General features: G+C 36.5%; 13 protein-coding genes across 29 annotated transcripts; 6 read left to right on the top strand and 7 right to left on the bottom strand.

Annotated features, from left to right (window-relative positions):
- Window positions 1-1704: 1704 nt before the first annotated feature.
- Window positions 1705-6151, bottom strand: LOC109073814. 3 transcript variants are annotated; one of them, XM_042756485.1, is made up of 8 exons: window positions 6014-6151; window positions 4461-4527; window positions 3867-4278; window positions 3691-3777; window positions 3540-3581; window positions 3109-3233; window positions 2936-3025; window positions 1705-2782 (listed from the first exon to the last, which is right to left on the bottom strand). In XM_042756485.1, exons 3-8 carry the CDS (start codon window positions 4042-4044, stop codon window positions 2684-2686), a joined length of 621 nt encoding a protein of 206 aa, XP_042612419.1. In that variant the 5' UTR covers window positions 4045-4278; window positions 4461-4527; window positions 6014-6151; the 3' UTR covers window positions 1705-2683. The 3 variants fall into 3 exon arrangements, with proteins under 3 accessions (XP_042612419.1, XP_042612420.1, XP_042612421.1); XM_042756486.1 differs by having other exon boundaries at window positions 3691-3720; XM_042756487.1 differs by having other exon boundaries at window positions 3867-3998.
- Window positions 5613-24425, top strand: LOC109073813 (RING finger protein 214-like). Of its 6 annotated transcripts, XM_042756481.1 has the most exons (15): window positions 5632-6017; window positions 6089-6254; window positions 6342-6401; window positions 17600-17740; window positions 17947-18080; window positions 18579-18647; window positions 18734-18830; window positions 18942-19030; window positions 19135-19222; window positions 19301-19396; window positions 20138-20709; window positions 20863-20980; window positions 21086-21235; window positions 23765-23857; window positions 23950-24425. In XM_042756481.1, exons 1-15 carry the CDS (start codon window positions 5962-5964, stop codon window positions 24010-24012), a joined length of 1992 nt encoding a protein of 663 aa, XP_042612415.1. In that variant the 5' UTR covers window positions 5632-5961; the 3' UTR covers window positions 24013-24425. The 6 variants fall into 6 exon arrangements, with proteins under 6 accessions (XP_042612411.1, XP_042612412.1, XP_042612415.1 ...); XM_042756483.1 differs by lacking the exons at window positions 5632-6017; window positions 6089-6254; window positions 6342-6401 and adding an exon at window positions 14813-16753; XM_042756477.1 differs by lacking the exons at window positions 17600-17740; window positions 17947-18080; window positions 18579-18647; ... (7 more) ...; window positions 23765-23857; window positions 23950-24425 and adding exons at window positions 8112-8211; window positions 8442-8604; window positions 8730-8922; ... (3 more) ...; window positions 12528-12656; window positions 14590-16226 and having other exon boundaries at window positions 5613-5782; window positions 5940-6017.
- A 250-nt stretch (window positions 24426-24675) lies between these two features.
- On the bottom strand, window positions 24676-26774 carry LOC109073812 (apolipoprotein A-I). Its single transcript, XM_042756484.1, has 4 exons — window positions 26667-26774; window positions 26518-26569; window positions 26180-26324; window positions 24676-25466 (listed from the first exon to the last, which is right to left on the bottom strand). Exons 2-4 carry the CDS (start codon window positions 26558-26560, stop codon window positions 24866-24868), a joined length of 789 nt encoding a protein of 262 aa, XP_042612418.1. The 5' UTR covers window positions 26561-26569; window positions 26667-26774; the 3' UTR covers window positions 24676-24865.
- A 2094-nt stretch (window positions 26775-28868) lies between these two features.
- On the bottom strand, window positions 28869-39711 carry LOC109073811 (platelet-activating factor acetylhydrolase IB subunit alpha2-like). Of its 2 annotated transcripts, XM_042756476.1 has the most exons (7): window positions 39346-39711; window positions 31855-31939; window positions 31292-31372; window positions 31059-31148; window positions 30527-30643; window positions 30298-30420; window positions 28869-30160 (listed from the first exon to the last, which is right to left on the bottom strand). In XM_042756476.1, the coding sequence occupies exons 3-7, from the start codon at window positions 31367-31369 to the stop codon at window positions 29882-29884; spliced, it is 687 nt and encodes a 228-aa protein (XP_042612410.1). In that variant the 5' UTR covers window positions 31370-31372; window positions 31855-31939; window positions 39346-39711; the 3' UTR covers window positions 28869-29881. The 2 variants fall into 2 exon arrangements, with proteins under 2 accessions (XP_042612410.1, XP_018945423.1); XM_019089878.2 differs by lacking the exon at window positions 31855-31939 and having other exon boundaries at window positions 39346-39709.
- Window positions 39712-40913: 1202 nt separating this feature from the next.
- On the top strand, window positions 40914-45747 carry LOC109073810 (myelin protein zero-like protein 2). Of its 5 annotated transcripts, none has more exons than XM_019089877.2 (5): window positions 40914-41166; window positions 42508-42677; window positions 42946-43156; window positions 43278-43360; window positions 44820-44956. In XM_019089877.2, the coding sequence occupies exons 1-4, from the start codon at window positions 41112-41114 to the stop codon at window positions 43331-43333; spliced, it is 492 nt and encodes a 163-aa protein (XP_018945422.1). In that variant the 5' UTR covers window positions 40914-41111; the 3' UTR covers window positions 43334-43360; window positions 44820-44956. The 5 variants fall into 5 exon arrangements, with proteins under 5 accessions (XP_018945422.1, XP_018945420.1, XP_042612409.1 ...); XM_019089875.2 differs by having other exon boundaries at window positions 43275-43360; XM_042756475.1 differs by having other exon boundaries at window positions 43278-43375; window positions 44820-44954.
- Window positions 45748-48877: 3130 nt separating this feature from the next.
- LOC109085232 (sodium channel subunit beta-4-like) lies at window positions 48878-57646 on the top strand. Its single transcript, XM_019099853.2, has 6 exons — window positions 48878-50057; window positions 51360-51763; window positions 53919-54082; window positions 55339-55561; window positions 55713-55842; window positions 56070-57646. Exons 2-6 carry the CDS (start codon window positions 51682-51684, stop codon window positions 56152-56154), a joined length of 684 nt encoding a protein of 227 aa, XP_018955398.1. The 5' UTR covers window positions 48878-50057; window positions 51360-51681; the 3' UTR covers window positions 56155-57646.
- Window positions 57647-59361: 1715 nt separating this feature from the next.
- LOC109080222 (transmembrane protease serine 4-like) lies at window positions 59362-63496 on the bottom strand. Its single transcript, XM_042756473.1, has 11 exons — window positions 63138-63496; window positions 62822-62974; window positions 62271-62397; window positions 62010-62126; window positions 61874-61917; window positions 61307-61469; window positions 60879-61045; window positions 60366-60455; window positions 60053-60195; window positions 59772-59921; window positions 59362-59696 (listed from the first exon to the last, which is right to left on the bottom strand). The coding sequence occupies exons 1-11, from the start codon at window positions 63274-63276 to the stop codon at window positions 59685-59687; spliced, it is 1305 nt and encodes a 434-aa protein (XP_042612407.1). The 5' UTR covers window positions 63277-63496; the 3' UTR covers window positions 59362-59684.
- An 870-nt stretch (window positions 63497-64366) lies between these two features.
- LOC109080234 (transmembrane protease serine 13-like) lies at window positions 64367-70780 on the top strand. The gene is made up of 13 exons (XM_042756472.1): window positions 64367-64520; window positions 66321-66474; window positions 66628-66741; window positions 66963-67088; window positions 67170-67296; window positions 67596-67691; window positions 68263-68306; window positions 68410-68569; window positions 68758-68927; window positions 69088-69186; window positions 69282-69424; window positions 69578-69730; window positions 69883-70780. Exons 1-13 carry the CDS (start codon window positions 64506-64508, stop codon window positions 69895-69897), a joined length of 1416 nt encoding a protein of 471 aa, XP_042612406.1. The 5' UTR covers window positions 64367-64505; the 3' UTR covers window positions 69898-70780.
- Window positions 70781-70894: 114 nt separating this feature from the next.
- LOC109085289 (sodium/potassium-transporting ATPase subunit gamma-like) lies at window positions 70895-72768 on the top strand. 2 transcript variants are annotated; one of them, XM_019099907.2, is made up of 6 exons: window positions 70895-71311; window positions 71689-71724; window positions 71935-72063; window positions 72202-72238; window positions 72321-72368; window positions 72645-72768. In XM_019099907.2, the coding sequence occupies exons 1-5, from the start codon at window positions 71302-71304 to the stop codon at window positions 72343-72345; spliced, it is 237 nt and encodes a 78-aa protein (XP_018955452.1). In that variant the 5' UTR covers window positions 70895-71301; the 3' UTR covers window positions 72346-72368; window positions 72645-72768. The 2 variants fall into 2 exon arrangements, with proteins under 2 accessions (XP_018955452.1, XP_018955453.1); XM_019099908.2 differs by having other exon boundaries at window positions 70981-71311; window positions 71989-72063.
- A 221-nt stretch (window positions 72769-72989) lies between these two features.
- Window positions 72990-91005, top strand: LOC109085194 (rho GTPase-activating protein 35-like). Of its 4 annotated transcripts, none has more exons than XM_042756470.1 (7): window positions 72990-73217; window positions 78991-82963; window positions 83119-83260; window positions 83690-83767; window positions 86513-86644; window positions 86829-86934; window positions 87027-91005. In XM_042756470.1, exons 2-7 carry the CDS (start codon window positions 79238-79240, stop codon window positions 87385-87387), a joined length of 4545 nt encoding a protein of 1514 aa, XP_042612404.1. In that variant the 5' UTR covers window positions 72990-73217; window positions 78991-79237; the 3' UTR covers window positions 87388-91005. The 4 variants fall into 4 exon arrangements, with proteins under 4 accessions (XP_042612404.1, XP_042612401.1, XP_042612403.1 ...); XM_042756467.1 differs by having other exon boundaries at window positions 72990-73794; XM_042756469.1 differs by lacking the exon at window positions 72990-73217 and adding an exon at window positions 75904-76088.
- Window positions 91006-92148: 1143 nt separating this feature from the next.
- LOC109085261 (insulin-like) lies at window positions 92149-93548 on the bottom strand. Its single transcript, XM_019099888.2, has 3 exons — window positions 93399-93548; window positions 93101-93285; window positions 92149-92409 (listed from the first exon to the last, which is right to left on the bottom strand). Exons 1-3 carry the CDS (start codon window positions 93476-93478, stop codon window positions 92261-92263), a joined length of 414 nt encoding a protein of 137 aa, XP_018955433.1. The 5' UTR covers window positions 93479-93548; the 3' UTR covers window positions 92149-92260.
- Window positions 93549-96771: 3223 nt separating this feature from the next.
- Window positions 96772-103053, bottom strand: LOC109085342 (pannexin-1-like). The gene is made up of 7 exons (XM_019099911.2): window positions 102791-103053; window positions 101109-101245; window positions 100827-101026; window positions 98791-98996; window positions 98352-98662; window positions 98018-98168; window positions 96772-97189 (listed from the first exon to the last, which is right to left on the bottom strand). The coding sequence occupies exons 1-7, from the start codon at window positions 102969-102971 to the stop codon at window positions 97104-97106; spliced, it is 1272 nt and encodes a 423-aa protein (XP_018955456.2). The 5' UTR covers window positions 102972-103053; the 3' UTR covers window positions 96772-97103.
- Window positions 103054-104293: 1240 nt separating this feature from the next.
- On the bottom strand, window positions 104294-105965 carry LOC109085354 (ependymin). The gene is made up of 6 exons (XM_019099918.2): window positions 105807-105965; window positions 105653-105687; window positions 105097-105231; window positions 104789-104975; window positions 104577-104661; window positions 104294-104488 (listed from the first exon to the last, which is right to left on the bottom strand). Exons 1-6 carry the CDS (start codon window positions 105889-105891, stop codon window positions 104365-104367), a joined length of 651 nt encoding a protein of 216 aa, XP_018955463.1. The 5' UTR covers window positions 105892-105965; the 3' UTR covers window positions 104294-104364.
- Between the last annotated feature and the right edge of the window lie 4212 nt (window positions 105966-110177).

Raw genomic sequence — 110177 nt, 5'->3', positions numbered from 1 at the left:
CTCCATTGATCTGTAGTGGTGCCACCCATTTGTCATTTTTGACAACATTCTCTTGACTCTATGAATTAACTGATAACTGTCCACTTTTATCACTTTTCCACTGCATGGTACAGCTCGGCTTGGTTTGCATTTTCACGCCAGTTTAGTACCGCTTTAAAGTGGGTGGGATTATAGACATTTTGTTATAGTTGCGCCGCCTCTACTGCTCATCGGCTATCAACAAGAAGAACGTCTGTACTTCCTCAACAGACCACGAAACCCCTATTATTTTGTTGTTTAAAAAGGTGCGCTCGTTCAAAACTGTTGCATTCTTTCAAAAAATGTTGCGTTCTATCTTTGCTGTCTGTGCTGATTTAATCTAGCAATTCTAGTGTCACATGTTGCAACTTCAATGATGCAGGTAGTGACGATTCTCTCCAGCCAATCAGTGATCAGCAGGGTTTACACATCACATTTTGGTAATAGTACAGCTCGCTTGGAACCTCAGCCCAGGTGGTACTGAAAATAGTACCAGGTACCACATACTGTACACAGTGGAAAACCCCCCAAAAGCGAGCCATACTGTACTGTACCATGCAGTGGAAAAGCACCAATTCCAGCATGTTTTTACACGTTACCATGCTGACAAAGAATGTATCACTTAAGTCAGTCTCCTCTATCATCTTGACAGATCGCCCTTTCTGTTGCACTTTTCCTTTAGAAAAACATTGTTTTGCAAAATGATTTTTACCGTTGCACTTCACACAGTGTTTTCTGGAAGCTGGACATTTGCTTAGGCTGATGTTCAGTACCACAAAATGTTTGCAACTATAAATGCTATCCTTCTGTTTCACAGCTCTGGATGTGTGTCGCTTTTCATTGAAGGATACGGCACCAATTGCAGCATCTGCACTTGGACACATGATTTTTGGCATAATTTCACCAAACGTTTTCACATGAAGTTGAGCAAGTTCACTTGCTTGACAAATTTTAATTGCCTCTTGCAAAAGAAAGCTCTGTTTCTCTCAGTAAATGTTGTCTGAGTTTTGCATCATAAATGCCGAAAACCATCTGATCTCTTATCATTGACTCAATGATTAGCTAGTCAAAATTGCATGTCTTCGACTTTAGTATCAGGTCAGTCAGAAAGTTATCAAATGTTTCATGCGGTTGCTGCACACGAGAACGAAACATATCTTTCATAAGTTTCGTTCTTTTTGGGCGAATAATGAGCAGTAAATTTGGTCAGCACATCATCAAGTTTGTTTCTAATTTTGTTCTCATTAAAGATGAAAGCATTATTCACTTCAATGTGTACCAGCAATCGTCAGTAGCAAAGCAACCTTACGTGCTTCTGACTTTGTGTCCGTCCCAATAGCAGCCGTGTATACATGTAGCTCAAATTGCTGCTTGAAACTGCACCAGTTGCTGTCAACATTTCCCGTGAGCTTCAAGGTCTACGGTGGTATTACACTCTCAGAAAAAAAGGTACAAAGCTGTCACTGGGACAGTACCTTTTCAAAAGGTACACTTTTGTACCTTTTGGGTACTAATATGTACACTTAAGGTACTAATATGTTCCTTTAAGTTACCATTATGGACTGTTTAGGTACAAAGGTGTGCCTTTCAAAAAGGTACTTTTTTTCTGAGAGTGCAGAGTATCTTAGTTTGATTTCACTCCTGGTACCATGTTTTGTTCAGTCATTTTAATAAAATAACTCTCAGTGCAGTCTTAACATGTTTTTCTTTATTCATCTTAACATACTAACAAAGGTTAGTTTTTTCTTCTTCTTGATTGCCACGTATCTAACACATAACACTTCTAACACATAACAGTGCCATCTAGTGGCTTTGTAGAGTTACAAGCACAATCACTTGACATCATCACAACTATGTATGAAGATTTAAGACTGAGTACATAGATTTATCATCCATTCTCCAAACTGCTTGTTCTGTGTAGGGTTGTGGGGATTCTGAAGCCTATGAGTAGACTTAAAAACTTAGAATAACAAAAAATCTTATCTACACAGAGATTTATATTCGGTAATGCATCTGTGTATTCTTGATCATTGTTGTCATCTTCTGTAACAGCAGAGACAGAGGGGTTTCTCTCTCTCTCTCAAATTGTAAATTGGGACCATTTTTTGCCATTGTGTCTGAAGGAAAGAAAGTCCCAATTGTCTTGAATTAATGCTATAAGGTTTTGTCTAATATTCAGTCAAGAAAGATCACTCTTCTGCCAGCCAAGAGGCAGATGCAGGGGAAGAGTAAGAGAAGGGAAAGTTGGCAGTTTCGCCCTCAGTAGAAATCTGTAAATTCCCCCTCCCCCACTTGAGACCAAGTGATCATAAGAAATTTGCTGAATTTATTTAATAAACTTAGACATAGCCAAAGCGTGATTCAATTTGCCTAAAGCAAATACATCAGATGTTATTAAAACAAAAACGAATGGAAAGTGCTTGCTTTTTAAAAATGTAATTGAAAGCCTCAAAGGGAGACAACCTCTACAATACAGTTATTCTGTCTAGTAGTTACATAGAAGAGTTTTGCCTTGCACAAATTAATAAAGCATTATAAGAACTGAATGTATAAAACAATAATTTAAAAAAATAAAAGTACAACATGCATGCTGTCTGAAAGTTGAACTTTGGGCCAAGGAGCTGGCTTGTACATACATTCAGCTTCAAAAGAAGTCTGCAAAATATCAGCCTATGGGATTCACTCTCCTCTCACACACAAATCCTTCACCATGATCTATGTCAACGTCATCGGTCATGATGCCACACTCACGATCTTCATCATCCTGAGGCACAACCAGAACATTTCATCTTAGTTTAACAAATGTTCAAAAGCTTTTTCAGCGGTCTAATTTTGGTAATTGTTCAGAAAAATATTTCACAAATATGAAAACAAAAGTTGAAAATGAAAACTAAAAATGACATTTCAATTGCATTACCACTGATGGAACATCAATGTCTCCAGATCCATCTGATGAGGCTCTTGAGACCAAAAATTGCTTTCCATTGGTTCTGGACATCAACCAGACCTGCCCATTTACACACAATCAATTATGTTCACATAAAAAAATACATAAATTAAAAAAGGAAAGTGGATGAATAGCTGCTGCACCTTGTTATGCTCAGTTAAAATGGCCAGACTGGCGTTCCTCTCAGAACAGAAGCTCTGAGCAGTGCTGCAGTCACTGTGGTCACTCCAGAACAAATAAAACACATTGTCTCGGTGAAGCCACATTTCTGAAAGATAACAAACATGAGGATGTATTAAATAAAGAATAGTTTGATAGTTGACAGGAAAAAAAATAGAAATTGGTTTGTATTCGTTTTGTGAGTGTCATCTACAGGAGAGTTTTAGAGCAAAACCACAAGTGACCCAGTTTTCTGGTTTAGCTCAAAAGATGATGCACAACACTGCCAAAATGAAGAACAACATTTAAGACAGAAAGGTAAAACACATTGGAGATAATCTAATAATCAAGTCCGTGTGAATCAGTTTATATCCATTCTTTTTTTTACACCGTTAAGAAAAAAATTTAAATGAACCTTTTTGTCCTTTTATTGGTTGTGTTTCTGTGTTGTGAGTGTCTGTGGAGAAAACATATTCAGAAACGTGAAATTATTTTACTGAAATGTTTCTTTCTAGATTTGTATTTAGTGCCTTAATAAATTTAATATGCTGTGCCATGATACTTACAATTAAGGCCCACAATGACGAGGATGATGGCTGAGATAAGAATGTTCACAGCAAACAGTAAAAACACATACTTTATTTCACGGTGTTCTGTTAAACAGAGATTAATAAGATTTCACTGACTGTAAACTAATTGAAAAGTTTGTTCCAACAATTCCATCGATCCTCTGTTGTCTTACCTGAGACCAGTGTTGTACTGTTAATAGCTCCATGGTGTGCGGTAGGTGGGAAGTGAAGACTTTGATAAAGATCTTCTGTTTTAACAGCATCATTTTTCCGCATCTCCCTCTTCTCTGCGTCTCCCTCACTCTCTTCATATTCATTCGCGGACACAGAAAAATGCTGCTGCAGCTCCATCACACTTACAAGCAGTTTAGTAATTTTCACATGCACATAGTTGTAATAATCATATATCACACCCTCTGAGGCTGAAAAACTAGTTGTGAGGCTGAATGATGTTTGTGGTTTTGTTGACTAATGTTCGAAGCTATTATAGCTTTTCTCTGTGCTACTGGTTTTCTTGTCTCTTTTGCACTTCCTTTTCTGTCCATAGTCAGACCACGCTTCCCCACATCCCTTGATGATGGTGTGCTTGGATATACAAAAAAACAGTGCGGTTTGAGTCTATGACTAGGCAGAAACAGGAAGTAGTGGGAAAAATTAACTTGAAAAGTTAACTATAACTTGATGATCATGATAAAATGAATGTTACACAATCTGCGAAATGTCAAATAAAGCAGAAGCGAAAGCATAAAGCAATCTTTTTTACTTACATCATTGTGCGGAAGAGCTCCGGTTGGTGCAGGAGTTAAGAAATCTTCATTTACAGATGACAGAGCACTGTGGAAGAGAGGGAGGAATGTTCCGTTTGTAGTCAAAAGTATGCAGAGTGCAAATAATGAGGTGAGAAACAGGGATTTCAGTTATCACTACATTTAGCAGACACTTTTATCCAAAGCAACTTGCACTCAGGATATACATTCCCTGGGAATTGAACCCACAACCTTCTGCATTGTTAACACATTGCTCTACCACTGAGTCACAGGAACTCGGTGTCAAAACCACACGTTATTTGTTTCTCAAAAAAAGACAATGTGTCCTAGGGTAAGATTATATGGCAAACCTTTAGAACAAGTAACTGTGATAAGACATTGAGAGGTATGGTTAGAGAGAAGATGAGAAGATTAAAGTAAGGTTGGCGTAATGGATATCAGTAAAGAGACACCATGAATCTCATCCAATTTAAAAAGTATTAACTGAGAGTAGAGTAAACAAGTTAAGATATCTTTCCTTTGGGTTCCAACACATGTGGGGGTGGATGGAAATGAGAAAGTTAATCATTTAGCAAAGCAGAAATTATTAAATATGGAAATAAATATTCCACCAAGTAAAGGAGAAATTAAGGCCAAAATCAGAATAGTTATTCATGGAAAATGGCAAGAACTTTAGACAAGGAGGGAAGGGGAAGGTCAAAGGAAATTTGGTTAATTACAATCATTACCAGACTACATTTTGGGCACATAGTATTAAATTATGAATTTATTCTCTATATAGAATGAACAAACATAAATCTGGGAATATGTAGTATATGTAATCAGCAGAAACTGTTGAGCATGTACTAATATATAGTAGGGCGACTGCTTACGAAAGAGAAAGGGCACAGCTGTTGGAAGAGTTAAGAGAAATCGGGATAGGAAATCTTACACTTTAAACACTGCTGGATAATGGATTGAATCATCATAAAAGTATAATAGATACATTAATGAGATATTTAGGAATAGTAAGTCTGTTTAATGGGATTTAGAGGTTCACAGATTTCGTCAACGTTCCAAACTCCAGCCCTTTAGGGGTCAGGAATGCACCTGTCGTTTGTTTTGCCAGCGTCATAAAACGCCAAAAGAAGAAGAAGAAGCATGCGTGGGACGTCACGTGACGTCCCGGAAGTAAAACAGATTTAGATGATGATGATGTCATGAAAGTTGCGCCAGTTGTCGTTTTGTAAAAAAAATTCATTATTCATTTAGTTTATCTAGAATACATAGAGTATACTGTAAGTCATTTGGCTATCAAGACCATTGTCTTTTGAATGTTCAGTGTAAGTTTTGGTTTTATTTCTGTGCTCTTTTGTTAACTGTTTTTGGCGCTCATATTTCACTGAACAAATGATTTAAAAGCAGTGTATCGTCGCTATACATTAAGACGCGTTCATGAAAATACTTCCGCTTAGGTTTTAAATCTCAGTATTGTGTCAGATCCAGAGTCTTTTGCCTGTCAATGGAAAGTGAAAAACACACCGAGTGGAGTTCGGCTTTAGATGAAGACTTACTTCAGTGAGTACAGAACGGATTGAGGTAGAATTTTAAAGCGCTTCTACTTAAAATGATTCTCGTTCTTGTGACAGGGATCCCGGTTCTGCAGTGATTCCTCCGGACCCTTCCCCGTGGAGCCTGTCAGCCGGGCCCTGGTCCCCTGAGAGCGGCCTCCCAGCAGTATTAAATCAGTATGCTGAAGCGCTGAGTTACAGCACTTATATCCCCAGCTGTGAAACACAGAGCCAAACCGTACAGGTCTTTAGATCCCCCTAATGACACATTTAACAAAAGTGATCATTTAAATGTAGTTTTATGTAGTGGGATTGTTGTCTCCAACCATAGACGGAGGACTGGACAGAGGAAAGATCTACAAACACAAATGAGGACTGGGAATCAGACATGGTAAGATTTCAGCACCTTACTCCAGGTTTTGTGTGTTTGCAGGTGTGTGTGTGTGTGTAGGTGTGTGTGTGTGTGTGTGTGTGTGTGTGTGTGTGTGTGTGTGTTTGTGTGTTCTGGTAATCATCACAGTGTGGGGACCAAAAATCAGTTGCCCATAAGGGAAACCCATTTAAATGAGTAGAGGAACTATTCTGACGGTGCTGGTGAAGTTTTAACATTGGTCCATAACACATTTATCAGTGTGTGTTGGGGGTGCTCAGTTCTACCCCCAAATATTTCTGTCCACACACACACACACGTATTCCAAATATGTTTGGGTACAACTCCCTTCCTAGTCCTCGTGAGGATGGATTTCAGCAGCAAAATGAAAACTGTAAGTGTTAAATTGACACTACACACGGAGAACAAGGAAGAAGATTATTTGCAGGAGATGCCAACTAAGGATCTAAGAACTTGTGCAGAGGATAAAAAGTGAAACACAAGGTAAGCACATATGTATCAAACCAATTAGGTTAAGTTGATCTAAATAGGTAGATTGTTAGCACTAACTAACACTTCTATGTTTTTCCAACTAGCGATCAACTAATCAATACAATTAGGTATGTTTAGGACCTCATTTTAACTGAAATGTCTCATCAGATCTTTAGCCTGACTGACCCCTAATGGAGGAATTCCATTAATCTAGTAGTTGTTAGTCTAGTGTGTGTGTGTGTGTGTGTGTTTAGTTAGCATTCAGTCATTTATAAAAAAATTAATTTAAAAAGAATCATCGCACTTGATTCCGTAGTGTATATTGTGTTTATAGTGTATAGGATATGCAAGCCACAGATTTTGACCAAAGTGATTCACAGAGAAATTAAATACAATTAAAAAAAAAAAAAAAATTAATGGTTAGTAGCTTTGAAAAACAAAATGAGTACACTTATGACTAAAACCATGTTAAAATAGTAGTTAAAATAAACAGGGGTTTGTATGGTGAGATTGTCCAATAGAGTAGTTGGGTTAAAGTCCAAATCAGCAGTTAAATATGAAATAATGTCCTAAGGCTACCTGGGATTTTATGGAGACAGATTTTGATTTTGGCTAAGTTTAGAGGCTAAATGAAAATAGTGACTTGATGCCCTCAAGGCTAGCATTGTGCCAGATATTTAACTAAGCCTTAGTTCTGATTTCTTGTTACATCGATACATTATTATTACAGTATAATTAAAGGGGACATCGGATGCCCATTTTCCACAAATTGGTATGATTTTTTTAGGGTACTCATGAAATGTCAATGGTAGTGTAAACAACACCTGTTTTAAACAACTCTTTTTACAGCCTCTCGTTTCATGTGCATGTCTCTTTAAATGATAATGAGCCACTGCTCACCCCACCCCCTCTTCCGTGGGGCTAGCTATATAGAAACCAGCTGCAAATTGAAATAGCTTGCTGGATGACAAAGTTTTAGACTCAGACAGCCCATAACAAACTGACTGTGTGTTTTCTTTTCAGCTTTTCTGAGCTGGCAGACATGCCAGAAACCGAACTAAATGCAAAAAAAAAAAAAAAAAAAATCATCCAATGTCCCCTTTAATGTTACATTGTAATAAAACTATACAGTGTTGCATTACAGCAACATTGCTATCTGCATATTGAGTTTGCTACTTTGCTTCTGCATGTCTCCCCATTTTCACAGTGTCATTTATTTCACACTTTTTTATCTTTCAGTCACCACTAATCAGCTCCCTTAAGGATTGCATGCATCATGTTGTTTCAAAGACTGACAAAACATTCAAATTAGAAGTGAAGTATATCAATGCAGTGAAAGGTAAGATTGTGTCTGGTGTAATTTGAAATTAGTGTTATATGTGCAGTATAGGCTCCTGGTTGCAGCATATTTTAAATCCGCTACCAACTGTTGATATGTTTTTTTGTGTGTTAATTGGCATCCTTTATCTGCAAGATGTTTTTTTTATTTATTTATTTATTTTACTAATTGATAATGTTTGAACCAATAGGCTTTCCTGTTTTTTTTTATCTTTTTGCTGTATTTTGCAGGACGTGGTCTGTTTGCAAAGGGTTCCATTTGCAAAGGTGATTTTGTTGTTGAATATAGAGGAGATATAATAAGTGATGCAGAATTGCAGAGAAGAAGAAAACGTTACCACACATCCAGTGCTGCATTTATGTTTGAGTTCAAGTGGAGAGGGAAAACGTGGTGGTAAGAAGTCACCTTGCACCAAAGCTATATTTCTTATGTTGTATTATACTAAATGAGGCTCTGATTTGTGGTGGTATGTTGTAATACTTGTATTTATCCTTTTCTTTTGTTTTTATATTTTTAAGTATTGATGCCTCTAGAGAAGATGGATCCTTTGGGCGGATAGTTAATGATGACCACAAACATCCAAACTGTAAGATGAAGAAAATTGATGTGAATGGACAGCCACACCTTTGTTTGTTTGCCCTGAATGACATAAAAGAAGGAGAAGAAATTAGCTATGACTATAGAGGAGAAGATTACCCATGGAGAACACAAGTATGTTGCACAGCACACTGTGTTCAGAATAGCTTGTATCTTTGCAGCCTGTTAGTGGTAGTCAAGTATATAGTGCCATTTTTATATTTCACAAGGAATTTTTTCTTGGTTAATTGTTTCTTTATAATGGACACTCACTATGTCCCCATGACACACTTTTAGTCTTGTTTGAGTACAAACTTGTGTGTTTAATTGACAAAATTTTTATAAAACTATTACAACGTTGTATGTGAAAGCCTGTTTGATTCATGCAGGAACAAACGTTTTAAGATGAAGTTGATTTTTTTTTCTTTTTCTGAAGTCATGCAGCATCTACATAAGCTGTATCTCCTGTGTTTCCCCATTGTCTTTTACAGATGACCAGCACAGCTGCTAATACCAGAGCAGATGGCGACTCTGATCCTTCCCTCCGGTCAAAGACTCAGATGAATGATACTACTGGTCAAAACAATTCTCCTCAACAGGTATGTTCACATTTATCACTTAAGATTTAGAAGCCTACTGTCTCTCATTGTCGTGTATTTTTTTTTTTTTTAAGCGTATTTACGTTTCTTTTTTTTTTTTTTTTTTTTTTTTAACTCTAGTCAACTTAACTTTTACATTTCAAATACCATAATAATATAAAATGTTATACTTATGGTTGTAATTATATAATAATATGATATAATCATTATTATGTTTATAATTGTAAAATAATAATATATTCTTAGTTGATAAATAATTTGGACTACAAAAAAACTATGACCATCACCTTCAACAGTTTTGCTTCACCTTTATTTAAGCCCAAAATTATGTAATCCAATTTGAATTAATGTACCTGAACAATTAATTATCACAATAGTTACCAATTTATGTCTGTAAATTAACTGATCAATTAATTAATTGACATTCCTAATCATTATCTTTTAGATGAAAGACGAAGATCTTCAAGATTCGGATGAACTCTTTGATTCTACACCAGAGAGTTCAGACTATTACTTTACAGATACCACTTCCGAAAGTGACTGTGACGGTGATGCTTATCTTCTACCAAACCAGACAAAACTTCAGCTTCTCTATGATGAACTGGAGGTTGATGAATCTGGCTCACTGAGTTCCCTTGACTGTGACACAACACCTCCAGATAAAATGCATAGTCTTGCATCTGAAGCATCCGAAACAGAAGAACCATGTTCAAGTCAGAACGCAATAGATGGCGTAGTTGTTAGTGCATACCAAAAAAGAGGTGTTAACAGAGTCTACAACAAGAGGCTTTACTTATATTGCTGTAAGCCTTATGCTAAGATGGCAAGGCATCTAGAAAGTTCACATGCATATGAATCTGATGTGGCTAAAGCGCTAAGCTTTCAAAATAGTTCCAAGGAGAGAAAAAAACAGCTAGATTATATTCGCAACAGAGGAAACTATGCTCACAATGCTGCTGTTATGCAATCAGGAAAGGGGGAACTAGTGCCATTTAAACGACCAGCAAAAGAAGCGCAGCGAAAAGATTTCATGCATTGTGCATACTGTCAAGGACTTTTTACAAGAAAGGTCCTGTGGCGACATATGCGTACTTGTAGACTTCAACCTCAATCAGTACCCCTCAAACCAGGAAAAAACCGTGTTCAGTCCATGTGTATATACACGGGGCCTGTGCCTTCAAACATGACTAAACAACTATGGGAAGTAATTAGTGTCATGCATCCTGACCCAATCACAGATATTATAAAAAATGACAAAGTAATTATTGATATGGTGCGAGAGAAGATGCGAGAATTGGGAAGGTTGGTTCACAGTGCTAGGAGAGTCACCTCCTTAAAAACAATGGAAGATTGTGTAAATTCAAAGAAGTACATGGAGACTGTCAAAGCTGTCAAGTATACCTGTGGGTATGAATCTGACAAGTTCGTGATTCCATCACTTGCAAAGAAACTTGGGAGTTCCCTGGTTAAAGTAAATGACAAACAGCTTGTGAAGAATGCCAGTGAGTTTCAAGTCGTCCATCAGGAGAAGTGGAACGAGATGATCTTAGCTACAGCATGGAGGAATATCAGGGAAGCAAAGTGGAATGTGCCCACACTCATGCCCTTTACTGAAGATGTCCAAAAAATGCATACATATCTCAGTCAAGTACAAGATGAGTGGTACAAATCACTGTCTGAAAGTTCCTTTACTAAAGCCTGGGTGGAGCTGGCCAAGGTTTGTCTAGCCCAGATTATTCTCTTTAACCGGAAAAGGGGAGGAGAGGTGGCAAGTATGCCTTTGTCTGCGTTTTTATCAAGAGACACTTCTGATCTGCATGAGGATGTGGACTGGGCACTCTCCAAAGTAGAAAAAAAACTCTGCAGACACTTCTCAAGGATTATCATCAGGGGAAAGCATGGTCGACCAATTCCAGTTCTTCTGACTCCAAAAATGCTGTGTGCCTTAGAACTCCTTGTTAAGAAGAGAGAGCCTTGTGGGGTTCTAAAAGACAATGCGTATATGTTTGCGAGACCAGAAGCCATGACACATTTCCGAGGGTCAGACTGCCTCCGTGGCTTTGCAAAGGCATGTGGTGCAAAGTGTCCCAAGTCTCTGACATCTACCAGACTGCGAAAGCATGCTGCAATCCTTTCAACAGTGCTGAATATGACAGACACAGAGATGGACCAGCTGGCAAACTTTCTTGGACACAAATTAAAAATCCATCATGAGTTGTGTCGACTCCCTGAGAAGACAATGGCTCTCGAACAAGGAAGATTAGCTGAGTTCCATGGCAAGAACTTGGATGAAATTGTGATAGATCCTGATGGTGAGTTATTTTAGATTTTTTTGTATGTTTGTGTGCTTGTTCTGTGTTTAGCATATATTCCTGTTTGTTAGATCACATTGTTAAGCTGTACTTTGTTTGGCCTCCACAGAAAAAGTCCTGGAAAGTGATGAAGACAGGAGCATACAGGAGGGACACTGTGCATCTACTGTTTATGGTTTGTATTACTGTCAAAACTCTACAGTTTTCAGTTCTTTGTTCAGTCTTTGTTCATAGTTTTCAATCATGCAGAGACATGAGACGTGACTGCAAATAAATTACTCCAACGTCATGTGCAGGGACAGAAAAATTATCACGGCGTGTTGACTGTTCATAGAATGTGCATTTGGACTTACTGAATAGGACTTGAAAGCTTCAGTGATGTAAACAAATTATTCATGGTGTATATTTTTTAATTTATCATTACTTTTATCACTGTGTTCTGTTATTCCAGGACAGTCCTACTTTGTGTTGTGTTTTTCAGGTTAAACACTACCTGAGCAGGCTACACAGTTAAAAGTTAACTTCATGAGCACTTGATTCTTTGTGGCAGCATTTTGTTGTACTATAATAATCAGCAATATTAATCAATATAACGTAAAAGATTCCCCATTCATTAGCTGAATAATATGTGGTTCAGTTATACTTGCAATGATAAACAGAAATGTACACTTAATGGTTTATTGCATGTTTATGCACTAATTATAGTTTAAAACCATTAGTACTGCAAATAAGTTGTGTATTGTCTGACTTATTTTGTACATGTAAAGTACATCTTTCTGAAAATGTGAAATTATGATAATGTTTGATAATTAATGATAATGTTCCATAGAACCAAAAGCTGAGGAGACACTTCCTCCTCCTGAGAGGAATAAAATGCCACCACCCAAAAGACTAAAACCACCATCACCAGACGAAAAGATTCCTTCAGGAGCCAGTGCTGTGAGGACTTCTTTGAAAGGTGAACTCTCTACACACTTTTTATGTCAGTAATGATTATGTCTGCTGCTTTTTGGGGATGTACTGCCAGTGTACAAATTAAACTAGACATTACTAAAAGTTGCAGTAGCAGGAATAGCCCATTCCAGGAATATTACCAATTTCCAAGCAAAGCATCCAACTAGTTAAGCATGCATGCCTCAGACCAGGGCCTGATGTAGAAACATTGCATAGTCACAAAATGATGTTTATTTAACAAAGGAGCATGTTTAGATAATCTACCCACTTAGCATGAGAGGAGACCTATTATATATAGCCAGGTCACCTCTGTCCCTACGGCAGTTTTCCAGTATCCCTCCACCACCCCAACTCCTCACTCTTGAATATTTCTGTCCCAACCTGAGATATGGGGGAGTACTCTTAGGTTCGAGGCAGCACACCAAACTGAAATGGCCATTGAAATATGCATTCAGAAAAATAAATGTGGAGTAAATATGTGCTCCCTCTCCGATAACATTTGTAGGGACGATTCTTAATTTGTGGGCAATCTGGTCATAATCTTTCATTTTATCCCCTGCATGTCAAGTCCACGGTACCATACTATATAAATAAACGTGCCTTCCCTTGTCTGACAAGCACAAACTGTTTTAAAATTGAATGTGAAGACAGATAAAGCCTGTGATATTTCTACTAAATAATCAGGTTAGTTATGCTATAACAATGCTATCTATTATTTTGGCAAGTAAAAAGTTACATTGTAGTGGTTCTCAGTTGCAGTCCTTGTGTACCACTGCTCAGCAAATTTTTTTATGTATCACTTCAGACGTTTGTTCTATTCACAAGATATTCCGCCATGATTCTAGTTCGAACGGAGTGTACTGTATATGATCCATTGAAAGAGCATTAAAGTGTGCGAGACGTGAATTTAAATTGTATTTATTTACAGAGGTATATTATGTCACACTTCACACTTTCATCTGTGTGTGAAGACGTTGCGCAGTGCAAATCAGTGAATGAATGTTCTGAAGTGAAGTAAACTTTAACAGATTTCCCCTGCTCACTTCTAATGTGCTGGTTATCAGGTGAGACATGCAAAATATGCAAAGCAGTGGCACGTGAGGACTGGAATTGAGAACCAGCATTTTTATACAACTAAAAGATGCAAAGTAAGGGATTAAAAGTGAATAACAGGAAGAAAAACAGGAAGAAAATAAACATGAAAATAGAGACAGTGAGGATTTGGGAGAAGAAACAAGATTCCATATCCAGTGGAATACCTCATGAAGTAGTTACATTTGTGGAAATTCGAGTGACCAGTCTGCAAAACGGAACATAAAGCCTAATTTTTATACATGTGGTCCTAGATCACTAAATGCTGATTTTGTTCAAGAGTACAATGCTCAGAAACCCATCTGTAGTTGTTAAGGTTACTTGGTTGTTGCTAGAATCTACTAAATGGGACTAGTAGTTTTAGCTGTTTTAATAATTGAATCATCAACAATAACTAACCCCTGGAGCAGTTTATTGAGGGAATGGATGCATAGTAATAACTTACATTACTCATACTGTAGAAGCAGCTCAACTTCAAGTAGCTTTACTGTCGTTTGAAACAATTACCAAAGCTATGTCTTATATAATTCTTTGTTTGTACTATATAGTATGTAACTTGATAAATTAATGTTATTAATCAAAAATTATTTTAAATACTGTTGTTTCTTCCTGAAAGTTTAGTATGAAAATATTTTCATAAATGTGTAAAAGGTGTATGGCCTACTTATAACCAAGAAATTGATCTAATTATCTTTTCCTATTTCATAATGATCATTTCAGTCCAAGTGACAGTGTAACTCTGTTTATAGGTAGAGTGCAAAAAACTTTACTTGTATTATAGATTCTTGGATTGGGATTGCAGCACTTTATTTATCCTACAAATTTTTCTCTCTTACTGCTTTAAGATAAAACTACCCGGAGGAAAAATCCCTGGCAGCAGACTGAGGTGCAGGCGGTGGAAAGGCACTTGATGAGATTCATCACATCTTTTACTGTACCAGCAAAGAGTGACTGTGAGAAGTGTTTAAAGGCTGAACCAGAAGCTCTGAAGTACCGTGACTGGAAGAACGTGAAATTCTTCATATATAACCGCATTACAGCCTATAAAAAGAGTTTGAAGTGCAAATAATATGAAGATTACCAACTCTCTGGTATGGCAGTTTTTCTTTACATTAGCCTTTTTCTCTCTTTCATTCACTTTTGAGGTAGGTGAAGTTGTGCCAGAAATACCTACGCTGTTTCCAAAGAGGTCAAAACTCCAGCAAAACTTGTAGAACATTAAACAACTTTATTGATAGAGCAGTGCTTTTCATCAGAGACTTAAAACATACTGCAAAAAAATATTTCAAATTGTGTATGTGAGGCAAAACAAAAATAATTATTTATTTATTTAGCAATAATTTACATCCACACATATTGGCCAGTGGGACACCTATTTTGTCACGGCTGAAAAAGAAGCAATGGGAGTGTACAACAGAGGACATGGGTGACAAATATGGTGTCACCATATTAAACAAGATTGCTGTATGTTTTATGATGACGGATGAAGGTCATAAGCTGAAATGCACCAGTCTAACAATAGCAAAACTTGTCAAACAATTTTAGAGTCTTGACCTCTAGTTTTTGTTTACATTCTGTCTTTTTAATATAAAAATAATTTCCTTGCAGGGTTTATTTGAATTCAGTTGTTTGTAAAGTTGGACCCATTAAAAGTTACATTCAGAAAATTAAATGATTTGATGTATCAAGGTTCATTTAGTAGTTATTAGTAGATTTTTATTAGAGATGCACAATATAATTGGAACAATATCGGAATCAACCGATAAAGACTTAATGTATACATTGGCATTGGCCTGATATTATAAATTATGCAGATATGCCTTGCTGATGAGACGAATAACTCACATGTTCTCAGTGTGGTCATTCTTGAAGCGCTCTTTTGCCTGAATGGTGATTAGATTCACTGTTTTGGATCACTGCATTTAATCTGAGAATGGAAGTACAGGATGATGCGTCCGGTGAGCAACAGAGCCTCCCGTGGGTTTTAATGCCAGTCCGTTAAGGCGTTCTATGTTCTTAGGGGGCGCTGTTGGCCTACTTGTAATCAAATTTTAAGTAAAATGCACAAACAACATTAAGATACTTGTGTTTCTGATCATTAAGATTGTGTTTCTCATTAAAAAAAGTAGTGATTGATGTCATAAAATCACGAGTATGCTTTGATTCAAAGGTCAGAAGCTATAGCTTACATGAATAAAAAAATAAAATATCGGTGATTCAGATATCAGCAAAAATCCAATATTGTGCATCCCTATTTATTATCATGGTAAGACGTATCGGGGAAGCTAGTAGCTGATGGTTGGCTGTGAATATACACTTAAATCATTGCAATTAAAAAAAAAAAAAAAAAGTTTTAAGGTTTGGTTTTATATCCAGGCAGAAATTCACTACAAATTCAATCCTTCATATGTGAATAGAGAACTTTTTTCACTGCTTTATCTGTACACTTCAATAACACTGCTATTCCTATGAAACCTAGGAACATCAATCAATCAATCATTCCAAAAAATCTGCATGTTGTGACGATGACCACATACACAACAGCAGGTGTTCTATGCAGGAGTGAGTCTTTGCATCACTAGTACCATTTGCAGGACTCATTACATTTCAACAACTACATATGAACAACTAATCTTAGCTATATTTCAGAATTTGAACAGATGTTTTATACTACTACTGTATCTTTTAATTCTACTTCATTGTTGACATCATTTTAAGTGTAAATTGACAAATGCAATCTGTTTTACTTGGTATAAATGCTTTTGTCATTAGTAATATAAATGTTGCAAGGTCCCCACAAATCAAATGGGAAAGTGTGTGTATTATGCAAATGATATGCACATTAGGTCCCTATCAGGTATGATATCTCAATTTTTTTCTCAAGTCCCCATTTAGCATGGTCAAGTCATTACTTCATCAGTTCTGATGTCATGTATAGGCTAACAAAGCAATGGTTATTATCCTTTTTTTTCAGACCTCTAAAACCTTCAGAGAGAGTGGTTCCCATAGGTGATGATCATAAAGTTGGTTCCCATACAACAGGGAAACCTGTGTGTGTGTGTGTGTGTGTGTGTGTGTGTGTGTGTATGTTTGTTTGTTTGTTTGTGTCTGTGTCAAAGCTACACAAGTGAGCCGCACATTTGTGAAAATATCCTCACAAATATGGTCAAACATGATGAACAGTTACTTGTGAGGACATTTGAAGTTGTCTTTGAAATGCTCATAAATTGGGCAAAACGTGAAATATGTTACGGGTTTGTGTGACAGTGTAACCAGTATTTGTTTGTATGTGTATGACTTCAGCCTTGCGCTGCTGGACAGAACAACCTTGTTATTGTTCTTTCTCGAGATTTGTAGCAAAAATATTAAACTTGTTTTTTAAAGTAGTATTTTAAAAAAAAAAAAATGGTTGTTTTACTATTTGCATGTGTGGTGTTTATAATATGTAGCAGATGTTTTGGTAAATGTGAATTTGTGTACAGTGGGGTTAAAAATGTCTGTGACCACTTGTGAAAATGCTTCTATTTTGTATTTTTCTTATTGTATTTGAATACAGATCTTTTCATTACATAATATTAATACAGCAAACATTAATATATTTGCATGAATTGACTATTCCAAAGAGCATGCGGTTTCACTGGAAACAAGAACATCTATTTGTACAATGGAGTTTAAATAAACAATGCCACAAATTTGGTCATTTAATCAGTAATTTATTTAAGTAAATATTTCTTCTTTTTTTATGCCACAACTTTTTATGCCCTAAAACTGTATAATAATTTTAAGATTTTCTGAATAGTCTCAGACCTTCAGACCCTTATGTATATATTTCTTTCTCTCTTTCTGTTTCTTTAGCGTGCTTTAGAAGACTGCATTATTGAGCTGAGTGAGCAGTATGAGGCTCTTATGAAACAGCATGCAGCGGAGCAGGAGGAGCACAACCTCCGTGTCTGCAGTCTGGAAAAGACCAAAGATGACAGAAATCACCAGTACCAGGTTCAATATCACAGCTGTACATAAAATATGTCACTATATACAGTCTGTAGAGGTTCTGACACATGGTTATTTGAATAGCAGTGCTTTTATCCTTTGCACAAAGTATTACCATTCCCTAATAAGTTCAGTGTATTAGTCTGGTTTTACCTGGTATTATCTCATTTTCATTTTTGAAATGCAGTGTTTTTTTATTATTATTTGTATAGGGTTTTATTGAAAAAATTGAGTCTTTGCAAGTTAAATTGGAGCTAAATAGCAGCAAGAGTACACGGAAAAACTTCATGGTAAAACGGCAAGAGCTTACTGCAGAGAAAGAGCGAATGGAAGAGGAGAAAACAAGGTAAACTATTATTAAATATTTATCAAATCTAGCTGTCTGCTTGGGGCAGACTACATCACCATTCAATGGTTTTGAAAAGAAGTCTTTCATTCTCACCAAGATTGCATTCATTTGATCAAAATACTATAAAACAGTAATAGTATTATTACAGTGTAACTGTTTTCTATTTTAATATATTTTAAGAATTTTATTTATTTCTGTGATGGCAAAGCTGAATGTTAGCATTACGTCTCTAGTGGTGTGTCTCTCATGATCCTTCAGAAATCATTTTAATATGCAGATTTGGTGCTCATGAAACATTTCTTAATCATTGTTGAAAGCATTTGTGCTACTTAATATTATATTGTTGAAACTGATACATTTATTCCAGGATTATTTGATGAATATAAACTTCAAAAGAACAGCATTTTTTAAAAATAACTTTTTGTAACATTATAAATGTATTTTGGTCACTATTGATAGGTCACTGAATTTAAATAAGATTTGTGTATGTTTTAGACTGGCACAGGAGCTGGAGGACACAGAAAAGAAACTCAAGATGCTGATTGAAGAACAGAGTCAAGAGAAGTAAAAAATTCTAAACATAACAGAAGAAATACCTACAATGTCCTTGTATCTGTGTTTATCTGTTTTTGTGCTTGTGTATGTGACAGGCTGTCCTGGGAGCAGGAAATAGCTGACTTGAGGGTGGAAATGGAGACACTCTGCAGACAGGCAGAGCAAGCCAGTCAGACCGTTCTTCAAGATGAGGTAAATGCTGCACTTTCACAGCAAACATCTTCTAGAGATCTCACAGACAGTGTAATGAATCGTGTATATTACTGTCTGACTGTGTATTTGTGTATGTGCCTGTGTGAGCAGATAGCTGCATTAGAGATGCAGAAAGAGCTTATGCTTTCTCAAGTGGAGGACTGGATTGCAGATGCTGAAAAATATCTGAATTTTCTCAGGTACTGTGTGTGAATTAATGTCTGTAGAGAGGTATGCATGTGCAATAGGTTTGAATGAATAAAGGTGATATGATTCCTTTTGGATTTGTGCTCATTCTGGACAGATTAAATCCTTCCCAGAATCTCCCGCACCAGCGGCAGAAGTGGGAGCAGAATATAGCGATGGTCCGCAGCAGTCTGGTGGGACTAAAGGTGAGGGGAGGAGCTAATAAATGTGGATTACAGGTGAAGGGAGATAGCAGCTTTTTTCACTCTGTCTTTCTTTCCCAGAATAAGTTTAATGAAAACCGTCAACTCCTGCAGAGAGGTGAACAGTTGGATGGTTTGCCTTCAGTCCCGCTCCCGTTACTTCCACCAGTGCCTACAGTGAGTGTCAGTTTATTCATATATGGCCTAGGGTTGGAGGTACACTACTGTTCAAATCCTTTTTTGTTTTTGAAAGAAGTCTCTGATTTTCACCAAGCATTTATTTAATCAAAAATAGTTTAAAACAGTAATTTTGTAAAATATTATTACAGTTGTAAATAACTGTTTTCTAATTGAAAATAATTTTAATGTGATTTACACATTTGATGGCAAAGCTGAATTTTCAGAAATCCTTCAGAAATCTTTCTAATGACCGTTTAGAAAATGCAGAAGTTTACTGCATTGTAAAACAAATTATATATAGATATTTTTGTGGAAATTTTTTTCAGGAATCCTTGAAAAATGAACAGCTTTTGTGAACAGCATTTATCTGAAATGGAAACATTTGTAACATTATTTTAAATGTGTTTACTGTCACTTTTGTTCAAATTGATGTGTCCTTGCTGAACAGATGTATTAATTTTTCGGGGGGGAAAGAATTTACTTAACCTACACTTTTGAACAATACTGTATGACGGTGTATACAATGCTATTGTAAAATTGAGAATCTGGTAATGAGTTTTAAAGTGGTTGTTTTGCAATGGTTTGAAACATGGCCTATCTAGACATATTCACGTTTTGTGAATATGTGACTCTAGTGATATAATAAGGTCTTTCATTTTATAATTATTTTGCATTGTTCAAGTTTAGACGAATGTTAGTAATGTATATTTTATGTGTCATTTATTTTCGATCTTCCGGTTGGAGATGATAATGAGTCCACTTCAGAATCCGACATCCCCTCCTGTTTTCAATAGTGGTCCGTCGACTTCCACAACTTCTCCTCCCATAGTTCCTCCTCAACTCCACTCCTCGATCACACCACCCCAAAGAGCCACACCACCACTTTCTGCTCCATCTCCTCAAAACACACCATACCTCCCCATCACTATAGGTCCACAGTCCGCACACATCCCGAACATTTATGTTCCCTTGACAACTCACTCACCTGCCCCTCAAATACCCATGCAAACCATCTGCCTGCCTCAAACTTCATCCCATGGACCTGTCACGCCAGCCCCACAGACACATGCAGGTGTTCCAGGTGTCTCCCATGTACCTTCAGCTGCCTCTGCAGGCACCTTTGTTGTATTACCAAATAATCACGGAGCCAGTTTTCAACCCCAAGCTGCAGTGCACCTTCCCCAAACATTCATGCCATCCACGGCTACACGTAACTCCTCCCCCCAGCCCCTCCCCTCCAATCCTACGCCAGCAGGAAAACTGGACAAGCTGCTGGAGAGACTGGGCTCACATTTCCCACAATGCACAAGGTACTGAGCTCACAGAGTTATTTGATACGCTTGTTTCCTTTCTAGTACATTTTTAGGAGCCAGTATAATTTTAGTAGTTTTTTTTTTGTCTTCCTTAGACACCGTTTGTTGATTGCTTTTTGAAATTGATCTCTCTGTTTCTGTCTGCATTAGAGATCAGTTGACACGTGTTCTACAGCAAATTAAGAGTGAGCGCGGTACTATGGCTGGCATGTCGATTGATGATCTTACTCAGCAGGTTGCACAGAGACTTGCGCACAACCAAAAACCAGTGAGACCAAACACTTCTTATCTCACTCCTCAGCATTGTGTTTTTATTGTTGCTTTCGTTCTGTGCATTGGTCATATCATATTTTTAACTTTATCACTGTTGTAGCCACCAGGCCCTATAGCACCTCCATCTGGAGCAAGAGCCTTTCCTGTTTCGGTTGGTCCGATTCAGCGTCCTGTAGCCCAGCCGCCGCATCCCATGCTGCATCATTTCCGTCCCCCAGTTGCTCAGGTCTTCCACACAAGACCCCCACAGGTAGCATTCATCTTTAAACACCTTTTCTTAAATCACATTTAACAAAATCCTCTGAACTATAGGGGAGTGTGGGAGCTTTGCCACTTTTTTACTGAATTTGTCCTCTTGGTAAGGAGGAATGACACAGAGGTAAAACTAATATGCCTAACTCAGGATGTATAATATTAGCTGAAATAAGACAAAAAAAAAAAAAATGTGACCCTGGTCCACAAAACCTTAAGTTGCTGGGGTATATTTGTAGCAATAGCCAACAATACATTGTATGGGTCAAAATTATCGATTTTTCTTTTATGCCAAATATCATTAGGTTATTAATTAAAGTTCAAGTTCCATTAAACAGGGTTCCCACGGGTCCTTGAAATCCTTGAAAGTTTGTGAATCTGAAAAAAAAATTTCAAGGCCCTGAAAAGTTTTTGAAAATAAACATACATAGATACAGGATACATAAAGTCCTTGAATTTATTTTGTGTAAGAAGTTTTCTGGAAAAAAAATCCATATTATTCCCTCTGGTTCGCTAATATGTTATTTCGACAACACTTTGTGGCCTATACATACTAGCTTGCTGGATTTACATTAGTTATGCGCATTTACGCGTTACGTTAAGTGTTACTTTGTGTTGTAAGTTGCCATGACGTTCACGCACGCACAAAACTACTACGATGGTACCTCAACATTTCACAGACACACCGTGAAATTAATGTTCAATTGCTTTGCTTGTTAAGATAATGTAAACCCATGAGGCAAGAAAAACTTAAAAGCATATTCATATATCTTAAAACTTCTGGTTACATGAGCCTAAGTTCTTTTCAATAAAATCCATGCAAAATAGGTTTGCCGACTGTTCCGTATAATACAGAATTTTCCCGTATTTAAGGCATCAGAGAAGCATTCCGTATGAAGGCCATACGAAACGCAGTTTGTTCCGTATTTGTAGGCATATGCCGTATGACCATCTAGACCATACAAATAACAAATTAATCATTCTTTTTGGACAAATCATTGTTTGAATTGCGAACGTAGCCACTCAAGGAAGGCTTTAAGACCTTGCAGAATCCCCTTCACCATCCGCACTTTGATTTCGCCAAATCAGTTTGGGTGAATGCAAAGAACATGATTATTGATCATAAGCACAACATCCAGCTAGGCAATAAAACATGCAATCTACCTGAGGAAAGACGTCTTTAAGATAATGTTGTTAAATAGAGAAACAAAATTACACATTTTTAAAATTGTAACTTCTAGCATATTCCTAAACCTGGACCTCATTAATATTGAAGAACAAATTCAAGCACCAAAATGAGCCCACACACTCAAGTTCATTTTCATGAATTCATAGGCTACATGGTTGCAATAACATTTTAGTTAAAAAAAAAAAAACGCTTTATTCATTATTCAAGTTTTATAGATGTTCAGTTGTTATACTTTCAAATTTAATGCCATATTATATTTAATTTCACAGTATATTCACCTCCTAAATTACTACACCACTTGTGCAGTCACAATTCCTTAGTGGTAAAATTTATTCAGGCCTATCTATTTATTTAGAATAATTGTACATGGGTTAAGCAAAACAAATGTGATTTCTTTCTGAGAAACGTTTATACACATAATTGACTGTAGACACGGAAATGACACTCTATGTGCACTGTAAAAAAAAAAAAAAAAAAATCTGTAAAAGCTGTGGTTGCCAGAATTTTACTGTAAAAAATATGTTAGCAACATTTTAGGTTTTACGGTTTTAACTTAAATTTACAGTTAAATAATTCTAATAATAAATTATATAATGTTAATATATCAACCTATTGAAGTACTGAAATCTGTTTTTCACCTTTGTAATACATTGATAACCACCAAATGCAGGTGGTGATGAGAAAGTCACAAGAAATATAGAAGTGCACAGTGTCATTCACACAAACACTAAACACCATCATGGTAACACACATGATACTAAAATAATAATATAATCATTCATTTAACAACATTAGCTGTAACACACAATACCCTAATCTACAAAACTGATAAGAGAAAACTAATAAGCATAATTATAAAAAAAAAAAAAAAAACAATAAAATGTAAAATGTAACAGGGAATTCTGGGAATGTCAATTTACAGTTACTTACTGTAAATTATACAATATTTTTCCACATCCAAAAAATTGTATACTACCGTAAAATTATATGTAATTTCAGATTGTGTATAAATAATCTGAAAAGCTGAATAAATACGCTTTATTTATTCATCTGTTCAAAATTGACACTTAAAACTTGTTTTGTGGTCCAGGGTCACAAATAAGTAAACAAATTACCCCACATTAGAGTATATTAAATCTTTGGGGAATATTGAAACATAAATACAAAATTAGCATAAATATTATTGCTGTTTTATAATCGCATTTCAAAAAAATATTTTTTTTACAGGAAGACCAGTATTCAGATTATTTGAATGTATTTGAATACTTCTAAATATTTTGGCCATGCATTTTTTTTTTTTAAACCAAATAAACATACTTTTTTATCTGTCTCTCTTAGTCCTCTACCCGGAAATTTTGTTTGATGTGTCAGAATCCTGTGGATGCTGGAAGCCAGTACAACACCAACTGCTCCCATACCATTCACAAAGAAGTGAGTGTGTAACATTTATAAAAAAACATTTAAGGCACATTATTTGCCTTGTCTGTGCGTTCTAATAATGGTTATTTTCTCTTTTTCTTTAGTGTGTTAGCGTTTGGCTCAAGACCAGCAAGAATAACTCCTGTCCTTTCTGCCCATCCAAATGAGGTCTAACTTCAGGAGAGAACACACACTCATAGCGTCAATACATGCAAAAACATTAAATGGAATGATCATATAAATAGTTATCAGGACACTTGTGAATTAGGATTTTGGAATTATATGGTAACTCTGGTTAATGTAAAAAAATATATTGTTCCATTCCTGGTCAGAGTTAATTATTATTATAAGGACAATATGTTGTTATACTAATTGATATTACTTTACAGATCAGCGGAAATCGTCACAATATGAATTGTACTTTATTCAGTATTCAGTGTTATTCCAAATATTTTCAGACATGCCCTGAAGTATAATCCTCACTATGTTTGCTTTTATAAACGTCATGTAGCATACATACAAATTCCAAAAAAAAAAAAAAAAAAGGTTTCTTTTAAAACTTTTCCAAGTGATACACAACTGTACCTAACTGGAAAATGTTGCAATTATATTCATTATATCTGTATTTAATTAAATTAAGGATCAACGAAGGCCTTTATGTGGAGAGCTTTATACATTAAAGAGGAGAAATAAATTGTCTTTGTTTTGTAATCATTGATAGTCACTCTTTTTATAAGATTTAAAATAAATGAAAATGTTGTTAAATAAGAAAACTGTATTGTTACATACCATGTTGTTTCAGAATAGAAAAAAACATTGCCACAAAAAGGTTTATTTTTGCATTTTATTTGTTTGCATTTTTTATTTTATTTTTTTGCATTACATCAAAAATTATTTAACTTGAACATCATAAACATTCATAACACAACCCTTGCATCAACACTCCTATCACCAAACACAGGAATATCTGTTTTTATGCTGTTGTCTAAGGATCTGAGTGTGCAAAGTCCTTGTACATTTTTATGCCTGGATGGCCTTGGAGATGGTTTCATACACCTGTGCAAACCTGGCCCTCACATTCTCCATGTAGGGCTCCATGCGCTCTTGGAGGTCCTGGGTGTGTGGGGCGAGCTTCTCTCTGGCCTCCTCGACAGCCTTCACCAGCTGTTCCTTGTATTCCTCAGCATAGGGGGCGGCCATGGTTCTCAGCTCCTCCAGTCGCTCAGTCAGCTTAGTGCGTACAGCCTCAACCATCGGCACAAGCTTAGACTTGGTCTCCTCAACGTTGGTCTCGACTTTCTGCCTCATCTCATCCAACAGGGGCTGCAGCTTGGTACGCAGCTTCTCAGCATTTTCGCGATTCAGTTTGGCATACTCCTGGAAGACGGGCTCCAGCTTTTCACGGTACTCGGCAAAGTGCTTCTGCAGAACCTCGTACATCTCAGCGCGGTGAGGCTCCAGCTTGGAACGGAGGTCCTCGACGTCAGTCATGACACGTTCACGCAGCTGCTTGGTGTTCTCCAGGAACTGGCTGGAGATGGTCTCAGCGTAGGGAGTCAGACTCTGGGAAGTAGACTGGGCATATTCTTGGAGCTTAGTCAGGCTCTCTGAAAGTTGTACCCTGAAGAGAAAAGAACACAAATTTAGTAAACTCAAACACAAACCATTTCAGGTGACGGTCTGGAATCATAAATGGTTTCTCCCAAGGTTTTTTCTTTTTTCTCACTACTTTCACATGGAGTTTTGGTTTATTGGTTCCTTGCTGTTGCCTTTGGCTTTCTCAGTTGCTAAATTAATGTTAATACAGTAATATTAGTGATTTAACTTCACTGCCAATATGGGATGATAGCAAAACAGGAAATTATCTTAGCTGGATAATGACACTAAATTTACACCCTCGACGTTATTAAACTGAATTGAATCAACAATACTCTGCCTTGAGCTGAATAATGATAATATTGCCTTCTGTAGAGCTGCTTATAGCTGAATTAAACTTGTTTCATAATTTGCAGCAGTGACAGTTACTGAACTGAATTGAGCAGAATAACAATACCATTGTCTTCTGTAGATCTCCTTTAAAGCTGATGTTACATTTGTTTAATAGATGCATTTATAAAATGAAGACTGGTATTTTACTTTTTATTAATGGGTAATCTATATTGTATAAATATCTGAGACTTAACTTGAAATTATGAGACACTATAGTGTGACATGATACTCTATTTTGAGAATTTTTGAACTGCAAAGGGAAGAAGATTAAGACAAAAGTGCAAAGGAGAAAAAAGTGAGAGACATGAAAATTTAGAGGTCATTATGATAATATGTGGCTCTTACTTGTATTGCTGATATTCAGTTCCGTCCAAGCCTTCGAGGGCCTTCTGAGCCTGCTCCTGGACCTGGGTCAGGTACACCAAGGCTGCTGCCTTGTAGTGCTCCAGCTGGGAGGGAGCATCAGCCTGCAGGAAACGGGCCTGGGAACCTGAGAAGAAAACACAGGAAAAGCTTCAGAAACCAAAAGGCCTCAGGGAGCACTACCTTAAGACCTCTGAACTGTTAAGAACCATAGGTGGTCATATAGTCACCATGAAAAACACAAAGCATTAACAAAATCATTAGTTTTTAATTGGTTAAACAAAGTAAATTTAAATGACTATAGAAAAATCACTACTTACCCACAGCCAAGAGGATGGTCAGTGCAAGAGCCACGAATTTCATGGTTAAGCTCTGGAACAGAAAACATTTATTATAACACTGTTTGATCAAGATTTACTTTGATATTCCCTTGATCCACTCCTGCTCTCCTGCTGATTTGAGCTCTTACCTGAGTGATACTGCTCTGAATGTTCGAGGTCGGACAGCAGAGGAAAAGGTCTTATATAGGGCAGGAACAGTGCATGTGGAGCTGGACCCCTGTCCTCTTACACATCAGAGGTTCAAAGGTTAAGTGCAATCAGAAATTCCTTTTAGATATCTGCAGATACGTGAATGCACGTTCTCTGTCAGTCTCACAAAACACAGATTATTTGTAAATATTCAATATTATTTCTGTCAAAGAAAATATTTTAATGGGCATTTCTGAAGTATAATTTTTTTCAGATATTACTGTCTGCGAATCAAAGTGCAACAGCTTAGCAATTTTAGGAGATGTTTAACTGTATCTAAGCAATGATTTCTGGGACAAATAAACAAAAAATAAAATAATAAAAGCAGGAAACTAAATTCTTAAATGTAAATCTAAGTGCTGATATTCATCAAATAAAGAAAGATATAACATTTTTAATTGTTTTATGGTGCTGTGTAGGTTGCATTTATTGGTTTGTGATTAAGCAGTCTGTTATTGAATACAATGTGATTACATCTCACTGTCATAAACTGGCAGAGTAATGGCAAAGCTATGACAAGACTGTGAAGCTATCTCAAAACATTTAGCAACGTGTAGCAAACCTTGATCTCCACCTCCATCTGCTCCAAAACCCATTTTATTAACTGCTAACCAAACAAAGTCGTAACCAGTCAGGGGTCATTGATCAATTAGTTATCTTTGTCCCATGATTTACTCAACTGTTCACATTCTCAAGCAAAAGTAAACTTGATTGGCTAATGCTGAGTGGCATTTTGACTGAAAACTGAGGACATTTCAGTTTAGTGTTCGTAAAATAACCACAGTGCAGATACTGAAATGTGAACAAGATTGTCCACTAAAACAGACAATAAGTACTGGAGTTAAAAGTGTACATCTTTGTTTATGCACTCTCTTTAAAGACACACATTAACCTAAGGTAGTATTTTACTATACATGGTTATATTTTTCTTGTACTTGGCAATAGACTTTACAGTCCTCATCTCAAATGGCCAGTCAAACAGAGAGGGCCATTGGGTTCTAAGTACTATATGATAATATACTGAGGACGAGGTTATCTAACTGACCGGCTCTTTATCAGGAACAGAGCTCCATATGAGCTTGTGTCATCATCAGCACTAACTTATCACTGTCTCTCTATTCATGCAACCTGTATGAATCCCTGTCATATACGACCCCATAAAAATGACATATTGACACAGAACATGTCATTGCCCTGTAGTATAACTGATTTCCATTTACATTTATAGTATAAAATTTTGGGCAGTTTTAGTTTCTCTGATAGTTCATGGTGACACTCGATAGTAATGATGATAATATTTATCAATGTATTCAAATCAGAATAAGATTCAGTTTATTCCCTTGTGATATCAACCCAACTAACAGAAATAACCTTATTTTTGGATAGAGAGGACACATTCATAAAAATCTTGAAGGCCTGCTTACCTATGAATTATAGTGATGTTTGTTCAGAGGTTTCTATATTGGAGGCTTATTATTGCATTACTTTATTAATTAATTAAAAATCATCTACATGATTCTGCAATAGGTCAATAATAGGTCTCTGCAGGACAGTGATGGGCGTTACCAGATCAGGGCATTTTCAACCATGTTACCTGATTGGCTTACATCATAGTGACGGTAGGTTTAGGGGTGTACAGTAGTTAGGTAAGAGGGACCATTTTCATTGCATCATTTAGAAGCACCCATCATTTTGAAAACACCCATAACTTCAGAAACGCCCACTTTTGCTCTGCAGAGGCCTCAATCTCCAGTAGGTTATTTACACAAGTTGGTGTGTCATAACTCATCTCCCTCTACAGGCTGAATGAGTTTTACTATATTTGTATTTTCTGGAGCTACCATGAATTATACAGAATTATATTTGCCTCCAGCATGAGGCTGCTCCCATGTCTTTTCTTGTCATACAATGCACTATGATCTAATATTCCTGCATTTGAGAAATAAACTGATCAGTGAATATTCAAACAGACATTTCATTATAACTAATTGAATGTAGATATAGAAACTCCTTAGAGTTAGGACTGATTTAGAGCCTGATTACTGCTTAAATGCAGATTCACTGTATTAGTTTGAAAGCATCATGTAAGTACAGTACAAATGCTGTAAAAAGAAACTGAAATAAACATCCCACACAGCATGTGAAATACAGTGTACACACAAGGTTCGATCTCTGCTGATTTATTGGAATGCTTGGATCTGAAGCATGTGGCAGTTGTGCCGCAGTAACAGTGCACGCATTGTGGGCCATACAAATAGTTATGGTTGATCTCTTACACTCGAACACAAAAACAGTCACATACACCAGCACCAGTAAGCACTTTGCACAGAGTACATTAATACTAACAGATTCTATACACACACACACACACACACACCCAACTTTATATATCACTTTTTGCCCACTGGCTCTCCCATACACACACTTAACTCTCCACATAATACTTTACAGAGCACATGGACACATACACAAAAACTTGGATGCAAGTGTGATAAATATTAACACTGAAAATCTCATGGTTTTGCATTAGATGCTTAAGAAGAGGAGCTTTCTCAAACTCAAACTCACAAACACAAGGTATGACATGGTGTCCAGTCTTCCTCTAATATACCATAGGTGTGTTATTGGGAATATGAAATGGCAAAAGAGAAAAAGGAGGTTTCAGATGCCTCTGTGCCAAAGATCTTAAAATGGGAGCAAGACATACATATTTCGAAGGCATGGTTTCTCTTGTATGAAATGAATCATGTTGCCGTCATCATAACACCACTGTTTGACCGAGTGCATGTATGAAGGCACGGATTAGATGGCAGATTAAGTGCTACTATTAAAGGTTGTTCAGACTGTGACAATGGGATTTTGCAGAGATTCTGGTCCCACCGCAAAGCAACAGTCCTAAGAAAAACTATTTCTTGTCACAAATATTTCTTATCTCGTCTTCTTTCATATACTGTGGTCTATTATGCATCTTAGATACATATACACATAATCTACTGATCATATAAAATTGGCCACTGTCCTACATCACCTTTTATTTTGCCGTTCTTTTTGTACTTGTCTTTGTCTTGCTAAATAAAGTAGTTTAGGTACATTCTGAATAGCAAACAATTCTTAACCCTGCCTCTTCAGTGATTGACCAATGCAGTGCCCCTTCCTAGACCAGCGAGGCCCGCCTCTCCTGAGGCATTTCCTCCAACATTTGAAGCAGCAGCTCATGAAGAGTCGTTGATATGGTCCTGTATGCACTGGCGGTCAGATGTAGGAAGTCGAACATGTCTCGAGAGGAAATAGCCCCATCTGAGTGGACAAAACTACCTCCCACATCAATAAATTGAACGGGGCCGAGTTGAGGTAGAGATGCGCGAAGTAGATTATTCACTGCTGCATTTTTCTCTCTCAGGGGGTTAGGAAACTCTCCCCTTGGCAACAGGCCCTGAATGACAGGAATTATGACTAATCAGCTTCAAACAAATAACTGAATTACTCAGAGTTGATACTATGTATACACATTAATTAGAACACACAATTTCTTATTATCAATATACAGAAATTGTTATTCCGTTAACTCACCAAAACAATAATTTTGGACCTGGGGAGGCGAGACAGAACTAACTGTGCAATGGCCAGTATTCCTCCTGCAACTTGGTCCGCAGTGTGCTCATGATTATTGGTTCCTACCCATAAAACCACCACCTGGGGAAAAACAAATGAGGATTCAATTCCAGCTGGGAACACACATTTTGCTTTATGGCAAATTTTGTTAAAGCTATTGGAACAATTGAAAAAAACTCTTCCTCACCCTGGGTCGGATGTTCTCCAGTTCTCCATTCTGTAGTCTCCACAGCACATTACAGGTTGTGTCTCCACCAATCCCAAAGTTCAGAGCATGGAGAGGTGAGAACACTTCCCTCCACACCTGAAACCAGCACAAATAAGAATTGTAAACCAAATGTTACCAATGTAAACCAATTATGGACATTTATATGAAAACATTCACAAAACATTATCAGGTGCACATTTAACAAAGCCTAAGTAAAAAGAGCCATGCCATTTTTATTTTGGAAAGATTAGACTGGCTTTAAATGTCATTACTGCTATACTATATTTTCAATGTATTATATGGATATTTAGCAATCAATAAATGAACATGAAATTCAGAAATTCACAGTGCTGCCCTGGACAACAGTCATTATTCAAAAATATCTGACCACCGAATGCCGTGCAACAACTATCAGAACTAAGTATTCCAGAGAGCTGGTCATTATAATGAAATGCAGGTCTACACATGGCTCTCCTTTCATGGACTGACTGATTAACGAGGTAACAATCACCTCATACTGTTGCATAAGCTGCACCATTGAGTCCCCCACAAACAGAACATCAGGCTCTGCATCCTTGCACTCCTGCACAAACCGGTTATGCTGCAAAAATATAGGACAACTCCAAGCATGTTACACTAATCCTTAAGTAGAGCTAGGTGTTATGAAAAGATTTGCACAACTCTGAGCTGTTACAAGCACATGTTTATTCAGTCTTATACAGTCTTCCACAATGGGGCGCACACCTGTGACATCCAGCGTCCGTCTCCCTGCACGTCGATCACAGGCGCAGGTTCGGCAGCGGGATTCTCCTCCGCGCTCATTCTCTACAACACAAACACAGGTGATACAAAAGAACACGACTAATGAGCAGACGTGAGGCCGTAATGGAAAATGAATGGCAGTTGTTGACTAGTTCAGATTGAAGTGAGACGAAATTTGTTGTGAGGATGAGGAGGAGGAAGAAGATGGACCCCTAATGAAGCCAACACACAGCAGAGGTTGTGCAATAAAGATTAACGCTTTAATATTGTTCTTTAATCATTGCTACTGACAGGGATGGTCACGTTATTGACTGCGGTAAAGTTGGTTTCATATTCAGACATTCTGAATTTTTTTCAGTATCTTCCCAAAGGTGGATGAAAAAAATTATAATATTAATTAATTACCATTATTGACATATTTGACAATCAGCTGCAAATAATGCAATCACACAATACTAAGCCGTCTGTGTTATATTTTCGCTTAATCTACAGTACTCTTGAGTTTACTGGATTTACTCCTGGACGGGTTTTTGGAACCAACATACCTCAAGTAAGCAAGGTCTGGGTTAATCAGCCGAGAGTTCAGGGTATATGTGACGGTAAGTTAAACTTGCTTTCTGGAATACCCCCCTGCAAAGAAACCAAACGATAAAGCTGGCTCAGAAGACAGCAAGACGATGTTCTATGCCACGCTGTGGAAAACACAGTTGCATTGCCTTCCCTCCGATCCAAACGAATGGATGAACTTTATTTTTTAAAGTTCAAAAAAGTGTCAGTAAGAACTTGGTCCCTTGTTTACTTAATTTTACTGGGGATTCGTTTACAAACAAGGCACAATTTGACGCAGGATTTTTCAGAAAGATTGAAACTAAAAGTTAATACAGAACGTTTGATATGTATTTACATGTTTTTAACCTTAACCACAGCAGCTTCCATCTGTGTAGGATGTAGCTGTCAAACATATGGTAGTCAATCACAGCAGTGAGCGTTTGCTTCTGAGTCTACAATCTGCCACAAACAGAGCGTTCAGATGAGGGGGTCAAAAAAAAAAAAATAGCCTATTCTAAATAATGATGTTTTTTATGTAAAAATCTTTGTTAACAATACAAATGGACCTCAGAGAACAATACAAAATAAAAAGGCAGTTCATTACCCCTTTAAATATTATTCATTTATCTACTGGGAACATGTTTTTCTTTGACCAATAAAATTTGATGAATTGAGAATGTATGCATGCAGCAAAACACATTTCAGTACTTTTTGGTGGTTTCGCTCCCAAAACGTTACATTATCAGCCACACTTTAAAGGTCATAATAAACATTGTGGCAGCATATACAGCTCAATTAATTATACATGGCGGAACAGGTAGTTTAAAAAGTGCTGGAATTTCTTTATTGTAGTCAACTGAAAGTACTACAGCTCAAAATTTCACCTCAGATGATTTATGGAGATGCTTATTTTTTATAAATACACATTCGCACTGTGACTGCTGTCCAGGTAGCCTACTGGTAGTTCCACCTTCAATATCCTTTCAGTCGATGCACAGATTGACCCAAAATTACCTTATCATCGTCAAGCAGCCTGTAAAGGACATACTACATTACATTACATTACATTTAATCATTTAGCAGACGCTTTTATCCAAAGCGACTTACAAATGAGAACAGTAGAAACAATCAGATCAACGAGAGAACAACAACGGTATACAAGTGCTATGACAAGTCTCAGTTAGTCTAGTACAGAACACGTAGCCAGGGTTTTTTTTTTTTTTTTTTTTTTTTTTGAATATGATAGACAAGAAAAAGAAAAGGTAAGTACTAGTATTAGTTGGTTTAAGTGCAGGCAAAAAAGATGAGTCTTTAGATGTTTTTTAAAAATGAGTAAAGACTCAGCTGTTCGAATTGAGATCGGGAGGTCCATTCCACCAGCTGGGCGCAGTCCAGGAAAAAAGTCCGTGAGAGTGATTTTGAACCTCTTTGGGATGGCACCACAAGACGTCGTTCACTTGCAGAGCGCAAACTTCTGGAGGGCGCATAAGACTGAACTAGTGAGTTTAGGTATGTTGGCGCCGTGCCAGTGGTCGTCTTGTAGGCAAGCATCAGTACCTTGAATTTGATGCGAGCGGCTACTGGTAGCCAGTGTAACCTGATGAGGAGAGGAGTCACATGAGCTGTTTTTGGCTCATTGAAGACAACCCCCCGCTGCTGCATTCTGGATCAGTTGTAGAGGCTTGATAGTACATGCAGGAAGGCCCGCCAGAAGAGCATTACAATAGTCCAGTCTGGAGAGAACAAGAGCTTGGACAAGAAGTTGGGTGGCTTGCTCTGACAGGAAGGGTCTAATCTTCCTAATGTTGTATAAGGCAAATCTCCAGGACCGGGTCGTTGTAGCAATATGGTCTGTGAAGCTTAACTGATGATCCATCACAACTCCTAGGTTTCTGGCTGTCCTGGAAGGAGTTATGGTTGACGAACCCAGCTGTATAGAGAAGTTGTGATGAAACGATGGGTTAGCTGGAACCACCAGCAGTTCAGTCTTAGTAAGGTTGAGCTGAAGGTGATGGTCATTCATCCAGCTAGAAATGTCACTCAGACAGGCTGAAATGCGAGCAACTACCGTCGGGTCATCTGGTTGGAATGAGAAGTAGAGTTGAGTGTCATCAGCATAGCAGTGATAGGAAAAAGCCATGCTTCTGAATGACAGATCCTAATGACGTCATGTAGATGGAGAAGAGAAGCGGTCCAAGTACTGAGCCTTGAGGAACCCCAGTAGTAAGTTGTTGTGACTTAGAAACTTCACCCCTCCAAGACACCATGAAGGATCTATCAGAAAGGTAGGAGTTAAGCCACTGGAAAGCGGTTCCAGAGATGCCCATCTTTCTGAGGGTGGACAGGAGAATCTGGTGATTAACAGTGTCAAAAGCAGCAGACAAGTCCAGCAAAATGAGAACTGAGGATTTTGCCAGTCGCAGGGCTTCAGTAACCGAGAGCAGGGCAGTCTCAGTTGAGTGGCCACTTTTGAAGCCAGATTGGTTGCTGTCCAGGAGGTTGTCCTGTACAAGAAACATAGAGAGCTGGTTGAACACAGCTCGTTCGAGTGTCTTTGCAATGAATGGAAGAAGGGATACCGGTCTGTAGTTTTCTAGAAGTGCTGGATTTAGAGATGGTTTCTTCAGCAGTGGGCTTACTCGAGCCTGCTTAAATGCTGAGGGAAATGTTCCAGAGTGAAGAGAGGAGTTGATAATGTGAGTAAGTGAAGGTATGACTGAAGAAGAAATTGCTTGAAGGAGGTGAGTGGGGATCGGATCCAGTGGGCAAGTAGTAGTAGGATGACTGGACAGGATAAGTTTTGGAAACGTCCGTCTCTGACAGTGTAGAGAAGGAGGAGAACGAGTGAGGATTAGTCGTTGTGAAGTTATCCTCAGTCTGCGGTGTGGAGAATTGGTCACTGATGGTTCTTGTCTTATTCGTGAAGAAAACTGCAAAGTCATCAGCTGTAAGAGTCGATTGAGGAGGAGGTGGAGGCGGATTAAGAAGAGAAGAGAAGGTTTTGAAGAGTGTCCGAGCGTCACAACAGTTGTTAATCTTGTCGTGGTAATATGATGTTTTCGCAGTGAAGACGTTTGCAGAGAAGGAAGAGAGGAGAGACTGATACACACTGAGGTCGGTAGAGTTTCTTGATTTAAGCCATTTCCTCTCTGCAGCCCTGAGTTTAGAGCGATGTTCACGGAGTACATCGGACAGCCAAGGGGCAGATGGGGTGGTGCGTGCTGGTCTGATGAGAAGAGCACTACACCTCATAGCTTGGGGACTGTCATTTCTAATGACTTCTAAACACAGAAATATTCAGAATATGCTGGAATTTATTCCATGTAGTCTACTGAACAAACTACAGCTCAATGTTTCACCTCAGATGAACTTTGGGAATATTTATAAAGATATGTTTTTCATCCACATATACACTCATGGTCCACACATGTGGTGTTGAATACACATTTCTGCAGTGTGCCCTTAAAATACAGTAAACATATTTTAACCAGTTGCAATGAAGGCGTAATGAATGTTAAAATGTGTTTCAAATATAAAATTAAGTGGGTATCATTTCCTTTTTAATCTCAGTAATTGAATAATTTAATAAATTTCATGATTTAAGAGTTCAGTTTAGAAGTATCGATATCGATGATACTGGCCTTTAAAAGTATTGGTATCATATCGAAAACAAATAAGTGGTATCGCCCATCCCTCTCTGCGCTGCTTAATTTACAGCGGTAACCAAGGAAACGCTGTACTGATGCAGTTCCATAAGCGCCACCTGCCGTCAGAGAGCAGATTTGCGTCTCATTCAGTCCGTCTGCTGTTTCTGTTTCATGCAGATGTTTTATGTAGTATAGTATCACAAAACTAAAGTCGGAGCATTTTATTAAAAATTATGTCAAATTATACAATCTAATTTAGATTAAAAAACTGCTCATGAATCAGCATCTTTGTTTGGATTGTGATTCAAATGCAGTGGTTGTCTCTAATTTTGAATGAGAAGAGCACAGGCAAAGCCTTTGTTTATATGAAAAGATTTTTTTGTCTTATATATTTGATTAGATTTAGGGTGTTTTAAAATTTCAATTTAGTTTTGTTATTTGACATATTTCTGTTTCACAAAGAAATGAGCAGCATTTTGTCCAAGCAATAATAAAAGGACATATTTTCGTTTATAATTTGTCTTAAAACGAAAAAAAAAATTGTGAGAAAATCATATCATGTAATCAGTATCCTGAATCAAACTGAATCATGAGTTGAGTGAATCGTTACATCCCTACAAGGAGTTCATCTAACTTTGTAATGAGGTATCATACAGAGCTCAATACATTTTACATGACTGAACAGATTCTTTTAAAATCACCTGTAATGTGTTTAACACATCTAACTGGATATACTACAAATAAAACTTTGATCTCAGATGAATTTGGGGATGTTTTATAAAGACTTTTGTATGTTTGCATGACATGTCGCTGTCCATACATGTGGTGCTGAACATGTGTGGCTCTGTTGCATTCGAGTGCATTGAAATACTTGTTTAAGTTCATTAATTTTTAACAAGACAACATTAAGGTTAATAGTCAATAGTTTAAAATATTTAAAAAAAAAAAAACTTTTTTATTAATATTTAAGAAATTTGAAATCATTTGACAATGGATTAAAAAATAAATATGTAAAATAAACATACTTATACTTTAGATGACAAAGTATTTTTCACAAATAAATAAGTATTTAATTAAAGGGTAACACTCATTTGAGATACAGCACACAGAGAAAATGACATGAATATGACAGTGGGCAAATGCATAAAGCGCAGCATAATTTGAAATCACGAGTTTAAAGTTTAAAGCATTCAATTCACACGGACCGACCGTTACACAGAACAAGCGATCATGCAGGTCACATGCACACTTCACAAGATCTTACAGCTGGATTCGACTAAATTTGCAAGGTTTGTGTAATAAAATGTTCATTAGCCATTCAAAGATTTGTTTAAATGATGTAAATGCGTATTTGCATAATGCTGACGGCAAATGAGAAAGTATTATAATGTTTGCCTTTTTATTACTAATAATATAAAATTTCAAATATCGGCATCGGCCGATATTTGAAAACTGGCAAATATCAGCCGATATATCAGTTGGCCCCTTATTGAAATTTCAACATCTTTTTAGTCTGTACACAGATTGACCCAAATAACTATATCATTATCAAACACCCTCTAAAAGACATACGCATCTCACATTTAGGGAATTGTCTTATCTGTCGAGTTCTTCTTACAGCACTCAACAGATTCTACAAGATATTCAGAACATGCTGGAATGTCTTCCTTGTAGCCTACTGAACAAACTACAGGTCAATGTTGTACTGCATGTCGTGGAACCTTGTATGTTGCTTCATCCAAAAGTATGTACGCTACAAGGAATACATTTCAGAATTTTCTGAATATTTATGTTCCATCTTGTAAAATCTATTATTTAACCGATCTCCTTGCTATGTTTCTGGACCTTGATCGTGTAAGGGCGCTTTGCGGTCTTTGGGAGGGTCAGGGAGCTTTTGTGTTCCAAAGATGAACAAAGGTCTTATGGGTTTGGAATAGGGCTGAACGATATATCGTTATCGTATCTATATCTAGATATGAACTTTCAAGATATTACTATCGAAAAAAGCAACGATATAGACGATATAAATTTCCCCTCTCCACGCTCGCCCTGCATACAACTCTGGCAGTCACAACAAACATCAGTTTTACGAGTGCCCTTGAATGGACCGCTAAAGCCAGCGCGCACACACTACCAGGGACGTGGGAACTATATTGTGAGAGGGGGGGCGGCATTTCCATGGTGACGCGTCATTGCTTGTCACGTGACACACCGCAGCAGCAACAGGGCTGAATGAATGATGATCTGCTTTTATGTCATTTTTCCTTTTTTATTCAGAATATTCACAAATGTGTTAGCTATGGCATGAAATATCTGATATTCCGATTGTCAAATACATGCAAGTGGAAGTATATTGTTGTTTAAACACCTTTATAATGATCGCGTTAGTTGAGCTGTATGCGCGATGGGCGCCGCCGTGTTAGTTTGTGCCGCAGACGCAGTTCAGAGAATCGGATCTGTTGGATTTACAACCTCTATGTTTACAACACGTGAATTCATCCACTTCTCCCGAAATACTTAAAAGTAAGTGGCTGGTGAACTGGGAATAGAATAGAGTAAACACTGAAGTTACTTACACAATGTGTATCTGATATGAATAAAACGTGTCGAATTATAATGGAAAGGATTATTATTACCTCTTCCATAGACATCCTGTCTGAAGCCAGACATGGTTAACAAGCTAGTGTTCCTGGCAAAGAATCTGTAGAAGTTGTGCTGCCTGTAACTACCTCTGTTCTGTTAGTAGCAAATGCATTTTCTGCATACAGTTATGTGATCTTTTGAAGAATATAAATGTTGTTGCCCTTCAATGCACTTTCAATGTTCCACCAGCTGCTGCATTTGTTATTTATTGTTAAAGCAGAGCTGCAGTAAAAGGTTTGATTTGTAATTTATTTTTTGGTAATTTATGTTAATGTTGATGACTTGTTCTTAAAAATAAAACTATATTTTCCACATTTTTTTGTTTTATGATCTTTTTATTTTTCTGAGAAATGCTTGGTTTTCACCGAACACGTAGTCATATTGTATTGTATCTATATCGAGATATCTGGCATGAAAATCGAGATATGAAATTTTGTCCATATCGTTCAGCCCTAGTTTGGAACGACATCAGGGTGAGTAATTAATGACACAATTTGCATTTTTGGGTGAACTAACCCTTTAATGTTTGTTTATGTTAATACCTGCCTCATTAAAAAGGGAACAGAACATACAAATCACATACATTTAGATTTCTATCAAACTAGTTTGAAGCTGTATTTATTGTAAAAAGCACTATACGCATGAATAAATAAATGAATGAAAATAAATGAAACAATAGTTCAGATGTGCTTTTCGTTTACTCAGTCATGTTTGACAAGGATATACACATTCATACATAGTAATTATTATTATTACTTCATTTACAGATGACCAACGACTTGTTTTGGAAGCTTTCTATATCAAATAAAACAGAAATGTTTAGGTTAGCATCCTGGGCGAGTATTCGTCAAATATGCCATATAATTTGTAGGTGGTCCCTTAATGATCGTTGACGTCACCACCATCCATAGAGATCAATGCTTTTTTTACGCTTTTATCAAAGAAGTTGCTGATAGTCGTACTTGGCAATATTAAAAATGTACTCATACAAGCCATTCTGCATACACCGTAAGAAAGTTATTGAGAGCAGAACTCCGAATATGTGAATATGAAACCAACTTTACCGCAGTCAATATTGTTTAGCTAATGGTGTAACGAAGAAGAATGAATCAACAACCGGGGGGAAAAAATGAAACCATATACCCGGGTGCACGCACATCACGTTTATCTCTACGCACGCCTCCTTTTGAGACTAACCTGGCTACAGTGTTTGCAAATCCCGTCTGCAATGAGAGAGCAGGGCAGGGCTCCCTCAGTCACGTACAGCAGCACCGCAGTCGACAGACTGTCTGTCCGGGAAAGATGCAGATGAGTGTTTCTGCTGCCGCGCACCTCGACTTGGCTTTTTCCAGCTCTACCTTAGAAAACTATGCAACCTTATCTGACTCGGGCTATACAGCAGTAATAATGTTGGATGCTTTAAATACGTGAGTATACAACGCGAGGCCTTTTCAAGAAATCACAGTAAACGTTTGGGTTATGTAAACCAAATAGCATCCAACCAACCACCTCCCCACTTCCCTGCGCAACCGCCCTCGCACTTTCTGGAAGCCTCACTTCCGCCTGCAGCCAGCGTCACGCACTTCCCATTCAGCGCTGTCCCGCCTCGTGAAGACAACATATAATCGAATCAGTATCACACGAGAAAGAGTGTCCTGCTTATATTTAATACGGCTGCTTTAGAACAGTTCGATATACAAGAACTTAATAACGCTGTATCATATTTGATACGTGGATTTCTAAGGCCTTCAAATTATGAATATAATTCAATATATAGCTAATATAATTCATAATTTGCTGAAAAACTTACACAATCTTGTTCTTGTACACAATTACCACGTACCTACTGTCTGATTGATAGTTTAAACTTTAGTAGCCTAAGTAAAAAGGACTTCTAATTTAATTTTAAAAAAATGTCCACCTTGAAGTCGTCTTTTTGCTCTGAAATCTCATTATTTTTACAAAATACACACACACACACACACACACACACAAACAAAAACACACACAAACACACAAACATATATATATATATATATATATATATATATATATATATATATATATCATATATATATATATATATAATATATATATATATATATATAATCATAAAATTCAATAAAGTTGAATCTAATCTAATATATATATAAAATCATTATAAAATGTAAGTATGAAAAAAAAACAGACAACTAGAGCTTTGATAAAATTGTCTGGTTGTTACAAAATCAGTACATGCACGAGAAAAGGACAGATAAGATATGGATAATTTTATTAATTGTCATTATTTGGGACTTGATTAATGACGTCAGTTGAACCTGAAGGCTGCGGCTGCAATTTTTCACTCTTCCACAAGATCGCAGCAGAGCCAATAATAATAATAATACTTCTAAATAAATAAATGTCACACCTGCTTTTAATATTCTTTCTGTGATCGCACATTTCAGTACAGACAAATTAGACAAAATATTTTCGTTATATCTCGTTTCGTTATAGGCCTGTGTAACATTTGTCATTGCGAGAGAAAAAGACAAATGAAACGAACATCCAAACCCCTGTAGGAAAGGAAACTGTCAATTAGTTTCTCGAGTAGAATGGATGTTGTAGCCACACTGCCTATGAAAAACATGCAGTGACATGCACTAGACAAACAAAAGAGAGCAGTTAACTTGTGTTGAGACCATACTGTATAAAAACAGGTTGAGACTAATTCGGCTTGCCATAACGTAGACCTTTGCCCGACCGGTTTTTGTTGACGCCTTTTAAAACTCCTCCTCTTTCACTCACGGAGAAGAGCAAATTATCTGAGTGGTGTAGCATGGCCGCTGTGCTCAGGAGTGCCGATGTTCAACTAATACTTAGATCTCGAGTGTAAATATCCTACGGTCAGCTGCTAGATATATAGTTAACAGTAGGCTACTACCATTTAAAGGAGCTCTGATAGCTCGTCCGGTATTTTTCCTATGAGTCGAGACTGGATTTACCTGGTTCCTGCGCTATGTGCGCTTGTCTTGCCAGGTGAGTTTCCTACTTCCTGGATCCACCCTTGATTTCGGAATAAATATAATATGTTTGATTAACATAATGTTTTTTTTTTACATATTTAATTTAATGAGTCATTATTTGTGCTGTTAGGAAGATTCTTTGCCTGCTACGTTTGGCAATTTGAGACCACTGTGGTCACATTACACTTCAGGTAGTCTCAGAGTTACGTAAATCTTCCAACAAGCTAGTATGGTTTCACTACTCATTATTTTTTTTACATTTTTATTTATTTATTTTTTAATTTTTTTGCGGCACTTATCAGACGCTTATCAGATTTACACTGTAGTGCCGTTCATAAAATAAGATTATTCAAGATTAGATTGATCCTCGGGGTTAATGCAGGCATTACAGCAGCTTGAAGTGGATAACAGGTGTAGTAAGAAAGATTAACGTTAGAGCTAGATAAAACTAGGTAGAAACAATTGGAGGAAATGGAATGTAAAAAATAAAATCTAAAATGAAATACACACAAATATACTACTCTCAATGTATTAAAAAATAGCAAGGTAGGCCTACTAGTGCAGTGAGTAGAGTGTGACCTAGTGAAACACATTTAATGGGTGGAACGGCTTCAGTCTCAGTTTAAGCAGAATTAAGCACACTGATCACAGGAGGGCCCGTGAAAGCTTTACCTTAATGCTCAATAATACGTTCAGGGTATTTAGTGCAGAACACATCAGTGCAGCAATTGTTCCATGTGACTGAATGATGCTGTATGTGGTGCTGATTCATTATTGCCAACATGTATTACTGTAGAAATGGTTTTGATTATTAAGATTGTTGTGACTAATTGTTAGCTGGAAAGACTAGCGGTTTAAAAAATTAAAAACCTCATAAGATTGCACTGAATATTTTTTATACGTATTGTGTAAAGGTTGGGGTTTAACACGATTGCCAAAATATGGCATGTACTAGAGTCTAGAGAATGTAATTCATGTAGATATTAAGATGCAGGTATCGTCATGTGTTTTTACATTTCTATATACAGTGTTAATAGAATAAATTGGCTTAATGGTTATGTTACATTTTCAAAGGTTTTGCTTTTTTAACATCTGATTGTACTGTCTGATGACTGACTGTATATTAGATCAGATCTGATAAGAGAGTTATGACGAATGTGTCCACGATAAGTATCTATATATATATCTGTCACGAACTTTGAGATAATATTATGGTTCTCTCAATGTTTGGTTGAAGGCCACAGAGAATGTACATTTTAGAGCCGAGTTTAGGGTGAGAGAATGTAAATGTTGTTGGAATGAGCTGTTTGTGTCACTTGCTTCCCTTAGTAACATGTTAATCCATGGTTACCAGGTGTACATCAGGTGGAGGGAATTGAGGTGCTTACGTCCTCAGAGTTGGAGGCTGTCAATGGGACAGATGTACGGCTCAAATGTACATTTAAATCTACCCAGCCGCTCTCTGAAGAAACTGTCTCTGTATCCTGGACTTTCCGGCCACTTGGAAAGTCGTTAGAAAAATCGGTGAGACTAAATGGGTGTTGAATTCATGTATCCGAAAGTCTTTATTTACTACTGGGTGAAATGAGGCTGGTTACAGGAAATGCACACTTAAAACACTGTTCAAAAATCTTTGATAGAATTATCCTACTGCCCCCGTTCTCTCTCTTATTCCCTTCTTTCACTTTTTTTTTTAAAACCCCAATTCCAACCTCATTTCAGTGGGTCGTGATAGTCTTTCCTTTCTGTTTAACTTTGAACTTTTCACTCTCTTTCTTTTACTCTGTCATAGATTTTTCTTTACCACAAACAAGCATATCCCCCGAAAGATGAAACATTTAAGGATCACGCTGTATGGTCTGGTAATGTAATGAACGGTGATGCATCCATCACGCTAAGGAATGTGCAGTTCAGCTTTAATGGTACCTACAGCTGCCAAGTCCGAAATCCACCTGACTTCCAGGGCTTTGCAGGCGAGATCAGCCTCAGAGTCGTTCAAAAAGGTAAGAGCAGATTCTGTGACACCTGTTTGAAAAATCACTTGCTTACCCTTCTAAACACGTATGGCAGTGGAGGTGAAGGTTGAATGAGCAGGATACTGTGTTCTTTCTTTGATCCCAGCAGCTGAAGGACAGAAGTATCTAATCAACTGGGCTAGAATAGCAGACAGTCTTCTCTGAAAGTGTTATGGTACAGGCAACAAGCATGTAAGATAAACAATAGTGAGTGAAATTCAGTGTACTGGTCATTCTCTGATAAAGGTTCACATCCTGTTATTTGGACAGATTTTCTCACCCTTCTTATTTCAGTTTAAAGTAGGGGTGTGCACAAATAGTTGAAAATTCGATCGGTAATTATTATTTGAAAAATAAAAACACAACTCTAATTTTCTAAATGTTGCTTTGCTGGCAGTAAATGCAGGGAGTCCATGATAAAACACGCAAACTAAAAGTCAGTTATAACTAAATGCACTGGGTGGCGCTGTGGAGCGTGTTAGCATGTTAGTTTATCACAGAATGTCATTGTCTGCGTCGCTTAGTTTGTAATTAGTTGGATCAAAACGACTTCACTAAATGATCTTAAAAAACTGAATAACTTTTACAGTTAATTAAATGAATCAGTGAAACTGAGTGACCATAATATCACCACCACAATGAGAAATCACTCACAAACATCACTCGACTGAGGAAAGACAGCTGTCCATTACAATACTAATATATATATATATAAAGAAATGGTGACAAAAGCTTGATTATTAAAAAAAAAGTGTGTTTACACACGTTTTCAACTAAAAGAAAATCTTGAGATACATATAATGCCTAATCATAAGTTTGTTCAAGAAATGGTGACAAAAGCTTGATTATTAAAAAAAAAGTCTTTCTCGTTAAACATCATTTAAATAAATGAGTATTAAATATTTGGGCTCATAAAAAACGAATATTCATACACAATATTTTTGAAAAATAGCGATCCTATAGTTTAAAGTACTTTATAGCCAGGGGTGGACGTATTGATTTGGGCCCCATACCTGACATTTGCTTAGGGCCCCCCACCCCACCTGTTCATAGGCCACATTCACACATCAGCAGAATAGTGTTGTCAGTTCTGTATTTTAATCCTTCCTACGGTTATGTTCACAAAGAGTATGGTTATTTATGTGCGTGACAAAGCCATTCTGTAACCGAACTCACACCCGTAAATTTTCAGGACTCAGAACCACATTCTCGGGAAACACGCGCTGTGTGAACGGAACAGGACTGGACAACTCATTGTCTGTCACATCATACAGTGCAAGAGAGAGACACTCTGCTGCACAAACGCGTGTTTACCGTGTGTTGCGTGTTTTCACGTGTGGTTTCAGTAATTTACAGTGACAAGAGAAATTAGCTGTGTGTCATCTGAAAGTTTTAGATCCAGTCTTCAGCTGAGGCCGCTTCCATCAGTTTTGTGTTCTGTGCCCGGCTCAAATGCTCTGCTCTCCACCCAAATATAAAAGCTGTTGTCAGTTAATGAAGATTTGACTAATGAACTTGTGGCTCGATTGGACTCTTGTTTTAAAAATAATAATGGTAGCCTAATAAGAACATAAAGTATAAAATAAACAATACAATAAACATCCAATAAGGCAGTCAAGCATTAAGTATACTTTCTCTTTTCTTCTTACAGTTTCATTCTCTGAAATTGGAATACTGGCAATAGCTGTGGGTGGATGCATTGGTATCGTTCTCCTGATCCTCGTCATTTATATTGTTGTGCGGATTTTCCGGAGACGTGGCGATGACATGGATACTGAGATGGAGCACCGTGAATCGAAGGATCAGGTGCTGTGAGAGGGGATGCCTGACTCAGGGTTTTAGTGACTCTGTGCTGTTAGTTTTCTGTCCGGACTAACACATTTCCACTACTAGTGATACATGACATAATTTGGCACAGAATTTTCTAATTATATGAAATAACAGACTATCTACATGGCAAATTGATCTGTAGAAGCTTACTTTTTTCTACTGATAATTTTACAGAGTTATGTTTTTAGTTATAATAACCTATATTTTTTATTTTTGACTTTTTATGTATGAAAGCTTTAGGTGAGGTCAATTTTTATACATAAAGTGAGATCATCTATCCTTTGTATTCTTAAAAAGATATGAGATACGAGAAGTTTTTATGTGTATATAAACTCTAAATTCATCTACTGTTGCTGCCAATAAGAATGATTGAGAAATTTTGTCATTCTTGATTCTGTGTTTGTCTGTTGCTTTATTGCAGTTTGTACAGTCACACGTGTATATGATCTGCATGTATTCATATGTGCTGTTGTGCATGTGTATGTCTGAATCTGTGTTTGGGTGTGTTTCTGTACGTTCATTAAATGTGGTTCACAAACATGTGCAGCAAAAAAAAAAAAAAAAAAAAAAACTATCCTTTTAAAAGAGCAATATGATTTCTAAAACCAGTTACAACTTTTCTAAATATATATAGAATGGATGGATTAAAGAGAAACTGCATGAAAAAAAATACCGAACAAATGTAGTACTTGGACGTTTATTGTTCTCTGTACTGCCCTTCTTATTGCATAAAGCTCAAATCTTCAGTGTTCTGGGATTCTTTGTTCATCAATGCTGCTGATTAGGATTTAGCTAAATCAGTAAATTCATCCTTTAATCCTACTTTGAATTGAAATACTGTAAATGTCTCTCTTCATCTCAAATTAGTTTTTATCTTCTTACAAGTCGTCCCCTTGGAATTATAAGGTTCTATCTGCATTCTGAGATATTGAGCTTCAAAGTTTTTGCATTCCATTCGACTGTGTAGATAGAACCTTTTTGTTTTTTAAATAAAAGGTCCCAAAATTTACACAACATTAAAAAGTCTATCACATAATGTAAATAAGTTGTCACAGAATAAGAATATGTGAATAACTCAATTTTGACATAAATATCAGATAGAAGCTTATAATTCCAAGGGGATGAAGTTTTATAAATGTTTACAAATGTTTATGGGGTTTTATTTTTGTTTTTGTAAATGTTATGTTCTCTTTGAAATTTTGACATAAAGCTAGTTTCAAAAGCCATAAAAACACAACTGTTTTAGTTTTTTTCTAACACCTACCCCCACTGAATGTGATTGTGTGCCAGTTTATATTGGAATTCGTTTGCAAGGATTAAATTCAAACTAAAATTTACAGTAGCTATTCTAGTTTTGGTTGTGCTTTCGTTAAATTGCCAGATTTTATTACTAGTATACTGTTTATAAACAAGTACTGAACAATTTATCTGCAAATAATTAAATGAACCTTGTGGTTGTTATAGAGAGAGAGAGAGGGGTGCACATAAGTGGTACGCAGGTGCGCATGCGCGACCAACATTAAAAAATGCGCTGTGTAAATAAGTTCAGAGCGCGCATTTGCGTACTGACATAGTTGACAGCTGTTAATAAACAATTACCATTTTAGATCGACAAACTGTACTGTATAAGATTTCTATTCAAAATGAAAGCATAAATCTAGTTTGAAAATCATGAAAATTCATATTTAAAAAAAGAGAAAAAGAAGTAAATATTAGCATTAAATATTTGTGCTTACTATAAAATAATTGTATTTGTATTTAATACTCCATATTTATTTTGAAAATATATTAGTATTATATTATTTTATTATATTATTAAAACTAAATAAAGTGGAATAATATTATTACTGTTATTAATTTATTTTTTCATGGTTATATTTAATGGGTCACACTATGTGCAGTGTGAGGACCAAACTAAAAGTGGTGTGGAAAAAGTGTTGGCCCCCTTCCTGATTTCTTATTTTTTTGCTATATATATATATATATATATATATATATATATATATATATACACAGTGGTAATATACAGTGGTGGGAAAAATTGTTGGCCCCCTTCCTGATTTCTTATTTTTTTGCATGTTTGTCACACTTCGTTTCAGATCATCAAACATATTTAAATATTAGTAAAAGATAACACAAGTGAACATAACATGCAGTTTTTAAATGAAGGTTTTTATTATTAAGGGAAAACAAAATCCAAAACTACATGGCCCTATATATGCAAAAAAAAGACACCACTGTGTATGTATATATATATATATATATATATATACACACACATACATAAATACATACGTATATAGAAATGGATTTATATATATAGATGTATAGATACTGTATGCATAAATACATTTGTTGGTGGTTAAAAAAGCACCTTCTGGTGGCTGTTTAAGTCTGTCATAAAATAGTGAGTTAGAGTTTCATTCAATACAGTAAATAGACAATGATCCTCCTCCTTCAAATGGACAAACATTGCACAGGCTCCATTGTTAAATGTATCTGTTATCAGAACATGCATGTGTGTTTATTATTATAGTAACACTTAGCTCACTGAGAGGATATACATTAAATGCATGTGTTGATGCATGTGAAGAGATACAAGACACAGAATATCACTACTTGTGTTACATTAAATTGATCTGAGGTGGTCTTTAGCCTGTTTATTATAAGAACATGCTGTGTTCTTCTCTCTCTCTCTGTGTGTGTGTGTGTGTGTGTGTGTGTGTGTGTGAGAGAGAGATACTAAGATGGATGAGGGACTTTTGAGTTCTAGACTTAGAAAGAGTAATTCAATTTATAGATTTTCAGTTGTTTCAACCAAATAGAGAACCTGACTTCCTGTACGTACGTGAGTGAGTGTGTGTTTGTGTGTGTGTGTGTGTGTGTGTGTGTGTGTGTGTGTGTGTGTGTGTGTGTGTGTGTGTGTGTGTGTGTGTTTGCTCACTCACTGCGGTATACCAGAGATTGCTGAAAGAGGATCGTCCCCTGCCAGACTCTTTGCTGCACCAGCAGAGGACACCTCTCTCTCTCTCTCTCTCTCTCTCTCTCTCTTCCTCGTCTCTCTCTCTCTCCTCTCTGGTGTGTGTGTGTGTGTGTGTGTGTGTGTGTGTGTGTGTGTCTGATAAGAAAGAAATGCAGCATTGGTGGGAACTGGTCCAGAAAGCAGAAAAAAACCTTGCCACATTCAGTGCAGCACAGCGCTGTGGCAGAGCAGCAGCCTCAAAACGGAGTTTAGAACTCCAAACTGCAGCCCTCATCCCACAAACACACATTCCTGCACTGTCCCATCTTAAACACTGATGTTATCAGTATGGACATTTTTGATGCCACACTTGTTGATACTGTATATGGATACTTAATGTGACCTGTGGTGTGACACACAATATTTAATCAGCATTTTGATAGTGATTTTAAAAAAATTGAAAAAATTTGAAATACTTTAGGTGCCAATTCTTACTTTTTAAGTTGTTTATTAGTATGCCTATTACTAGCATATTGGTTATTTATTAGTACTAATAAAGCACATGGACCATATTTTAGATCCATTAATCCTACCCCATGTCTACTTAACAACTACCTTACTATCAATAAGAAGCAAATTAGGACTTAGTTAATAGTGAGAATTGGTCCTCAAACTAAAGTGTGAAAAAATGTGGTAACAATTTTTGTCCATTACACGTTACATGTACTTAATAAAGTAATAACAGTAAATTATGGATAATCACATGCAACTAATCCCCCTCCCAAAAAAACTCTAACCCTGTATAAGTACATGCTGTTTGTTAATATTATTCAGTAGTTGTATAATTGTAATTACACTGAAATAACATTGTAACAAAGACCCACCCCCCCCCCCCCCCCCCCCCGCCTTATGATAGGGCAATAAGAAAAGCAGGAGACACAAGACAAGTGTTCTACTGCATCATACCAGCTACATTAATTCCTTAAAATTATTTAAAGGAATTAAGTAAAGAATTTAAGGAAATAAAAAAAAGTCCTGAATGTACTGTAATGTAATTACTTTAAACAAATAATATTTTTAGCTAAAACATACAAACAAATGCACATAGTGGTAATAGATTTCTTAACCAAGCATAACCAAGAAAAACCAATGTATATTCATCATGGATTCTTGTTCCAATTATTCACCAGTAAATATAAATGCAGCTCTTCACACCCAGACATATATAGTTTACATAGATTACTAGGAGTCACACAAATTCCCAAATGCAGAAAGTCTCTGGGTTTCAGATGACAATTGCCCTGATCCAGGAAAACCCGACACTGCTGGTGCAGCCTATTAACAATACCAGAGGGGTGGGGTTGACAAATGCAGAGTCATAGGAAACGCAATTCTGCCGATCTATCATGGATGTGTGAGAGAGTGACATAGACACATATTCAAAGTCACAGTCAGTGTGGGACAGTGACGCACGTTACTCTTGTTGTTAGGGGTCAAACGAACTCTCATCACCCTGTCACTGTTAACTGATGTGTATTCCAGCAGTTGTGGAGCTGGTGGACCCCTCATGTTTCTTTCTGGAGCTGTCCTCCCTGTTGCCTCTCTCAAAACTGCAATGCAGAAGAGACTCTGGACCCCAAATAACACAGCCTAACAACCTGAACCCACATTTACAGCTCAGAGAGAGGGAGAAGGAGGGAGGAAAGGAGCAGAGAAGGGGTGTGAGAGGAAGGAAGGGAGGGACAGGCAGTCAGCCAAGGTGGGGAAAAGTTGAGTGTGAGCCAGATTTTTCAGAGAGAGAGAAAGAAAGGAGGGGGGGGGGGGGGGGCTGCTTTTGAACAGACTAGCTGCAGTTGTCCCCAGACCTCCAGTGCTTCAATGCTCTTCACTTCTGTTTTACCGGCTGGATTGTGTGTGTCCCTCAAAAGGTGCACCGATGAGAGTGTGTGTGTGTGTGTGTGTGTGTGTAAGAGGGTGTTCGTGCGTGGCTGAGAAGTATTGGGACCAAAGCACTGCGGATTTGTGTGCAGCATATTCTGTGGACTGATGCCCTCTGCTTCTCCAAACAGGACACACAGATTTACCTGCTTAACAGAGGTACGCCACAGATGCACACACACACACACATACACACTGACTCAACCAGACACAAAAACATGCAGCTCTTGAGTCAAACATTTTGGTTGTTTTTTTTTGTTGTTGTCAGAAATGTATATATATTATTATATTATAATGCTGGAGAATGGACTTCATGCACAAATATAAAAGTTCAGTGTGTTCATCTTTACAGTAATGGCATTCAGAACCAAGATATGTGAGATCTTTTGTGCCTCTATATACTTGTAATATGTATGTATGTATTTTAATAATTACATTATAATTGAGGATATTTTATTAATTTAACAAATGTAATAATAATAATAATAATGTTTATTATTATTATTATTATTATTAGTAGTAGTAGTATTGTCAGTTTAGATCAAATTGGACCAAGTTAATAAATATACATCATTACATTTATTAAAATAATAATAAAATAAAAAATTGTTAATAAAACTAGTTACTAGTAGTTATTGATATTATATATTATACATAAATATATTTTATTTGTATATTTTATTATATATGCATGTATTTTTTTTATTATTTATCAATGTATAAATAGTTTTGGTTCATATATTAAGAGATATTAATTTTTATTCATATATATTTTTTTTAAAATACATATTTATTAATTTGCATGCATGCCATAGACGCTTACATCCAAACCAGCTTACAGTAAACTGCATCGAAACTTGCTGACTTTAGTATATTCTGTCAGCTGATCTCTCTTGTTGACATTTTAACAGATAGGGTTATAGTTAATGTGGGATCACGTTTTTGAATACAGGAAATTGTGGAGTGTTTTATGTCTCTGTATGTACTTTGTATAAGTCTTGCTGCCCTCTGTTGTAGAATTTTTCTGATCAAAATAAATTGCTCTGAAGAGGTTTATTGACAAGATAAAGCCTAGTTATGGTTTGCAAAAGATAAATCCAGAATCTTGTTACATATATACCCTGAAGCTGTTCAAAAGATTCCATACATGCATCTTTGTATTTTTAGACAAGGTATCTTTTACCATATATGAACTCCTGAAGGGTGATTAATAACATCAGGTACCTATTTCTAGCTCCTATTCTTAGTTAGACAAGGTCCTTTGCCATATATGAGTGTTTTCCAAATAGTTCACTGTTCTAAGTACACTGCAATCCTTAGCACACAGTCATGTAAACAGCACACAGATACAGTAGGTAACAGATAATGGTAGAATAATTTTCTCTTATGATTGGGAATAATTATATGCATTATATTGAATCAAGATCAATGAGTACTGTTCAAAACTTCCCTTTTTCACAGGTTAGAGGGTAACCGAACAACCAAAAAACGAAGTCAGATGGAATTCTAGCAACTTCATTTTCCCAGCTAAGCAGATCCTTGTGCTTCCAGATCTCCTGAGAACTGGACAGGCCTTTAACAAGAGGAATCTTATCTTTGATGTTAGGAACTGCAAGCTCAGATTGATCTAGTGTGCAATTCTGAGAAGTGTACAGGAGCCTTTGCCACCCAGGCAGCATCTTGAGGAACAAAGAGTTCTGGGAAACTGACAAAACTGGACGTGAACTGCTGAGGAAGGCAGGTGCACGTGACAAAAAGAAGGGAGAAGAAAGTGAAGTGCAGGATGAAGACACAGAGCAGAGGTCGTCTGAGAGGAGTGCCCTCAGAAAGAACTGTGTCCTCTCTTTTGCTCACACTCATCATTGGTAAGACTTTCCTCCACCTCTTCACAATGAAAAACTTTTTTAAATACAACAGACCAGATGAATTCCTGTTCTTGTCAGAGAGTTGTTTACTGCAAGTACCAAGTCTGTACTGTACTAATATTTCATACTGAAAATTCATATTGAATCAGTGAGCTTGCAAAGTCTATGCAGTTCTCTAATGTCCTAAACACAGACACACACGCAGATCCAGCTCCTAATGTTGCATTGCAGAGCTGCTGTAGAATAAAGTGTTGATGTCAGCATTAGTTTAGTGGCTCAAATTTCTGAGACACATTTGCCCCTGACAACGGAACTACGCACAGGAAACTGTGGTCAGAGTTATAATTTGCTCTCCTTTATGTTATATTATATGTCTGACTCAAGACTTTCTTTCTGATTATGTTAAAATGTTCACACTGGTTTATTTCATTAAGCAAAGTGTTTCATCATTTAAGTTGGGCCTTGCATATCATACTGCATTTGTAGTTGAATATGGGATGACATGGCTCTTTTAGTTTCCCAGTTATGGTAGCATATTTTGGTTGTGAATAAGTGACAGAGATTTATGTGTGCGAGAGCTGTGAACGGGCATCCCGTGCTGCTCTAGATAACATACTTTGGACCACCACAGACTAATGCAAGATGAGACTTACAGTAATGTAAGGAGTTAATCACAGAAAACAAGGGACTGAAGATCCCAATAAATAGGCTCTCGAATCAACTATGTCTGGAAATTATGACCGTTAGAGTCAAACTTTTAAGACTCTTTCAAATGTTTTTCATCATATATCAGTTTCAAAGTATCTGGGCTATTTTATCTTCACTCATTTAACACAGCAATGCTGTATTTTATAGTAAATAAAAATACTCTAATATATCCATAGTTGTGTTTCTCCTACGGTATTTTGGGAGATTTGTTACCGAGAATCATTAAGTCTCATGAGATTGATTCCTCATCAATATTTATTCAATTAAATGTTTCTCTAGGGTAAAGCGGCAGGCTACATTTCTGTAACAGAAAGAAAAAAGTCTCTTAGAGAACATGATGACAAGCATGTTGATTAAATCAACATTGAGTACACTGGTTTAAAATACCTCTCATGAAAGGGTATAGTTGATTGGTAGGACCTCTTCACTGCTTATGCGACGTCTCGAGTTACACAGCTGTGTAAACTCAGCACTCTCACACCGGCACATGTTTATTCTGTCACATTGCGCGCCAAGCAGACTTCTGGACACTTGACGTCAGAGAGCCCAGGTGTGTATGGAAGCTCACCCTATAGCCTGCTTATTTCTCATCTACAATGGTACATACAGTATGTAAAATGTGTACAATATATACATTTATAGTTACAGTAATAGATGTTATATATTCTGTATATATATGAACTTTCAATATCCAGCCACAGTTTCACTGTTAGCTTGCAGAATTGCATTCAAACTGATACAGATGCATGTACCATGAATATCAACAAATTGTTCCCCACAATGAAACAAGAAAACATGTATATACTGTAATTAATTCACTTATTAAATTATGCCTCTTATGCGTTTCAAAGTAATAGAAGACTATGAAAGTAATAGTAAACACCTTGAAAAGTTATTTCATTGTTCAATGTATTAATGCATTTGACATTTTCTAAACCACGACTGAAAACGAATGAGTTGTTTGAGGGTTGTTGAGAGGTTTCATACTTGACCAATAATATTTATTGGCACTATAAAGTCTAAGAAAGTTTTATGCATGATTTATTTATTTTAACATGTCTGGGTGCTGAAATTATCACTGAGCCAACCACTATGAGTTACCATATGTTATCCACAGACTAGCAGCACACCACGAAGTAAACAGCAGGTAAAAAATAATGCAGTGTGGAATGGTAGATAAAACTCTGGTTCTTGTCAAGGTTATGAGGAAAGGCCCCCTTTGATTCATGAGAGAACTGCAACATTACCTTTATGTGAGAAAGCAAGAGAGAATAAATGGGAACGGGTGTATATATGTGTTTGTGCATATGTCAGTTTGCCATTAATCTTAATGACCTTTTGATAGATTTGCGTCTCTCTCTTTAGGTTCTGAAAGTGTCACTGACTACAGTAGGAACATTTCATTTCATGTTTTCCTTCTTCATCTGCTTTTTTCTTCCTTTTTCAGGCATGTGTTGTGTTCATGCTCTGGAGATGTCTACTGGTAAGATTCCATTTCTGGAAGCAGTGAACGGCAGCACAGTCCTTCTGCCCTGCACCTATGCCAGCTGTATTGGGATCACTAACCTCTATTTCAAATGGGAGTTCAATGAAAATGGCACCATGCAGAAGGTAACAGATATTCAGTTGAATAATTATGGGATACTCAAATTTCTTCTACTAATGTACATAATATAATGGTACAATTGCAAGTCATTTGAGAATACACTAGAATAGAATATATGTTACCACACAAACACAACCAAAACATTTCATCTTATGCTTACTAACCAACAAACAGTCTTGGGGGATTCAAATGTCTGAGACCACATTGTAAATTTTTGGGATTTAAAATCTAATTTAAACCTGGAAATAAAGTTTTAGGAGTTTCCCTGTTCTTGTATTTTATAAGTTTTTGTATTTTTCTGTAAAAAAAAAAAAAAAGTATCCGTGCTATTTTTGGTTACTATTCAAATAAGTAAATTTGCGGCAGTGATCACGTGAACTGCTTTACACTGATGGTCAAATGTTCGCGCCATTCAGACATTCGAAGTCTCGTATCACACTGCGGCCTCGCGCTCGCTGTTAGTTCAGTATATTTACTGTTTTGCTGCAGTGTTCGCCTTGTCACTGCCAATAAAGTTTACCGATGTTGTGGTAAACTTTTTTTCTTAGCAGGAGCTTTTGGATAATATACAAAATATGATATGTAGCTACAGTACATTCAGTTGGCTATTTCATGTCAACATATTTAGTTATTTGGTAAGCAGCCGTCTAATAATCTTAATAATATACAGTAGGCTAAACACCTTCAGGCGTCCTCGATGTTTATTTTTGCGATAATTAACTGCTCAATGTGGATTATCCTTTAGCTGTTTGACGTGTTCAGTTATAGGCTACATGATCACCATGTAGCAGGACACTTTTCACACTGTATTCAGCTTTTATTTACTTAAGACAACATCCAAAACATCATTTATCAATAGAGTTACTGTTGCTAAGTCTAACATTGATTGGATGGAAATATAAATAGAAAACCTTACTTTATCTTGAGCTGGTTTTGTATGCCTTCAAGGGCACTTGAAGTGGAAGGGCAGCAGTTCTTACAAATCATTCCATTGACTTGATATTGTTTCTCAGTGTCATATTCTGTGTATTCTTTCAAGTTTCAAATATGGTAACAAAGACACATGATCACTACAGACTTCAAAGTCAAAGAGAACAGTTAAGGATATTGAACAGTGGTTTGACATTTAAGATATACATTTGCAGTACAGTATTGTTAGTCTCAAAGGCAAAAAAAAAAAACATATCTAGAGCCAGTGTTAGTTGTACTGTACATATGCTCAGTTTAACATTAATAACTGACAGTTCTCTTTCCCTATCAGTTGGCTGATTCTGTAATTCCAACGGATCATGTGGAGCCAAATAAAGTGAACATTTACCGTGAGAGGGTGGAGTATGTTGGCTCCAGTAAAGGAAATAACATCTCTATCCTGCTTTGGAATGTAACATTTGGGGATGCAGGCGTCTACACCTGCTTTGGCAAAAACCCCAAAGAGAAGGGCAAGAATCACAGCGCCATTTTCACTCTATATGTAGTAGACGAACGTAAGTGTTGCAGGGTGGGAAGAGAGGGAGTTACAGAGAGAGAATGAAAGATGAACATCACATTCCAAGGTCATTATTAAAATAACTCTGTATGCCTTTTTCTCCTCTGTCATTCCCTTTTTGTTTTATTCTCTGGCTATCCCATTCTCAGTAAGGGTGGTTGATAACACACTCACCATCATCATTGCTTCCTGTGTTGGTGGATTCATCGCTTTGTTAATGGCCTTCATGCTGATAAAGAACTTCACTCTGTTCGTTCTCGCAAAGATTGAGGAAAAAAAGTGAGTTCATGGCAACTTGTAGGATTTACACATAAGCATATATTAGACTAAAGATTAAGATTTCATGTACGCTTTTCCAGATTTGGACCATGCCATTGCTTGACAATAAATTTTTTTTTTTAAATAATTGATTTAAAAATTAATATGCTAGTATGTATGTATAATATATATGGTTTATATACAAGATCTCCCTTTCATTCTGCCCATTTCTTTTTATGTTTTTTCAGTAAGGAGTGCCTTGTCACCTCCTCAGGGATTGATAACACAGAGAACGGTCTGTCTGGCTCCAAATCTACACCAAAGAAAGCATGACAGCGTGCAACCAAACAGTGTCAAACATGCACATGAAAACATGGATCAGCCATCAAGCTGTGCCCTCTCTGTTAATTTACATCCGTGTTTACAAATGCTATACATTTTTATTTTTTATAGAGAGCAATGATAGTATTAAACAAATGTGAAAGATTTGAATTCATAACCTTTCCAAGGATGATGTTCACATGACTTAGTTTTGGTTGATGCATAAACACGGATATGAATAAAAAGAGGGGGGCATAAGGTATTTCTGCATATATTACATTTATATATGCGTTTAAATATGCACCACACATGCAGCCTCATGCACTTTAGTTTCCTGGCCCACACCGAATCTGTGGGCTGTACTTATTCTAATGATAGAAAAATTAAATATTTTCTTCAACAATGCTTGAGACAGGGATAAATGTAGCTATGCTATTCATTTAGTTCATTGAACTGGACTGCAAAACTGTGAAGAGCCTTTGCCCTCACATGTACAGTAGGTGTCTGACTAAAATAATTGTGAAAGCAGTACAGGTTTCTTGTGTAAAAAAAAAAAAAAAAAAAAAAATGCAGTCCTGTTTGTCAAATGGTCATTGACTGAAAAAATATACAGTATATTGTAAAAAGATCACTTATGCAACAGGGGAATGTTTTTAGAGGGACACTAGTGATTTGTATTGTTTCACTCATAGAGACAGACTCTCATAGCTGGTTAATCTAACTGCATGTTTTAATGCAGTACCTCAAACAAAATAAATAAATAAATTCAGCAGAACTCTGATTGTAATAAGCATGAAGAGAGAATTAGGCTTTATTTTAACTTGTCTTGAGTCCAGTTCAAAATAAACCTCATTACGTTTTTTGCTTGAAAATTAAACACAGGTGCCTGTTAATGCTTCTGTCGCCACCTTTTGGCGAGGATGACTGAATCAATGCAGTACATTACAATGCAAAAAAAAAAAAAAGAAAAATATAGAATAGAATAATGCTGCAAAATAGCAAAAGCCACCAAACAGTTAGTAAATACAAGCTAATGAATGATACTTGACAATCTGTAGAAATCATTATACTCTTAGAGAAAACCCTGAATGAAACACTGAAAATGCTGCTTCAAATAATTTCCAATGCATTATAGCATGTTAAATGGCAGAAGTTTTAGGGGTACATGGCTGACTATAACAGTAGAAACATTGTATGTAATGCTTTTTTATATACTGAAAGAAAATTGTCACATACTGAACACAATTAGAATCAGCTTTTAAACTAAAAATAGCTTGGTGAATTTCCATGCTATTTAAAATATGAAACCAAAAAGGAAAAATAATAATATATATATATAAAACCTTTCGATGCAAACATACTTTGACCTGAAAACCATGCAACTCACCCTATATGACATAATGAAAATGCAATATTTAAAGGCAATAAACTCATACTGTCATGCAAAACAATTAACTAAATGATAACAGTATATATCATGTAAATATAGATTTAATAATTGAGACATGACCTGAAAAATGCCACAAACAACATACAATAAACAGTATATCCAGTAGCTATCCCCTCATCATAATTTTATATATTATACCTATCATTTAAGTTACCTCTAGTAAAATATTATTTAGTGAGATGTTATTTAAGGTAACAGTATATACTATACTTGTTTTCAGAGGTATATCCAGTAGCTGGTATTAATATTGTATTTGGACCTCATCATAATTTACTATATATTCATTTTAATTAAAGATTTTTTTATTAATTTCAATTCAATTTTAATTTTTTTAATTTTAATAATATTGCAAGGGTGTAGTTGAAATGATTGTAATGCGGTTTGAACCACACAGTTGTGATAAAACAGTTGTGATAATGTCACTGATGCTCAGGTTTGTTTGTTTGTTTGAATCTTGTGATGGCACACAGATCAGTAAAGCAATACACATTCAGAGAAATGTTGGAGCGGTACATTCATACATTTTCAAAGCACTTATACTACCTCTTATTCAGACATTTTCATCATACTGTTGTGCTAAACTTACACTTAATATTTCTGCATTTAGCATTAAGATTTTGGAAGAGTCAAGGATTTTTCAGGTTGTTCAGTGAAAAAGTTTGATATTCTTGAAATTGGGCTTCATCTTAGGTCTTTTATATTATATTATTATATAATTTATATTAATCCCTCTTGCGGTCTTCATTTTATTAATGCACTATTTAATGAACAACATACTGCACAATTTTTTGGTTGGATTATTATTTGTCAGGCTTGGCGGTAGTCATGGCCCAATAAATTTTTTCCAAACAAACCACAGACTAATGACAGTTCAAAGGGGAGGTTTCCACCATTATTTGAAGTGAATGTGTTTCCTAAAAAGCTGTATTTCTCTGTAAATGTATCTCATGTTTTGGTATTGGAATCTGAAGTAAATTTCTGTCAGAGACCTCACGAACCCATTTCATGTAGCCAAAAACATAACTATCTTGATGGTTTGTGTCGATTTAAACTTATGTGAAGTTTCTGCAGTGTTGAGGACAGCTCACCTTCGGAAAACTAGAATACGGAAATGCCAGAGACAAAGCAATAATAGTGAATGTGGGAGAAACCAATTAAAGTGTGAATTGCTGGTTTGAATTTATTCAGTTACTTTAAGTTTATCATTTAAATCACTCAGACGGATGGTGAAGTATCTTAAATTGATACACACAAACTTGTTGCTTTTGAATAAAATTCTACAAATTGTTTTTACAATACTTTCCATGCAAACTGTAAAATCATAAAACAACCAAGTAACACATCATCAAAAAAAAAAAAAAAATGTTTTTTAAAAAATAAAAGCTGGATCAGATAAATTCAGATGCTTTACGAACACTGAGCTACACCAGAATGTTGAGACTAATGTAAAACCAAGGAGAATAGAGGCCTCAAGTCCACAGAGTCAGAAGGAACAATGCCTAGGAGGAGTTACAGTTGAAAAATAACTTGGAATTTACTTCAAACCAGATCTACAGACAGTAGATCTGTAAAACTGAATGTAAAACAGATGCTATATCATAGATGGTCCAATCAGCCCATAATCCAGAATTCTTGATTCCATTGTTTCCTTAAGCCTGTGTGCAGGCCTGTTATTCCCCACTGGACTGCACAGTCATGCATATATTTCTTTATTATAAGAAGCAATTAAAATAAAATGTTTTGGATAAAATAAAGGTTGTGATGCGTGCTGGACTGGTAAATCAAGTAAGAGCTTTATTTTATTTATTTAGCTTTCTAAATGCTTTTGGTTAGAAAAAAAAAATTAAAACACTTAGAGTACTTTAAAGCTTTACAATGAGCATACAGTACTGACTGGAAAACTGCCATAATGCGACTAGGTAGACTAAAAAAAGCATGATGTTTTGACATCATACTTATGTTAAAAATCAAATTATAAAATTCAGCAATATCTAGATTCAAGAACATATTTCTGTAGTAACACCGAGGTGATTTGTTGTCTTTCCTCTTGCGTGACAGAAGCATGAAAGTGATGTGTCCATGGTTCACCTTCTCATGGAGGTCTCTGAAACATGACATTCAGTCTGGAAACATATTTTCCTTTCTTATATATTAATGTGCACAATCATGTGAAACATACCTTCATTACAGTGTAGATCCAGTTGAGAAGTTGACTAACATCAGTGTAAACTCCAGGTTTTCCATCCCGTGCACAGCCCACTCCCCAACTCACTATACCCATTATGTGCCAACGAGATGATAGGTACACTAGTGGACCCCCACTGTCCCCCTGGAAAAGAGAGAATACTTTAAAGTGATTTAATTTGGATATGGCTTTTTATTTTCTGGATACAAAGACAATATATTATATAACATCTCTTCTGAAGGGGAGCCTGTATTTGATTTTTCATTTGTTGTTACCTGACACGCATCTATGTTTCCTTCGAGGAATCCAGCACAAAGCATTCTGGGAGTTATGGCAGAACCATAAACAGAGGGCTTGGAACACTCTGACCTGTCAATCAGTGGCACTGAAGCTTTCTGCAGCACAGAGGGCAGCTCACCTGCATAAAATGAGAATGAGGAAATGCCAGAGTCAAAACAATATAAAGGTTGTGGGAGAAACTGAACAAAAAGGAGGATTGCTGATTTAAAGTTACTGTAGATGTTTACAGTCTTGCCTTATCGGAGTTACCAATTATCTCCATCAAGTCACAAATCCCCTTCCTCTTACCTTTCTCCTTTAACAATCCCCATCCAGTCACCACAAGCATCTCCTTCACAGACAGCTGGTGTGGGGGTAAACAAACTGGCAAGATCGATTCTAAGGATAGACAGAAAATAAGACCTATAGCCAATGATATTTATTTGGGCCTTTTGTTCTATGAAAAACTTTACAAACCCCTGACTTCACTATAACTACTGACACTACTGCTTTAGAGTACTGGGATGCTAGAGTAATGACACACTGAGGCTTCTCAAAAGAATCAAGTTAAAAAAAAAAATAACCAAAGCATACAGTAAGTGATCCTTGTTTATGTTTTACAATATGCTTTTTATTTTTTTCCATCTTTTTGGAGCGTTCTATGAATCGCCTTTGATTTGGGGGGGGACAAGGGTTTCATAAAGCATCTTAAAATGTCAATCTAGCAATGATCTCTTGAAATGTCCCCCTTACATAATCAAGCAATTTATATAGTCATTGTACAACTGTAGCTCATCAAAATGGATAAATTAAATACTATACCTCCAACAGTGACAGGCCAGGTGAGTTTTAGCATGGCGATATCATAGTCATTACTCAAGCGGCTGTAGTAACTGTGGACAACAATCATCTCTATGCTGACACCCCTAGATGCTGCCACTTGGGTCTGACCCAACACCACAGTCCATCGCTTCAGCTCTTGTTTCTGGCTAAGAGTTTGTGTGTGTGAGAAAGAGATGCAGCAAGTCACAAAACAACATCCAAGTAAACCAAATGACCCACAGTCATTAATTTAAACAAGTAAAAAATTGTTCTTATTGTAAAGAGGAATTTTATTCAAAAGCAACTGGTTTTGGTTTACCCATTTGAGACATTTCATTAGTCAGCTGAATTATTTAAGACTGAATAAAGTCAATGCTTTTGGCTAAAATTCTGTTCTAGAACACATCTTACACTTCTGAATGACTTACACTGTAAAACAGTGAGCAGCTGATATGATCCAGCGCCTGGACAGTAATGCGCCTCCACAAACATGCTGGTAGTTCCACTGAAGACTAACCTGCCACGGCCAGTGTTCGATTTCTGTGTCCACCCCACCAACAATACGGTCCTCTCCCACCACCTCTCCACAGTCTGTATTAACACAGAGAAGACGTTTATAATCAGGCACATAAAGATATTAGTATGCTTCCAAATTCCTGGAAAAAAAAAAGGAACAAGAATTTACATTCAAAAATAAAATGACGTAGAATTAAAAATGAATTAAAAAAATTTTTTAACAATAAAAAGGAAAGTCTCTCAACAACTTTGAACGTTTTATGTCTTGTTTTAAAGTTTAAAAAAGGAAAGAAAAGCCCATTCATTTTCTAAGCTTTATATACAGATAGATTTATGGACCATGGTAGAACATACTTTGCCAGAAAGTTGAATGTCTTTCAATTGCAATTCATTAAATTTCACTTCCTGCATGCACTGTGGCCAGTTAAATTGAGATTCCAGCTCATGAACTGATCACACACACGTCTCAACAGTCTTACCTGAGCAGGACACAGACACCACTGAGCCAGAGAGACATTTGTCACTGTGAGAGAGCACATCATTGTTTCTATGTAAATGGTATGATAATTTTATGTAGAGAATCTCACAAATGATCTCATAGCAAGTGTATCTTACCTGACTGAGAGTAAACGCTGGATGTCAGAGTGTGTGGAGTCATTGCTGACTGTAGCAAAGGCATTGTGAGAGTTGTAAAGCAGACTCTTCACCAGGACTCGTGTACTTCGTGGACTCCTGTAGTAGAATATTTTCTGAATAAAGACTGCTGCAGTCAATGGGAAGGTGCTCAGATTTCTTAGTCACATAACAGCACTTATGTGTTTTTACAGCCTAATGGTCATTGGTTATGAACCCTTGTACAGTGTATTCTCTGCTTACGCTGTATAGCCCAGTTGTTGACAGATTAACCTCGTGTGCTTTGTCCTCCAGTTATCAGCACACACTGTTCTCCATCCACCCTTATTAACAAACACCTGCAGGACCAGTCTCTCCCCCATCAGCCTCACTACACAAGTAAATATAGATGAATCACATGTTCGCCTACATATTCACCTTTAGTATACTATAAGTAAGGCCAGGGAACAGTAAAAATCTCTCAAAAGTGGTGTAAAAATAAAAGGTTCTTCATTGGCATCTCTGGTTCCATAAAGAACTTTTAACATCAGTGACACTTTTCCATTTCACAAAAGGTTCTTTACAATGGGAAAAGGTTAAATACATTCTTACATAAAGATTCTTATAATTTATTTTTTTTTTTTTAAAAAACGTGTTTATCACAAGAAATTTATAAGAAAATAAAAATAGTTCTGTTAAAAACTCCTGACTAAAAGGTTCTATGGAACCCGAAATTATGTTCTATGGCATTGCAATGAAAAAAAAAAAAACTATTTTAAAACCTTTATTTTAAGTGTATAAGTGTGCATAATCACCTGGATGTGTGTCATTGGTCTGCAGTTTGGATATACATGTGATTTCGTCCTCACGGCCTGCACAGTCAGCCTTTTTATCACATACCTTTTCTATTGAAATGAACTTCAGCGAGCCAGAGCAGAAGAAAAACTTGGTTTTCACCATCTTAATGGCTGGAAAGAAAACAAATAAACAACAAACAGAGAGAACTTTCATGGAGAATGTTTTATATTTAGTGGTCGAAGTGATAAAACAGTCATCATAAAGTGATAAGCATTACAATGCAGAACATGAAAGATGGCAGAAAAGGAGAATAACATGGCAAAAGATTCTTACTAAAGTACAACCCCACTATTAAGGTTGCTAGTATGACTAGCACACAGCACACAGTAATAATGATCAATCTCCAGCGTGCTCTGCTCTCCTCAGTCCTCAGTGTGCTTAATTCTCGCCTTCGTTTCAGCTTTAGGGCCATGAGAAACTAGAAGTCTAGCCAAATCAGTGGATTTTACTGGTCCTGTAATACAATATAGACACGCTGTCTTTTCTTTAACTGTGTGAGACTTCACTAATACTAATCATTTTCTAGGGCTAAATATATTACGAATAGGTTTATATGTGTGGTTAGACTGGTATTAGTATCCTACAGTTCTAATTAGTGAATCACAACTAGCAGCTCACTAGACACTACCAGTGTTTAGGGACTCCCTAGTTATCACTTTACCTCAGCTGATCTGCATTAACTAATCAGCTGGAGGCAGGTTTTGATGAGACTTTGGCTGAATTCAGAACAGCATACTAGTTCTGTCAAATCATAATTTACAGCAGAAATAAGAGTAGCATGCTTATGGAATTATGAATTCAGCCTTTGATTTCCAATTAGGTTTAAATGTAATTCTCAAATTCTTAAAATACTTTTTATATAAGTTCAGATGGCATAATTAACATGAAGATCATTTGCCAGCAGTAGAGAAGAATGTTTTCATGAATAACAGGTGTTGGTTTTGTTTGTCATCTAAAATACACACCTTGCTGAATCAATGTTATGACATACAAAATACAAAGGTTTTTATACATAAGACACACACCTAGCCAGTTTTGTATTAGAAATGTATAAATGTGATTGTGTTTTGTCTGTGACTAATGTGTGTCCATTACTCATGAGTTAATCTGTGATTATTGATATGTTTGCATCGTCAGTCTTAATATATTCAACACTCAGATTATCTTGCCTTTATTCTTAAATTGTGTGGTTTATTGGGTGAAATGTGATCTATTATAAACATACATGTGCGATGGAGAATAACAGTCAGATAGCATGAATTAAACTCAAAGTTTCCCAGTTTCTATTGTGCCTTTTATGTTGAAAGCAGTTTATGGACAATTCTGTTCTCTATCTAATTATCTGCATCACAGTGTTTCTATGGACATGTTGTTATGAAACTCTGTTTAAAATGTTGCTTGTAAAACCAGTTAAACAGGTGTGTGTGTGCGTGTGTGTGTGTGTGTGTGTGTGTGAGAGAGAGAGAGAGAGAGAGAGAGAGAGAGAGAGAAAAGAAGAAGAAATGAATTACTACTGGGTGAGTTTGTCCTGCTCTGAATATAATTATTGTACTGCGTCACTAGCAGGTGCATGACAGAAAATAAATACATAGTTAAAGTACAGGTGGAGTTTTTCTGATCTCTTAATACGCATACTCACCCATGGAGCACGGACAGGTATGAATACTTTAATACTAAAAAAAATGTTCTCAAACATGGATATACTGGTATATAACAAACATATAAATATTTATTTCTTGAATTTCAAGTGTGTCATTAGTTATTTTTGTGGGTGGTTTTAAAACTGTTATTTTGTGATTTTGTTAATATATTATTGTGAATGCATTAAGTATCACTTTATGATTCCTGTAATTCTTTTTCTCTTAATGATCAGCTTGTGTGTAACATTACAGTTGTCTTGGTATTGTGTCCTAATAGTTACCTTAGTTACCTGCAATAATAATTAACACATATACATTCTAACTTAGAATGTATTAATAGAATTAGTAAGCTTATTTGGTTATAAAAAAAAGGAACAGAATTATAAAAATTAGGCAGATAACATGCGACTGAGTGAATAATTCAGTGTGGAATATCCAAAACATGTTCCAACTGGATGCTGAGAATAAGATCTTCAACATACCATAAGAAGGAAGGGCAGGTTCTGAACCTCACCGATTAATCCTGGTGAAAAATAGTGAATAACAACATTATTTAGTAGAAGCTGGTCATTGAGAATTATTTCAAAAGTATTACTTTTTGTGTGAAATCTAAATATGGAGAACAGATAAACAGCTTAAGTGATCTGGATTTGGTCAGACTATCAATGCCTGTCACTGTAACTTACATCCAATCTGACTGACTGATCTTTTTCACTTTAGTATTTTATATTATTTCATAAAAGTCTGTATCACAAAAGACCGTTTTCATGAATAGATTTACAAAGCTTTTTCAAAGTATTTTCTATTGGGTTCAGTACACATGAAAAAAATAAAAAAGCACCTATGTCTGTGTTTCTGTTACCCTCCTGTATGCGGGAGTGAATACTGTAAACTCTTAATATAGAAACCAAAATAAATATAGGCCTATGCTGCTTTTGTGTGTAGTGTACTTGAAAACCAGTTTATGATATATAAATAGGTGATGTAAAAAAAAATACTAGTAGTATACCAGAAATCACTTTACACATTGTGTGCAGTGTGAAACAAGCCTAATAAAGGTCTGCTTTCATTTCATCAAAACAGTACAACAAATTCAATAGAAGTGATGCACCTATGAATATAATGCACCTAAGTAACTAGGAGACCTGACTGAGATGTCTGAATTTCTCTGTCAACTCCATGCAACATCTTGCTTGCCTTTATAATGTCAATATATGTATGTCTTTACACAGGTGTGTGTATGGGCACTTTTAAACACTTATTTGAATATGGAAAAAGAGGTTCATTGGATCACACATAAGGTCAGATAGGACTAACAAAGTAAAGGGAATTCTGGTTTCACCTGCTACCAAATCCCCATGCAGTCATATCCACAGTCAAATACTTGCTCACCAGTGTGTTGTAAACTGATTTGTATCAGCACGTTTGTGTCTCACATGGTAATCATCCCCATGTCCAAATTTGCATCACATACACATTCAAATGTACCAAAAATCAGGATTACAATTTTTAAACAAGGTTCCAAAATGTTGTCATTTTCAGAGGAATTTATTTGAGAGAATAGTTCAACTTACCAATAATTGCACCCTCTGGTGGTGAGGAGGTGGTTATGTTGCATCCAGAGAGAAATTCATAACAATGAATATATGTTTAAGTTATAAGAAACTGTGTATAACTTATGACAATAAAACCTGGTAATATATATACTAAATATATATAATGTTTACTGTGAATTTAATTTGATGACAGATGAGAGCGAACAGTATTTATAGAAATATAGATTTACAAATATCTTGCACTTATTTTATGAATACAGGCTGAGTCTCCTCCCTTATATGATTCTGTGGTGGATTACAACACGCCTCCACCTTTATATCCGAGTCTTGAGACACTGTCAGCCACCCAAGCCCAGCCATACCACATACCTCAGCCAGTACATCAAACACCTGCTCCTGGTGTAGTACAGACAAGTAATATTTGTTAGCACACACCTATCTATACACACATATGGGTCTTAAAACACATCATCATAATTAAAAAATTAAAATCTTTATATCTGTATTAAATAATTTTTATCATTTGTTTATCTGTGTCAATAGTCATTGTTGTTTCCTTTTCTGCAGTCCCGACACAGAGAAGTCAAATTCCCTTTTTCAGGAACAAAAGGTATTGCTATGGCGGGTCGAGTGGTACTGCTGTTCTAGTTGTTCTGGTTGTAATTGCCGTCTGGCTGGGAGGTGAGCATATATTTTAAAGTATGTAATAATATTGACATTTGTGCTGTTTTGCCCACTACTTTTTATCAGACAGTATTTACTGATATTTTGGGGTGTGTATACTGTAACACTCATACAAGTTTCTAACTAGGACTTCTAACTAAATTGTAATTTGGTGCAGCCTCCATGAAGAGTAACTTTTTACAGGTACAATTTTAACTCAATTTTCGACTCCTGCACAGTGCGTTATGGGCCGTCACTGTGGGCTCTCTCAGAGAAAGAAACAGAGACAGACACATGCCCCCCTTTATCAGTCAACTGTGATGGGAAGAGAGACTGTTCTCAAGGCAGTGATGAATCTCGCTGTGGTCAGTGTCAATCACATGTCAATAATGGAATCTTCTTTCAGTTGGAAATCATATACTGATTTGACTTTAATGTTTCTATAGTGCGGTTTGGTACAGCAAATGAACTGCAGGTCATGACCTCTAAGACCAAAAGCTTCCTTCCCGTCTGTGCACAGGGCTGGAGTAAAACCATAGCAGACCAAACCTGCCAACAGCTTGGTTTCAGACAGTAAGTATAATATACACACACAAACACACATTATTCCTGTGATCTGAAATATTTTTACAGTCATTCAGAGAAGACTTGGTTTTGGAATTTCTATGAAAAAAAAAATATTTGTAAAAAAAAAATCTCTTCTATTTCTATTACAGTATTTATATTATTACTTTATATTACATTTTTAAACTGGTCTTCACTATGAAAATAGCCATGGAAGCTGTCATGGCATTGAATCACAAACATTAAACAATATTAAGAATATCTGTATGAAATGTATTCATGCGTGTTTCGGTTTGTGTGCTTTACAGGAGTTATAAAGATGATGTCTTGCAAACCAGCTCATCTGCCTTTCAAAGTTTGAACAATCAGTTTACAAATACCATCCAGGGGAGCGTTAATATGAGGTAAAAACCAGAAATGTGTATAATTTGCTGCTGAAAAACACAGAAAGCAGAAAAATAATTCTAATTTAACCTACAGAAAACAAAATCACTCCAACAAAAGCACATGAAGCTATAGCAATCAGTATATGTGTAGCTAATTTCATATGATAATGCTAAAGTTTATGCCTTACAAGGAGAAAAAAAAAACCCACTAATTTGCTAAGGTTTTAAGCATGAAGGTCCACCACTAAACCTAATATTCAGTGGGGCATAAGCAGATACAAAAAAAAAAGTAAAATAATCAAGGTTGTACAAATTCATATGAATTAGCCTGCAAATCAGCAAAACATAAAATTGTTACAAATGACTACCCAATTGGGTTGGAAAATAACTAGAACACATCTTGTCAGTGTAAACAGTAAACTATTATACTGAATTTAAAAGTGCAATCAAACATTGCATTTTTAATTCATTTAAATATTTAAAAAGTATGAAAATATATAATGATTTGGTATATTTAGATACAGAAACATCAAAACTGAAAATGCTCTTGGTCTCTATCATGTGTGTAACAATGTTGATTTAACTGTAGTGCATCCTGTCCTGGTCAGAAGACTGTGTCCCTGCAGTGCAGCAGTGAGTACCCTACACTATTGCTACATGTTATTGCTGCATGATAATGCTATCTAAGTCTAAACACTCATGCTTCCTCACTCTCTCCTATTCTTTCTCTGTTTAGAGTGTGGACAGCCAACAGGATCGAGGATCATAGGGGGGAGTGTGGCTGCTGACGGTCAGTGGCCGTGGCAGGCCAGTCTGCACTTCCAAGGGTTTCACACATGTGGAGGAACTCTGGTGGCTCCAGACTTCATCATTACTGCTGCTCACTGCTTCCCCAAGTCAGTATGCATTACATTAGATAGACTGACAGAAGATTTGATGACAAGTCTACATGTTGGAAACAATATCGTGGCCTTAAATTCTAATTAAGAATAATGAGTACATTAGCAAATAATATCCAAAAAGCATGAATGGATGAACAGATGAATGAATTTGCTCCCCCCCCTCCCCCCCCCCCCTTTCTTAGAGGAACATCCGGCTCTCAGTTGCCTAATAACTGGAAAGTGTATATTGGTTTGGTGTCCCAGCTCCGGCCTCCCAGCCCATATTCTGTAAAGCAAATCATTTTACATGAGAATTATGACTCAGCAACAAAAAACAATGATATCGCCTTGCTTAAACTCAGTAAACCTGCCAGTAAGTTTGTACATTTACACAGAATCATGAATACATAATTACTCAAGTGCATACAATGTATAATACATTATTAACCATACACAGCACTGTCTAAATTACCATAAATATAAAACTCAAAGAGGCACTTCTGACCACTGGCATGTTTTGTACATACCGTTAGGTGATATACAGCCTGTCTGCCTGCCTGTGTTTGGCCAGATCTTTCCAACTGCCAAACAGTGCTGGACCACAGGTTTTGGAGTTACCTCTGAAGGGGCAGGTATGTATGTGTATGTATTTTGTTGTTTGAGTTTGAATGTATTGATTTATGCATTAATAATAATAATGCTGGCCTTTCTCCACGTGTGTGTGCAGATAGTAGTTCCACTCTTTTGATGGAGGTCGCGGTAGACCTGATAGACTCAGCTGTGTGTAACTCAAACACTGTTTACGGCGGACGTATCACTGAGCAAATGCGGTGTGCAGGAGATCTTAAGGGAAGGAAAGACTCCTGCCAGGTTGGACACATTCTCATATTCTTAAGCTTACAAATGCTGCCACCTTTCGGTACAATATTATATTGCAGTTTGAACTTTGTACTGTTTTTAATATGCTTTTCTATGTTCATTCAGTATTATTTCTTCTTTTTTTCAATCTCACTCTCTTTCCAGGGCGACAGTGGGGGTCCACTGGTGTGTAAAGTTGATGACAAATGGTATCTCACAGGCGTAACAAGTTGGGGTGATGGCTGTGGAAGGCAGAACCGTCCAGGGGTCTACAGTAATGTGGGGCAACTTTTAATGTGGATATATGGCAAGATGCAGGTAAACACACTTTTGCATTTTTACATGCAAACACACATAAAATAAGCATTTTGAGTTCATTATGAGTTAATATACTTATACTTTCTTTAGAGTCTCTTACCATTCATGTTTTCTATCTTTGTCTCTTTCTCTCTCTGTTTCCTTAATTACAGCAACAGCGACCGTGACCTTCTACTCTGCTGTTTTATGTACCAAAATATATTTTTAATTTTTTTTTAAAGTGACAGTTCACAGTAACATGCACTTTTGCAGTAAATATATATTTCTGTAAAAATTTTAATTCATTATTTAAATCATGAAAATCCAAAAAGTCTTTATTCCTTTTGTAAATGTGTCTGTAATGATTTTATTTTGGAGATATTAATGTTCCTGAATACAACATGGATTACATTACTGTATCTATCTGGAACAAAGTACCAGAAAATTTTAGCTGTACAATTCTCTCTGAATCTCACTGTATATTGTGTATTATATGTACTGAGCAGGTCTACTATTGAGGAGGAACTTATGTTTCCTAGCAATACATGTTACATGTAAAGATTTCCAATAATATGTTAATTTGAATACAGTGGAGCAGCATATTGAACTGAAGTGTCTTTCACTCTGAGAATAAAGCAGCAGGCTGCGATGGTTTTACTTTTGATTTCTACTGAAAAATAAAACAGTAATACTGTTCTTGAAGACCATTTCTTTTCCGTCTAAACTGTGAAAGTTTGCAGGATCTTTCAACTTAGTCATAATCATTAACTTTAGAAAGACTACACCACTTGGTGCCTTTTTACACGCTATAGCTTTATTTTCCAACTTTTTAAAATGAGAGAAAGAAAACTAAAACCTGATCTTTATGTGGACACTATTTTCCACTTGTACTTATTTGAAAACAAGAGTAAACAGAAGCAATCTGTTAGATTAAATACTTCCGCACAAAACTAAAGTGATTAGTTATGTATTTGTTCTACACTTATTTATGTGTTCTTTAAAAAATGGCAGACTAATTTTTAACCACCCACTGAAATAGAACTAACAGATAAACAAACAGTTTTGAATTCTTCTAAAAATCTCAATGTAATTTATTAACATAATTTAAAATGTATTAACATAAAAAGTATACATTATAAAATGTCTGTATATAATTTTTGTATTTTATATCATGAGTTATTTTTCTATCTTACATCTGGCCTTCAAAGATTAAATCTGTCTCTCATGGTCTGCTTGTTCCTCTGTGAGTTATACTGACCTTGTCAGCTTATTGCAAAGGTACATTCACCACTGCTCAATGGTTAGATATTAAGAAATGGCCCAAAGGCTTGTGATTATGCATATGTTTTGAGATTTATGGGATAAAACAGGTCAGAGAGAAGGGCTTGAAGGTCATTACACACTCTTTTTCCATCCCTGTAGCTCTCACTGATTTGTCATTTGCTCCACCAGTTACAATTCCACCATCAGAGAGTTTAAGGTGTTCCCTGCAAAAACTCAAACTCCTCTCTGACTTACACGCTCACACACATATATCACCTTTGTGGAATTTTCAACTCTTTCAACTTTGAGATCTTACACCACCGCTAACAATGGGAGTGGGTAAGTTTGATTCAACTTTACTGTTTTGATAATCAGTATTTATCAAAACTAAAAAACCTGACTGTGTAGGCATTAAACTTGAATGTATGCTTCTTTTTAAAAAAAATTGATCATATATCACACAACTTAAATAGAGAGTTCACCTAAAAACAATTAAATTCTGTCATCATAAACACCCTCATGTCATCACAAACCTGTATGTCTGGCATTTTTTTCTGCAGAACATGAAAGAAGATATTTTAAAGAATGTTGGAAACAAACCGTTTTGGTTGATGTTTGGTTGAACTATTTAACAAATTGAGACGTATTAGAGAAAGTAAAAATAATATTAACACTAGGTTTATAGTTAACATTACCTTTGTGTGTACTTTTTTAAGAAAAACCTGAGTATTCAGATGCTGATTTCACCTATGGTAAGAACGTCTTATAGTTACTTGTACTCCTTCAAATTAAAGTGACGGGACTGTGAAATGATCATAAACAAATTGGATAATGTGAATGTTTTACATTTGTTTGCATCTTATTTTATATATCTTAAACTAAGTAAAAGTCCTGCTCTCAACAACCAGTAAATAAAAGCTAAAATTGTGCTTTACAACTATTAACGCAAAGTTTTTTTTTAGAAACACTTCTGTGGATATCTTGTTTGAAACTATCTTTGTGTGCGCTTATACCAGATTATGAGTTAATCAGAAGAGGTGGGCTGATCTTTGCAGCTGTTTTGTTCTGTTTGGGCATGGCTATCATATTCAGTGAGTACGTCTAGATTCATGCAATCTACAGCATGTCCTCTCTGCATACATTACAATAAAAATACAAGCAAACACAGAAATGCACGCGCACACCATTTCTTTTCTTGTATAATCAAATGTTATCTTCTTTTCTGGCAGGCAAAAAGTTCAACTGTGGAAACAAGGCATCTGCTAAGTAAGGCACATACAATATTCATACAATAAAAGATAACACACACATTCTACATCTCTTACCTCTTGGTGTGTCTTCTCTATAGGCTTGAAGACAATGGTGATCTATGACTTGTCCTTCATTAACCTTCACTGTGAGCATGCATGTGCATTAACATACAGTGTTACACTTTTAGCAAGCAAGCATATTTCTAGAAAGCATTACATCATGTTTTATAAAATAAATGTCATGACTTTCTGTCAAGACAAAAAGGTCATCATCTTTCTTACTTTCTTATCTCAGAAACGAATGAATCATCAGTCAGAGATTCACAACATATAAAAGTATAGGCTATTAAAAGAATGCTGATGGACAAGATCACCATTTATTCAGTAACTAAATTCCAATTCTCTTGCTCCGTTTTCTGCAGGTTTCATGATCACTTGTGGTCTCAATGTACAGTGAAGATTTTTTTTGTTTTCCTGATATATTGTTCATTTTCATTCACAATATCAATGTATACTCTCAAAATAGAATAAAACTCAAAAATGGTATTTTCTGTGAAATCGCGTTATTATTTTACACGTAAAATGAACATTAGAAGAAAATATAGTAAACTGGGTAATAGTATTTCAAAAATATCTTGATAACTTAAAGTGAAAATGGTTCAGAGCACGTGTTACACCCAGACGCATTATATTTTAAGATACTGCTTCACACTGATATTTTGAGAAATGTATATACGATCACAATCATCTGCAACAACATCAATCACTCTGTCTTTGAAAGGATGCTGCTTCGCCTTTAGGTCGGGCCTGGGCCTGCGTCCGCGTGCGCGCGCTCGAGCTCGGCTCTTGTAATTGGCTCAGCGCTGTGCTGTTGTCCATGCGCCACTGGGCGAGTCTCGGCTGTCTCAGTAACCCTCTTTTATCCTCAAAAAAGGAGAGCGAAAGAGGGCAGACTCAGAGTTGGGTTCGGGCGGAGGAACCGCCATTATTGGGAGGTTTGGACAACCACATTCACCCTCACGCACAATATATACATATATATATCTTAACATTTAAAGACATGCGTTGCCCAGATTGCTCGTGATTTGGCTACGAAAAACTGGATGTTGTGTCTCACTGTAAAGGCATCGCTGCATGCTGTCTGCACACGGTGAAATCAGCATTTTATGGCCACAACAAAGGGCATTATAATTGATCAAAACCAACGTGCTTAGGCCGGAGGAAGAAAATAAAAAAGCCTTTTTCTGCACGGAAACGACTGGCCTCCAAGAAAGGGCATTTCTTTGTTTGGATATGTTTAGCCGTCGGTGGATTTTCACAGCCGTTTCTATGCGAACGCGAGATCAGTAAGTTGCGCCTGACAAAAATATCCCTTGGAAACTGCAAGTCTGTCAAGCCACAATCAAACAGTCCTCACGGAATTTAATGTCCTCGGCTTGTTACGTAGTCTTTTGGTTTCCTTTCTTTCTGGTTTCCAACAACACTAACCAAGCCGGTTGTAAGCCCTCTCGCGCTGGCCTGGACGAGGGAAGAGGGCTCGAGAAGCGAACCGGAGGACGGGGAAAGGCACTGGTACGTATGTGTGTATTATCAACGGTGTTTCATTAAAACAAGTATTAGCGAGCAAAGTAGACCGTGTCACCTACATGAAAGGTTTCAGCAGTTTGAGAATACTATAAATCAAATATCTTTAAAGAAGAAGTGTAGTACAGAATGGAAATTGTGTGTACAAATACAAATGAGTGCTGTCTGTTGTGCAGGCAGCGCCTTGGTTGCATTGAAAACGGATTTATCCTGCACTCTTATAATCTCGGAATGTTATAATTTGCCAGACTATTTTCACACGTGATGTGCACCTTGTTAGTTGCTATGTAACGCAATACTTCATTTGGAGAATACACCAACGAAATGTAACGTAGATGAGTCACGCTAATTTATTATGACTGCATACGCTGATTTAAATACGTGAGGAAATGTCACGGACAGTTGAGTGTGTAATCTCTGTTGCAGCGCCACACAGACAGCTGAGACGCTCATATCTGAACCATGACATCCGCGTTAGGTAGTTTTCTTGCTTGGGCTTTGCTGGGCCTATAGGCTTTTGAAGTGAAATCCTTTAGCAGTTGCTTTCTTTAGGGTTCAGAACTTCAGATGTGTATTTTGCTTGAAGAGTGTGCAGTGGGATGTCTATATTTTGTTATACACATAACCCAAACAGTGTTCAATTCAGATCATCAGGCTGTGTCTTGGTGTGTCAGTTGAAGGTGAGTCTAAACAGCTGGTAGACTCGGATATTATGTAGAACCAATCAGACAGCATTGTCACTATACCATCCACTTGCACTGCACCTGAGGATCACATAGTTTGAGTTTTGTAGCCACACAGGGTCTGTATTTGAGTTTTTAAGTCTACAACACCAGATATTGCATCAGGATTCACCAGCAAATCTTTTCATGTGTGTGGTGCTGTACCACTAAAATATTTTTCAAGTTAGCAGGAGTAATATGCATGCTGAGTGCATTGTCCAGGAGTAGCTCTAGAAAAACACCATTTTGAATAGCCACTAATAATTAAAACAAGGTTGTTGTTGTTGTTTTTTTTTTTTTTTGTATTTGTTACAGCACTAATTAAGATCAATGATGAATAAAGATTTTTTTTATACTCTATTCTGCATTCTTCTCTTATTTATAACAATGCACTAACCTAAATACGTGCATTTGTGTTTTGTTGCAAAGTGGGAACAAGAACTGTTGTAAAAGTAATCTTGTTTCATACTCTTTTTTTTTTTTTTTTTCTTTTTTAGCAAGTTCAATAAATGATCACATTCTTTTAAATGTTAAAATGTCATCCATGTAGCTGTCTAATGTATAATATACATATTAATACTGGTATAAATGGTATGTCTAACAACTAAATACAGCAGGGATAGGCAACTCTGGTCCTGGAGGGCCACTATCCTGCAGAGTTTAGCTTCAGCCCTCATAAAAACTCACCTGCCTGTATCTATCTAGTAATCCCGAAAACACTGATTGCCTTGTTCAGGTGTGTTTAATTAGGGTTGGAGCTAAACTCTGCAGGACAGTGGCCCTCCAGGACCGAAGTTGCCTATCCCTGACATACAGTATGTGACAATGCCCTTAGATAGCAATTAGTTCACCAAAAAATGAAAATTCCATGAGAACTTTTGGTTTTGTGGAACACACTAGGTGAATTTAAGAATATTCTGCCCACTCTTTTAAGTATAATGAAAGTGAATGAAGACTAAGGCTGTTAAGGTACAGAATGACAAAAAAAAAGCATCATGAAAGTAGCCCAGCATCTTAAATTTCGGTCTGTTTTTCAAATAAAAATATCATATAGCTTTAGAAGACATGGGACATAGCCCATCACATCAGCCACTTGTGATGCTTTTTATCATTTCTAAAGCTTGAAAGCTCCAGTCCACATTCATTGTAATTGCATGGAAACAGCAATCAGCTACATTATTTAAAATTCTCCCCTGTGCATTTCATGGATAAAACTCGAGATGCTTACCATTAAAGTTATAAAACGTATTCAGTCAAGAGCAGAAAGTGATTTTCTTTGTCTTTTGTTCTTTGATTAACATGACAGACAGCAGCAGGAATATCGGGCAGCGGTCCCTTTAAGAGTTTATCCACGGACCCAATATGGTGTGTTCGCTTTTGGTGTAAACGCGAAACCTGCGGGAATAAGTAAAATATGCGCAGTACAAGCACGATTTAACCGGTGCCAATGAGACCTGTGTGAGAGAGAAGTCGTCGGAGAGAAGAGAGCGAAAATGCGCGGCTGACGTTATTGCCTGTGCCGCTGGTAACAAAACAAATCGGCTCGAAATCGGAAAGAAGGTAGACTGATCGGCAGCTAAAGACTGTCTATATTGGACGCGACAAAGCGACCGTTGATAATCATTTGAAATTGGTGTTTATCATTACGTCATAAATAGAACGCAGCAGCTGCCAGGGACTTGTAGTGTCACGCTGTGACGCGCCGCATTCCGGTGTAGAAAGCATCACCGATTATACTGAGTGAGTTCTATTGACTAATCTATAAATAATACATCTCTATTATAGATCAGTGGTTCTTTAGTATTTTGTCGCGTTGCACCGCGCTGCTCGCATCCGGTGTAGAGAAGTTGTTCGGAATGCTTAGTTGTTTTCCCTTATAATGATTAAGATGCATCGCGATGTTTCACTGTAGACGTCGCCCAACCCTATGCTGTATTGGAAATAATACAGTTATGGTTAAAGAAAGAAATAATTAAATGCTGGTAATATTCTATTCAACAGTGCTTATTTGTTTAAATGTGCCTACTATTAGACCATACTCTGAAAATACTTTGAAAATGTAGTCTAACTGTTTGACCCTAAGTGCTATTCACTGGAGAGGAAGTAATTACCTTTACTGTTTTCTGTATTTTTTATATTGTGCGTTAGTATTTTGTATGTAATATTGTTCAATCACACAAACAGCCTGATCCATTTATACAACCAGAATATCATGGAAACTTGAATGAATAAATGAATGAACAACATGAACCACACAGAATGACTAGAAACTACCTAGTAACACCCTGTCAATAATTAGGAATTGAGAGTTGAACTGGCAAACACAAGAGACATTTCAGATAATGAAATATAGTAAAAAATGTCATTAATATGGTGTTTGCTGTAAGTATTTGGCTGTCCCTCCAGGATTTCGCAGAACTTTTTTTCTGATTTTTGCGGCCTAAAATGACTCATTTTACTGTGGCTTTTCTCAAAGTTTGCGTTGACATCTCTTTTTTTTTTTTTGCAGTGAAAATATACCACAAACAACATTCTTCGAAGACTGTTATGACTTTTCTGACTTCGAGAAACATTGTAGGTTTCCAGACTAACATTTGAGGACAACAGCACCAGTGCCATTAAGTTCTACAGAAGGTGGCACCAGCACCTGACAGTAAAGCACTCACCCTAATCGCACAATGTACATCTCGGAGATGTCTATTTGATGTCTGCATTTACATATGCAAGATGTATTTTTAAGAGTGCTTGCTCATCTGCAATATGTCTCTGAGATGTTTCCTGTCAGATGTCAAATAGACATTTATTAGAACGCATGTAAAACTTCTTCTGAGACAATTAGCAGATCTTCAGCAGATGTCTTACAGATGTAATTGTGCTGTCTAGGTAGTTGAGATGCAGATAAAATTAACTTTTATTACTGTCATTGAATAGGGTATGTCTGAATATATATATATATATATATATTATATATATATATATATATATTAGGGAGTGGAAATGGCCTATAAGTACTTATCTGCAGCCATCTACTAGTGGTAATTTAATATTTTTTTTATTTTTAAATAAGAGTTTGCATTCCTACATTGTGAAACTTTTAGTTTTATACATGGGGGCAACCTATGAAGGATGAACAAATATCGTCACATTAGAAATCTCTTTCAAATTCAGTAATACTTAAAGCTTTGAAGTGGGAAAAGTTGTGTGAAGAATTTAAAATCACTCGAAAACATTAGACCATTTCTGCCACAGGTTGTTCCTGTAGTTTTACTATGTTAAATCCATGGTAAATGGTGGTGGTGATTTGTGACTATTGAACAATGTTTTTCCTGGTTTCCACATCAGTGGCGTTTGTTCTGATATCAGCTTTAACAGAATTCTGCCCGAATTTGAATGCTTCTCACAAGATTTCACAGAGATGTTATTGATTCTTCCAGCGCTGTGTACAACGGTGTCGCGTGATCGAGATCAGTGGTTAATTCCATTTTTGGAACTGAGAAACGACCTTTCTTTGACTGGATGCGCGTTGCGATGACGTCACGGGACGCATCTAAGCCCAAAATCTGTAGAAAATCTGTGGCAATTACGAAAATGCGAGCTTTTGCGAAAATTGCGGAGTTTCCTTGATTTTGGGATAAATTCAGTGAACGCAGAATCGCGAAAACCTGGAGGAACTGATTTGGGAGCCTTGGTATTTTATTTTTTTATAGACAAAAGAAAACATATACTTGAAAAATAAAATAATAAATAACAAGTTCAGACAACAGAAGACTTCATTTGGGCAAATAAACTAATCAAGAATTTCCTAAGTCTTTAAAAAGCAGCACTAGCTAAGGATAGTAGTGGATTAATTACATGCTGAAATTATTGCTTATGTCTGCTGTGTGAGAAAGCACCATTATTAAATGTACAACCAACATACTGTATGCATGTGTTTTGGAAATTGGGCAACTCTCAAAAACTAAATAAAAATAACCAAAAACTATCAAGCAGTATATGTTTAAATTCAAAGTACACCATGAAACCATGTGTAAATAGATTGTGAATTATGATTGTGAAGGACTGTGAAGTTAAATGTTCTAACTAGTTTTTAGTATTTACATAGTTGCGTAGGTTTGCTAGCATAGGAATTGATCCATATTAATCTGATAAAGCTAGAAATCCATAATAAGAATTTGATGAAAATGTGCTTTATATTTTGATTAGAATTGTATATTTTTTAAAGAAATGTTTGTTTAGAACATTATTTAAGCATTGTTGAAGAAACATTATTAGAAACGTGTTATTTTATATTGTTAGGTACATTAAGAGGTTTAGTGTTTAATGTGGAGTTATACTGTGTGAATCAAGTATCATCATTTCTGTGGGAATTCATAAAGTAGTTTCTTTTAAATTTGCCTTTTGGGCACACAAAGCACATAATTTTGCTGATAATTTGTTCTTTCTCCCTCCCTTTCTCATTTAGGCTAGCCCCAATTTCTGCTTCTGCCTTCTTCACATCTTCATGTCTCCTCTCTTAACTACTAGTACCCTCTAATATGGGCAGAACATACAAGCAGTTTTTTTGACCTGAAAGGATGATTGAAACAACAGAAGTGAAACCTCAATTGTAAATCAAATACGGGCCCCTGACATCAATATTTTATGGACACATTTTAAAGAGTCTGCCTCTGTCAACCTTTGGGGCATGGCAAGATGAATGCCTGTGTACGATGATGATGGCTAAAAAGCAAGAATCCCGAATGCCTATTTACAACCTCGTTGTTGTTGGCCTGTCGGGAACTGAGAAAGAGAAAGGGCAATGTGGAGTTGGTAAATCATGCCTTTGTAACCGCTTTGTCCGTCCTAGTGCGGACGACTTCCATCTTGATCACACTTCTGTGCTAAGTACCAGTGACTTCGGTGGCCGGGTTGTAAACAATGACCATTTCCTGTTCTGGGGAGAGGTGGGGAGAGTTTTGGAAGATGGCGCAGACTGCAGGATGCATGTGGTTGAGCAGACCGAATTCATTGATGACCAGACGTTCCAGCCCCATCGCAGCACAGCCTTACAGCCCTACATCAAAAGAGCTGCCTCCACCAAACTGGCTTCTGCTGAAAAACTCATGTACTTCTGCACTGATCAGTTGGGACTCGAGCAAGACTTCGAACAGAAGCAAATGCCCGAAGGCAAATTGCAGGTTGATGGCTTTCTGCTCTGTGTTGATGTCAGTCGTGGTATGAACCGCAACTTTGATGATCAAATGAAATTTGTCACCAACTTGTACAATCACTTAAGCAAGACAAAAAAGCCTATTGTGCTAGTTCTCACTAAGTGTGATGAGGGAGTGGAGCGATACATCAAGGACTCTCATACCTTTGCCATTACAAAAAAGAACTTGCAGGTTGTTGAGACGTCGGCACGGTCCAACGTCAATGTTGACTTGGCTTTCCTTACCATGATACAGCTCATTGATAAGGGAAGAGGTAAGCCCAAGATCATACCTTACTTTGAGGCATTGAAACACCAGAGTCAACTAATTGCTTCTGCAAAAGACCGCTATGAGTGGTTAGTAAACCACATTGTGAAGAATCACAATGAAACATGGCCCAACATTAGCCGACGAATGCAGAATTTACCTGAATACAAGGAGTATGTATTTTTAGAAGGTACATGTAAGGCTAAGAAGCTATTTCAACAGCATATTCACCGGCTAAAACAGGAACACATTGAAAGGCGTCGTAAAGCATACTTGAGCGCTCTTCCTCTCGCCTTGAGTAGTTTAGTTTCTGAGTTGGATGAAATTGAGCATTTGAGCTGGTCTGGGGTCCAGAAGGTCCTTGAATCTAAAAAAGACTTTGATCATTGGTTTGTGGTTCTGGATGATGCACCATGGGAGGACACGCCGCATCTTGACAATATGGAGGATGAACGTATCCCCTTTGATGTTCTAGACACCACGGCTGCTGAAATAATCTTTGATGCACACCTTGAACACTTGCGCAATGAATGCAAGCGTGCCCAGATGCGTCATGAGTTCAAAGCAAAATTAGCATCTTCACCTTTTGTTACCCCTGGCAAACCCTGGGAGGAGGCCAGAAGCTTTATCATGAATGAAGACTTCTACCAGTGGCTTGAGGAGCCAGAATATTTGGACATTTATAACCGGCACCAGAAAGCAATCATAGACAGGGCAAAAGAGGATTTTCAGGAGCTTCTGCTGGAGTACTCTGAGCTCTTCTATGAACTTGAGGTAGATGCCAAACCTAGTAAAGAGAAGATGGGAGCAATTCAAGAAGTGTTAGGTGAAGAACAACGCTTCAAGGCCCTTCAGAAATTACAAGCTGAAAGGGATGCTTTAGTGCTGAAACACATCCATTTTGTGTATCACCCTACGAAGGAAACATGTCCGAACTGCCCACACTGTGTTGACAACAAAATTGAGCAAATACTAGCCTCATGCTTCCCTGCACAATACCCTTCTTTTGGAAAGTCCAATATTTTTGATGGAAAGGTAGAAAGGATCAATCTTGTTATACTGGGCAAGGATGGTCTTGCTAGAGAATTAGCCAATGAGATTCGGGCATTGTGTACCAATGATGATCATTATATGCTTGAAGGTAGAATGTATGAGCTTGTACTTCGGCCCATTGAGGGTAATGTTAGACTTCCTGTTAATTCATTTAATACATCCACATTTACTCCCCACGGATGCCTGTGTTTGTACAACTCAAAAGAGTCCTTGTCATATGTTGTAGAAAGTATTGAGAAGTTGCGAGAGTCCACGCTTGGCAGGAGGGACAACCATATGGCTCAGCTTCCCCTGTCACTCTTATTAGTAACCAAAAGAGGTGTTGGAGGACTGGGTGACATTGGTGGTGAGACTGCTCAAGCATTAATCTCACAAGGTCAGCAAGTAGCTGTAAAACTGCAGTGTAACTACCTGGAACCTGCCTCCCCTGGCATTGGGTATGGGCGAAATGTGAATGAAAAGCAGATCAATCAGGTCTTGAAGGTTCTACTTGAAACAAGGAGGACTTCTACATTTCGTAGCTGTTCTCCACCTGCACCTCCGCTGCCTCCATGTATTCGAGAGTTACAGCAGGATCAGAGTCCAGAGGCTGAATTGCGTATTGTCATGTGCCTAATGTGTGGAGACTCCTATGACATTGATCAACTTCTTGCACCATTCCTGCTTCCACAGCATTGCAAGCCGACCTCTCCTCAGACAAGTGGCACTTCGGTGCTGCTAGAAAAAATAATTGGTGGACACAAGCATACAATTGAACTGACTCTAATGTCATACCATGCTTCTTTTGCCACTCGTAAGAGTCGGCTGGTGCATGGCTACATCGCTGTATACTCTGCTAGCCGCAAGGCTTCTTTTGAAACCCTGTGTGCCTTTTTGTGTGAAGTTCAGGACATTGTCCCAGTTCAGCTGCTCGCAGTGGGGGAAACCCGGACTGAGCTTCTGGACTCTGAGTCTGCTCATGGGTTGTTAGTCCAAGGTGAAGAACTGGCCCGTGAACTTGAGGGACGGTTTTGCAGTATTGTCTGTGGCCCTGGAGGAGTTGTTGGAGGACTACACAAACTAGACCTGTTGGAACAATTTTTCACAGAGGTATTAGAAAAGAAAACTATTGTTGAGGCCAGTCATATGTATGAAAATGTTGCAGAAGCCAGTAGCACAAATGAGAATGTGTATTCACCACACTGTGGCTCCCCAAGCCCTGTCACAATGCTGTTAGATTCTGAGGAAGACATGGAGGCTTCCCCGCCTTACCATGATGGAACACTCACCTCACATGGTGGATTCAAACTGCCTGACCTGGACTCAGGTGACACATTCTCTGTGATCTCTGACCTTAGCACCTTTGAGAACAAGCTAAATAATAAAGTTCCTCCTCAAGTAAGACCCAAACCTAGTGTCACATTTGACCTTAGAAAACCAAATTTTAATCCATACGTGGATACAGTCAGCCATCGGCGTTCCCTTACATCCAATGTGACGTGGCCTCTAGGAGGAGATTATGATCCTTCGGACTATGCTGAGCCAGTGGATGCTGTCTCCAAACCACGCCCCAGCTATGAGGATAGCATATATTCTGTGCCACATGACAGCACACAGGGCAAAATTATTACCATCCGCAATTCCAATCGGATCCACTCTAATGGAGGAGGCAATGGTTCAGACAGTGAAGGGGATGGCAGCTCATTAGAGAGACGTCGCAAGTTCTCTGCAGCAAGGGTGAAGCCACGGCTGTACCGTGATCGTTCCAAACGTCTGGGGAAGTTCAGCAGTTTCCGCACTAGTTTTTCCATTGGTAGCGATGATGAGATTGGCACACTCTCAAGGTCAAAAGATGACGACGTTTCAGGGCTGAAGGCAGACATACTCAATGAAGGAGAAGATCCTAAAAAGAGGAACATACTAAAAAGTCTTCGCCGACCAGGCAAAGTAAGATTTATTTGTTGACTTATTTTACATGGCTTTTAAAAAAGGATGCTCATCTGTTTTTAACATTGTGATATTTAATTTGATTGCTGTTATTTGAGTCAAAACAATGTTTGTATAATTGTCAAATAATCGTTATTTGTCTTGCTGTTTGGCAGAAAACAAGACCAAAGCCGCGTCATTCTATCTCAAAGCCTTTGGAAAGTAACTACTTTGCGGTGCCTCTAGTGAATGTTGTTTCCCTTGAACGACCTATTCCAGTTTTCATTGACAAGTGTATTCGTTATATTGAAGCCACAGGTACATGTGCTGCTGCTGTTTCACCATCACACTCACCCCATAAGAGTTGTGCTTAGGGAACCATATAAGCTTATCATTATCGCAGTTTCCAGTTAAATTTAGATTCTTAATGGCCTGTAGCTGTCATAAATCACACCACAGCATAGTTTTGCACATAGTTCACTTTTTTGTCTGACTGGGTTAAAGTTATGGTCTAACAATTAAGTTTGTAGAACCATATAAATATGAATTTAAGAACTTTTTATTTTTTGGCATTTTTAATAGACGCAAACACAGCATATTAGACCTGTATGTAGTAGCAGTTTGTAGAATTATCTTCGACACTTTAACAAATTGTGATTAGTACTTAAAAGTCTTAAAATGCTTAAAATGAGTCATAGAAAGATGTACCTTAAACTATCTTGTTAAAAAAAAAACTCTCTCTCGTAGGTTTGACAACAGAGGGTATCTACAGGGTAAGTGGGAATAAGTCGGAGATAGAGAGCATACAGAGACAGTTTGAACAGGGTAAGTTCATAAGGATTTCAGTAAAATTGTTGTGGGTTACAGTATGATGGTGGATTGCCTTATGGTGTTGAGGCACATATTGTTACATATAGTATGTATAAGTTCATGTTGACAGTAGAGGTGGGCCATATACTGGTAGACACGATTAACTGGTAGAAATTTGTCAACCGGTAGAAATTTTGGACTATCATCTCTATCGCGGTTACACGCTCACATGACATTGCTGTGCTACATAGTCATGAAAACGTATATATTTCACGCATTTTTAAGCATTGCTGTTTAAAAAGAAGTGATTTTAAGCTGTTGAAACGCAGAGGTGGGCAAAGTACACAAATCCATTACTTGAGTGATACAGATAAGTACAGATAGTGCTGGTCAAATATTACTCCATTACAAGTGAAAGTTGTAAAGACAGATTTTTACTTAACTAAAAGTACAGAAGAACTTGCTTTTAAAAGTGCTTAAGTACCAAAACTTAATTTCCTTTATGTCAATGCACTGTTTTATTATTGTTGTATGTAATACTTGCAATACCTTATGCTTCAGAAGCAACTTACAATACATGACGCGGTGTCATTGACGCCTACTGAATACACTGACCAACTTGCAGTGTCTTTGGAATAAAGAGCTTTTAGAATGTTACAAACATATAGAAATGAAACAAACAAACAAAAAATTATTTAACACCCCTACCCACCCCCTCAAAAGCAGCATGGTAGTGATCTCACACAGCAAGACGACTGTTGTATAACTCACAACCCAGCAACACAACTGCAGTTGTGTAACTTTACAACAGCAACGCTGCTTTAACAAGAAAGCAAAACAGCAAGATTTATTTGACATTGAATAAAAAATGCTCTCTAATTGCTCTCGCTGTACTTTGATGTCATAGAACGATCTGTGCAGTGCTGGTTCAAGTCAAACAACTACTTTGTTGTGTTAGGAGACTATAGGTAATATTATCAGACAATATTGTGTCTAATATATGTAATATACCACAATATTAACTACTACTTATTAAATTAAGTTGGCTTGAGAAAGCCAGTTTACTGAAATCCTACTTAAACAACTTCTTCTTCTTATAAGTTTCTAACTGATCTGGCTTACAGTTTTCGTAAACCAGACTATCAAAACCACCTAAAATCCCATAGACTTTCATTGAGGGGGTGAAAACTTTTATACAATAAGACTTATGGTATATTTAAGCTGTCTATTGCTACAGAAAAGCTTAACAACTCCCTACTGAAAAACAGCTAAAACCAGCCTAAGCTGATTGACTTCTTTGGCTGGTCTCCCAAGCTGGTTTTAAAGTGGTTTTGGCCACTTTTTTTAGCAGGCCAGGCTGGTCTCCCAAGCTGTTTTTTAGCTGTTTTTGCTAAAATGCTGTATTTGCAACATGCTATTAACTTGCTAATCATCCTAGAAACATGATAACAAAATGCTAGTAACTTGTTAATCATGCTAACAACATGCTAGTAACTTGCTAATCATGCTAGAAAAATGCTAGTATCTTGTTAAACATGCTAGTAACATGCTAATTATGCTAGAAAGGATAACACCATGCTAGTAAGGTGCTTACCATGCTAGAAACATCCTAATCATGCTAGTAACTTGCTAATCATGCTAACAAAATGGTAGTAACTTGCTAATGATGCTAGAATCATGCTAGTAACATGTTAATCATGCTAGAATGATACTAGCAACATGCTATTAAACTTGCTAATCATGCTAACAAAATGCTAACCCCATGTTAGTAACAAGATAATCATGCTATGAAAATGCTAGCAACTTGTTAAACATGTTAACAAAATGCTAGCAGTAATGCTAATAATATGCTAATCATGATAGCAACATGCTAGTAATTTGCTAATTATGCTTACACCATGCTAGAACATAGTAATCAAGCTAGAAACATGCTACTAACTTGTTAATAATGCTAACAAAATGTTAACACAATGCTAGTAACATGCTAATCATGCTAACAACACTCTAGTAGCATGTTAATCATGTTAGAAACATGCTAGTAACTTGTGAATCGTGCTTGCAAAATGGTAACACCATGTTATTAACATGCTAATCATGCTAGAATCATGCTAGCAACATGCTATTAACTTGTTAATCATGCTGAAACATGTTAGCAACATGCTAGTCATGCTAGAAACAGCTTAGCAACCACCCCAGGTACCCTAGCAATATGTTTTATATCTCTTTTTCTGATAGACTGTATTGCCTTGAAAACATTCAAACTTTAATCTTTAAAACTATTTTAACTTTCAAAGTACTTCAGACTGAAAACTTTAAAAATTCAAAAACTTAATAGCTAGGCTTTTTCAATACATAGTCAAATTTCAACCAAAAACAAATAAATACCAAAAAAAAATAAAAATCAAAAAAATACAACATTCAAAAAATGCCAGTAATAAAAAAAAATCTACAAAATAACTTAATGTACAGAGTGATTACTGATAGGCTGTCTAAAAAAAATCACGCACTGGCTTTCAAAGCTGCTACATAGACATAGTAACGATAATTTTGGTCATATCATCCCAAAAACTGTACTTGAGTCTACTTAAGTACAGTTCTCAGTATGTCAATATGTTGACAGTATCTACAAGCTTTTAATGTAAAATGTATTTTGTTTTGTTATTTCCACACACACACAAAAAAATATTTATGGATAAGCTGCACTGCTCTTGTTCTTCCTTGACTCACTTTGTTCATTTATTAATTTTTCATTTGTTTTAGACCACAATCTGGACCTTGTGGAGAAGGACTTCACTGTGAACACAGTTGCCGGAGCAATGAAAAGTTTCTTCTCTGAGCTGCCTGAGCCTCTGGTTCCTTACAGCTCACAGGAGGAGCTGGTGGAAGCTTTCAGTAAGATTTCCCTTAACATTCTTTAAATACATTTGTGAACAATGTAATAAAGTAAATGCATCCTCTTGAATTCTAAAATAATAAAGCTTTGCATTCAGAAGGAAAATCGGGTGTTATTTCATCCATAACACTGTGCCTGTCTGAACCTGTGGAATAATCAAGTTATTAATTTTTGTGTGCACAGAAATTAATGATAGAGAACAGAGGCTTCACACAATGAAGGATGTGTTAAGACGATTTCCCAGGGAAAATTTTGATGTCTTTAAATATGTAATGAGCCATCTAAACAAGTAAGTTTGAAAACCACCTGCAGTTGCTAACTATTCCAGATCAGTTAAAGGGAAGAGACAGTACATCATATGTCTCTGTTTCTCTTTCTCAGAGTTAGTCAGTGGAACAGAGTCAACTTAATGACCAGCGAGAATCTCTCCATCTGTTTCTGGCCAACACTGATGCGGCCAGACTTCACCTCAATGGATGCCCTGACAGCCACGCGCACCTACCAGACAATCATCGAGACATTCATCCATCAGTGTGCTTTCTTCTTTTACAACCAGCCTCCTGCTGAGTCACCCACTGGCCCCTTCGGACCCCCTGGGCCACTGGTGCCCTCCGGATTGCCCCCATCCCCCACAGCCGCCCCTTCTTATTGCCCCCCGACCCCACATTTCACCCCCCTTCTGCAGTCCCCACCACATTCTCCCCCCCAGAGCCCACACACGGCCCCTGCAGAACCACTGTGAGATGGGGAATAACATGTGGCCCGTTATTTAGTGAACTATACACACAAACACTTGCAATGCATGCTTACACATCTACATACACACTCTGCACACACATCTAAATGCCTCTAAAACATGTAGCTTGTTCAGGTCAGTGTTGTATGTAAAAAAAAAATTGTTCTGCGCTTTCAGTAGTCACATCATGGATGCTCCGTCCTGCTCCTGGAATCCACCTTCCTGCAGAATTTAGTTCCAACCTGTTCTGTCACACGTCTATCAATATTTAATGTTCCACAGAACCTTGACTATCTGGTTCAGGTGTGTGTATCTAAACTCTTTATAGGACTGAGCACCCTAATCTACAGTTATTAATACACATCACTCAAAAAAATAAGGTCTGTGCGCTTATGAACTCTTGAAAATTCTTTTTAAAGTGTGTAACCAACAAAGACTGCAATCACCATGTCAGCGCTGCCCTTCATGTAGTTTATTACAGAAGGGGGTGGTGTTATATTCTAGAGAGTGAATATAGATGCTCTAACCAAGAAGGATACACATGGTTTTTCAAAGATTTTCCTGTTTTCTTCTTTCAGTGGAAGACAGTTACATTTCATTTTACAACAGTACCTGCTCTTTTTCTCTCCTGCTCTCTCTCTTTACGTCTCTATACGTCTCTATATGGATCTGTGTTATAGAGGACACTAAAGTCATGAAAACCATGAAGCACTTACTCTTGTTCAGTCTTTCATCCTGAAATCATTTTGGGATTCACTTTTCTCTTTCTCTCTCTCTCTTCTTTATCTTTTTTTCAAGATAAATGAAATCACTTAGGCTGCAACCATATTCACCACTTTGCCTGGTTGTTGTGTTCCACTCTACCATTATTGGTTTATTATTTTAAGTTGTACAAACTTTAAATGTACCATGGATTTTGGAGGATGTTTTTGTTCCTTGCTTTAAAGTTCTGACACCTGATAGGCTGGAAGGTGATGTTGATGAGGATTTGCTTTGCTGCTTGTCTCCTGTGGAGCTTTGCTCATAAATTCACCTAATGGGAGCATACGTGCCCTTTCTTTGAAGGCTGGGATTTAAATGGCAGTGATATCACGTGGTTTTAGGGAATGCGCTTCCAGTTAGCGCTGGTGTGGGGCTCAAGATCACTGAGACTGCAGATTTACTCTGATCCTTAAACATTAGACTCTGAATCAGCAACTCAAAACCCTCACACCTTAATTTTGGACTCAAGTTTTAAAAACTACATGTTGAAGACCTTTTACTGATGCCCAGTTTGACTGTTTTATGAACTCCGTTGTTTTTACTTAGAAATAATCTAAAGCACTTTTTTGTCTTTTTATATAGACCTGTATTGTGAACTGCAACACTGAATAATGATTGGTTCCCATTTTTGGCATCAGGTTTAAAAGATCAGTGGACCTTTTCAGTGTGAATGTAGAGGTCACACAGATCAAGCCTAATCCTGGCCTCAAATTCATCCTTGATTCTACATTCATTAGTATGTCTTTTGTCCTCTATTAGTGGGTTTTTTGGACCTCTTGTACAGCCTGAATTTTGACTTACATGGACCTTAAATCGCCTTTTTTCATTGTTATCTCCCTGTAACTGGATTGGAATGACGCGATTTGCCTCTTCTGCTTCGGCCATCCCCATGTTCTGTCCAAACTCTTCTGGACAAATCCATGATGTATAAAGATACAATGATACATGTGTAGATTGTATGTATATTACCTTATTTTTTTCTCTTAAACCACAAACCTTCTGATGTGAAGGAAATTATTCCTAAACATATTTTGCTTGAAATGCCACTTACTATTTCTATCCAGCCAAGGTAGAAAAGCTGAAGTACCAAAGTAGTGCAATGTGGCTGATAAGGGTTCAACACCAGTTGTACATATTTTGATGATGGGTTGGGGATGAGTATGTCAGATTCAACTCAAATACTTGACACATATGGCAAATCTTTAATTAGACAACGCTTTCATTCATGATCCTCTTCATTCTGTGTATCTGCTGCTTTTCTACCAGGCTGAACAAAACTGAAAGAATCCCAACTCTACTTGAAGTGTAATATTTTCTGTTGTTGTCGAGATTTACAGCGAATTGCTTGAAAACTAGTCCAGATGTTGATACAGCCATCTCTGTGTTATACTTGTAAGAATGCAATTTCTCTTCATGCTAATGTGATTAGTCAAGAAAAAGATGGGTAACTGTGATGGTTATCATAATGGTTAAAGATTTGAGGCCCTTTAAGAGTGCCACAAAATGTTCTGTTAAGTAGAAGTGTTTGTAGAAGTAGAACTTCTTTGGATTTCACTTTTGGTTTTTATTTTTATTTTCTTCCTAAAAGACTGAGTATGAGAAGTTGTTTATTCTCTGTCCGTTGTTGCATTGTGTTAAAGCCAGAGAATGGAATACTGGCTAAAAAAAAGGAAGAAGCAGCCCTGATTAGTTGTGATGGAGTCATATAAACAATCAAAATGTGTGAACGTTTTCACAACACATGACCTGCTGAATTTACTAATAAACTTTCCTTAGAAACTGCTAAGAAAGCATTACTCAAAATTCTGGGTTGCATGCGACAGTTATGCTCTGAAACTATGTATTTCATGATAATTTTCAATATAGATTCGCGTGAAATTTCTCACACTTTAAATATGGTAATTTTAACATCACAATGACTGATATATATATAAAGCCTTTACAGAATATTTTATATAATTTTAAGTTCACAAAAAAAAAAAAAACATTATTGTAATCAGAAATAATCTGAACCAAATCAGTTGTGTTGTCTGAATTCAAGTTATATCAAGGGTCAGTCCATAATAATTCAAAAACTCTTGATCTTTGTAAATAAATGTTCTGCTACCCTCTTGTGGCCATAAGTTGATCAGCAGGTATGTTTAATAAGTATATGAGAGCGTGAAAAAAATGTTTCCAAAATCTGTAGAACAGCCCCAGTTACATGACTGCAAATGTAAATTAAAGAGAAAACCTGTTCATAGCCATCTAATTTTTTGGATGTGGGTTAGTTTGTGGGAGAAGCGTCTAGACTCTTGACCACTTGCACACCCACCTCCCACTTTGTTTCATCCTGGTACCTTTAGGTTCTTTTAATTAGCAGCGCAGCTCTTTCCGCCGTGAGTAATTCCTTTCATGTTGGAAAGAAACAACCTTTATGTTATGCTTTTAAAAAAGTTTGAGAGAAGAATGTTGTGGCCTTTTTATGTGGCTCACATGGTATCGTTTTGTACCACTCAAATGAAGGACTTTTCAGAATTACTGTAGTGGCTGCCTGGTTGTATGTCAGAAGTGCAAAACACACCGACCGTAACTGAACCTGTTGTTTCTTTCATATATGAACAAAAGAAAAAAAAAGTCTTGGTGCTTAGTCTCTTGCTTATTTTCTTTCTTTCTTTCTTTTTTTAATGGTATTAGGCTAGTAATGTGCATGACAGATCTATACAGGGAGGTTTTTGCTGTTTCAGTATTTCAGAATATGAGTCTGATTAAAAATATGTATTTAATTATGATGGGAGGAAAACAGCAAAATGATCCTGTGATGAAGGAGGGTCAGGAGGCCTTTAAATGAGTAAGAATGACCAATAAATCAATTTTATTACACGTATGATTTTGTCAATTTGTTGTGTTTCTCATTGTATTTCCTTTAGATACTGAGTGACATGCTATATCAGTAGATTGAATGTTATGTCTTTAATACTGGTTATACAGTGCTGTTCAAATGTTTGGGACAAGATGTTTAGATAAGACATACATTCTCTTTTGCTCGCCATGGCTAGATTTATTTGATTAAAATGCCGTAAAAAGTAACATTGTGGAATATCACAATTTAAAATTAATTTTTCTTATTTAAAGATATATAAATAACTTTTGAATATTTGATTTATCTAAATGAATGTCGTCACTGTATATTTTTAAACCTACTGTAGTATTACAAAGAGGTAATGAAAACACATTTCTCTGATTATCTGCCCTTACTGTAATATCTATCTTTGAGATTTATAATCATCACATAAAAAGCTTTACTATATAGTCAGAAGTAAATGTGTTAAAACTACGCTTTGTTTTTGTTTTTTTAAAGCAGATACTTTTTGGAACCTTTGGATTTATTAATGTATTATCCTACAACATTTAGAGGGACGTTGTTACACATAATTAGACATAATTAGACAAATATCAACCTCAGAATTTAATTTTCTTAAAAACAAAAACTATACTACATTATATCACTCGAAACAAGATGTCACAATCTTGCAACTGTACCACTAGTTACAAAGCCATATTCTGTGTATATATATATATATATATATATATTTTTTTTTTTTTTTTTTTTTTGCCTTGTCCCTATTCAGTGTTGCATCAAAGTCTAATTTTTATGATCGTTTCCACATCTCTGACTGAGAAATAAACAAGTTGTTTTGTTACTGTATCCTTAAGTCTTTCATGATGTCTGTTATGATGGACTAACCCATGCTTTGGCTGGTAATGTTGTTAGACTTGACTTAGACTCCCCTTGAGAGGTTTGGCGTTTCAAGATTTAGTCGTGGAACCAAAAGTCTCAGAATCAGAGCACAGTCTGAATTTCAGTCAGGAGAACTCAGATGCGGCTGAACTAATGTAATTTATTCCTGTTTATCTTAATGTTCTTAACTTGTCAAATAAAACTGAATTGTTTTCTCATTTAAATGACTGGAATTTCTAAATGCCTTATTTAAATTGCAATGTAATGATACAAAAACAACAGCATTCATTTGATAAAATTTAATTTTCTATGAAAAACAAATCAAGAGCATTATGGCTGATACCTGTGTGCAAACAGGTGGAGAAGTCATTGGCGGTTGTCACAGGACATGTTCTTTTAGTTACAGTAATTCTGCAGCTCAAAGATACTGCAGGGTTTGTGGCAACATTGCTCTACAATGCCTCTCTTCCTTATCACCTCGGCATGATCTTTAAATGCAAAGTCAGCCACCTCAGTTTCCTGGGCAGATTTTGGAGGAAGGAAACCTGGAAGAAATACAACAATAGAGAAAATCCTGGCATTAGTCTAGTTTTATATTAGTGTATAACAGGGTCAAATTTAATAGTTTCTCTCTTTTTTGCAGTTCCCCATTCAGTTGGATAATGAAAAAATGCAGTCAATCAGCTCAGACCCTCATTCATTCCCAAAGGGGTTAAAATCTTTTTGAGTTCTCCCCAAAATGTCATGTCTATGAGATACTATAAATGCACTTTTTAAGTTGTTTTACACATTATACATACAGTATTGTATACATATACACTACCTTTTTTTTAAAATAAGAAATTAATGCTTTTTTTGGCAAGTAGCCTATGCATGAAATTTATCAAAAGTGACAGTAAAGGCAGTTTTTACTTTCTATTCATCAGAGAATCTTGAAAAATGTATTACAGTTTACACCAAAATATTAAGCAGCACAACTCAGTCCAACATCGATAATAATACTAAATGTTACTTGAGCACCAAATCAGCATATTAGACACCGCTTTGTCATCTTCATTACATATTTAAAAGGTGAATAAAACATACTGTGCACATTACAAAATATTCAATACATTAATTATAGGATAGGTTGAATATCTTTGCAGTCTCCAGAGTATTATTAGTATGCTAGCATCTCTTCCCATATCAACGCACTATTCTTCAAAGCTCATCTAATAGAAACATAGCCTTCCTTACCCAGAAGAGGGTCAACATCTCTCTTGGGGTTATAGAAGAAACCTGTTGGACCACAGACCAGGTAGAGGGCATCGACCAGATGAGATCCACACAGGTGCTGCGGGGCCCCTGCGTTAGCGTTCACACTGGAGACGGCCAAAAGGAACAACAGAGCACCAGCCTGGATCCAAACTGCCATGGTCACGCTGACAGAAAGACAAAAATATGCTCTTTTACTGATAAAACGTATACATCTACATCATGTAACACCAGTTGCAATAGCATTATCTGTTGATTTACCATTCTGCTGTTCACTTACCTGTTCTTGAAGCAGAGGACAAGGAATGGTAGAGATGGTAGACGAGAGAAGGTTTGGGACAAGCAGCGTGTGCTTCTCATTTTTATACATGTGTTTTTAGGTGGGTTGTGCAGTCTTTGCCTGAATCAGCGGAAAACAAATCTTTTGTGCAAACACACTTTGACACTTTTAAGTGACTGTCCCGTTACACATGCCACATTAGCTGTGTTTTCCCAACCAATTCACATTAACTCCTGAGTGCTACTATGCTCATGAAAGACAAACTCATTCTGGTGCTCACGCAGGTCTAGTAGCCTGTGCTGACAATCTCAAGTGGGTTTTGGTTAATTGTTAATAACTGTTGAGGATGGAAGTTTACAGAGAATGACCTGATCATGGATCTGCTAGAAGGTGACAGCTGGTGGCTTTTCTTTGTAAAGCTTATGAGTCAAACAGCAGAGTGTCTCCGGGTATCTCACTTTTCAGAAAATGGGATTAGATGTCTCATTAGTCATTAGTAATGTTTGTGACGTCCTCTCTGTGACATTTTCTAGCAATGAATGATTATTCATAATGGATGTAATGGCCATGTTTTGAAAGATTTTATGGCAAATTACCACACACTTTCATAATGTTCTATCCTCTATTCTTCTTCTAAAAAAAAAAAAAAAAGGTTCTTTTTTGCCTAAAAGTTTCTTTGTTTTAGAGTTTAGATTTCTTTAATCCTGCCCCTTTGTTTTTCAAGTCTGGAACTGCAAAGCACCTCATTACTGATTTTCTGGAGCTTAGCCATAAAACTGCAACAATATTTGATATTTAGCAGTAATGGGAATGTGAAGCTGGTTTACTGAAACAGATCTGAACATTAGTGCTGAACTTCATGACTTTTGGCATATATATATATACATAGTATAATATTAATCCATGATAAAAGAGAACAATACAGATGTATGGGAGAAATGGATTGCTTTTTTATTACATTAGAAGCCTGTATTGTACATCCCTGAATGCAGTCCATTAAAAATCCTTTATTAGGGTTTACAAGCACCATGTTTAAAGAGCTCACCTCTGAAGACATGCAATTTAACATCTCTGAAGGATTTAAAGTGGTCATTGGATGCAAAATTCACATTTGTTAATATATATATAAATAAATGTGTGTTGGAAGTGTGTGTACACATCCACCCTATAATGATAAAAATCCACCCAGTGGTTTTTTAAAAATCCCTATTTTAAAATCCCCTTTCTCAAATCAGACTGTTCTGAGATTCCTGTAAGAATGACATAGTTCTGCAAAGGCCCCTCAAACGATGGTTGATTGACAAGGCTGTCTTACCTTAAAGGTGACATATCATGAAAATCTGACTTTTGCAGGTTTTAAGTGCAATAATCAGGTCCCCGGTGCATCTACCAACCAAGGAAACCTGAAATAGGTTAACCCAGTAACTTTGTTTTGGTAAGTGTTTTTCTGCAAGCTTCTGAGAAAACTAGCGTGTCTGATTTCACTTACAAAAAATAAGTTTATTCAAGTGAGCTATTAGTATACTTCTTTTAAACTAAAAAATAGGAAAGTATGCTTTTATTTTTTATGTACTTCTCAGAAATGGGCTTTATGTACTTCTCAGAAATATACTTAAAATGACATTTAAGTATACTTGACTTATACTTACAAAAAGTCTAAATATATTTGAACTATACTTGTGCTCCTAGAATCTGTGTTTTCATTGTTATATGGTAGAGGGCACTAGAACAAATCGTCCGTACAGAATTTCCAAAAAACACAAGTGAACAAGAAAAAGAAACAACAGATACTAACACATGTAATCTAATACGATCATCTGACATGAAACAGCATCAAAACTGTAACGTTATGGAATATAATGTTGACCGATGAAGAGGTAATAATTACAGTCAAGCTTTGGGGGTTGTTGATCTACGTTTTGATTATCATTCTGAATTCAATTCATAGTCTTTTTTTCAGCGTTTTGTTCAAAATGTTATTTCTTTATTTTTTATTAAACTTACCCACATTAAAGTGTTTAAAAAAAGAAAGCATGAAGCTAGAATAAAGTGTTTTTGTTTAAAAAGCAGATACCCCGTTCTTTCTTTGGATGTTTTATATGTTCAGATATTCATATAACAAAATATATACAAATTTAAACCTAAATAGGGACATAGTAGTATACTTAAAGTATGATGTAAAGTTCACTTAAAGAAAACTTATGAGTATACTTGCAGTATAAAACTACTAAACTAGTAGTTTACTGACTTTACAGACACATTCTGGGGACACCAGAATTGTATAATACATAATGTAAAAAGGGGCATAATATGTCACCTTTAAGACCAGCCCTGAGTGAGCGGAGAACTGTCCGCCATTGTGTCGACTCCAGTGCAGGGGAAGACAAGAATGTCTCAGATTAAGCGATTGAGGTGTTCTGTTGCTGGATGCAATAATGAACATAACAGTCATCATTTACTCCCAACATCTGAGCTGCTGAAGACGCAGAGGAATAATGTTACTTTACTTTTTGAAAGGAATGCGCCAATCCCTGATCTGCCTTAATGCATTTATGTTCGTGCAAATCATTCGTGATCCAGCTTCATCTTCAGAAGAAGTATAAGGGTTTTTTATGAGTCTTTGGAAATCGCCTTTCCTAATAATGTGCTAGTTAGCAAGTTTCGTGGCTGATGTTTAGAGTCTGCTCGTCACCCCACAGAAGAGAGGGCAGGGTCAGCAGAGCTCATTAGCATTTAAAGCAACATGGACTAGAACAGCGTGCTGAAATCAGAGCTGATTTTGACAGGGTAAAAAGAGTGTTGTTTTTTACATTACCATTGATAAATTTTAGCCAAAGTATGTTACAGACTATTCATTAAGACCCCAAAGAAACATAAACAAAACAAAAACATTACAATTAGAGCTACAAAATAATAATCTCTGACACAATACTGTAAGTCTGTATCAAATAAATACAAAATTGCTAAATATTGTACTTAAAAAAAGTGAAATATAGTTATACATATCATACATAATAGTTTGTAGATTTGATTATTGCTTTTTCATGGGCAGTGCATTATTACCTCTAGAAATTGAGCCTAATTAATCCTGGGTTTGCACACATAAGACCATTTCCAATCATTGAGACATTACAATGAATACATCCCTTCTATCTTAACAATGATATTGCCTCAGGGAAACACCAACTTTTCTGCACCCCAATTTCTTCATTTTGCAAGTACATGATGCATACAAGATTAGCATTGATGACTTTTTGTTCACATTATACACAGACATTCTAAAATTATTTAAATTATTTGTGTGTTAAAAGGAATTGCTTAAATGGTTTGTTACCAAGAAGCAACATTGGCAGAAGTTAGTTGTTAGTATTCGAACATTAGCATATTAATTATTATTTAGATTCATTGTTGCATCGCTGTACCCACAAATGTCACCCCAGAATATACGTTGTAACATTGTTTTCATAATGCATACAATAGGGACTTAACATTCATCAAACTCATAAATAACTTCAAGTTATAAAAAAAACATTCATACCATTTCTATTAATGTAAGACATAAAAAGCTCATGTAGCTCAGTTCTGCAGTTAGTAAGTTAGTAAATTAACAGTGATATATTCAAGCACTATATAATCTTACATTTCCTATGTACACAAAATGCATGTAAACTCATTGTTTGTAATTTGATTTGACTTTGTTATATGTCAGACCACCCTGTGTCTTACGTCTTTCACACAGCTGCAACTTTTTTCCGTCTGTACTCCATCATCCAGCAGAACAGAAGTAGCATCTAGAGATAAAACAGATTGATACAAGCTGATATAGCAACAGCTGGTTCAGCAAGACAGATGTTTTACCTGCGTGCTTTATTTTTTTCTACCTCCCGATAAAAAGAACACGGCATTATCTTCACATAAGAAACATGAAAGCCACATTTGGCCTTAAAAATATTTTTTTTTCAAAGCTGTATTTCATTGGATTCACAAATATTACAGATTTATTTTTGACTTTTAATACGCCAACATAATATCAGCAGTATATTATACAGAAAAAGGGCAAATTAATTGTGAAGGAAATGCAAGTAACTGTGACTTAAAGGATTAGTTCACTTTCAAATAAAAATTTCCTAATAATTTACGCCGTTTATAAAAAAAGGAGTTAACTTTTTTGTAAATGGTGTTTGACTTAGTCCTAGCACATTCGACTTGTAAACACTGAGTTGGTACTTTCGCTAACATCATGCGTGACCTTTTCAACATGATTATGTATTACGTGAAGTCATGGATGGGCATTTTTATTTTTTTTTAGAAAATGACTGTTCATTTCACTAGATAAGACCTTTATTCCTCGTCTGGTATCATGTAGGGCCCTTCGAATCTGCACTGAAACTGTAATTTTGACCTCCAACCTTTTGGTAGCCATTGAAGTCTACTATAAGGAGAATAATCCTGGAATGTTTTCATCAAAAATTCATTTCTTTTCAACTGAAGAAAGAAAGACGTAAACATCTTGGATGACATGGGGGTGAGTAAATGATCAGGGAATTTTAATTTGAAAGTGAACTAATCCTTTAAGGATATTGTGTGTCTTATTTTCACTTTACTGATGTCACACTTACCCTTTATTTCAGAGATTTCTTTTTCTGCATTTCCCTTTACAGTTTGAGCTTGTTTTCTGTCCACCATGTCAGTCCTCACTTGTCCTAGGGTCCTGAGGAGACACATGGTGTCTAATGCTCCTTCCCCTCCCTCTGACAGCAGCTCCAATACCTTCGCACACACATCACAAACAAATGTATCAGTCTTCACTCACTGATATAAGCATTCAGTTCTGGGAATGGCATATTACTGCATTTTCACCAGATATAACAATGTATTAACAACTCAACACTCTGACAAAAATATAAAACAGATGCATAAAGTTCAAACATTCAAATGCACACATCCACAAACCTGTAAACATTTGTAGCTCTTAAGCTCACTCAGGTTTTCCTCCAAGAACAGCAGGTAGATGCTGAGGTCATCATAACGGCGAGTGGTAGGCTGCAAATCCAGCACGTGACCGAAAGCAGGCAGTAGGTGGTATGGACGGAGGAACTGAGCACGCTGGTGCTGGCATGCAGGTTGGAAGGCAGCGTAAACCACGGCTGGTACTAAAAGTAAATACACCACCAGATTCATGCAACTTAGCAGGCGGAAAACACCCACTGCCACCAGCTTACATTGAACTGCATCTGGCACCACACTCTCATTTACTAATATACCTGGAAAAAAACAAACACAATTCAGAAAAAAAAGAAAAACATCATAAAATGATTAGAGACACACTATCACATGTTAATATTAATTTCTAAAGTGTATCACATGTACGAAAACGCTATCTTGCACACACCTCTGCGCAGGTTACAGGAGAATTGATCACTAGGTGACACCCAAAAGATGTAGTAGGTCAGATAGAAGCAGGCCAGCAGTAAAGTGAGGAATGTTAAAACCCGACAAAGCAGATACTTGGCAGCCAAAGCCCATGATGAACGCTTTGTCTTTAAATACTGCTCTACAAGAGGGTACTTAAAACAAGCTTCAGTCATTTCAAGACCACTGAGAGCGAGAGGAAGAGAGAGAGAGAGAGAGAGAGAATAGGGGGTTTAAGATTAAGGTTAAGATCAGCAGAATCGGGAATATTAAGGATATTTCAATATTTGGGTTATGAGTGAGGAAGGAAAGGAAATGGAAAGGAAATAGAAAGGAAGCTTAAATAGCAAAGAAGTCAGTTGTTCACAAGCATACAAACTGGAAAATGATTTGATTTGAAATTTATACTTTTATTCAGCAAGGATGATTTATATTGATTAAAAGTGACAGTAAAAATGTTTTTTAATGTTACAAAATACTTATATTTCAAATAAATGCAGTTCTTTTGAACTTTCCACACATCAAATATTCTTGAAAAAAAATGATCTAATACTGATGATAATAAGAAATGTTTCTTGAGCACCAAATCAGCATATTAGAACGATTTCTGAAGTATTATGTGACACTGAAGACTGGAGTAATGATGCTGAAAATTCAGCTTTGATCACAGGAATAAATTACAGTTTAAATACAGTAAAATAGGAAAAAATTATTTTCATTAAATTTGTAATATTGTTTCACAATATTACTGTGTTTACTGTATTTTTGATCACATAAATGCAGCCTTGGCGAGCATACCCTTACCAAAAAGAAGTATACTTCAAGTTTATTTTATTAAGTATACTTAAGTAAAGTTCAAGTATATTGTAAGTATACTTTATGTAGCAAGTATACAAATATCAATGTACTAGTAGTATACTTGTAAGTGTACTATTTCAGTATTCCTTGGGACTAAATTGGCCCACTTTCTAGTATATAAAAGTATACTTTTAAGTATAACAGTAGTAAACTTTAAGTACACAACTAGTTTGCATATATGTTTTTAGTTTGTACTGCAACTTTACTGAAAGGGAACTTTTACTGATAGTTTGCTAATTAAATACTTGTAGCATAGAGTATCTGCTTGTAAACAAAAACATTTTATTCTAGCGTCATGCATTCTTTTTTTCAAACACTTTAAAAGAACAGAGTATCTGCTTGTAAACAAAAACATTTTATTCTAGCGTCATGCATTCTTTTTTGTAAACACTTGAATGTGGGCAAGTTTCATAAAAATAAATAACATTTTGAGAAAAAAAAAAGCTGAAAAAAGACTATGAATTGGATTCAGAATGATAATCAAAATGTAGATGAAGTCGACAGTCTCCAAAGCTTGACTGTAATTACCTCTTCATGGGTCGACATTTTATTCCACAAGGTTTTTCACAGTTTTGATGCTGTTTTATATCTGATCTGTTACATTACATGTGGAAGCATCTGTTGTTTTGGTTTCTTCTTGGCTTGTTTCTGTACAGAAGATGTGTAATAGCGCCCCCTATCTTATAACATTGAAAACGTGGATTCCCAGAGCAAGTAGCTATAGCTCAAATATATTTAGACCTTTTCTAAGTAAAAGTCAAGTATACTTAAATGTCATTTTAAGCACATTTCTGAGAATTACATAAAAGGTAGACTGAAAGTATACTTTCCTATAATAAGTTAAAAGAAGTATACTAATAGGACACTTGAATAAACTCCTTTTTCGTAAGGGTATAAGACTTCTCTTAAAAACTTAAACAATTATTTACTGATACTGATTTACTGAGTCTCAGTCTGGACCAGCGTTGATCTGGAAGCAAACCGACTTTCTGGAATATTTAAATATTCTAAATGAATTCAAGCTTTTCTTTTTTTAATGTACAGTATTGATAATGAGTTTTAGAAGGACCCTGTGAGAATCGAACATTGTATTTCTCACAATTTAAAACTTCAGGCTGCATCATAGCTAGATTTTTGAAAATGTTCAGTGCACTACACCTGTGTGGGTCTTCTGCAATGTCCTTGTCTTGTTTGGATGTGAGGCTCTTGGCGAGGCGGATGGCACGGTTGTAGCAACGGTCGAGTTCCTCCATGATAAAACTGAGGTCAGAGGATAGGGAAGGGGCAGCCGTGAAACGCCAGAAGAGAGCAGGAATATACATGAGGATGGCCACCAGCAGAAGGATATAAGGAAAGAACTGCAGGTCAAGAGACAGAGAATAAGACAAAAACAAAGCAACAAAGAACCTCTTTGGATATGTCACTGTTGTTCATCATTACCTTGTGTAGATGAAGGGGGGCGCTATCAGCCCCATTTTCTGAAGGGTGATGCTCTACTTCAGCCCAGCAGAAGGAGTCCACATATGCAGCCTGCCTCAATGTGAAATTAGTGGGGGGAAAACATGTGATCTGAGAACCTAAGAGAGTGGATATTACACAAAACTTGTCATTTTCTTACATTAAAACATAAAAAGAGCTAGGTAATGGAAATTATATTATTAATCTCATCCCAAAAAATGCCCAACTATGCTACTTATCACAGAAATACAAAGTGTTTTTGCATCTCTGTTATAAGCAATCGATATACCTGCAATGTGATATTAAGGTAAGTGCATTATGTTGGTGTGCTTTGTGTTAATTGTCTATTTATAAACGTCTTTCAAACACTCATTTTAAATTCATCAAAACTAGAGGAACAAGTGGGAAGACAATTGCTTCCTTCATAATTTACAGACTACTAATCTGTTTCTTAATGTCTGTGAAGTATTGCCGAAAGTAGCAGAAAAGAAGATTGACTGAAGAATATGAATATCTGGTAACCAGACAATATTGGAGCTCGAGTTCCACAGTGAAATTAACAAAAAAAAAAAAAAAATAAATAAATAAATTCTGCTGATAAATTCAAGTCAGATTTGGAATGACATGAGTAAATTACTTTTTTTTTTTTTTGAGTAAACTTTAACAAATCAGAGTGTTACAATCATTCTCATTATGCTAATTGCAGCACTTGAAAAATAAATTATATTAATCCAATTAATGCCAAATAAGAGCACACCTTAAATTGATAATAATAATTTTAATATTAATTAAAACAGTCAATATTTATTAAAATTGTATTTATTAAAAACTAGTTTAACAATAGACCCCATTACCGTGATGACATCCATCTTGTATGTTTAATAGCTAGCGTTGTAACTTTTAACCAACAACATACAACAAATAGTCCGAATTCAATACGATCAAAGACAGCAGAAAAGAACACTGTGCTTTTTTTATCAGACAATTACACTCCTTTGTCTCAGGAAGACTAACTTTGCAAAGCATAACACTGTGGTTATGAATGAAGAAGAAGTGTGTTATTTCTGCCTTCGACTATTACACCGACACCGTTAACACTCTCTCAACTATATCGTGGCAAAAGACTGGCCGTGATAATTATTTAAAACCACAACACCCGTGGCAAAAGACTGGCCGTGATAATTATTTAAAACTTCAAAATAAGTGCATTTATCCTGCAAAATAACAGTTCGCATGCTTATATTGCTGCATGTGTCTCGTTATGTTTTGTTTTGTGAACGCGCACATCGCTCCTGACGCATCATCAGCGGTGACGCGCCCATTCTGGATTTAAACGCAAACCCGATTAGCAACTGACGTTGGTCTTTGTCCAAGTAATCGACAATAAGTTGTTTAAAAACACTTCCTTCCAGCTGTAACGAAATATTACAAAACACTATACAAAAACAATGGGGTAAATGTAGATTTGAGTGTCTTTCAACAATTGGTAGCCTTCATGTTCAAATCAGCAAGATAACCGAGAGATGCGCTTCGTGTTTATCAGTTTCCACATGAAACCACAGGTTTAAGCCTCTCATCTCAATCAGACGTTTCAAATTAAACACTGTTGACTTTTTTTATTTTTTCGCAAATTTCGGTAGCGGTGATAAAACGATTTTACTGACCCACAGAGACTTCTTGTGCAAAGGCGAGTGAGATGAATAACAAAGGAAGCCCAACCGCGATAAAACAGACCAGTTTGTCTGTTGCCAGTTCCAGCCGCACGCCTTTATACACAGAATCACTCTGCTCTTTCAATAAAAAATCGGAAAACACATATTCGGTAGCAACGCGTGCTATTGCCATTGTTGCGATAAAATGTACAGTATGTGTCAAGTGCACCGCTAGTTCCGGTGGGCAGGGTTTCGTGCACGGTTCACCAACAAAACAGCATCAGAGGGAACTGTAGAAAAACCTTATTCAGTCTGAATTCAGATTGATACAGTCGTCCAACTCAAAGTATTAAATCTTTTTATTAAAAAGCCCGTTACACACTTTGACTTTCATATACCCTCCATTAAACTTAGAATATGATGTGTGATTTTATGAGACAAAGAAAAAAGACTAATGACAAGCTAGTCTGTTATCAGCAATAAAGTGAGAGGCATATGCCTAACCCTAAACCTAACTTCTAGGCTAGTAGTAAACTAAACTAGTAATAATAATAATGTAGGCCTAGTTAAATAATAATAGGCTATAGTGTCATGTGCGCTCCTGGACAGACAGCAGACAGAAAACAATTAAATTTTTCATCGCATTACTCTCCATCTACTACTTCCTGTGGGATTCTCTTAAAGCAAACATATGACTTGGAGATTCTTTTCTTTTCTTTTCTTTTCTTTTCTTTTCTTTTCTTTTCTTTTCTTTTCTTTTCTTTTCTTTTTCTTTTTACTTCTTTCTTTCTTTCTCCACCACACTCCACTAAAGAATACAAAAATAAGAAGTGGTCTCTAACCACTGAAGTTGGGAAATTTCCCTAACTTTGCTGAGAGACAGAAGTGCTGGTCAGGTGAACCTCAAACAGTGAAGATATGTCAGATGGAGGCTCCGTGCAGCTTTCACAAGCTTCCCATAACTCTCTTTCTTACTGTCTGTGACACTGACCCTGCCATCCCATTTACATTGCTTGTGCATAAGTGAGTAGTTCTTATTGAAACAAATAAACGCTATTGTAGCACTTAACAACTAGTAAGTAAAGAAATGCAGTTCATTTTCCATTCATCCTTGTGCATTTAGCATTCACTCAGTCCTCCTGTGTTTATCATTTTATTAGCATGAACTAACTGTTCAATAACATGGTATGAAAATATTGTCCCAGTATTGCACATAAAACTCTTTTTGATAGATTTATTTAGTTAACTTTTCCTGGAAATAAGAACTTTTAGTGACTTTTCCCTTTCTGTTCAATGATCATTGTTTTACTGTAGAATTGCTGATTTTCTTAGCACCTCTGTTTTCCTCACAGATTTGTGATTTTTTTTTTTTTCAAACAAACATCAAAAATGGATTTCAGTGAAAGCTCAGATTTATTGACTTCAGTGAAGAAACAAGTTGCAAAAGACAAAAAAAAACTGCAGACATTTTCTGAAGAAAGACAGAAAGAAAGAAAGAAAGATGGATACAGGAAATAGTTTTTATTTAAATGCTCTTTTTATTATTGTATGTAGCCATCTTTGGCATTTTGTATATATCTGTTTTTTCAGTCGTGGAACAGGTCAAAGAAGCTGTGGTCGTCTGGAGCCTCCTCAAATGCCACAGCCTCACAGTAGGCCGGGGGCACAAAGACTTGTGGGTCATCAACTTCTGTTTCAACCCCGAAGAAACTGGAGCCGAAAATAGCTCAGTTTAATGACTGATATAGACATCTTCAAAAACATTTTTAGAGAAACTTGAATTTAATCTCTGCTATACCTGAAGAGTAGGTCCTTCTTATCACCATAGTAGGAGCCAGAGACCGGCAAACAGCCACAGGAAGTGGTTGACAGAGAGTAGTGAGCTGAAAAAAGGAAATTGGAACCCACCAAAAAATAAATATTATATTTTGATACACAATAAAACAATACAAAGCATGATTTAAAAAAAAAAAAAAAAAAAAAATCAAACAAATAAGAAAAGGTACTCACCATGAAGTTCAGGCAACTTTCCATTCCACACCCGAACTCTGAGTCCCTGTTCTGTGATGGAGGGGCTGCCCATGTAAATCTCAGACTCGTGAGTGGCATCGGGTGGAATCTCCATCAGGTGCTTACGGAACTGCAGAGTCTCCTTCTTGCAACTTTCATTTTTACTGTCTATCTCATAAAGTACACCCTGTATGGAAATAAAGTGCTTGAATATATATTGCTGAAAAAAGTTACAAAAGTGAAAACTTGTGAATCACAAGCCGAAAGAAGAAGAGGAATAGAGAGACAGAATTGCTGATTAGGCCTACCTCTTCAAAATGTACGAGCACATCCATATGAGAAGTTTTGTTCGCATGAGCAGTGTCCTCCACAAAACGAAATTTATTCGCTTTGGAGTCATAACTGAACTCTCCAGATGCAAGGTCATGACCCCCCGTTGAAACCTGAATATGCATTTTGCATGTGAAACAAAAGAGAACAGTATAAATGTTCAATAAATATACTTTTTATTTAGCTTTTAAATAGTTCTGAAGTTTGCAATAGGTTTAAGGTAATGAAACCAATGTAAGGTTTTAAATGCAAATACAATTTCAAGTCCATTAAGCCTGGGCAAATATATGTGCTCCACCACACTGTCTAATGTTAAACAAATATTTTATCACACAGGCTAATTAACCAATCTAAAAATGCATTTTCAAGGGAATATGTTCACTGTTGATGTCAGTGTTTGTATTAAATAAAAAGCCTTGTACAATCACTGAATTAGACTGTTTCATAAATGGTGAAATAACGCTTCAGAGCCAAATCGTACACTAGCAACCTGAAACAAATATTAAACATCTCTTTGAAATTTTGTACACTCACCACTTTCATTGTTCCACTGGTCAATGGTGGCGAATCTGAAAAAGAAATATTAAAAGTAAAATTTCTTCACATCAGCTGCAGCTTCTAAGAATGTTCAGATTCAAAAATATTATTGTAATATCAGTAATTTTAGAGAAAAATATAGAGCTCTTACGACATGGCTGGCGATTAGATGAAGCCCAGGCAACAGCACAAAGGCAGGAGAAAACCACACAGAGCAGCTTGACTGTATTCATCATCTCTCTAACTTTATTCAGGTCCAGACATATCCACAATCATTCAGACTGCACTTTTTATATATAACCCATGCACCCCATTTAAATGCCCCCTCCCTTCCATCTCTGGACATCCAGCAATGGAAATCAACATCTGAAAGCTGGCCAGAATTGGCACAAATGACCATTCAGAATACAAACAAGGTCAAAAAAATGAATTTATACAAACAATCCCCCACGTCCGGCCTCTGATCGGCACTCAGCGGTGCTGGCTCCATACTGGTCCAGAGACAGTTGGTGTCATATCACATGATTTTGGTTCATGTAAGATGAGGATTACACTGAGGATGCCCCGAATAAACTTCTCAATCAAGGGAAAAAGAAAAGAAAACAAAAACAAGTGGGTTATACAGGTGTGAAAACAAAAAGCCATCTGGTACGTTCTCTGTTTCCTCGTCATTCCGTTCTATTAACAGAGGTCTGCACTTGCAATACTTAGAAGCATTTCCATCTGATTTTTATATTTTAAAAATTAAACGCAATGATCTTCCAATGCACAGAACAAAAGAACAGCGTTCATGTATGTCACACAAGGATATATGCAAGTATGTAAAATAGAAAAGTAAAAGAAAGTAAACAGCACTAGAAGTAATATTTACAGAAAGAAAATACTGTAGGGTCACCAGATTTGATGGCTATGACACTCGTGACTTGTTGGTTCTTCATTATTTAAATAACAATAATATTTCTTGAGTAGTTCTAGTTTCAACTTAGAAATAAATATGAATGTGAAGGAAATGCTCTGGTCAGTTGTTTTGTCACCCTTGTGATTTTACTTATTTTTGTACCATTGGTAATCAAACAAGCTTCAAATTTACAAACCCGATTCCAAAAAAGTTGGGACACTGTACAAATTGTGAGTAAAAAAGGAATGGAATAATTTACAAATCTCATAAAATTATATTTTATTTACAATAGAATATAGATAACATATCAAATGTTGAAAGTGAGACATTTTGAAATGTCATGTCAAATATTGGCTCATTTTGGATTTCATGAGAACTACAAATTCCAAAAAAGTTGGGACAGGTAGCAATAAGAGGCCGGAAAAGTTAAATGTACATATAAGGAACAGCTGGAGGACCAATTTGCAACTTATTAGTTCAATTGGCAACATGATTGGGTATAAAAAGAGCCTCTCAGAGTGGCAGTGTCTCTCAGAAGTCAAGATGGTCAGAGGATCACCAATTCGCCCAGTGCTGCGGCGAAAAATAATGGAGCAATATCAGAAAGGAGTTTCTCAGAGAAAAATTGTAGTTTGAATTTATCATCAACTACAGTGCATAATATCATCCAAAGATTCAGAGAATCTGGAACAATCTCTGTGAGTAAGGGTCAAGGCCGGAAAACCATACTGGATGCCCGTGATCTTCGGGCCCTTAGATGGGACTGCATCACATACAGGAATGCTACTGTAATGGAAATCACAACATGGGCTCAGGAATACTTCCAGAAAACATTGTCTGTGAACACAATCCACCGTGCCATTCGCCGTTGCCGGCTAAAACTCTATAGGTCAAAAAAGAAGCCATATCTAAACATGATCCAGAAGGGCAGGCATTTTCTCTGGGTCAAAGTGGAAAACTGTTCTGTGGTCAGAAGAATCAAAATTTGAAGTTCTTTTTGGAAAACTGGGACGTCATGTCATCCGGACTAAAGAAGACAAGGACAACCCAAGTTGTTATCAGCGCTCAGTTCAGAAGCCTGCATCTCTGATGGTATGGGGTTGCATGAGTGCGTGTGGCATGGGCAGCTTACACATCTGGAAAGGCACCATCAATGCTGAAAGGTATATCCAAGTTCTAGAACAACATATGCTCCCATCCAGACATCGTCTCTTTCAGGGAAGACTTTGCATTTTCCAACATGACAATGCCAGACCACATACTGCATCAATTACAACATCATGGCTGTGTAGAAGAAGGATCCGGGTACTTAAATGGCCAGCCTGCAGTCCAGATCTTTCACCCATAGAAAACATTTGCCACATCATAAAGAGGAAGATGGGACAAAGAAGACCTAAGACAGCTGAGCAACTAGAAGCCTGTTTTAGACAAGAATGGGACAACATTCCTATTCCTAAACTTGAGCAACTTGTCTCCTCAGTCCCCAGACATTTGCAGTGGTAAACATGGCTTTGTCCCAACTTTTTTGAGATGTGTTGATGCCATGAAATTTAAAATCAACTTATTTTTCCCTTAAAACGATACATTTTCTCAGTTTAAACATTTGATATATCATCTATGAATATTCTGAATAAAATATGGAAATTTGAAACTTCCACATCATTGCATTCTGTTTTTATTCACAATTTGCACAGTGTCCAAACTTTTTTGGAATCGGGTTTGTGCATGTAGCTGATTCTTTACACCTGAAACATGCACACACTCAACTGCATATCTAGAAACTCAACTGCATATCAAGAATTTCGACTATAGTTATTTGATTCTGTTTTCTTGTAAAGAGGACACAAGAAATCCCCCTAAATGTTGTTAGGCCACTTTCACTATTGCTGTTTTATGCCAGGGATTGTCAGGAATTGGTTCTGACATTTACGTTTAGATGGTAAAGATCCGAGTGTCGAAAATTCTTCTTAGATCAGTTTTAAAGAAAAGCAGTGCGTGTTTAGATGATGCATGTTGCGAAATCTGGATCTTTCAAAAAAATACATCAGGCAAACATTTTCTTACTCAGAATTTAATTCCGATTCCTGTGCTGGTGTTTGGTACAAACAGTGTCTAACTGTAAATTATGTAGAGCTTATATGTATTTTAAACTGGCTTGCTTAAAAACTAAAGCCTAAGCAAAATAAGCTTTTCATTATGAATTTAAGATTAATAAATAATATGTATAATGAATACCAAAAGAAGAGGTGACCGTCTATGTGTGGCTGATGTGTGAGCCCAGATGTTGAACTGCAGTCACCTTTGTGAGCTCTATTCTGCTGGAGACAATGCGGGATGCTTGTGACTGGTGAAATTTAGTTATTTGCTTTCCCTGCTTGATGTCAGTCTTGTTTTCTATATAAAAGGGAACAATAAACAGAATGGAAACGTAAGAAAAAAAACTCATCAAAATCACATTTCAAGCACAAATCTAAATGACAGAGAAAGACAGATTTACTATAGTGTTTGCTTAGAACATTTTCCATACACCATTTTTTTCATTATTATAATATCAATTTATTCATAGAAACAGGACAATGTTTTAAAATGATCTTTTTTCTAAGAACTGCACACAGTTTGTCATTGGAAGCATTTGAGGCACACTAAAAAAACATTTTGTGTAGAAACAAGTTTCACTCAGTAATTGCTAGTAAATTTCACAAACAATAAAGAAACTGCAAAAGAAACAGCAAGGAACACATTGAGGCTGAAACTGAAATAGCATTTTCTTGTACTCCAATAATCTTTGTTTTATTTTCAACTTCAAAAATTTTTTTTTTTAGAGTGTACTTATACTCAGCCTGACTATTGGAAATGATTGCTTCCAGGGGTGGTTATCAATCACTGTTTCAGTTTCACAATTTCAATTCAGTGTTATTTTTCTAATTTTGATGTTTAAGGATGAGTATGTTTCTGGTTTACATTTCTAATATGAATGTATGTATCTGGATATTTGTATGTAAACTGAATTCATATAAAAGCTCGAGTAAGAGGCCTGCTGGCCCATGCAGAACCATCCCAAAAGAATTAACAAAAGATAAGGCCTTCTTATATTCTAGAATCAGTGAAAGCTTTAGGTTATCATTGCCATCTTGTGGATCATTTGAATGTAACAGCCCCCTTTCCCCCGATTGAGTTCTAAATGTGCACACTGGAAGTTACAGCCTCATCAGGCTATTGGGCAACTTTGCTCTAATGGGCCTGAAGGTGCTCATTTACATCTCATAGTTCAGCAATTTTCTTCTAAGCTGACTTCAGTTTGTGGTCTGGGCTCACTTTTAGGATTCCAGCATTGGATCAAGAATTACCCAGGATCAAGTATTGTTATTTGCTCTAGTCTATTTGTCTATAAAACTTAATGCCATACTGTTATTTGGTTAAGGATCTGCAATGTCTTATAAATATTGCAGCTGAGAATGCTACACTCATCTGCCACTTTATTAGGTACACCTGTTCATCACAAATATCTAATCAGACAATGACATGGCAGACACTCAATGCATTTAGTCATGTAGACATGGTCACGACAATCTGCTGGAGTTCAAACCGAGCATCAGAATGATGAAGAAAGGCGATTTAAATGAC

Source organism: Cyprinus carpio, chromosome A5 (assembly GCF_018340385.1).
Source record: "Cyprinus carpio isolate SPL01 chromosome A5, ASM1834038v1, whole genome shotgun sequence".
NCBI classification, from domain to species: Eukaryota; Metazoa; Chordata; class Actinopteri; order Cypriniformes; family Cyprinidae; genus Cyprinus; species Cyprinus carpio.
Note: the sequence above shows the minus strand (reverse complement) of the source record. Positions and strands in the feature narration are given on the sequence as shown.

Excerpts from the sequence above, each read along its gene's own strand:
- LOC109073814 (XM_042756485.1), bottom strand. The coding sequence starts at position 4,044 with ATGGAGCTGCAGCAGCATTTTTCTGTGTCCGCGAATGAATATGAAGAG. Across the intron at positions 3,582-3,690 it reads CGTCATTGTGGGCCTTAATT|ACACTCACAACACAGAAACA; the intron begins GTAAGTATCATG and ends TTTTCTCCACAG. Across the intron at positions 2,783-2,935 it reads ACATTGATGTTCCATCAGTG|GATGATGAAGATCGTGAGTG; the intron begins GTAATGCAATTG and ends GTTGTGCCTCAG.
- LOC109073813 (XM_042756477.1), top strand. The coding sequence starts at position 5,962 with ATGGAAAGTGAAAAACACACCGAGTGGAGTTCGGCTTTAGATGAAGAC. Across the intron at positions 6,255-6,341 it reads CACAGAGCCAAACCGTACAG|ACGGAGGACTGGACAGAGGA; the intron begins GTCTTTAGATCC and ends CTCCAACCATAG. Across the intron at positions 8,923-9,278 it reads ATTACCCATGGAGAACACAA|ATGACCAGCACAGCTGCTAA; the intron begins GTATGTTGCACA and ends TGTCTTTTACAG.
- LOC109073812 (XM_042756484.1), bottom strand. The coding sequence starts at position 26,560 with ATGAAATTCGTGGCTCTTGCACTGACCATCCTCTTGGCTGTGG. Across the intron at positions 26,325-26,517 it reads GACCATCCTCTTGGCTGTGG|GTTCCCAGGCCCGTTTCCTG; the intron begins GTAAGTAGTGAT and ends TTTTCTTCTCAG. Across the intron at positions 25,467-26,179 it reads ACTGAATATCAGCAATACAA|GGTACAACTTTCAGAGAGCC; the intron begins GTAAGAGCCACA and ends TTTTCTCTTCAG.
- LOC109073811 (XM_042756476.1), bottom strand. The coding sequence starts at position 31,369 with ATGAGCGCGGAGGAGAATCCCGCTGCCGAACCTGCGCCTGTGATCGAC. Across the intron at positions 31,149-31,291 it reads ACGGACGCTGGATGTCACAG|CATAACCGGTTTGTGCAGGA; the intron begins GTGTGCGCCCCA and ends ATATTTTTGCAG. Across the intron at positions 30,161-30,297 it reads GGTCCAAAATTATTGTTTTG|GGCCTGTTGCCAAGGGGAGA; the intron begins GTGAGTTAACGG and ends CCTGTCATTCAG.
- LOC109073810 (XM_019089874.2), top strand. The coding sequence starts at position 41,112 with ATGAGTCGAGACTGGATTTACCTGGTTCCTGCGCTATGTGCGCTTGTC. Across the intron at positions 41,167-42,507 it reads ATGTGCGCTTGTCTTGCCAG|GTGTACATCAGGTGGAGGGA; the intron begins GTGAGTTTCCTA and ends CATGGTTACCAG. Across the intron at positions 43,157-44,819 it reads CCTCAGAGTCGTTCAAAAAG|TTTCATTCTCTGAAATTGGA; the intron begins GTAAGAGCAGAT and ends TTCTTCTTACAG.
- LOC109085232 (XM_019099853.2), top strand. The coding sequence starts at position 51,682 with ATGAAGACACAGAGCAGAGGTCGTCTGAGAGGAGTGCCCTCAGAAAGA. Across the intron at positions 54,083-55,338 it reads AAAATGGCACCATGCAGAAG|TTGGCTGATTCTGTAATTCC; the intron begins GTAACAGATATT and ends TTTCCCTATCAG. Across the intron at positions 55,843-56,069 it reads GCAAAGATTGAGGAAAAAAA|TAAGGAGTGCCTTGTCACCT; the intron begins GTGAGTTCATGG and ends ATGTTTTTTCAG.
- LOC109080222 (XM_042756473.1), bottom strand. The coding sequence starts at position 63,276 with ATGGCCCTAAAGCTGAAACGAAGGCGAGAATTAAGCACACTGAGGACT. Across the intron at positions 60,196-60,365 it reads GGGATTGTTAAAGGAGAAAG|GTGAGCTGCCCTCTGTGCTG; the intron begins GTAAGAGGAAGG and ends CATTTTATGCAG. Across the intron at positions 59,922-60,052 it reads GAAACATAGATGCGTGTCAG|GGGGACAGTGGGGGTCCACT; the intron begins GTAACAACAAAT and ends TCTCTTTTCCAG.
- LOC109080234 (XM_042756472.1), top strand. Across the intron at positions 67,297-67,595 it reads CAACAGCTTGGTTTCAGACA|GAGTTATAAAGATGATGTCT; the intron begins GTAAGTATAATA and ends TGTGCTTTACAG. Across the intron at positions 68,928-69,087 it reads TAAACTCAGTAAACCTGCCA|GTGATATACAGCCTGTCTGC; the intron begins GTAAGTTTGTAC and ends ACATACCGTTAG.
- LOC109085289 (XM_019099907.2), top strand. Across the intron at positions 72,064-72,201 it reads GGGCATGGCTATCATATTCA|GCAAAAAGTTCAACTGTGGA; the intron begins GTGAGTACGTCT and ends CTTTTCTGGCAG. Across the intron at positions 72,239-72,320 it reads GGAAACAAGGCATCTGCTAA|GCTTGAAGACAATGGTGATC; the intron begins GTAAGGCACATA and ends TCTTCTCTATAG.
- LOC109085194 (XM_042756470.1), top strand. The coding sequence starts at position 79,238 with ATGATGATGGCTAAAAAGCAAGAATCCCGAATGCCTATTTACAACCTC. Across the intron at positions 82,964-83,118 it reads GTCTTCGCCGACCAGGCAAA|AAAACAAGACCAAAGCCGCG; the intron begins GTAAGATTTATT and ends GCTGTTTGGCAG. Across the intron at positions 83,261-83,689 it reads TCGTTATATTGAAGCCACAG|GTTTGACAACAGAGGGTATC; the intron begins GTACATGTGCTG and ends TCTCTCTCGTAG.
- LOC109085261 (XM_019099888.2), bottom strand. The coding sequence starts at position 93,478 with ATGAGAAGCACACGCTGCTTGTCCCAAACCTTCTCTCGTCTACCATCT. Across the intron at positions 93,286-93,398 it reads GTCCTCTGCTTCAAGAACAG|CGTGACCATGGCAGTTTGGA; the intron begins GTAAGTGAACAG and ends TCTTTCTGTCAG. Across the intron at positions 92,410-93,100 it reads AGATGTTGACCCTCTTCTGG|GTTTCCTTCCTCCAAAATCT; the intron begins GTAAGGAAGGCT and ends TATTTCTTCCAG.
- LOC109085342 (XM_019099911.2), bottom strand. The coding sequence starts at position 102,971 with ATGGCAATAGCACGCGTTGCTACCGAATATGTGTTTTCCGATTTTTTA. Across the intron at positions 98,997-100,826 it reads ATTGCAGAAGACCCACACAG|TGGTCTTGAAATGACTGAAG; the intron begins GTGTAGTGCACT and ends TCTCGCTCTCAG. Across the intron at positions 98,169-98,351 it reads AGAGCTACAAATGTTTACAG|GTATTGGAGCTGCTGTCAGA; the intron begins GTTTGTGGATGT and ends GTGTGTGCGAAG.
- LOC109085354 (XM_019099918.2), bottom strand. The coding sequence starts at position 105,891 with ATGATGAATACAGTCAAGCTGCTCTGTGTGGTTTTCTCCTGCCTTTGT. Across the intron at positions 105,688-105,806 it reads ATCTAATCGCCAGCCATGTC|ATTCGCCACCATTGACCAGT; the intron begins GTAAGAGCTCTA and ends TTTCTTTTTCAG. Across the intron at positions 105,232-105,652 it reads CCAGTGGAACAATGAAAGTG|GTTTCAACGGGGGGTCATGA; the intron begins GTGAGTGTACAA and ends ATGCATATTCAG.